A 112,494-nucleotide genomic window follows, 5' to 3' on the forward strand; every position below is an offset into this window, starting at 1 on the left:
AATTGAAATTTCCTATTTTTAGGTTATGTGATGGTTTGTGTAACACCCCAACCTAATTTCATAATTAATCTATGTGTTCAAGTGGTTAATTATTATTTGAATCCCTTACTTTCTAAAATTAATATAAGAGTATTTAACAAACATATTATTTTATAATGCCCTTGAATAAGAACTGTAAAGATTATAAATAATTAATGGCTATTTGTATTATAAATATATACTAAGTATAAGTATGTACAAAACTATATTAAGTTGTTAAGTTATTAAATATATAGTTGTTGATATTTAATTAAGTGTTTGAGGAAATGGTTAATATGCAAAGTTATTTTATACTTTGGGCCTTTATAGAATATAAAGTTATGGAGGGGTGGAAGGTGTATTTTGAAAAGTAGTGAGGATGAGTCATTAGCCCATTTTTTCTCCTTAGCATACATGTGCCCCACTCAAGCCACTTTCCTTAACTTCTTGGCTGCACTAGAAATTTTCTTGGTCCTTCTTTCTTTACTCTTTTGTTTTCTTCCTCCTTTGTTCTTATTAGTTGCATCTTATCTCCTCTTTGACTTTCTCAAGCACCTTGTAGACTCAAGAAACTCTCTCCCGCTTTCATACCCACGGATCAACACCAAAAGAAAGAAAAGCTCTCAACTTTTCTCTCCCTCTCACACCAACGGGTCCAGTAGTAACAAGAGGTTTCTTTCAATTCTTCTCAAGCTCTTGTTTCCAACTTGAAGCTAGAGTGATTCTAGCTCTATCACTCCAAGAATCCATGTCTAGGGTAAGGGGAAAATATAATTCTTTTAGTCTATTGTTCATTTTAAACTTGAGTGATGCATGGTTATATGATTTTGCATATGGGTGTGTTGGATTCTAGAGATTATTGATTGCCCAAATATGAATTGAATCATTATTATGCTTGCATGTTCTCCTAGATGATAGACTAAGATAAAATCTATTATGGGTAAGTGTTAAAGGAGTAAAATAGCTAGATTAACTTCATGGAATTGTTAATTAAGGTGCTGAATGGGTAGTTGATTCAGTAATTGAAACTTGTTAAGAGTTAGTTCGTGAACTTGTTAAGAATTGCACTCATTGGTTAACCTGTTTGGTTATTATAAATCCTGTATTTTTCTAGGACAGCTATGGGTAAAAGGTTTATTGGAGATTATTATGTAATATGTCTAGTATGTGTGTACTAAATTTCATATGAAAATACCATTGTTCAATAATTGTTTGTGAATTTACAAGAAAATGTTGCAAAGTTGTCACTGTGACAGATTCTGTGTTTACACATGGTAAATTATGTATTAAATTGTATACAGTGAATTTGGCTGCTAGGGATATTTCTTTTTAAACCTAAGACACATATGGTTGTAATGGAAGTGGTCTCACAGTATTTGGATCAATATAAAAATAATGGTTTAATTTCTAAGTTGAATGAAATTCTGTCAGAACATATTTGAGTATGATGTATTGCATGAAATGCTTTGACTCCGAAATTGATATGGTCTTTGCTAGACATCCAGAAGCATTGCTCTATAAAATTTCATGAAGTTTGGATGTAAATTGGTAGCCCATTCATATTTTACAAATGAGGCATATGCTACTGAAATGGGCAGTAAACAGTAAATGATAACTCTGACTTTGAGGATTTAATTCTAAAGTTATGGTGAATGTTTTAAGTTATAATTTAATTGATTATCTTTTGGTATGTCTAGATCATAGATGAATTTTGTATAACTTGGTTCATGGTTTAGAACTTAAAGGTGGAGTACTAAACCATCAGATTGTTATTTATATGAAGCTGTCTTGTTCAATGGGTTGTATGTTGCCATGTGAGTGTATATGGTTATATGACCATGCTTAAAGGATTTTATATTTATACATGTTTTATTGCCCTAATCTCAAAGCACATTTTGAATGAAGTTGGCTCTTCTAGAGATATGAGATTAATGTGAGAATGTTGGGATCCATTTGGTACAAGTGTTTAAAAACTGAAAATTGTTGTTTGAAAACATTTGTGGAAATATATGTGGGTAAAAAAATGTGTGAAAATGCGTGAAATGTTGTTTAAAAATTGAAAATGGTTGTTTGAAAACAACCACCAAACACCCCTTTAGTTTCTCTATGATTTAGTACATCATGTTGTTTGATGAATGTATTTTGTGTTTGTGGGAACCTCGTTGAGGTGGGATTAGGATTTCCTTAATTTTAAGATATAGGTTTTGAGATGAATGCGTAAGTTTATAATAAGGAGTAATTGATAGTAATAAGCTTTGATTTTGGTTTAGGTGTTACCAGTACCCAAGTCTGAACTCCTTCGACTTTAAGCTCTTCGTTCCTCTGCTTTCAGGTAAGGGATAAGTTATATGAGCATTTGGTAAGTCATAAGGTTATTTTAAAGTATTTTATGCATTAAAAGGTTTTTTATTAGAGATATGATATATAATCATGTTTCAGACAAAGATAAGTTCGTGAGTTCTCGAAACTTTATGTATATGATTTAAGCATATTGATGCTATTATCTATATCACGAACATAATATTTAAGAATGAAGTGGATATGCTATTATTATGAAATATCATGCAAAATAAGAAATTTTAGTATGATGTATAAGTATGAAATGTTTTCGGGTTATGTCCTCTAGTGATCTGAACTCGGCCAGTAGGGGTTAATTACTGGCTTTCCATAGAAAATGTTATCTGTTTGGTCATTTAAAGTAGAGGAAATGGGGCTGCCCATAATCTAGGTCATTTAAAGTAGAGGAAATTGGGTTGCCCGTAACTCTAATTTGAACAAGGCCTTCTCCCCAATGGGTACGGACGGCGGAGATGAACAAAACTTTAAGGGGATGTGCCATCAGGCCTCCTAAAGAGAACAACATAATACACACGAGGGTACCCAAATGTGATGAGGCCTTCTTTGTACAGACTTATCAGATATAAACTAACCAATATGTTATGAACAGCTATATTATGTTATTGATCGTGAGAGAATGATTTTGGTTAAATGCATTGTGAAAAGATAAAAACTCTCAAGAAAAGAAGAAGTTTCTGATGAAAAGAAAAGCTGTTCTTTAAAGATAAGAATTTCTGAAATTCTATTGTGCTTTAAAGATAAAGAATCTGATGAAAATGTATTAATGTTCTGTAAAGCTTCTGATAAAAGTACAAGTTTACGTTAAAAAAATTATCAAATATCTGCTCTTTATGAAACGTTAAGTTTTATGATTATGAAAGTTATAATATTTTACGAGAAGAAGTTTATAAAGGAAAGTCTTCTTATTTGTTAAAATGTTTCTAGTTTAAGACAAAGTTACCAGTTATTTGATTTAAGTTAAAATGATTATTTTGTAACAAGAATACACACACACACACATATATAAATATATATATATATATATATATATGTATATATGTATATGATTTTTAAACAATCAATATTATATTTGGTGATTTTGTAAGAAACAAAAGAAATTCAATCCGAAAGGTTTTGATAATATTAATCTGATAAGAAAAATGAAAACAATTATTTTCTTACGAAGAGCGTATAAGTTATTATTATAAATAGTATAAAATACTATGCATGAAAATATATTCTCCTATCTGAACATTTATAAAATGAAATGATTTGATTTACATGCATTCTTATGTATCTTACCCTTACTGAGTTGTGTAGCTCACCATTTCCACTCTCTCAGTTAACAGGTTTTATTTTGGAGCAGAGAGAGCCTTAGTTGAGTTTTGGAAGGAGCTGGTTTTAGTTTTAAAAACATAGATCCCAAATTAGCAATTTAATGTTTAGCTTTGTAGTATGGTGTATTTTAGGATCTAATGAAAGTTGTGTACCTTAAAGTTTTAAGAGGTGTATTATGTGAAATTTAGAATTTGAGTAACTGGTGGATTATGTTATTCTTTGAGTAAAGTGTAGATGCTTTGAATGTCAAGTGAAAAGTTATATCTTTTAAGTAAAGAAACAAGAATGAAAATAAAGAAGGAAGCTTTTGTAAAAGTTTTTGTAAAGAGTTTAGTTGGTTCTTGTTAATACCAGGTTTAGGCTTGATATTAACATGCTGGTCATGGTCACAAATCCGGGTATCGGATTTGAGTCGTGACAGTTTGGGTTTTGATCAAATCAATTTTTAGCTAAGCTTTGTTAGTTTAATGGTTATAGTATTTAAATTAGTTGCAATACTTTTCTAGAAGATTAATTTGGAAAAAATAAAATAAAAAGAAGGAAAAAAAATGACGATTTTTTTTTTTTGAAGAGGAAGACATCCTCATAATTCATTAAAATAGAATCAAGATACAAAGCTTGCACTACAGGTGGAGGGGATTCCTCCATCTAGATAACATCATGAAACACATTTTTTGCATGCCTAGCTAATAAGTGGGCTACTGTATTGACACTCCTTTTAGCAAATTGCACGTGTGACCATCTAAAACCATTAAGCAGACCGAGCACGTCTTGAATAATATGGCCTACCAGAGACGACAGACTTCTCTTCAGCTCCAAAGCAGACATGACTGACTGATTGTCTCCTTCAATGGCCATCTCCATAAAGCCACACTCTAGTGCAATCTCCACCACACGCCGACACACAAGAATTTCAGCTTCCTTGCTACAAGACATCGGTGGTCCTTTTCCTAAAAATGCATCCATAACTTCTCCACATTCCGAATTATGGCACCAATCCTAGAGGCTTCTTCATCATTGAAAATCGTAGCGTCGAAGTTAAGTTTGAAATGGGTCAAGGGTGGTGGTCTCCAACTGATCAAGTTCAAGCCTAAGGATCTTATGGCTATTCGTGATTGAGCGCTCCTAAATTCCTCCATATAATCTTCTGCCCTTCTGTTCAGAACACCAAGTGCCTGCAGTTGCTTTCCATGGATCATTGCATTTCTTTGATGCCATATTATCCAAGCTTGCACTAGAAACAGTTCTAACTCATCAGTGGTGAGCCTAACAATCAGCTCATCCCATAATTGTAGCATGTCATCCTGACCCACATGACACTTCTGCAATCTAGCCGAGCAACCAACCCAAATGTCCTGCGCCACACCACAGTTTCATAATGCATGGATTTCAGTTTACAATTCCATCTTGCAAGCTTCACATCGGTTATCTTTAATAATCCGCTTCTTTGACAGATTTACCCGTGTTGGCAAAATGTTGCGGCAAGCTCGCCATCCAAAAACTTTAATCTTGTTTGGCACCTTTAGCTTCCACAGAGTTTTCCACACCCCCCCCCCCTCCCACAACTCCCCTAGAGCTTCCAGTCCAATCCAATTCCCTACATACCTTTCGTGCCTCACGATACCCCGACCTCACAGAATACTCACCCGATTTTCACCGAGCCAGACCACTGTATCATATGTAAATCTGTGGCTCAATGGTACACACAATATGGCTTCAACGTCATCACGATGAAAATTCTGCCAAATGAATTCTCGATCACACCCCCCTTGAATCCTGGTCTATCAGCTCAGAAACCATCATCTCTTCTTCAATGTTTGGTGCCGGATGGAGTACTTTGTTTGTAGGATGGTTAGGGATGTAAGCGTCATTAAGAACCCGTATGTGGCCTCCATTACCTACCCTCCAGCATGACCCCCTTTGTAAAATAGGTTTGGCTGCCATGATGTTCTTCCACATGTAAGAGCTATTAGGCGAATCGGTGGCCTCCAAAAAGTGGCTTCTCGAAAAATACTGAGCTTTCAGGCATTGGAAAAGCAGTGAATCCTAGTCTTGCATTGGCCTCTATCCTTGTTTTGCAAGCATTGCTAAAAAAATGGGGATTAATTTGTCTTGATTTGCATATAATTTTGCTAGACAACCTAACCCATGTAAGTTAAGTTGGTTTTTACACTTGCAATGGATGGGGTTAGGAATTTCTCAACCTAAAAGAGTTAGGTTGGATTAAATTTTTTTTTAATCCAATATAATTGATGCATACACTTTTTTCTAGTTTAAACTCAAGGAAGACAAATTTCTATGCAAAGTTAATTGATTATATGGATTCTTTAAAAACAAAAAACAAAACAAAATTTTACATAAGAAAAAAGGGCTTCAATTCACATTATTACTTTCTCAGGTAATTACTATATAAGAACTATTGATGTTTTGTGTTTTGTTATTGATAAAATGAATACTGTTTTGTTATTGATAAAATAGTATTCATGATGCTTAGTTTTCTATTTGGTTTTCACCATAACATGTTAGTTTAAATTCATAAATAGAAACTAATACAAAGATTGTAGAAACAACAAGGATTTCAGTTAAGCAAGGTGATTGACTTACTACAAGTTCAGTAATCAAAGACCTATGATAGAGGGCCAACCTACCAATTAAGCCAAAGGCCAATCAATAGGGTTGGTCAAAGGCATGCTGAAAAGTTAAGTTATTAAGGAAGTAAAAAATATTTGTCAGAAAAATCACATAGTAACAATGGAGTATATGAATACATACCATGTCCAATAACTTGGAATGGGTAATTATTGAGTTTCATTGATAGGGTTTGTGGCATTTTCTCACGAAAAATCATAATATGATCATAAAAACACATCACCCCTTTCAAATTGGCTAAGCAAACAAGGTTAGGGTGCAATTCCCTATTCAGTAGAAGAGTGGTGCATGTCTTGTTAAATTTCATATTTAACACAAAAATCGAAAGATCTTTAAAAGTTCATATTATGTTGAACTTTTATATGCATTGCACAAATTACAAAATAATTTATCATAATTACACAAACCTCAAGAAGAATGTCATTTAATTTATAGTTTGAGGTCATTTAGTGTCTGTTTGGATACTACTTATTTTTGAAAACTGAAAACTTATTGCTAAAAATACTGTAACAAAATATTTTTAAAAAATGAATAGTGTTGTGTGGGACCTGGAAAATAATATTTAAATATTTATCTGCCGTATGCATAGTTGTCATGGGTCCCACTGATTAAAATGCCAAACGTATCAATGCTATCCAAACTCACACTTAATTTAAAAAAGATTGGTTTAACTTAAACCCCCCGGGGAAAAAAACAAAGAAAAAAGAAGTGAGAGAGTTGGCTTTTTTTTTTTTTTTGAAGAAAATTAAATGGCTGAGCTAGCTACAAGTCACCTGAGTTCCCTGTGCTATGAATTTGTTTCATCACCCACTTTTTTTTTTAATATCAGAAAATGTTTAGTGTGTGTATATGTATATATATTTTTTTTATTCAGCCGTATCTAGTAAGACAACGGTCACTTGGGTTTTCGCCACCCATTTGTTCAAAACCAAAAGCTAAATCTAATAACTTTGAGAATCTGCGGCCAGGGAAGAAATGAAAATGGTTTAGTCGTAGTTCTTCTTTTCAATAGCCACTCACCAATAAAATTATTTGCTTATTCCTACCTAACAAGGACACTGAAAAATATGACATTCAAGTCTAGTAGTAAACAATAAGATAGTGCTTAAGAAAATTACAAAAACAATAAAAAAAAATCATGATAAAGCTAGTTTTCCTCTGGTTTAGCTTGGATTTCCACGTCTCCCTTTCCATCATCATCATCAAAGTACCTCTTCCAGAACCAATGCTTCTTCCAAACTCTTTCATTCATTTCATCAATTGGAATTCCTTTTGTTTCAGGCAGCAGGAAGATAGCAAATGTGCCCATTATAATAATCCAAACCACAAAGAAGAAGAAGATTCCAGATCGCATGGAGCATAGCATTGAGAGGAATGCTTGAGCAACAAGGAAGGTGCAAACCATGTTCATGCTAACAGCAAAGAAAAATCCAGCATTTCGAGTCTCGAGTGGGAAAATTTCACTAGGAATTAACCAGCCCAAGGGACCCCATGACCATGCAAAACCAGACACGAAAAGGCAGATCAAGATCACCACAAATATTGCATAATTACTTGGCATAGCGTTGGTAGATTTCAGATGCACAGCTAGTACTGCCCCCACTATGGTCTACAAGAAACAAAGTTGAGCGTTGTTAGTCTAGTAGCACAAAACAAAATGACAACTGAATTTTCTAAAATTACAGGTTACTCAAAATATTAAGTTGACCATATTGTTGCAGTTGCAATTAATCAAATTGTCATGATCTAGAGTGTGTTTCAAACCAAATTACTACCAAAAGGAATCTAAGTTCTTTTTCCAGAAAGTAATCTGAAATAGAATACATTAAATTCTAGTGCTAATTAGTCCATTAATTGTATAAGGTGATGGCTAAAAAACCACTGTCCCACTCCTTTTACCATGTCTGATAAAATGACATGTGGTAGACTAAAACTCACAGTAGAATAGAGTATTTTTACACAATGGATTCATACATGCATGCATGTAGCTTTGAAGATCTATCACATGCTTTTTATTGTTTCTATGTTTAATTTGCTTACCTGGGCTATAAGCATTTGAATTGCAGCTTGAACAAGCAATTTCTTTCTTCCAATTTTATCAACTGTGAAAATTGCAACCAATGTTGATAGTACATTAACCAAACCAGTAACCACAGCAGATAGTAGTGAAGCATCACCCCCAAACCCCATAGTTTGAAAGAGTACCGGGGCGTAAAACATGATCACATTGATACCAGTGAACTGCTGAAAGACTTGAAGAATTGTGCCACATATAAGTTGAGGCCTACTAGAGCGTTTCATAAGATTCCTGTAAGAGTGCTTGGCTTGTTTAGCCAATTCAGTGGCATGCAAAAGTTCTTCAAATTCTTTGTCAACATTGTCCACACCCCTAATTTTCTTGAGAGTTTCCAAGCCTTTGTCTTTCTTTCCACGCTCAATAAGGCTAGTTGGTGTCTCCACAATGATGATGGATCCAATGAGAAGGAATAGAGCAGGCACAGCAGCACCACCTAGTGAGACCCTCCAACCATTTGGATGCAGGCGTGAAGTACCATAGTTAATCAAATTTGCACATAGAATGCCCACTGTGATCAGAAACTGAAAGCAGATATTAAGGCCTCCCCGGTACTTGGCCGGAGCAATTTCTGATATAAACAATGGTACTGCCTGTATTGAAATTTCCCAAGAAAATCAAAAGTTAGGGGGAAAAAAAAAAAACCACGGTTCTTGAGTTTTAGAATTTTGATTAAGAAAATTAATGTTGGGAAAAGTCCATAAAAAAAAATATAAAGAAAAAAAAACTTTTTTTGTCGCATGTGATAAATTAAACCTCAACTTTTTAATTTTATCATATTAAACCCTACACTTTATAAATCATGACAATTTTAAGTACTTAAAATCCAAATTAAAGAACAACCTATCTGAGGGAAGGAAGGAAAATTTTCATCGAGGCCTATTAGTTATAATAAGAGAAAGAAAAAAGAACATATTTTTGTGTGTGTTTTCTTCTCCACATAAGAGATCAGGATAACAAAACACATCTATAATCTATAATCCATAGTATATATAAAACTAAAACCATTTGAATTATCATGCCAGGTAAGTTTTTAAAGCCTCACAATTTTTACATAACATTATCTAATTATATTTTTAAATTTAATTTAATTTTTATTGTATATTTATTCCCTCCAATAGAATTTTTGGTACAATATACTTTCTAATAGTAAAATATTTAATTCCTTAAACAAATAAAACCATATTAAATGCCTAATATCTTCTCCATAAAAATATTAAATGCATAATATTTGTAATATAGTTCCATTTACAAACACAATTATAATAAATTTATATTAATAACTACCATAATTATTAAATTTCATATTAAAAATAAACAAATAAAGGGGAGATAAAATCATATTATGTTAAAGTTTTCATGCAATGCATGAGTTTTTGACTAATTGTTTACTAAATGAAAAGTTTTAAACATAAATAAGAAATAATGAAAACAGGAATAAAAATTAGACCAAAAGCAGGTTATTGGTTAGTAGATTTTAATATAGTAACTTATAAAACATGGTGTTTAAGCGTGTGTTTGGCAAAAATTAAAAAGTCGGCTTATTTTAATATTCAACTTATTTTTGTTACTATTTATGAGCTTCATTACACTTTTTTGTATTATTTATGGGTTTTATTGTATTATTTTAGCTAACTATTATCTTTATCTACAATACTTTTAGTAAAAAAAATTTAATTTCAGCAAAATAAGCGGATTTCAAGCCGATCCTAAAATGACACTTTTAAAAAGTTAGGGTTTAAGGTGTCACTAAAAGCAAATTTGGGTTTTTTTTTTTTTTCTTACCCAAAGAATTTACCCTTATATGTTTGGGTTACCTGGTTACCAAATCCAACTCCAGCGCCAAGACACAACCTTCCTGCAATCAACATGCCTAAGTCTTTAGCAGCAGTGTTTAAAATGGCTCCAGCAACAAAGAATATAGATGCGGCTTGAATTGTTGGTTTTCGACCAAACTTCTTGCATGCCATGGAGGCAAAATATGAAGCCACAATGGCTGCAAGGTAGAGTGAAGACGTGAAGAGCTGGAGATATTGGTTATTGTACTTGCAGTAGTTGTTTTCTTTCACTTGGTGCTTCTTAACGTAAACAGTCGGAAAGAATTTTATCAAGAAATCATCCATTGATGTCACTCCACCTATATCAACAAAGTCAATGCATTAAAACTCTAAACGTCGTACACTTAAAGTCACGATTTCTCCGTACAAAAGTGTGAATTAAAATTGTAACTTGAAATCATGATTTTTCTGTGGTCTCTCTGTGCAAAAGTGTGAATTAAAATCGAAACTTAAAGTCGTGATTTCTCTGTGCAAAAGTGACATGTGTTTGGTGTGTGTAAGTAAGCATGTATAAGAGACATTTACCAAAACAAAAACCAATATAAAAACAAAACAAACTAAAACTAGTAGTATAGTCTTTATAGATAATATTATCTATTTTTTAAACAATTAAATTCAACCATGTGATTTATTAGTTCATATAAATATGATTAATCGAAATCTAATATACTAGTTCTAGCAAAATGTATCCAAGTATTCTTTAAAAAAATATATATGAAAATTGATATGATTGACAGTACATACCTGATATGCCAATATCGTAGCCAAACATAAGGCCACCAAAGGCTGCAATAACACTACAAACAATGACCTGCGTTGTAAGCTTGGCGGGCAAGTCTGGATCGCCACCAGATTTGGCAATGACTATGGGAGCCATGGTCACACTTTTGCTTATTTTGAGAAATGAACTTTAGCCCTGATTTCGCTTCACTATACTGAACGATCAATTTTTTTTTTTTTTGAATTTTTCTGTGGCAGATATAGATCATAGAAGGCCAAGATATACTAGTACTAGCCTAGCTACGTATGAGTTGCTTGCTAAGTGCACTAGAAGAAAGATTCAGTTTTATCTTATCCTTATCTAAAGAAAAGTGTTACGGTCATAACATTTTTATAATACTTTTATAATAAATCTTAAGTGGTTAATTGTTATTGGTTCTAAGGTAAACCTACCATTAAAATGACTTTTTTCCCTCCTAATAACAACCGTAATAATCTGCCACTTAGAAATTGTTGTAAAAATATTGTGCACATATCATTTTTCCTCTTTACATAAATGTATTTTACCATCCTAAAATCTCTCACACAACTCCGTAATTCCCCAATTTGTTAGGATTTATCATCTTGACAACTTCCCTTCCTAGTCATCAACATATGACACTAACTTTATCCAAAAACAAAACATACGAAACTAAAAAACTACCGCCCAAAATTTAAAAAATAAAATAAAATGCCGTGGATTAATAAAAACTATAGTTGCCAAGAGCAGGGGCAGCTCCATTCGTTCTTCAGTTATATATACCTTTGTATCCAAAAAAAGAAAAAGTTAATTTATACCTTAAAAAAATGAATTTTAAATTAATGATCATGAGTTGTTGACCACCCTAAAAAATAAAAATAAAAATAATAAACTTGAACATCCTAAATAAAAATTTGAGTCCATTAAAAATAAATTTTGACCTTTGTAAAATTTTGGTCCATTGAAGGTTGAAGCGAAAAATTGCAAAAAGTATTATGTTTATAACATTTCCACAATACTTTCATAACAAATTGTAAATGATAGGTTATTACAGGTAGATAAAAATGTAATTTTGGTGGTATGTTCAAATTAGATTCATTAACAAATTCTAAGTAAAATATTGTGGACGTAGAATTTCTCAAAAATTGCATAAACAAACAAATTAGCCCAAAAACTCAAATCAAATGTTTAATTGTGATATTTTAAATTGTGCTTTCAAAAGGCATATTTTAAAATCATTATTTTTTATCTATAAAAACGCATATTTTCAAATAGCTAATGGTATGTAAGTGCTTGCTTTAGTATTTAGCTAAATTTGTTAAATTTATGTGACAAATTTTGTATAACATATATGCACTAAAATAATGCTTCAATACTTTATTGAATATGATTAATGCAACGGTTGAATGCCTAAATTGAATATGTTGAATGAAATTATAGTTTTGCCCTTATTCTTTTGCTAGCATAATGGACAAATTTCTTATAAAGAAAGCACTTGTATTGCAAGATTCATCTTCTAAACAAATTTTTTTTTACTTGAATAATCTTCTTTTAAATCCTAGGTTTTGAGAAAATATCTCATCTTTTCATCTTGATTAATAATCAAGATGAAATAAAAAATGCATTAATACAGAGAGGATCTTGTCAACCTCTTGGCCATGATTTAAAAATTAGTAGAGCATTTGCATCAATTTAATCCTAATTAGTTTAAAGAATACAAAAATTGGTTGAAACAAATCATTAAAAAAAATCATGCATTTTATTTATATTGTTACTAATTTTGGCAAGATATTGGTAATTGAATGGGAGAACAGTAACTTAATGATTATTAATTGGTTGTGTATATTGAAAAAAAAATGTAGTTGATATATTTAAGTTTTATTTTTATTAATTTAAGTTTTTTTAATGACCACCTTGAAAAAAAAAATTCATGCAACTGCCACTATCCAAGAGCCTTATAACTCAAATTAGTTTTCTTTTTTTTTTTTTTTGGAGAATAATGCCAGTGCAAATTATTGATGGATGTTGATCAAATGAGCCTGTAATACTAAAAATAATTATGGAGCTACTTCTTCCATCCAGATTAACAAGGGCAGAGAAACATCCAGGATTAATAAATAAAAAAAACTACAGTTAAATAAAAGGATATATTGTTATTAATATCATCAAAATTAACCATCTTAATAATTAATTAAATTTTTTGAGGTGATAATAATTAATTAATAATGAACGAATCACTTGAAATTTTAATGAGTTTTAACCTAAAGTAAATAAACCATCTTTTTACCTAATGAATCATATATCAAAAACACATTAATTTTATGATGGTGTGTAAAGCACGTTGTAAATTCACCATATAAAAACACAAATTATGATAAATAAACAAAATAATTAAAATAAATAGGTAAAAATCTATAAATTAAGTCTTAAGAAATTAAAATTGTACTCCAACTAAATTTTATTATAAAAAATTTCAAGTAATTTAAAACAAAATATAATATTTATTTTAATTATTTTGTTTATTTATCATAATTTGTGTTTTTATATGGTGAATTTACAACGTGCTTTACACACCATCATAAAATTAATGTGTTTTTGAGTTTTTTTTTTTTTTTTTGAGAAGATTGTAATGGAGTTTATCTAAAGTAATTTATCTTAATAATAATAATAATTTTTTTTTTTTTGAGAAAGATCTTAATAATAATAATTGATAAGTGTATAGTTTTTTTTTTAAAAATGGGAAAAAAAGTGTATAGTTTTTTTTTTTGATAGGAAAATAAGTGTAAAGTTGTAAACACAATAACCACTGAATGCAAATACAGTTTCTAAGATCCAACTTTTTTTTTTCATAAACATAGTACATGATCATAATTATTTTTATTAATTTGTCTAATCTTTTACTAGAGAAGGAAAATTAAGGTTTTTGCCACATGTGATTTCAGCTCTCCATATAGGCCTTTTCTCTATTCGGTGTGAACTGGACAGAAGTCATAGAGCTTCATCTTTTTGTATGCTTTTAAAAATTTTAATCACCATGGGACTACAAAGAGCTTCCGTTTTAAACAGAGATATCACTTGGGCTAGAAAGCCAATTATTCATGCCAGCCTCTATACAACTTCATTTTAAAAGAAAAACTAAATATAGAAAAGATGTCTACAATAAGTGACACGGGCAAGGCTCCATACATCATTGTAAAAAAGTTGAAAGGAAAAGAAGTTTTGGAATTAGAATCATAAAAACAAAGCTATTTCAATTTCCATGAGGGAAATGTTTACAAATAAATATTCAAAGAATCACTATTCTCTTGTTGTGACAACCATGAATCTTTATTAAGAATTTTCTTGAGGACTTGATAGTGAGGATGACCAAGTCTATAATGCCAAAGTTGAGTAGAGATTTTGGGTGTTGAGACAAACAGCAGGTTTTGAAGGAGAGTGTTTATGTGAAGATTGTGTGAAGAGGATAAAGGCCGTTCTCACCTCCGGCCTTTGAAGAAGATTCTCCCCATAAGTTTTTCCTAGATTAGAAATAAAATAGAAGCAACAGAATTTTATGCTTAGAGAAGGTTTCTCTTGTTTGGTGGTGATGCTGGTGAATCTTAGGACTTTTCCTGTTTTATCTCTATTTTTCTACCCCTGTCCTGTATCATTGGTCTTGAGTAATCATTATAGATATTCAAGATTTTTTTATTGAAGTGAAATTCCCTTCACTGTCATACAGGAAATTTTCAGGACATTTAAGAGTTCTATCCACAAATCTGAGCAGTGAGTATTCTTCAAGAATAGAGATGAGTTGGTGTTTCCACAGAATATAGTTAGACTGATCTAACTTTACACACACAGGATTGGAACTGTTGGATAGAAGAAATATGGGCATTTAATGGGGTAGAATTGGTGAAGAATTTGATACTAAGCATGAATTTGAGGAATAGAAATTCAAAGCCATTGTCAAAATGATCTCGGCTTTGATACTATGAAAGATTGGTAGGTGTTTAAGAAGAAAGAGATCAAAGCAGATTTGAGAAAGAAGTGTGGGGCTGAAAAATTCAGAGAAAGAAACAGAGGAAGAGAAATCTATAATTCTTCCTCTAAATGAAACTGATGTGTAACACGACAGTATTTATACGGATCAGGGCCTTCACAAGCTAATGAGATTCATCACGTGAATGAAAAACAAATAAGTACATGCTATTAGTTACGTTTGTAACAGATGGTTACAAGATGATGAAATTAACTTATTGCTAAATAACAGTGAGATTGGTTCAGCTGCCTAACTAACTGTGAGACTAGTTCAGTTGCAGTGGTCTTTCTGTTGCTGAGTTTGAGTCTGCACTCCAGTGTGTAGCATCTGAATGATCACTAAGATCTATGATCTTCATATGATCATTCAACTTTCTGGGTAAGACTTCAATGGATGTGGATTAGATGGTTCCTGTTTAATGTCAAAGAAAAAGGTGCAGAATGTAAGTATACTGCCTCATCTATTTTTTCACTATACATTTATTTATAGTATTTGAGAAATGTGAAAAATTTTGGTCATGGATAGTCGACAGATAACATATTTACATGTATGGCAAATGATGAAGGACTACTGAATATACTTTTTAGAAAGAATTTAATTATGTGTGATAGCTGCTGTGGCCAACTAACCTTAGAGGTATATAGAAACAAGAATAGGTGTATGAAAATGCTATAAGATTTAAGGATTCGTAATTCATTACTTCCCAGGATAGCAGAAAAAGTAAAAGAAGATTTTTTTTTTTTCTTTTTTCCAACTTTGGTGTTGAAATAGTTAAGTAAACTATGTCATTCTCTTCTTCTCTTCTTATTTCTCTCTTTTTACTCAAAAGCCATATGACACTTATCCCAAAACTTAAGTTTGTAGGAAAGCATTTAATTACTTAACCATTATTCTAACAATACACAAGGTGAAATACTAACCTCTTTTGCAGTAGTGGTAGGGACGTTTGGGTATCCTTTTTCAACAGCATGCTTTGACAGATCTACTGCTTCATTTACTGTCAAATTTTCAGATTCACCTCCAACATGTTTTATGGTTTCCTGATTGAATGTAGTATCAACAGACTTTGGTGGGTGAAAAATGGGATCATGTTCATTTGGTTTTCTTGAATCTTCAGTTTCTTCTTTGGTTCTTGAATTCTCGGTTTCCTCAAATGATTTTGATGGACCAAGAATAGCTTCATATTCATTCAGTTTTCTGGATTTCTCATCAACATTTATTAATTTTGAACTAGTTCGCTCGTCTGGTTTTGGGGAGTCCACATTACTCTCTTGTTTGATTGAGGATTCTGATTCACCTTTACTTTTTCCAATGGACTTACTCTTCTCCTTGTCTTCCTTTTCACTGACTTCTGGATCATTGACAATGTAGATAGTTTTGTCTTCTGCATTGAACTTCCCTGGCTCCTGTTTGATGTTACAAATGGAGCACATGTTAGTCAAATCATCTTCTTCTTCTTTTTTTCTAATTCCTCTTCTAAGAACAAAAAATATTTGTTTGTGCACGCATAAAATATGAATATACTAAAATAATTTGCTTGTGAGTGTGATTTATATGAAAACAAAGAAGGTTTGTTAATTGGTACTGTCTGACTCATCAAGACAATAGTCAAACATATTATGCAATAGCAGAAAATTAAATGTAGCATGTCCATTGAAAGGAAAGGAAAAAAAAAAGGAATTAGCTCAGAGATTTCACAGCTAATTCAGGAAAGATACATCCAATAAAATAATGGTCCTTACCATGGTTTCAACTATTTTATTGCTGTCCTCTGCTGGTTTTGATGGGTAAGCACAGCCTTCGTAACTGATCAATGTTTCTGATTCACCTTTAATGGCTTGATGAGACTTTGAATTTTCCTTTCCTTCCTTGTCATTAATTATGGGTACATTCAAGTAGTCAAAATTGTGGGTTTCTACAGCAGACTTCTTTGGAGGATTAGATGGTTCCTGTTCAATATAAGGTTGCAAACTTGCAATATAAGTAGTCTATCTCTCTCTTTTCTTTTCTTTTTTTTAAGTAATAAACTTCATTGAAAAAAGATGCAAGAAAATACAGGGGAAAAAGCACCCAGGTAGTGTGCTAGAAACAACAAAGAAAGTACAGACTATCTCATTTTTGAATGAGCATTGCTCACCTATGCATATCCTGATATTTATTTGTTACTATGAAAGCAACAAAAACATGTGTCATATGGCAGCATAGGCATGGATGTTCATGAGAGAGAGAGAGAGAGATTCAAAGGTACAAAAGAAACGAAATTCTTATTACTACTGATATGTACTTAAGGAAATCTAGTAATATTCATGAAACAACAATAATAATAAGCAACATAAATATATTCTTCCCAAGAGTAAGTGTATGCTAATGGTATAAGATTCAAGGATTAGTAATACACTATTAACCAGGATATTAAAAATAAATAAAAGAAAAGTTTTTTTCAACTCTGGGGAATAGTAGTTGTAAATTGTGTCTTTCACTTATTCTCTTCTTTTTCTTCTTTTTTCTCTCTTTTTTCTCAAATGCCACATGACACTTATCCCAAAACTTTAAGTTGGTAGGAAAGCTTTTAATCACTCAACTGATTTTCTAAAATTACATAGGGAGAAGTACTAACCTCTTCTGCAATAATGGTAGGGACGTATCCTTTCTCAACAGCAGGTTTTGGTAAATTTACTGCTTCATGTACTTTCAAATTTTCAAATTCACCTCCAACATGTTTTATGGTTTCCTGATTGCATGTGGTATCAGCAGACTTTGATAGGTGAAAAATGGGATCGTGTTCATTTGGTTTTCCTGAAGCTTCAGTTTCTTCTTTGGTTCTTGAATTCTTGATGTCCTCAAATGATTTTGATGGACCAAGAAGAGCTTCACCTTCATTCAATATTCTGAACTTCTTATCAACATCTATAAATTTTGAAGTAGTTGGCTCATCCGGTTTTGGGGAGTCCACAATACTCTCCTGTTTGATTGAGGATTGTGATTCACCTTCACTTTTGCCAACAGAATTAAACTTCTCCTTGTTTTCCTTCTTACTGACTTCTGGATCATTGACATTAAAGATAGTGTTGTCTTCTGCAGTAAACTTCGCTGGTTCCTATTTGATGTTACAAATGGAGCAAATGTTAGTCTAACCATCTATTGTTTTTGTAATCCCCTTACTAAGGAAAACATTCTTCTTTTGTGCATGCTTAAAAAAAATTCTGAAATAATTGTTTATGAGTGTGATTTATATGAAAACAATGAAGATTTATTAATTGGTAATGGCTTACCCATCAAGACAAAAGTAAAAAATAATACACAATTGCAGTTAATTAAATGTAGCATGTCCACTGAAGAAAAAAATATTATGGAATTAACTATAGAAATTTCATAACTAATTGAGGAAATATGCATCCAATAAAATACTCTTCCTTCCAGTACCTTGGTTCCAAGTATATTACTGCGGTCCTCTGCTAGTGTTGATAGGAAACCACTGCCTTTGTGACTGATCAATTTTTCTGATTCTCCTTTAATGGCTTGATGAGACTTTGAATTTTCATTTCTTTCCTTGTCATTCCCCATGGTTACATTCAAGTTGTCAAAACTGTGGGTTTCTTCAGCAGACTTCTCTAGAGTATTAGATGAGTCCTGTTCAATATAAGGTTGCATTATAAGTCAGACTATCACTTTTTGAATAAGGATTGATGCTCCTATGCATATCCTGATATTTCCTTTTTTTTTTTCTTTTTTTTGAACCAATATCCTGATATTCCTTTGTTACTATGAAAGCAACAAAAACATATATGTCAGAGGGCAGCATAGATGCATTTTCATGAGAGAGAGAGAGAGAGAGAGAGATTCAAAGGTACAAAGGAAATGAAATTCTTTTGACTACAAATATGTACATAAGGAAATATAGTCATGAAATAAGAAAAATACTAATAAGCATAAAAATATTCTTCTCAAGATATGTTAGTGCAATAAGATTGGAATAGTTAAGTTTCAAACTGTGTTTCTCTTCTTCTCTAAATTTTCTTCTTATTTCTCTCTTATTCCTCAAAAGCCATATGCCACTTATCCCAAAACTTAAGTTAGTAGTAAAGCATTTATTCAACCATTATTCTAACAATACATAGGGCGAAATACTAACCTCTTTTGCAATAGTGGCAGGGAGGTTTGGGTATCCTTTTTCAACCGCAGGTTTAGAAAAATCCACAGCTTCATATACTGTCAAATTTTCAGATTCACCTCCAACATGCTTTATGGCTTTCTGATTGTATGTAGTATCTGCAGACTTTGGTGGGTGAAAAATGGGATCATGTTCACTTGGTTTTCCAGAATTTTCAGTTTCTTCTTTGGTTCTTGAATTCTTGATGTCCTCAATTGAATTTGATGGACCAAGAAGAGCTTCATTCAATTTTATAGATTTCTCATCAACATCTATAAATTTTGAACTAGTTGGCTCGACCGGTTTTTGGGAGTACACAGTACTCTCCTGTTTGATTGAGGATTGTGATTCACTTTCACTTTTTCCAACAGACTTCTCCATGTCTTTCTTCTCACTGTCTTCTGGATCATTGACATTGTAGATGTTGTTGTCTTTTTTAGTAAAGTTCCCTGGTTCCTGTTTGATGTTACAAATGGAGCATGTGTTAGTCAAACTCAAACCATCTATAATTTTTGTAATCCCTTTTCAAAGTATAAAAAAAAAAAAAAACCCTTTCTTTTTGCATGCTTAAAGTATATATATACTGAAATAAATGTTTGTGAGTGTGATTTATATGAGAACAATGAAGATTTGTTAATTGGTAATGGCTTACTCATCAAGACAATGGTCAACAATAATACACAGAAGCAGTTAATTAAATGTAGCATGTCCACAGTAGAAAAAAAAAATTACAGATTAACTATAGAAATTTCATAGCTAATTTAAGGAAAGATACATCCAACAAAATACTTTTCTTTCCAGCACCTTGGTTCCAAGTATATTACTGCTGTCCTCTGCAGGGGTTGATAGGAAACTACTGCCTTCATGACTGATAAATGTTTCTAATTCTCCTTTAATGGCTTGATGAGACTTTGAATTTTTCTTTCCTTCCTTGTCATGAACCATGGGTACATTCAAGTTGTCAAAACCGTGGGTTACTTCAGCAGACTTCTCTAGAGGATTTTCCTGTTCAATATGAGGTTGCACTATAAGTCAGACTATCTCATTTTGAAGGGGCATTGATTCTCCTATGCATATCCTGCCATTTCTTTGTTACTATGAAAGCGACAAAAACATATATGTCAGAGGGTAGCATAGATGCATTTTCATTAGTGAGAGAGAGAGAGATTCAAAGATACAAAAGAAACAAAATTCTTTTGTAAGTTTGGAAATATATTAGTATTCATGAAATAAGAATAACACTAATCAGAATAAAAACATTTTTCCCAAGAGTAAGTGTTTATTAATGCAATAGGATTTAAGGATTTATTAATTCATAATTTCCTAAGCTAGTAGAAAAAGTAAGACGTTATTTTAACAATACATAATGCGAAATACTAACCTCTTCTGCAATAGTGGTAGGGAAGCTTGGGTATCCTTTTTCAACCGCAGGTTTAGAAAAATCTACAGCTTCATATACTGTCAAATTTTCAGATTCACCGCCAACATCTTTTATGGCTTTCTGATTGTACGTAGTATCGGCAGACTTTGGTGGGTGAAAAATGGGATCATGTTCATTTGGTTTTCCACAGTTTTCAGTTTCTTCTTTGGTTCTTGAATTCTTGATATCCTCAATTGAATTTGGTGGACCAAGAAGAGATGCATTCAATTTTCTGGATTTCTCATCAACATCAATAAATTTTGAACTGGTTGGCTCAACCGGTTTTTGGGAGTACACAGTACTTTCCTGTTTGATTGAGAATTGTGATTCTCCTTCACTTTTTGCAACAAACTTACTCATCTCCTTGTCTTGCTTCTCTCTGTCTTCTGGATCATTGACATTGTAGATAGTGTTGTCTTTTGCAGTAAACTTCCTTGGTTCCTGTTTGATGTTACAAATGGAGCATATGTAAGTCAAATCATCTATTGTTTTTGTAATCCCTTTTCAAAGAAAAAAAAATCTTTCTCTGTGCATGCTTAAAGGACATATATACTGAAATATGTTTGATTGTGATTTATATGAAAAAATAACGATTTGTTAAGTGGTAATGACTTACACATCAAGACACTAGTTAACAATAATACACAATGGCAGTTAATTAAATGTAGCATGTTCACTGAAGAAAAAAAAATTGCATACTAACTATAGAAATTTCATAGCTAATTAAGGAAAGATACATCCAACAAAATATTTTTCCTTCCGGTACCTTGATTCCAAGTGTATTATTAATGTCCTCTGCTGGTTTTGATAGGTGAGCACTGCCTTCATGACTGATCAATGTTTCTGATTCACCTTTAATGGCTTGATAAGACTTTGAAATTTCCCTTCCATTCTTGTCATTAACCATGGGTACATTTAAGTTGTCAAAAATTTGGGTTTCTACAGCAGACTTCTCTGGAGTATTAGATGGGTCCTGTTCAATATCAGGGTGCACTATAAGTCAGACTATCTAATTTCGGATAAGCATTACATCTCCTATGCATATCCTGAGATTTCTTTTTTACTATGAAATCATCAAAAACATATATATCAGATGGCAGCAAAGATATGCATGTTCATGAGAGAGAGAGATAGAGATTCAAAGGTACAAAAGAAACAAAATCCTTTCGACTACTAAGGAAATAAAGTATTAATGAAATAAGAATAATACTTACTAGCAAAAAAATATCCTTCCCAAGAGCAAGTGTATGTTAAAATGTGAATGCTATAAGATTTAAAGATTAGTAATTCATTATTCCCAGGATTGTAGAAAAAGTAAAGGTTTTAATTTTTAATTTTTAATTTTTTAAAACTGTGGTGTTGGAATAGTTAAGTTATAAACTGTGTCTTTCTCTTCTTATTTCTCTCTTTTTCCTTAAAAGCCATATGCCACTTATCCTAAAACTTAAGTTTATAGGAAAGCATTTAATCAATTTACCATTATTCTAACAATATAAGGTGAAATACTAACCTCTTCTGCAATAGTGGCAGGATGTTTTGGGTATCCTTTTTCAAGAGCAGGTTTTGATAAATCTACTACTTCATCTGTCAAATTTTCAGATTCACCTCCAACTCCTTCATATCCTTTTATGGTTTTCTGAGTGGATGTAGTATCAGCAGACTTTGGTAGGCGAAAAATGGGATCCTGTTCATTTGGTTTTCTTGAATCTTCAGTTTCTTCTTTGGTTCTTGAATTCTCAATGTCCTCAAGTGATTTTGATGTACCATGAAGAGCTTCAACACCATTCAACTTTCTAGATTTCTCATCAACATCTATAAATTTTGAACTAGTTGGCTTGTCTGGTTTTAGGGAGTCCACAATACTCTCCTGTTTGATTGAGGATTGTGATTCATCTTCACTTTTTCCAACAGAATTATACTTCTCCTTGTCTTTCTTCTCACTAACGTCTCGAACATTGACATTAAAGATAGTGTTGTCTTCTGAAGTAGACTGCCCTGGTTCCTGTGTGATGTTACAAATGGAGCATATGTTAGTCTAACTATCTCTTGATTTTGTAATCCCTTTTCTAAGAATAAAATCTTTCTGTGTGCATGCTTAAAAAAAATACTCAAATAATTGTTTGTGAGTGTTATTTATATGAAAACAATGAAGATTTATTAATTGGTAATGGCTAACTCATCAAGACAATAGTAAAAATAGTACCCAAAAGCAGTTAATTAAATGTAGGCATGTAGCACGTCCAATCACAGAATCAACTCTATAATTGTGATTGCTAATTCAGGAAAGATACATCCAACAAAATACTGTTCCTTCCATTACCATTGTTCTAAGTATCTTACTGCTGTCCTCTGCTGGTCTTGATAGGGAAGCACTGCCTTCATGACTGATCAGTATTTCTGATTCACCTTTAATGGTTTGATGAGACTTTGAATTTTCCTTTCCTTCCTTTTCATTAACCTTGGGTACATTCAAGTCGTCATATCTGTGGGTTTCTTCAGCAGGCTTCTCTTGAGGATTAGATGGGTCCTGTTCAATATGATGTTGCGCTATAAGTCAGATTATCTCATTTTGAATGAGCATTGATGCTCCTATGCATGTCCTGATTTTTATTTGTTACTATGAAAGCAACAAAAATATATATGTCAGATGGCAGCATAGATATGTGTTCATGAGAGAGAGAGATTCAAAGGTACAAAACAAATGAAATCCTTTTGACTACAGATATGCACATAAGGATATGTAGTAATATTAATGAAATAACGATAATATTAATTGGCCCAAAAATATTCTTCCCATTTTGTAGACTTAAAAGCATGGCCAAGCTTCATTAGCCTCAATCGTGATTTTCTTTCTTGATATAATATGTGTGCAAAAGTAATCGTTAATTCCAATAGGAATACTAACCATCAAGTTTTCGAAACCACTGTTATTAGATGGGGGAGCAGTGAAATTCTCCACCATAGGTTGTGCAGCTGGAGTTATATTCAGAGGTGGTTGTTCATCCCATGAATAAGTATTTGCAATGTCCTCTAAATGGGATTGTAAGATGACTATGTGTAACTGTTGATCTGAAGTTGATGAGGAGGCTTGATCAGTTGGGATTTTTCCTGCTAATACAGAAGTTGGAGATGAGGATGAACTTGAGTCAATAGGGACATCTTCAACCACCAACTCTTGTTGTGCAGTTGATGCAACGGGGTCATCAGAATTCTGATTTAAGCCAGAAGTTCCACTTTCTGTGATACTTTGTTCATTTTTATCCTCTTGAATTGAATCCAAGTTGTCATTGGCCTCGATTGGCTTTGAGATGTCCATAATGCCCTCATCTTCAGTAAGCTTAATTTGACTTCCACCAACATCTTCAATATTCTTTGAGTCCTTATTCCCCTCAGTTGGTTTTACAGAGTCCAATATGGCTTGATTCTCAGTAAGCTTTTCAGTCACTTGGTTGATCACTAGATGCGATCCACCATCTATGTCTTCATTTATCTTCAATTCTTTCGTGTCAGTTGTGGCCTGAGCTACTCCATAATCAGCATCATCAATAGTCTTCTCGTTCCTTGTAGACATCTCCCGAGGATAAGATAAATCCTGCTTAAGATTCAAAAGGTCCAGTGGTGAGTATAATAATTTATATTTCTGTTCTTTCTTCTTAAATGAGAGATCATTACCTAGTGTTGGTCCTAAAGAAATAATATATAAATATGATTTTGAAAAATATGATTTGGCAACTTTTGCAAATCTTCAGAAAATATTTTAGATATTCAACATAATATGACATTTGATTTTAGTATAATTTATGTTTAAAGTTGGGCCTTGGTGCAATGGCAAGTGCCTTCCACCAGAAGAGACAAGTCATAGGTTAGGTTTCAGGATTTAGCCTCTCCAAAAAAAGTGGGGTTAAGGCTGCCTTCCTTTACCTCTTCCAGAACCAGCTAAAATGGGAGCTTTGTACATTGGTACGAACTTTATTTATTAAATGTTTGAACTTTGAACCTCTCAAATTTTAAAATTCTGTGTTGTTTGGTTAATTGGTTGTATAAACCAACCATTATATATTATAATAGCATAAAAATGACTGACTGACCTTTGGTTTTTCAGAATAAACCTCATTAGGGGAATGGGCCATCGACTTCTCCACATGTATTTGAGAATCTGAAGAATTAGAAGACTTGGGTTTGGGTTCCTTAACTTCTTCCACTACTTGTTTGATGTCATCATGGATCATATGTTTGATGTTTATTGACTGAACTTGACTCTCTCCAGATATGTCAATTGCTGAAGATGACAACGAACTCATATCAGTTAATTCTTGATCATCCACCCGTTGTGGAAGTATGGATGACATAATGTCATCATTAAAATTCTTGTTGATTCCCAAAACTCCTACTTCTACAATATCCTTCTGACTGTCTTCATGTCTAGATTTTGATTCATAATCCTGTAGTCCAGACATGTCAGACGAGGCTCCCCACATTCCTTCGCTGCCAAAAGTGGTCTCCTTTTCTATGTCCTCATCATATGTCTCGGATTCTGCATCAATGGCTGAATTGGTTCCATCCAATGTCAGTGGAGGGGAACCATCTGAGAACTCCACTTGCAAATCAGAAGCTATGGAATGGGTTGGAGTATGACAGTAGGCCTTATCTGCAAAAAATGCACTGCCCTCCCTTCTGTTCTTGTCATCTGCTGATGGGCTAGTATCAAATAAAGGTTCACTTTCAGGCTTAGGTGGTAAACACCTTATGGACTTTAGTGAAGGACTTGGTTTTGGATTTTTTGAAAATTCAGCTCTGTAATAATCAAGGGTCTGTTCATTTTCTTCGGATGAAGCTGATGAGTCTGAGTCTTCATTACTGCTTTCATTTAAATTTGGCTCCATGTGCACTTCACTTGTATACATTGACCCCATACCATGGGATCTGTCCATTTCCTCTTCTCCTTTGATGTCAGTGTGCACTTCACTTGTATACATTGACCCCATACCATGATATCTCTCCATTTCCTCTTCTCCTTTGATGTCAGTCATGTTATCTTTAGTTATTTTATCTGCTTCACGATTGATTTCCACTGAGTTTATTACCTGACTGGGAGCTTGGGCTCCAGTGTCAGCAAGATCAGGAGTGGAATCAGTAGGGAAAATGCTTTCATCACCATCTTTAGAAAAAAGTCGTTCAATTTGCTGATTATGTTCTCCTCTCTCTGTAAGGGAAAAAGGTCATTGATTCAAATTCAGAGGCAGAAGTAACCTCAATATTCCTATCATCAGATGAAATAAGAATAGAAACTAACTAAGATCTTAAAATGGAGGAAAAAAATCAAAAATTGATCTTACTTGACTGCATTTGGAATCTTGAATATCCTGGTCCCTCCAAATTCTGTGCTTCTTTCTCTGAAACAAAAGGAGGGTTGAATTTTGAGCCATTTCGATCTTGCATGGATTCTGATGGAAAAGAAGGTCCCAATTGGAAGCTCTCATGCCTGCAGGATAGCATTTCCTTTTGACTATCTGACATGAATTCTTGCTGAAAACTGCCTCCCATTAGATTAGGCTTTTCTTCAAGTGGGTCATAGGGGAGGTCAAATGGGTTTCCTGTTGGTCACAGAATAGAAGGGGCTGAACTAGGCATTTGTAAGCCTTCAGTTTCCTCTAAAATGTTTGGGACATCAAAAGGGTTGCTTTTTGCAACAATTGGAGCAATTTGACCTTGTGGATTACTGTCCAAGTCAATCAAACCTTTCTCAGCCTGCATTCGAAATAACTTTCTTGCTCTTCGTTTTGCAATTAGACTTTCCAGCCTTCTGTTCCTTTCTAACTCGGATAGCCCCAAATCCCTAAGATTTTTTTGATCATCCTCTGTCCATTCCAATGCCTTATTCCCAACCTCTTATGCCTCTTCTTCGTCATCATCTTCTGCTTCTTCCATGTTGTCAGCCTCCAACTCAATGCCACTGCTATCAAATTTACGAGTCTGTTTTGCACCATCACTTGATATGTGCTCCGACCGTGATTCAGAATCTAACAATGCATGGTGTTCATCATCAACATTTTGAATACCTTTAGATGCTAACATGTTAGCAAAGGAACTCTCGCCATGTTCAGAAGAATGAAATTCTTTCTCCTCCAAGGTAATTTTACCAGTTGAGTTCTCATTTTCTTCCTTCTTACCAGTTTGAATATCCAATTCTTTGTTCTTCTCTTTGACATTTCTTCATCGACTTGTATGACTTTGTAAGTGGGAGCCATCATTTCTATTGACAACAATATCATCTTCAGCAGACTTAGACTTCTCCTGTAACATTACATTACTGCTTTTCTCATCTCCATTGACACTTCTAATGTGGGATTGATGGGAACTCCAATAGATTCTAAGAAGAACAGCAATAAAAACAAGAAATGGGGAAGAGTAGACCAAAATTGTGAAAATGAGAGGAAAAAATATATATAGCAGGAAGAAGAATGAGAAAACACCAAAAACATATGGATGCTTTTGTACAAAACTATAACCGGTCTTCATGGAAAACTCAAGAATTCTATATACAAAAACTTTAGCAGCCCTTGCATCTATACCCATGTCTATTTCTTTAATTTGTATATATATATAGTTCAAAACCCACCTCTAGAAACTAATCTAAAGCAGCATACAACCCTTGCAGATTTTTGACAGTACAAAACAATGAGACTAACATTGAAAAGGCAATATCTGCATTTAGATGAACAATAAATACAAGATGGTTTATGGGTAAGAAAATGCAAAGTTGGATATGATTATTTTTTAATAGAAAGCTGAAGGAAATGTGAGAAACAAATGAAGAGGAAAAGAGAGGTCAGATTTCCTACAAAATATTAAGAAGTAAAATCTTAACTCTGGTCCCAAAAAATGTGGAATTGGGAAGCCAATTTAGGAAAAATTTTGTTAAGCTGATAGCTTTTGGAGATCCTTGAAAACCGGAGTTTTACCTAGTATTTGTCTTCCTGTCTTCATGGGATAATAAAAGGACAAAATAGAAAACGGGTATATGAGGGATCGGTGGTTGTTTATGCTAAATGTGTGTGAGTGTCATAACCTTGTGGTTTTTCAATGACCAACAATTACCATACACATTTCTTGTTCTGCATGATTAGTGGGGCTCATCACATCTGATTGTAAAATCATTTGAACTGATCAACAATTACCATACAGGTTTCTTGTTCTGCATGATTAGTGGGCCTCATCACATCTAATCATAAAATCATTTGAACCTAATCATCTTTTGTTGGAAAGATCAGAAAGTGCCAACAGAATTGCAAGTCTGTTGACCCTTTTCCTACCAACTTTAGATAACATATTTCACACGTGTTGAGTCATTTCCTAACTTTTAAAAATCTAAATTCTAGAAGCTAAAATAAATAAATTATATATATAGCCAAGCCCCAAAAGCCATGTCTATCTTTACAGGAAAAACGAAAAGTTAAAATTCAACATGATTTTTACTCACAACTCAGCTTGACTTCTCGTTTGTGGGCAAAAAAATACTAGGAAACTTGGCACAGTGGTAGCGGACAAAATAGCTGATTTTTTCCTTGTAATGTAGACCGTAGAGGGCCATAGGGTTGGTTTAGACTTTAGAGTATATCCGAACTTTCTTGGAACCCCAGATAGTAATTGACATAACAATTTACAAAGAAATTGATAAAATCTCTCATCGATTCCATAAAAAATAAAATAAAATAAATAAAAATTTCCAACTTGAGCCCAAGGTGAGTTTAACTGACTCGAAAGACATATTTTAAAGTCAAAATTCTAAGTTTCATCTATCATATTATTAGTCACATCTCTTGTAGTAAGGAAGTGAAATAGTTTGAATAAGAGTTTGGGCATCTTCTCATCAAAAAAAAAACAGAAAAAGAATTTGGGCATCATTTATTTTATATATATGATAAATGAATAAATCTAGATTCTGGCCCATTTTGAAACGGGACAGCTCAATCTAACATCATTGAAACCCAAAATAAAAGCACCATATGTCTGTTGCCGATTAGCCCAACTAAGCTACCATAGATTTCATCACTCATAACTCACCACATAAGCAACTAAAATAAAAGCACCAAATGTCTGTTGTCGATTAGCCCAACTAAGCTACTATAGATTTCCTCACTCATAACTAACCACACAGGCAAATTGTGGTAAAAGTTGTGAGTTTTCTTGTGTACTAGCATTATTCATTTATTTGGAATCCCTAGGGGTGTAAAAAAAAACAGTCGATTGAATGGACAAATTGAAAATTAACTGAAATTTTCGAGTTTTGGGCAGTTTTCTCTTAGTGATATGCTATGCGTTCCTCTCTCTCTCTCAAGAGATGCTACTGTCATGGTTTGTCTTCTTGATATGGGTATGTCTTCTTCTCTTTTTCTTCTTGCTTTTGTTTCTCACATCCCAAACACAGAAAAGCCCACCAAATGAAACTGAAACCGATTGTAGTCAGGTTAGTTAAGTGCAAATATTGCCTTTAACATGAACCGACCCGAACCGATTTCACCCCTAGCAATCCCTATCTCACTCCATTTAACACACATGTTTCTCATGCAGACCTTTGAACATAAACACACTTGGTTGAGCGCATATGCCCACTTTGTTTGTTCAGCATTAACGTTTTCTAAAAACTGGTTCATTTTTCAGAGAACATTTTTTTGGAAAACTATCTCATTTTTTGGTATTTGGTAACTGATGATGCAAAGAAAATTAGTAGGCTGGATGCTTCGGGCTTGGATGACTCACTTGCTCTTTCAATGGCCTGAAGAAGAAAGAAAAAGCGATCAAAGGTGACCGGGGCTGCCGGCCAAGAACCCTTCGATGGCGAAGTTAGTTTTCTCTCTATGTTTTTGGAGTTCCAACTTTTTGGGAGCAGTAGAACGTACCTTTGCTTTGTCTGAATAAGCGTTTATATAGTGTTCTAATAGACTGTTATTGAAGTTGGAACCTCCCCTAGATTCAAGGAGGCGCAGGGATTAAACGTAACTTCCATAACCATTTAGGAGTTATGCATCTATTTCACAATAGATACTCGGCAGTTACACGTGGAATAAGGAATTATCACATTATATTCGGAGATTTTCCTAAGTATGATACCCTCGTCCTAATATTCCCCCGTCGAGTGTACTTTGGCACATGAATAGGGGTCGTCTCGTCTAACGGACGAATCCCTTCAAGACGAGCTTGTCAGCACTCTGGACGAGCGCCTCATTCTCTGGTCGCACTTACCTCGTCTAAGGCTCTTCCTCTTTGGACGAGGTAGTTACAGGTAAGGTTTTCGAGGGTGCTTGTAATTCTAGCTGGGTTACGGACGACCTATATGAACGACTTCAAGATAGGCAAAATCAGTACCCTATCAGTAACAACTTTGAAGATGAGTTTGAAAATATTTTATGGTGTTTGGTATGCGCACACAAATTTTTATAACATTTCTTGTACAATTTAAAATGTGTATTGTATAAACCTACCTAATGTAATCAATATATATATATATATATATATATATATATATATATATATATATATCAACCATACTTCTCATAGTTCAAAATAACCATAAGCTGCATTTTAAATAGTTTGAAATGCCACATAAACCAAATAGTTTAACTGGTAAAATAATCTAGTGCAAATAGTTTGATAAATACTAAAATGCCAAATTGTTATAGAACTATTGATTGATATATGAGGGAAAAAAAATATCAAAACCTTATTAGAGAACGGTATTACATAGGGGAAGAGAGAAATCTATGAGAAGAGAAGAAACTAGAGGGGGTGTCAGTGAGGGTGTGAGAAGAGATTAAAAAAAAAATAAAGGGAAGAGAAATAGTGAGAGAGATTACTGTGAGAAAGACTAAAGGTGCAAAAGAAAATATTGTTTCCCGGGCTAGAAGAAGATAATATTTAGGCTAAAATGCAAAAGTGACCCTCTAACTTTCTTCAGATTTCATTTCAGTCCTCTAACTTTATTTTCGTTCATTTCAGTCCTCTAAGTTTTAGATTTTTTCAATTAAGGTCTTTTTGTTAATTTTTGTTAAAATTTTTTGAAAAAAAAAATCTGGAAAATATTTTTCAATCATTAATTGAATTTTTTTTTAATTTAAAAAATTTGAAGAAAAATTTATAAAATTGAAAAATAAACCATAATATATAACAAAAATTGATGGAAAACCCTTAAATGAATAAATTTGAAAGTTAGAGGACTAAAATATACAAAAGCAAAGTTAGAGGACTGAAATGAAATCTGAAGAAACTTAAAGGGCCAGTTTTGCATTTTACCCTAATATTTATAAGAGCTATGCGCCATGTGGGAGAGAGATTGTTTTCTAATTTTTTTTTTTTTAAACAACCTATAGAAAATAATTCTTATTTTTATTAGAGTTTTTCATTGACTAAAGATTGTTTTTCGTTAACCAAATTTTTTTTATACTACAAAATACTGGAAAATATGGACAAACTATCTTTACAGAAAGTTTTCTGGCAAAACAAATAGATCAGCAATATATTATCTACATGCTACTCCCTCCTTCCTTTTGAGTTTTTATTTTTTATTTTTATTTTAGAAAACCCTAGCATCTTATTATTTTCTTTTCCAGCCTCCACACACACACTCTCTCTCTATGTGGAGACGTTACTATGATATTATCATGGTTTGTCTTCTTACTATGGGTATGTCTTCTCTCTTTTTCTTCTTGCTTTTGTTTCTCGCATCTCAAACACAAAAAACTAGACCAAATGGAACTGAAACTGACAATTGTCAAGTCAGTTCAGTGCAAAACTTGGCTTCAACGCGACTGACTTGAACCGATTTCACCCCTAGTGATCCCTATCACACTCCATTTAACATACATGTTTTTCATGCATACTTGAGAACATAAACTCATATGGTCAACCACATATGCAATCTCCCATCTTCATGCTACTCCCTTCTTCCTTTCCATTTTGATAGTACTAATGTCTCAAAATCATTTTTCTTTAAAGAATAAAATATTCTCTTAATTCCTACTTAGTACTTACTATTATTTTAACTACTACATTTTTGCTATTTACTTAAAGAAAAAAATAGGGATGTTTATCCTACATTAGTTATGTGTGTTTAGTATATGTGGTTTATAACCCTAATTTACAACTAAAAAAGTGAGGCTCTTTTGTAGTTGTACTTGATGATGTGAAGAAAATCAGTAGGTTGGATGCTTCGGATTTCGAAGGACTGGCGGCCGCCTTGATGGCCTGAAACAGAAAGAACGGTTGATCAAAGGTGACCGGGGTTGCTGGCCAAGAATCCTCCGATGCCAAAGTTAGTTTTTTCTCTTAAATTTTGGAGTTCCAACTTTTCAGGAATTATGAAAAACGTACTTTTGTCTAGTCTGGATGGGCATTTATATAGTGCGCCCTAGAAACGGTTATTAGACTTGTAACTTCCCCTATATTTGAGGAGGTTTGAGGGTTTAGGGATAACTTCCACAACCATTTAGGAGTTACATTTTTTTTTCATATAGCTGTCACTGGAAGTTATGCATGTGATAAGGAGTTGTAGTACTGAACTTGGATTTTACTCATGTCTTGGAACATTAGCATGTAGGCAAGTTCATGCTTGGGAATTTTCCTAAGTGTTAGGGTCTCGTCCAAGAGACTCCTTGACGAGCATACCTTGTTCCTACGGAAGGTCGTCCTTCTATGGGCTCGTCTAGGAGCCTTACTGACGAGTGTACCTTGTTCCCAAGGAAGGTCGTCCTTCTATAGACGACCTTCACACGGATGGTTATCCTTACATGGACGTCCTTCTTGTGTGGGATGCATCTTCTGTTCTAGACGGTTCCTTTGGACGAGATGGAGTTGGTCAAATTTATAATTCACCATCAGTTGCCCCCTTGTCCAAAATGTCATCTAAAGCATTAGAGATCGTCCAGAGCATTGGGGGACCTATGGTTGTTCTCTGGACACGTGTCTTCATGTTGGTGATCTTACGCTACTCCAGGTGTCACAATCTTAATGATTGAGTTCTATGGTCTCAGATTGTGCCACGCGTCACAATTTCATTGGCGATTTGTCACATCGATTCAAGTTTTCAAGAGAAATGGCACGTGGCGCTTCCTGGTTAGTCACGTAATTCGAGATACCATTTTTCAACGTCTATAAGTAGTGGAATTCCTCTCGTACCCTTTGCATTTCTCGAACATCCCTCGTCTAGAAGTTTCCTGCGTCTATAGTCTCTCTTCGTCTAAACCCAGGTATTTTCTCCATCCTCGTCCTCAAGTTTTTAAGTTTTCTTAAAGAATGTCTAAGGTTATCCTCTCTTCGTCTAGCAATAGTGTTGATAAGGCCATAGACGAGTATCATGACCCTAGTAGTTTTAGCGGTTCTAGTGATAGTAGTAGCAGTGGGTGCAATAGCAGCAATGGGGGAAACACTACAAATGAGTATACGTCTGGTGTCCCTGGGGTTCCTTTAGAGGTACTTCAGGAAGAACTTAGGACGAGGGCTGAGTCCGGGTCTAGGGCTGGTACAAGTGCTCCCTCGTCTACTGTTCAGGACGAGGATGAAATAGTTTATAGTTGTGCTGTTGGGATCGCATCCAAGACGGACGAGAAAAAACTAGGCGTCCTTAAGACTTGGTACCAAGTTCCTGAAGACTTGAATCCTAGGTTACCTGTGCGTGGGGAGTGGTGTTGTTAACCCCATTTTGGCGTTGGCATTTATGAGGCTTACCTTTTGGGGGGTTTGAGGTTGCCCCTTAATGCCTTCGATAGGGAGTTGCTAACTAGGTTAGGTTTAGGTATATGTTAATTTAACCCCAACGCATGGAAGCTAATTGTCGCTATGCAAGTTTTATGGAAGGAAGTGTTTGAAAGGGATCGTTCTCTTACTATGGACGAGTTTCTCTTCTGCTATAAACCCTCCGAAATTAACCAATCCCTTGGCTTCTATCAGTTCACAGCCAGAGGGAGAGATTATAGGATAATAAAGTCCTTAGTCACCTCAGATAGGAACTGGAAGACGAAGTTCTTCTTCGTCTCTGGTTTTTGGGTTGGACGCCTTATTGAGGTTGACAAGGATCCATTCCCTCCCTACACAGAAGAGTTAGGGAACCTTCATCCTAAAGGTACGTTTGTCATTTTATTATTTGTTAGATTTATTCTTTATTGTAGTCGTCTATTTTTTTTTTTTTTAGGTGTTAGACGACCTCATTTGAGCAGGTTCTATCTTGAATGAGTCCAGAAGGCGCGTCTATATACTGACAGGACTTTCCATTCTTTGGTAAGTCTTCAACGTCTTGCCACTTAGGGGTTAGGTCTAGAGCCATCTACTAAAGCTATTGCCCACAAGCTTACTGTTCGTAGACGTAAATTCTTCTTTTCTCTCTTCTTCTTTTCTCCTCTCTTTTTTTTATGTTCATGACTAATGTCTTTCTTCTTAGGAATGGCGACGATAAAGGAGAATAAGGGCAAAGAAGTGGTAGACGAGGCAGCTGGGCAGGGGGTGCAGTCCCAGCCTCGTCTATCCACTGGTGATAAAAGAAAAAGCTTGTCACAAGGAGTTGATTTGGGGAACCTTCCAAGCAGGCGTAAAGAGAAAAAAGCTAAGCATAGGTTATCCAAGGCTTAGGACGCCTAACCTCAGGACGCCCAACCTAATCCTTTCCTCCTCCCCTAGGGTCACCCCGTCTAGATTCTGGATGTTGATTCAGAGCCCAAGGATCCCCTGTCTGTGCAAATCCCATCCATGGTCAATGCGCCTACCTCACCTCATCTCAACCTTCTCAACAGGTGCCTCAAAACCTTCTTGGAAATGAGGACCTAGATTGGGAAAGGTTTGAGAAAGTCATGACGGACAAGGATGTGACAGCATGTTATGACATGTCGTTAAAGGACTTTGAGCACTCTGGTGTTCATGAAATTTTTAAGGTATGTACTCTTTATATATGTATACCTCATCTTGTCAATAATACACGTATATATTGTAATAAAATTTTAATTTTATGCAGGCAATGTCTAAGTTCGTCACCGCGTCCAAGCAGGCAACTGAGTTAGACAAGACGACGATTCTACTGGAGAAGAGGGTCCAAAAGGTGAAGGACGAGTCTAAAAGGTGGGCTGAGGTGGCTGCCAAGGCCAAGGATGAGGCCAAAAAGTTGCAAAACCACGTCGAGGAGTTGAAGATTGATGTCAAAGAGAAGGATACTCATCTTGATCACCTCCAGAAGAGGAGCGACGAGTTGAGTACCCTTCTTGAAAAAGCTAAGGGAGACACAATTGCAGAGTCTAAGGCGTCCAAACAATTCACTGATTTAATGGATACCAATTATGCAGCTGGGTTTGAAGATTTCAGGATGGACACCATGGAGAAATTCCCGGAGACTGACTTCAGTTCTATCAAACTCAACCTTGATGGCGCTGCTACAAGCTCCCTCCTCCAGATGAGTTCAGAAAACATCAATGTGGAGGATGATGCCACCACACAGCTACCTCAGGACGACCCAAATGCTGATGCCCCTTCTGCTTGAAGACGAGATTTTGATATTTTGCTTATTCAAGTGTTTTTTCTATTTTTGTTTGGTCCATTATTTTAGGACCATTTTTAAGATTTATTCGAGTACATTTCACTCGTCCTGAGTACTTTGAACGAGTTTATTAACAACTGCCTTTTAAGGCTTACTTTGTAAGGGTTTTTGGACGGTGGTCGTCTACCCTTTTTAAACTTTGATGAATGTTTATTTTTACCCATCGTTGAATGTTATTGTATGGACGAGCCTATCCTCTGTTTTCGTTATTAATGTTATTGGCTTCTATGTAGTCTACCCACTCTAAGTGTTGGAGGGCCGTCCACGCTTTTTTCTTATGGATGACCCACTTATGCATGGGCGTCCTATTTGCCATTTAAATTTTCTGAAGTGTGACTCGTCCTAGAAGTGGCAATGACAATTTTGCCAGTCCTTTTCCTCGTCCATAGGCTGGGCAATTGGAATTCATCTTTCGTCAAGACATTTCTAATGTTTGACTCGTCCAGAACACTGGAGCGTCTTGGCTAGATGCTCGTCCATGGACTCTAATGCTCACTGTATGCTTTTTCTCGTCCACTACTTGGGCATTAGGCTTACAGTTTCTTTTCATCCTTTTCTTTGGACAAGTATAAGTTACTCCGTCTATTTTTCAGACGAGTATGCCTCAACTTATTTTTCGTTACTTTATCCTCATTTCAAGGAAAACTTATGAACGTTACATCCCTGCGTCCAGAGATTTTCATTCGTCTTAGGCTTTTGCCTTCTTGTGGGTACTACTTTGGAAATTAGATTTATGCATTAAATACATTGGAAATCCAAACCATATTATTATATAAACATCGTCTACAAATATGGCACATGCTTAGAAGCTAGTGCCTTAGGAAAATACTTCTATGTACACAACCTCATCTTTCACAAACTTGTCTGTAGACGGTGCAAAAGTTTAAAAACTAGTGCACTTTTTATTCTTAAAACACACAATAATATTAGTAAAAACACATGACAATAAACATAAGTAAACGCATAGACCATGGTTGCAACCTCGTCCATATCTCCCATCCATGGCAATTCTCGTCCAAGCTTACCCTTTATTGATAGTACCTCCTTAGGTGCTCCATGTTCCAGGGATGCTTTAACTTCCGTCCGTCCAGAACTTCCAAGTAGTACAACCCCTGCCTCTTACAGTTGATTACCCTATAGGGTCCTTCCCAATTGGGTCATAATTTTCCATGAGTTGGATTCCTAGTTGCCAAGGAGACCCTTTTGTGAACGAGCTCCCCAACGTTGAAGCGCTTGGGTTTTACTATGGCATCATGCTGCCTAGCCATAAGATTTTTGTATCTCGCTGTCCTTTGCTCTGTGTCCATCCTTACCTCGTCAATGAGATCGAGGTTAAGACGAAGTTGCTCTTCATTTTCTTTCTCCTGGTATTTCATCACTCGATGATTAGCCATATGAACTTCCACAGATATGACTGCTTTACTTCCATAGGCTAGCTTGAAGGAGGTTTCTCCTGTCGATGTCCTCACAATCGTCTTATAGGCCCAAAGAACACCTGACAACTCATCTAGCCATACCCTTTTTGCCCCCTCGAGACGAGTCTTGATGATTTTCAGCAGGAATTAGTTCACTATTTCTGCTTGCCAGTTTGCCTATAGGTGAGAGGGTGAGGAATAGTGATTCTTGATTCCGAACTGTTCATAAAAGTCCCTGAAAGATGCGTTGTTAAACTGTCGTCCATTATCAAATATCAGTAATCTAGGTGCTCCGAACCTACATAGAATGTTCCTCCAAACAAAGTTCTTAACATTTTGCTAAGTAATTTTTGCAAGAAGTTCGGCCTCTACCCATTGGGTAAAGTAGTCAATCTCTACCACCAAAAATTTCATCTGTCTAGTTCCCAAAGGGAAATGACCTAGGATATCCAGTCCCCATTGTACAAAGGGTCACGGGGCCATCATTGGGGTCTGGTACTTCGATGGCTATCTAGGAACGTTGCTGAAGCGCTGGCATTGGTCACACACCTTGACATAGGCTTTAGCATCTGCTTGAATAGTAGGCCAGTAGTAGCCTGCACGGACGACCTTATGGACAAGCGATCTTGCTCCCAAGTGATTCCCACATGCTCCTTCGTGGACCTCCCTTAACACATAGTTTGACTCGTTTGGAGTTAGGCACCTTAGGTAGGGCTGAGAAAAGCCTCGCTTGTATAGCACTTCGTTTATAAGTACGTACTTGGCGGCCCTAACCCTCAGCTTCCTAGCCTCGTCCTTGTCTTCTGGAAGCCTTCCATCCTTAAGATAGATTATTATTGGACTCATCCAATTTTCTCCTCCTCCTATTTGTTGTATATCTGGAAGGTCTATACTCGACATGTATTGGAGTTTGTCACACTCGTCCTTAACTCCTCTTGCCGAAGCTGCTTTCGCTAAAGCATCTGCTTCCATATTTTCCTCCCTCGAGAGTTGAACAAAACGCACTTCTGTAAACTTTTGGACTAGCCGCTTCACCTTGTTGAGGTATTTCTTCATCCGATCTTCCTTAGCATCACACATTTCATTCACTTGATTGATGACCAGTTGAGAGTCTCCTTTGATTATTATTGATTTCGCCCCTAGGGACTTAGCCAATTCCAGCCCTTTGAGTAGAGCTTCATACTCATCTTCATTGTTGGTGGTTTGGTATTGTAAACGGGCTGCGTACTCCAACTTGTCACCCTTTGGGGACTTTAGTATGACTCCAATCCCTCCTATGTATAGTGTGGACGATCCGTCTACATTAATAATCCACTTTTGAGACCCTTCATCTAGCTCGTCCTGACTGGGAGTGAACTTTGCGATGAAGTTTGCTAGTGCTTGTGCTTTTACCGTGCTCCTTGGTTAGTACCTGACATCAAACTCACTAAGCTCAACAGCCCATTGGATTAATCTTCCTGTAGCTTCCAACTTATTCATTGCCTTCTTTAGGGGATGATCTATTAGTACGTTGATAACATAAACTTGAAAATAATGCCTCAACTTCCTAGAAGTTGTAATCAAAGCAAATGCTAGCTTCTCCATCATCGGATATCGTCCTTTCGCTCCTCTCAATGGCCGGCTTGTATAGTAAATTAGTTTCTGAATCCGCCCTTCTTCTCTGACCAATGCCGAGCTTATTACGTGTGGGGACACCGCCAAATACAAATATAATTCTTCACCAGGTACAGACGGGCTCAGCAACGGTGTCGTCGTGAGGTAAGCCTTCAGGTCTTGGAAGACCTTCTGACACTCGTTCGTCTACTCAAATGCTTTCCTGAGGACTTTAAAGAATGGTAAACATTTGTCAGTAGCTTTCGACGCAAACCTATTAAGGGCGGCAACTCGTCCGGTGAGAGACTGGACTTCTTTAATGTTTTTCGGTGGTTCCATGGTTAGTATCGCCTGGATTTTGTCGGGATTAGCTTCAATTCCTCTATGTGAAACCATAAACCCCAAAAACTTCTCTGACGAAACTCCAAAAGCATGGATTCAATTTCATGTTATACCGCCGAAGTGTGTCAAAGGTTTCTTGAAGGTCGTCCAGATGCTTCCCCTCATCCAAACTCTTTACCAGCATATCATCTACGTAAACCTCCACATTCCGTTCGATTTAAGGGGAACATGTGGTTAACCAGTCTTTGGTAAGTCGCCCCTGCGTTCTTTAAACCGAAGGGCATTACCTTGTAGCAAAATAGTCTCTGGCTAGTAATGAAGGAGGTCTTCTCTTGATCTACCTCCTCCATTCTTATTTGTTTGTAGCTTGAAAAGGCGTCCATGAAACTCAGCAATTTATGACCCGCTGTCGAATCTACCAGCTGGTCGATGCGTGGCAATGGATAACTGTCATTGGGGCAAGCCTTGTTTAAATCAGTAAAGTCCACGCACATCTTATATTTGCCATTAGCTTTTTTGACCATAACCACATGCTAACCAGTCCGGATAAAAAAGTTCTCGGATAAACTTTGCGGTAATCAACTTTTGGACTTCTTCCTTGATAGCATTGTCTCGCTTAGAAGCAAAAACCCTCTTCTTCTGACACACAGGCTTGGAGTAAGGGTACATGTTCAAACGATGGGTAATGACATTTGGGTCAATACCCGGCATGTCCTCGTGACTTCATGCGAAGACATTTTCTTCAAAAACTAGACCAAAGTATGCTTTGTCTCCCTTTTCATACTAGCCCCAATTCTAGTAAACTTCTCGGGGCTGTTCTCGTCAAACGAGACATCCTCTAACATCTTAGTGGGCTCCGAAGAAATCCTTCTCTCGTCTATGCTCATTGTCTGCACGTGCTCGTCCATTGCCAACATGGCTAAGTAGCACTCTCTGGCGGCTAACTGATCCCCTTGTACTTGACCCATTCCATGCTCGGTCGGGAATTTGACGGACAAATGGTAGGTAGAGGTAACCACCTTCCAACTATTCAAAGTCGGCCTCCCAATAATAGCATTATATGATGATAAACAATGAACAACAAGGAAGTTTACCTCTTTGGTTATCTGTTACGGGTACACTCCAACTACCACAGGTAATGTAATGGTGCCCACAGGCTGCACCTTCATTCCTCCAAATCCTAACAATAGCGAATTCACTAGTTGGATTTGATTTTGTCTTAGCCTCATTTGTGGAAAGCGGGGTAATACAGGATGTCCGCCGAGCTGCCATTGTCTACCAACACCCTCCTGGTCGTATAATCGGCAATGAGTAGGGTAATAACGATCGCGTCGTCGTGGGGGTGGCGAACTCTTTCAACATCCTCGTCCATGAATGTGATGGCTTGCTCGTTAACTTCCCTCGTCTTGGGAGATCGTCCAGACATCTAGACATTTTGCACCACCTTCAGGTATGTCTTCCTTGATTTGGATGACTGAGCTGCCGAGGTTCCTCCTATAATAACTCTTATTTCTCTAAGTGGTGGTTGTGATGACTCCTCCACCTTGGCTTTCAGCTTCTCGTCCTTGTAGTCTCGTCCAAGGAAATTCCTCAATTTTCCTTGTCTGATAAGATTCTCTATCTGCTGCTTCAAATTAAAACACTTGTCCGTGTCATGTCCATGGTCTCTGTGAAAGCGACAATACTTGTTCCTATTGCGCTTGTTAGGATCTCCTTTCATTTTCTCTGGCCACTTTAAAGACGGATCATCCTTGATTTGCATAAGTACTTACTCCAGTGGTGTATTCAAAGGAGTGTATTGCTGATTCCTAGCTGAAGAGCTCGCCTCCTTACTATCTCTATCTTTTTTCTTTTCTGCCCGAGCCTTCTTTGGACGGGGACCCTAATCTGGATGACGCAGGTGAGTTGCTTTCGAGCGCTCTGCTCTCTTCTTCTTCTTGGCTATGATCGCGTCCTCAGCTTTCATGAAATTTTGAGTCGAATGGATGAGTTCGGCCATAGTTTGTGGTTCTTACTCGTAGAGCTTATGAATGAACAAGTCAGAGTTGACCCCATTATGGAAGGCAGCCAATAACAACTTATCGTCCATTTCATCTATCGTCAAGGCTTCTCTATTGAATCGAGTAATGAAGGACCGCAAACTCTCATTTTTCCTTTGCTCTATAGTTAGCAAACTAAAAGAGGAACGCTTGTAGTGTTGTCCTCCAATAAAATTATTGACGAACAACATAATCAACTCCTCAAATGAGCTCACAGAGTTTGGGAATATTTTGCTGAACCACACTCGCGCTGGTTCCTTAAGTGTGGTAGAGAATGCTCTGCACATAATCTCGTCCGGAACCCCTTGAAGGTGCATGGTGGTCTTGAAGGTAGTGATGTGATCACATGGGTCACGAGTTCCATCATATGAATCCAAGGAAGACATTTTAAACTTCGGGGGTAGGGGATGACTATTGACGGAAGCCGTGAAAGGGGAGTCCGTTCGGTGAACTAAGTCATCCACGGGGTTTGCCCGTCTCATATTCTCCTTCATTTCAACCATAGCTTTTCTTATCTGGTCCATCTCCCTCTCTAAGTGTGACACTCTTCTTGAAGCAGTACCTCTTGACTGATTCTCGGACTCAACGTTTTCTCCTTTACCCTCTTAACTCTAGGCTTGCCCTTCCGCATGCCCTTCCGCATGCCCTTCATGGTGCTACCTCCTTAAATTGATCTCCCTATTCAACTCTTGGTTCTGACGGGTTAATTCTGCCATAGCGGCAGCCATGGACTGTATATGTTGAACGGAAGGCGGTTGCATGACAGACGCTGACTGGCGGTCACTGTGGGGATTACTAGAAGCATCCCTACTCTCCTGGTGGCGGGGGCTGGTAGCCTTTGATCTTGTCCGAACCATACAGCCTTTTGTCTGGGAAAGGCAAATCACTGAAAACAAATAATCGAACGAAAAGAACACTAAGATTCCTACAGACGGTGCCAACTGATGATGTGAAGAAAATCAGTAGGCTGGATGCTCCGGATTTCGAAGGACTGGCGACAGCCTTGATGGCCTGAAACAGAAAGAACGGTTGATCAAAGGTGACCGGGGTTGCCGGCCAAGAACCCTCCGATGCCAAAGTTAATTTTCTCTCTTAAATTTTGGAGTTCCAACTTTTCAGGAATTGTGAAAAACGTACCTTTGTTTGGTCTAGATGAGCGTTTGTATAGTGCGCCCTAGAAACGACTATTAGACTTGTAACTTCCCCTATATTTAAGGAGGTTTGAGGGTTTAGGGATAACTTTCACAACCGTATAGGAGTTGCATTTTTTTCATATAACTATCACTGGAAGTTATGCATGTGATAAGGAGTTGTAGTACTGAACTTGGATTTTACTCATGTCTTGGAACATTAGCATGTAGGCAAGTTCATGCTTGGGAATTTTCCTAAGTGTTAGGGTTTTGTCCAGGAGCCTCCCTGACGAGCGTACCTTGTTCCTACGGAATGTCGTCCTTCTATAGACGACATTATCATTTTTCCTAATAAGGGCTCGTCCAAGAAACTTACTGACAAGCGTACCTTGTTCCCACGGAAGGTCGTCCTTCTATAGACGACCTTCTCACGGACGGTTATCCTTACATGGACGTCCTTCTTGTGTGGGATGCATCTTCTCTCCTGGATGGCTCCTTTGGACGAGATGAAGTTGGTCAAATTTATAATTCACCATCAGTACTAATTAATATTTTCGTATGTGTTTTAATAAGTATTACTGTTTATTAAAAATAAAAATAAAAAACTTTTTTTTTGGTTTAAAGTTTTTTTATTTTATTTTAAATATAGAAGAGCTTTCCTTAAAAAGTTGAATTTAAAAAAAAAAAAACACTTTGGGAAATTTAGTACTATAATACTATTCCCCAGATAATGTTAAAATTATAACCAAACAAAATATAGGGTAAAGTTCACCGATGGTGTTATTGATTTAGAAAATAATTCTAAAAATTTTTCATAAATTTTTTTTTGAATTTTTTTATATTGGTTTGTATCAATTTAAAAAAAAATAAAAATAGTTTACTAAATTATGTGCACCCAATCATAATATATATATTCTGTGGGTGTGTGTGTATATATATATATATATGTATATATATATATATATTTGTTTTTAATAAATAATAATAAAAAAACCCTTAAACCGGAAAGTCTAAGGTTCGGATCCGCAGTTACTTTATAAATCCAACGGCTGAAAATCCATGTTACATGTCTCTGTTGTCTCTCTTCTGTCTGTATGTCCTGTCTGACCTTAGCACCATTGGACTCTGAAATATCAAATATCTATCCATCTCTCTCCATCTTAATCCTCTCAATTCTCGCTTCTCAAACCTCAGACCAATCGACATATATTCATATATGTATATATTCACACATACATATACACATACAAATTACTATATTTAATAATTGAAATTTTAGTAAATTTTTGTTTTTGTTTGTTTTTTTGTTTGTTTGTGCTTTTCTTAGGGTTTGAGAATGTCCTCGGTTGAGTTTCTACTCCCAATGTCTCATTCTCACCAAAGTTTCCATTCCAATTCGTATCACAAACTCTACCACTTCCATTACCACCAAATGAGCTTCCTTCGCGCTCAATCTTCTAGGGTTTCCCACCAAAATTCAAACCCAATTTCAACGAAGCTCCACGGGCCACAATTCAGCACCATTGCGACGAAGAGTTGGGAAAGATTGAATCTTTGGGGGGGTTTTGTGAGGAAGAATCGGATTCGAGTCCAGGCGAGTAGTAGTCAGGACAGTGATTCAGCTAGCGGGAAGAGCGAGAGCGAGAGCGGCAATAAGAATTCGGCGAATTCGGGTCCGAATCGGCGGAAGGAGAAGCAAGGAAAAGGGAAATGGTGGTGGTGGTCCTCTTCGTCTTCGTCTTCTTCGTCGTCTTCGAAAGGCAATAAGTGGCAGTGGCAACCCATAGTTCAAGCTCAGGAAATTGGGGTTTTGCTCTTGCAATTAGGGATTGTGATTTTCGTTATGAGGTTGCTCCGACCCGGAATTCCTTTGCCGGGTTCGGAGCCCCGGACGCCCACCACTTTTGTCAGTGTGCCGTACAGTGAGTTTTTGAGTAAGATTAATGGCAATCAGGTTCACAAGGTTGAGGTTGATGGGGTTCACATTATGTTCAAGTTGAAGTCTGACCCTGCAACTTCAATTCCAGCTCAGGACATTGAAACTAGTAGTAGTATTAAGTTGCAGGAATCTGAGTCTTTGCTCAGGACTGTGGCGCCCACCAAGAGGGTTGTTTACACCACCACTCGCCCCACCGATATTAAGACCCCGTATGAGAAAATGCTTGAGAATTCCGTGGAGTTTGGCTCCCCTGATAAGCGGTCCGGTGGATTCTTCAACTCTGCAATGGTAATTTTGTTATCTTGCTTTTTAAGGCCAAAATACAATGTTGGTGTTGGTGAGCTAGTCCATCACTTTTTAGTAAAGTGATTGCCTTTTGACCTTGACAAACTAAAAGTGATCACTTTTAACTTCTAACAATCTTAAAGTGATTGCTTTTAGTACCTAATGTGTCACTTTAATTAATAAAATCACTCACGGGCTAAAGTTTAGGGGCCAATAATGCATTTCTCCCTTTATTTAATGGTAGATAAATATTATTTTGTATTAACGGTTATAAATTTGCTGTCTTGACTTTATAAGTTTGTGACATGACCCAACATTAGTCATTATAAGCAGTTCATTGTGCCTGAAGATTAAACTAATGCATTGATTGTGTAAGGTACTAATGTAAGATGGGCAGCAAAGATTGTTGAAGAATAGAAATACTTATCAAAGGTTTCAAACACCAGAAACTCCAATCTTTTTTGTTCACCTAGATTTGATGAAGTTTGAATGCTAATTTTTTAAACTATCTATATTGATGGTATGTCTGCTACTGGTTGTCTATTGTGATTTATGTGATACAATTTTTCCTAATGAACACTACAGATTTTTCCTTTTCAGAAAAAAAGAAAGAAAAGTAAATTAAGAAAAAAGGGAAATCCACCAAATGTTCATTTTTAGATGAAATGATGTTGTAAATTATCCAGAATCATGATGTAACCCTTTCCATGTACACTCCTGGTGTATCTGGGGCATTTGTTTAATGATATTTCGTTACTTATAAAAAAAAAAAAAGAAGAGTAAATTATCCAGAATCATGAAGATGACATGCTTTATGTAACATGAGAAGTTTAGAGAAATTAGTAATATGTAACCCTGCATAAAGAAACTATAAACAAAGTAGGTATTCTTTTATATATATATATATATATATATATATATATATATATATATATATATATATATATCTGATTAAGTTCTAAATGGTTGAATGCAAAACTGAAAAGAAAATTTATTGAAGTTTTCATTTGAATCTGCAATATGTGTTGTCTGAGAACGAAGTTTTGTATCTTGACTTTGGAGTGTTATTTGCAGATAGCTTTGTTTTATGTTGCTGTGCTTGCAGGGCTTCTTCACCGGTTTCCTGTGAGCTTTTCTCAGGTATGAACTGGCATGCTTCTTTTTTCTTGTACCTTGATAGTTGCAACTAATGATACATGGTCCTCAGTGAATATATATTTGTGAACAGCATACAGCTGGTCAGATTAGGAACCGCAAATCTGGGGGTTCTAGTGGTGCAAAAGCATCTGAACAAGGTGAAACAATCACCTTTGCTGATGTTGCTGGTGTTGATGAGGCCAAGGAGGAGCTAGAAGAAATTGTGGTATGCTAGACACTGCTCGGATTATTATTGTGTCAATATTTCTAGGGACTAGAAAATCCTAAGGCTTCCTGCTCATTTATTAAATCTTTTTTTTGTAAAATAATAATTATCTTCCCAGGGCATTTGTTAACTTTTATTTCTTTTGCTGATGTTTATTTTCCAGGAATTTCTTCGGAATCCAGATAGGTATGTACGACTTGGTGCTCGTCCTCCTAGGGGTGTTCTCCTGGTGAGTTTTATCCAGAGATCAATGATGAATGTAACTGACCTGATTATGAACCTGAAAATTTGAAGTCATGATTGTCTACTAGCAAATCTTTGGTAATAAATTTCTATTGCTTACCAAAAAAAAAAAAAAAAATCATTAGCAATTCATAATCAACTGCAAGCTGGAGCCACTATTCTATTTCTCTCTCCTTGAGATGTCCTACACCAGAAGTTACATTATTTATTGGTGCTGTGCAATCTACAGACCCTTCTGGTTAACATTTAAAAAAAAAATTATGATATCTGATTTGCAATGTAGTGGATGTAAGATTGGCTATATTTCTCTTTAATATGGAGATTTCCTTAGTTCTACCCTCGAATGGTTCTCATCCGCTGTTTGTATGTCAGTGTATGTTGGTAGTTTATGTAATGTTATAGTGGGGAATATATAGCAGATGCCGGTGTCTTACCAGTTGAAATAAGTTTGATGTGTATTTAGTAAGGCTCTGTTTATCTTACAGGTGGGTCTTCCTGGGACAGGTAAGACTCTTCTAGCAAAGGCTGTGGCTGGGGAAGCTGAAGTGCCCTTTATAAGTTGTTCCGCTAGTGAGTTTGTTGAGTTGTATGTTGGCATGGGTGCCTCCCGTGTGAGAGATCTGTTTGCAAGGGCAAAGAAGGAAGCACCATCAATAATATTTATTGACGAGGTTAGAATCTGGGATTCTCTTAGTGTGGTCATTAATTTTGTTTAATCTCTGAAGGTAATACATTACCAGTCATATTTTTTCTTTTTATGCAGATTGATGCTGTAGCAAAAAGTCGTGATGGTAAATATCGTATTGTTAGCAATGATGAGCGAGAGCAGACCTTGAATCAGTTGCTCACTGTAAGCCTCCCTAGACATAGCTTTCAGTCTCTGGAGCATTTTATCTTGGTTGTACTGATGCTGGTCAGTTGGTGTTTGTGAAATTGCATGCAGGAGATGGATGGGTTTGACAGCAACTCTGCTGTGATTGTTCTTGGAGCAACTAATCGCTCAGATGTCCTAGACCCAGCACTTCGCCGACCAGGGAGATTTGATCGTGTGGTTACGGTGTGTATTCTAGTTCTGTCATCTCTATGAATGTCGAAATCCAACATCAAAGCATTTTCTGCTTAGGGTGCGTTTGTTTCGACAGTAAAGTAATTCCGAAAAATGTTTTCAGGAAAGGAAAATATTTTTAGATGTTTGGTGGCATTTTAAAAAATACTTTGGAAAATATTTTCCGATGTTTGGTTGTCATCTTGAAAATATTATAGAAAATGCATTTTGTATTTGTTGCTCACATTTTCTCAGCTTCCAAACAAATATCATGAACAACAAAACCCAAAAAAAAAAAAAACTCATCAAATTTTCTTAATACAGCTCAACAAAACCCAAAAATAAAAAAAGCTCATCATCAATTTTTCTCAATACAAATCAACAAAACCCAAATCGGTCAGAGAAGAACGAAGATAGAGAGAGAGAGAGGCGACTGGCGATGGCGAAGGGGAGATCGTGCCGGCGCGGCGCGGCGCGGCGAAGGCGAAGGCGAGATCGTGATCGGCGATGGCGACTGGGTTCGACGAAGAGAGAGGCGAAGGTGCGATCTCGCCGGGACTGGGTTCGGCGACTGGGTTCGCCGAAGAGAGAAGCGAAGGCGCGACTCGCTGGCGTGGGTTGGGGCGCGACTCGCTCTCTCTACTCTCTCTCTCTCTCTCTCTCTCTCTCTCTCCGTGCTCTGTCTCTCTGAATTTTCTGGAAAATTCCTATTTGAAGGTAAAATAGACATGGAATTCATTTTACGGGTGGGGAGGGTTGATTTTACGGTCAACTAGTTTCATTTTCCGTTTGACCAAAATTTCAGGTGTTGCCAAACACCCGCAAATGCTGAAAACATTTTCTGGAATTGATTTACTGTCAAAACAAACGCACCCTTAGCAGTTGTCTCAGTAATAATGCTCATGTTGTGTCCCTTTTCTTTCTGTAGGTGGAAGCACCCGATAGATCTGGAAGAGAAGCCATATTAAAAGTACATGTTTCCAAGAAAGAACTTCCTCTAGCAGAGGACGTTGACTTTGGTGACATTGCTTCTATGACTACTGGTTTTACTGGGTAATTTCCCTCCTTTCTCCAGTCCATTTAGAAGCTGCATCTTCCTTTTTTTCCAAAATCCTATTTGCAGAAAACATTGGAATGAATCTTCATTTTAAAATTTTTGTTCAGGGCTGATCTTGCGAACTTAGTAAATGAAGCTGCTTTGTTGGCTGGAAGACAGAGAAAAGTTGTTGTGGAGAAAGTTGATTTTATTCAAGCAGTGGAAAGATCAATAGCCGTAAGTCTTTCTGTCAATGTGTCTGTATGTATGTTAGGGAGGGTGAGAGAGAATGTTTCTTTCTTTGTTGTGCTTACTCTTCAATAATGTTTATCTGTTTTCCTTTTCATAACCTGAATTGTTATGTAGATTCTTAACAGCTGATTATGATTTCACCGTTTCTCTCCCCCCTTAGTTCCAAGTCAGGTCTTGACATTAGGACTTTTCTCTGTGATTTTTTATTTTTTAAAATGGTAAGTTACACATAAACATGTGGGTTTTGAACACAAACAAGGAGTAACTATCCAATACTCCAAGGGTACAATAATGTGGTACTCACTCCTCTCGCATAATAGTGGATCCCACTAATTAAATTCATAGTAGGACCCACTATTCATGTGAGAGGAGGGATCTATAATATTTTCTTGGTGCTGATATTCCAAGCAAGCTCAATTCTGATTCATGTGTTCCTATCAATCTTGGTGCTAATTCCATGCCTTAGGTGTTAATTCCTAGGTTCTATCTATTTTTTATTTCATTACTTGGTGCTGATTCCAAGCAAACACTAGGTGCCAATTCTTAGGTCCTTTACCTTGTTTTTCTTCATTTGTTTCATAAGACCCCATCTTAGAGTCTATTGTCCTACATCAAATTGCCATTCCCTGACAGAGCTCATTGGCACTTTTCTTTGTGACTCTGTTGATCTGGTTTTCCATAGTTGATACCTGAGTGTCATGAGAAAAGTGCCAATGAGCTTTGTCTCAGATGGCACTTTGATGTTGGTAGGCAAAATAAGTGCAACTTAGAGTGGGGGACTTGTCTTAGAGAGCAATAATAAGTTCAACGCAATAATAAACTCAACTAAAATATGTAAAATAAGTCCCCCCCCCCCCCCTCCCAAGCAAAGGTACATTATATTCAGTTGCAACATAGAAATCATAATTGAAATCTATTAATATGATAATTATACTCTAATACCTGTGTTATTAATAGAGAAACTAAACTTAATCTCATGGTGTAGGGCATAGAGAAGAAGACTGCAAAGTTGCAAGGAAGTGAGAAAGGCGTGGTTGCACGGCATGAAGCTGGCCATGCAGTTGTAGGTACTGCCGTTGCAAATCTTCTTCCTGGACAGCCACGTGTTGAGGTAAATCACAGGAATGTATTTTTTGCAATACTTTTAGTTTCTGCTTCCTATTCTTCTTGTTTTCAAACTGGAAGATAGGACACACTGGCTATTCAAATCATGATATGTATCAGCATTTGTGTTTTTTGCATCTTACTTGTAGTACACTGGACTTAATTCCAGATATCATTTTTACCAATATTAGTACATACAGGGGATGTGTCTTTCTTCATTTATGTTTTATGGATTGCATCCTGTTCTTTTGTTGAGCATATTAATATTTTATTCTTTTTTCATGTACTAGGCACAGATGTTATCTATAAAATAAGGTAGATTTTAATTATGTGCAAATGAAGCAAAATTAAATAAATAAAGTGCTAGTAATATTTTGCAAGAAATTATAAATCAGAATCGAGCACATCCTATGAAATGTTACTGCCCTGATCCAGTTATTGATGTCTACATGACATAGATGATATGGTAATTAACTAATAACTAAATTTGCTTGTGCAATCAGAAGTTAAGCATATTGCCAAGGTCAGGAGGGGCATTGGGATTTACTTACACCCCTCCAACAAATGAAGATAGATATTTGCTGTTCATTGATGAGTTACGAGGCCGCTTAGTTACTCTTCTTGGAGGACGCGCAGCCGAAGAAGTGGTTTATTCAGGTCGTGTGTCAACTGGTGCACTTGATGATATACGGCGAGCAACTGACATGGCATATAAGGCAGTAGCTGAATATGGTCTTAATCAGACCATAGGCCCAGTTTCTATAGCCACACTTTCCAATGGAGGAATGGATGAGTCTGGGGGAGGTGTTCCTTGGGGAAGGGATCAGGTCCTGTGAACTTTACTGTCTCTTTATAGTTTATTCTATTAAATTTTCTGAGATACTGACATAGAATGATCATATTAGCAGGGGCACCTTGTCGATCTTGTTCAAAGAGAGGTGAAAGTATTGTTGCAATCTGCTTTGGATGTAGCACTTTCTGTTGTGCGTGCTAATCCTACTGTTTTAGAGGGGCTTGGTGCCCATTTGGAAGGTGATGCTTTGCCACCTTTAGATTCTGATAATGTGTGTGTGCGCGCACGTGTAAATGTGCCATGCCTGCATGTGTAATTTTAATACAGTTTACTACTTCCTTGGTAATATTTTATGCATTAATCACTCAGTTGATCACACAAATTTCTAGATATTTACATGAAATGGAGAATCTTAAGTTCTGTGTTTGTCTTGTGACAAAAATATGGTTGCAAGATATTTATGATTATGAAAGCTAATTTTCTTAGAATAAATAAACTAGGTCATGTTATAGATCTATTAAAGAATGTAGCAGAGCAGATAATTAAAGAGAGAAGGAAAATTAGAATCATAATGAATTTAAGAATTAGGAAAGGAAGAAAGCATGGTTCCTCGATCAAATAAAACACGCAAAACTCTCTTTATGTCTTGTTGATACCATGAACCTTTTTACTGAGTCTAAAAGATTTACATGTCAAGGAAAACTTTTCTAAAAACAAAAGCAAGCAATATGGGAACCATATTAGACCCAATTTCACTGGTATGGACTACAGAAATCTAATAAAGACCGTATAGATTAGCATAAACTCTAACACTCCATTTGTTTAAATTGAAAAGCTTTTCTAGAAATTGAATTGTTTTTTGGATAGCATTTTTGGGAAAATTGACTAGTTTTCCTATGTCTGGTTGCATTTCTGCCTTTTGGTTTGCATGGAAAATCATTATTTTTGCTTGTTATTTCAAATGGTTGTATGGATCAAAACTTTTGTTCACAACATGAAAGTTTTTGAGTTTTGCACTGTGGCATCTTTGGTTTTAAGGGCGGAAAATGGAAATGTTTTCCACTCAAAACTGATTGTTTTACATTGACCAGGCTTGACCATAGTTTTCTGCAGTTTAAAATACGAGAAAATTTGACAAATGTTTTTGAAAAATGTTTTCATCAAACCAAACGGACTGTAAGAAAACACACTCAGAAGACTAGAAACTTGTGCAAAACTCTCACCTTCCAAAAAATTGATGTGTGAAAATAAAAACTTTAGATTCTGCCACCTTAACTTGTGGCCGCTCCTTCCGAGTTCAGGGACTGTCTCGTGAGTCAACAGGATACATCCAGATATAAAGTGTTATGAGCTTGAGATGTATGATAGCGCTCCATATATCATATTATTTTGATTGTCTGGATTCTAGTTGGGCTATCCAAACTATGATTGTTAATATCTTCGAGCTTAGTGAGTTAATTCTTACTTGCAGTTTGTGCTGGGTTAGCAGAGCATGTAATTCTACTGCTCATGCTAATGCTACTGCTTAACTGGCAGTTAGTATTAGGAGTTCCTTTTGTTGTAATCAGCTCAATCTTCCTACTGTCATCTCAGATGTGTTAGGTTTTAATGTTCATGTGCTGGTCTTTTGTTTTATGAATGGAATGATTCAGTTTATCCCAAATAAATAAATAAATAAGACTACAGTGTTCTGATAGTGTTTCTTGTCCAGGGAAAGAGAAAGTAGAAGGTGAAGAACTACAAGAGTGGTTGAAATTGGTTGTTGCACCAACAGAACTTAAAGTTTTTATTAGAGGCAAGCAAGAGTCTTATCTCCCACTGCAAACAGGTTCTTGATAACAACTATTACATATCCTTCTTACTGCTGAGTGGAAAATGGAGTTAGCGATTCATCTTCAAGCCATTGATGTTGTCGCCGTGGAAGTGAACTCATCCTCCAGATTGGCCACAGCTCACCCTTACATCTTTGTATATTTCAGTAAGGTAAATTTTGGCTTCACGTATCAACATCTACCAGCATGTTCCTCGTTTTATCTCACAATATACCAGCTTAAGACCAGATGAAGTGAAAAGACTGAAGATTTATCTTGGTCAGCGCATTCTCAGGTCAAGTGTCTCACCTTCTTAACTCGATACGTGTGGACCTTTGGAATCTGTTGTACATTGGCTATTATTTAAGTCATACTAAATTTGGAATTGACAAGGAAAGAATTTCACTGTCTGCAATTGTAATTGCTATTCAGTTTTGTATATTATTGTTTCTGTGAAATACAAACTCTTACACAAATGTTGGTTCAGAAAGTCCGGATGAACATTGTGCATTATAGGAATTGCAAAGTACTTTTATGCCTAGGGGCATTCTCTCTGAACTGTAGGGACACATTGGATTTGAAAGAGACCCGGTATTATAATAAAATAAAATAAAAAAAAAAATAATCTGACTGGATATTGAATCATTGATGACTGCTCAAGCTAAAGGCCATCAATTTTTCACCAGATTTTTCATTTTTCATTCTTTATCTTTCCCCTTTTCGTGGACAATAATTATCCTATAAATCCTTCCTCTCATATTGGGGGAGCCTCAGTCATGTGAGAACCAATTTCATATATCTAATGCATGTGATATATTTTTCTTTACTAAACAAAAGATAGTTTATCCTAGGGCTGGTAGGATAGAATTGAGCCATGGAAGCTGACCTGTATTGGTGGGCTAGGCTAGTATCGTTTCAGGCTTTGATTGGGCTTTGTTTTTCTTCCCAATCCTCTGTTTTGTGGGAGGGGTTGGCCATGGCCTTGGGTTGATAAGGGTTGATTTTGACACAAATTGAGGTACACCTTACACCACAAGACAACATTCGGTGATTCCATTTTGGACTACCAATATTATGACAGACAAATTAAAGTGAGCGTGTGCTCTGAGACCAAAATTAGCTGGGCCGTGTCTAAATGCTCGAAAAGAATGTGATGGCCAGACTCGCCAGGTTTTACTAGAAATCTCACCAACCCATTTCCTTCTTCCTTTCCTCCAGCTCTGCAATGATTTGTACCCGTCAAGTTTTAGCAAGTTCGTGTCCACTAGGATTGAAGTTCCGCAATAATTGTCGACTGTCAAGTTCTTTTCATCTTTAACATTATTTCTAATACCAAAAGATGAGAACCGAATTTACATCTAAGGAATGAAGGGTGTGGATGATTTTCATAATGTTGTGATTCATTGATATATTTGATGGGGACCAAAATATCTGTGTTGCTTTCGAAAGCAACCATGATTTATGTCCTTTGTCACCGGAAAATAGCAAGATCTATTAACCTGCAAGCATGCCTTATTAAGGACCACAACTCAATGTGGTTGTCTCTTTAGAAAATTCACAATGTCCTGTTCTTGTCATCCTTTCAACTAATTAATATCAAGTGGGGAAACTAGAAGCATCATTTAACTGATGAGAAACATCATTCTTTCATAGTGAAACTGCGAGAGCTGAGAGGTCTATTACCTTTTCTTGACTCTTAACTAGAAAGAACATGATTGGTAACTCAATCCTTAATACTTGATTAGAAAGTGCTGACTTTCATAACACAAAATAAATATGAGAGAGAGAGAGAGAGAGAGAGAGAGAGAGAGAGAGAGAGAGAGAGAGAGAGAGAGAGAAATATTGTTTTTTGAAGTGGCAACAAGTTTTTATGAATAAAAAATCGAACAGTCAAAATGATGAGAGAAAATGGTGAATAGGGGCTAAAAATCGTTAATTTTTTCTTAAATTTTTTAAGTTGGGGTGGGAAAAGATAAAAAAATTGTTTAGAAAAATAATAAATGTAAACCATTCAAATGAATAAAATTAAGATTCAGGGTTCACATTGAAAAGGTAAATAGTATTTGGAGAATCAAAGAGTTTAATCAAATGCATGAATGAATTTTTTTTTTTTTACAAAATAGAAATTCTACTTTAGTCTAATCTAACTATATATATATATATATATATATATATATATATATATATATATATATAAAGTTCTCTCTTGGAGACCTGAATCTTGGCTCTTACTTTTCACACCCCACAAACATTTATATTTGTGGTTGTGGAGTAACCATCACGTTAAAGGTGCACAATGGTATAAATTTAAACTTTTAAATGAACTAAAATTGTGAACACGTATGTTTTAAATTATTGAAACTGGAAAAACAACAACCATGAACCATAAGTAATTGCAATTTCACATATATAAGATTGTAGGAAAATTTTAAATAAGGTGTGATGAATGAAGGTACCATATATTTATATAAAGTAAATAAATGTGCTGATGTTTTAGCAATAGATCAGCAACTCAAATAAACAAGCATGTATTTTTTACCCTTGAGCGGTTGTGCCCCTTTTTGTAGTTTAAAATTGCAAATAAAAAAATAAACTTAAAGAGACTGAATCAAAAGCATCAAAATCAGAGGGTGTACTTTATAATTTAACAAAAAATAATAATAAATTATACAGTTTTCTTGTAAATAAAGAGGAATCTTAGAAGCGGCTATAAAATTGTTAAGGAATGTAAAGCGGCAGAGAGAGGAGTAAAATGCCTTTTGGTTTTTATGAGAAGGTTCACTTAAAGAATGGAAAGGCGTTCTGCCAAAAAATAATAATAATAATAATAATGAAAAGGTGGAAAAATTAGAAAAAAGAAGGCAATGTACACCGAGATAAGAGTTGATCCCTTTTTTTTTTTATTTTTTTTTTATAATTATTATTATTCAAAGTAAATCTTATTCCCAAATCAGGGCAGAGGTTCAGCCAATTGTACACCGAAGGAAAACGACTTGAAAGTGTACTCTTTCTTGTCATTTTAAAAAAGTATACAAGCTCAAAAAGACATTAAAGAGCCAATAATATCTTATAACAAAATTATTGAAAAGTCAAAAACAAGAGGCAGGAAAATTATAGCATAATGGTTGTTTTTAGTTTTCTAGATTGTGATATTGTTTACTAAAAAGAAAATGAAATGTTAAAATTATTATCGATTTTACTATAAAATACATACAAATTGACATAGTAATGATTTTTATTGGTATCAAATAAACCACATATTAGATAAATTTCTTAATTATATTTTGTCTAAAAATTAATGCACCAATTATAATAAAATTGTAAGTATTCTAGTATCTTTAAAACAAAAAAGGTCAATTTGGGAAAAAAAAAAGGAAACGAAAAATAATAACGTATGGGATGTATTATGTATAGTTCATTTTAAAAAGAACATAGTTGAAGACAATCTCAAAGGATTAATTTGCAAAAACAATAAAGGTTTTCTGTTTTGGCCTGATAAGAAAATTGATTTTTTTTGCTAAAAAATGAATGAAAAAAAAACCCCCCGTACCAAGGCAACGTTCGAAACATAATGTGTCACATGATAATAGAAAGTTTCGCACGAAAGAAAAGGTGTATTTGATCTTTTTGAGAAGAAACTAGTTAGTGCACTTATATTAAGTGCAACAAGCCAACAAGTCCTTCATAGTAAATGAATGCCTTATCCCATGAACCTATCTTGGTTTTTTTTTTTTTTTTTTTTTGGGTAAACTGGAGAATGTATTCAACTAAGAAACAAAGGAGCTGCATCAGGACTCAGGAGCAGGACAAAGCCTGAAATGATAAAGACCATACAAATCTGAAAGAAAAAAAAAGTTTTTTCTTTCCTTTTCTCTCTTGGTTTATCTCATGGTAGTTCAATGAGGAAAATTTATCTTACATTGGTTGCAAGCAAACAATGTCTCACCGTTGGTGGAGACTATATACTCAGAAACTTCATTCACATGTTGTGAGTTATTTTTTTAGACATTGTTGCATCAACCGATGTCCACGATGCTACACCTCCTCTCACAACATGTAAGATGAACACATCTATGAGTAGAGATGACGTCCTCAAAGGGACCTTGGCCTCCCCACTTTGAAGATATATTAAGGCTTAATTCAAATTGGGCCTAAGGAAAATAAAATTTGGCCCCCCTCCCTCCAAAATCTTGCCCCGTCTCCACAGATCAGCCCGGATACCATCACAAATTAGCTCAAACAACCGCATATCAGCCCAAGCAAGCACAATCCATAGATGATCAACTCTAAAAATTTAACCAAAAAAAAAAAAAATTTGACAACCAATTATTAGCCCATATATATTTTTAAAATAAATAAAATGGTACGTGATTGGGTAATTGAATCGACGAACGCATGGGTGTAATTTGTCAAAAAGAAAAGAAAAAAAAAATGAAGAAATATCTAAGTTTTAAGAAAAGAGAGATGACGAGGGAGAGCCACGTCAAGAAAAGCTTTTTAAGTTAATAAATTTAGGCAACAAATCAAAAAGAGCTTTTGGGGGTACTCCAACTCCGAGAGAGAGAGAGAGAGAGAGAGAGTGAGTGTGGCTGTATCTGTAACTTGCTATAAAAAGCGAACGTAATCTTTGGCATGTGAGCTCAGAAATAATTTTCACACCCACAACCACTGTTAGAAACAAAGAAAGAGAGAGAGAAGGACAGGAAGAAGATAAGACTACACAACACAAGGCCTCTTTGTATTCAGGTTCTCTCTCTCTGTCTCTGTTAATTTAGCTCTAATTCCCATTCATATATATATATATATATATATGTATATTTGCATGCATGTATACGTTTCAGAGGCTCAATCCCTTCCATTTGTTTTGTTTTCATCTTTTTTCTGATCCGTTAATTTCTCTCACGTTTTGACTTAGTTTTCTGCTTCTTTACCATCACCCAAAACTAGAGGAGGTAATAATATGAAGGAAATGTTTTTTGTTTTATTTATTTTTGTTAAATAAATTAGTTCTTCTCTCTCTCTCTCTCTCTCTCTCTCTCTGTTTGGTTACCAGAGAGTGAATATTGAACTATGTTGAGTTTTCAAATTTTGTATTTTGTGAGACTCTGGAAATTGTAGATCGATTTTTTACAGGAACTGTAATTAAGTTGAGCTGTCTACTAGACATGTTTATTAGGAAAAGTAATAACATTTTTATAGCTTCTGGTTCTGCAGCAATTTCTTTTCAATATATATATATATATATATATATTGTTACGTTTAGGACTCTCTGATACAGAGAGTCAAAAGCAAAATCTCTTTCTATAAATTTTAATTTTTTAATTTTTAAGTTTTACCCGTGCACAAAGCTATCTAGGGAGTCTAGGAAAGGTAATTGGTAGACAACCTTATTGTTTTTTGTTTTTGTTTTTGGAGAGGCTGGTTCCCAGACTCGTGAGTTGTGACATCATGCTTTGGGTGGAAAGCACTTACCATTACACTAAAATCCGAACCTTTATCCTTTTCAAGAAAAATAAAAAATAAAAAATCTTATTAATTTATTATCATATTAAAAAAAGAACAGAACTAACAATGTTAAGAATCATGTCAACAGAAGTTTAGCAAATTCAATTATGAAAGCATAAAGCAAGAAATTAAGATTGTAATTTTTCCTTCTAATTACAATTTATAACTCTGTTATTTAGCGATAGACAAATGGGGTTAAGGTTTCTAAGTTCTAACAATCACTTCTCCTAGACCCCGCAAAAAGTGGGAGCTTGTTTGAGCTTTTAACTCACTTCTAGATTGTAATCTTTTTATACTCTGTTCAGATCAACAACCTAGAGATGGCATCAGTGCATGCTAGCTTGACATCAGTTGTGTGCCAAAATGGCAACCATGCTTCTCCAGCAAAGTTCCCCAGTACTGCCTTCTTGCCCGGGTTTGATGTCGTTGGGCGTGTCTCAAGTGCATCATCTAAGAAGGAAATGTTTGCTGCTGCGGCTGTTAGCTCGGGCACTAGAGCCACATTAACCTTTGATCCCCCAGCAACTGATTCGGATAAAACCAAACAAAGGAAGCATACAATTGATCCTGCTTCTCCTGATTTTCTGCCACTTCCATCCTTTGAACAATGCTTTCCAAAGAGCACAAAAGAATATAAGTACATCTCTTGTTCTTCTTCCATTGCGTTTTATGATTAATTTTTGTTTTCATTTTGAGATGTTTGGTTCCCTAACTCTTTTCTGCACTCAGATATGTTTTGTGTTTTGTTTGCAATGAATTGATGCATGATCTGCCATACAGGGAAGTTACTCATGAACAATCCGGTCATGTACTCAAAGTTCCCTTTCGACGAGTCCACCTGGCTGGGGATGAACCAAACTTTGACACCTACGACACCAGTGGTCCTCAAAACATCAACCCTCGCATTGGTATGCATATCGAGTTTTAACTTCTATATATCCATTCTTTGAAGTCTTTGGATCTTTTTTTCTTTCTTTTTTTGGTTGTTAATGAAGGCTTTAAAAAAAATCTTACATCTTCCATCTTCAGATGGATCCTTGTATCTTCTAAGTAATCAATGCTATTGTATTCTGTTGAATCCAGTTGGTATAGTTCAGTCAAAATTACCTTAAGTCCTCAAATGTTCTATCAGAAATAGATTGAAACAATCCAGATTGACAGTTTCAATGAAGTAGATCACTTTATTAATTGTTGTGTCAGTTCAGTGTCTTTTAATTCAGCCTTTTAGGTGTTAATTATCATTCGTTACTTGGCTACTTTTGAATTGACATTGTTAGTTAAACAGGACTTCCAAAACTGCGCAAAGACTGGATTGACAGGCGTGAGAAATTAGGTGCTCCAAGATACACGCAGATGTACTATGCTAAGCAGGGAATTATAACTGAGGAAATGTTGTACTGTGCGACTCGTGAGAGGCTTGACCCAGAATTTGTGAGGTCAGAGGTTGCTCGTGGGCGGGCAATCATTCCTTCCAATAAGAAGCACTTGGAGCTGGAGCCAATGATAGTTGGAAGAAATTTTTTGGTCAAAGTGAATGCAAATATTGGAAATTCTGCTGTTGCAAGCTCCATCGAAGAAGAAGTTTATAAGGTTCAATGGGCAACCATGTGGGGTGGCGACACTGTCATGGATCTCTCTACAGGTCGCCACATCCATGAGACCCGTGAGTGGATCCTACGTAATTCTGCTGTACCAGTAGGGACTGTACCCATCTATCAAGCACTTGAAAAGGTGGATGGGATTGCAGAAAATCTTAACTGGGAAGTTTTCAGGGACACCCTGATTGAACAAGCTGAGCAGGGTGTGGATTACTTCACTATCCATGCTGGGGTTCTACTACGATACATCCCACTAACAGCAAAGCGCATGACAGGAATTGTTTCACGCGGAGGATCCATTCATGCAAAGTGGTGCTTAGCTTACCATAAGGAGAATTTTGCTTATGAGCACTGGGATGACATACTTGACATCTGTAATCAGTATGATGTAGCCCTGTCAATAGGAGATGGGCTGAGACCTGGGTCCATTTATGATGCCAATGACACTGCTCAGTTTGCAGAGCTGCTAACTCAGGGAGAACTGACCCGCAGAGCATGGGAGAAGGATGTCCAGGTAATGACATTTCAAAATTTTGCTGTGGCCTAGTGCATATAAAAATATAACAATGAGTAAACTTTGCTGAATGTTAAGCTTTATGTTGCCCTCGTGATGTTTACATATACCTAGTGATCGTACTTCTTTCAAGTGCTATCCTTAAGTAGAATCAGGGCTGTACACTATCCCCATTATATTGTGTTGTTCATAGAGTGTAGTGTTCTCCAGGGCCTACTATTTTATGAGCATTATAAAATCAGGTAGACACAGACTACAAGTCCATTGAATTATACTGCTAATTAATGGGGATAGTATAGCACCTGTAGTTAAATTTGGTTGACTTGGCCATGGAGGCATTAATTAATGGAGTTACTAGTTTAATTTTACTTAAAAAAAAAAAACTGTGAAAGTACACATTTTTTAAAAATAAGTGTACAGTGACCCAATGTATTTATAACAACTGCTTTCCTCCCCCCTCCCTCCCCCTTTGATTTAAAATTATGGCATTATGACCTAAAATATGACATTATGCACTTTCAGGTCATGAATGAAGGGCCTGGACATATTCCAATGCACAAGATTCCTGAGAACATGCAAAAACAACTGGAATGGTGTAATGAAGCACCTTTCTACACCCTTGGTCCTTTAACAACTGATATTGCTCCTGGATATGACCACATCACCTCTGCAATTGGTGCTGCCAATATTGGGGCTCTAGGCACTGCTCTTCTATGTTATGTAACTCCAAAAGAACACCTTGGGTTGCCAAATCGGGATGATGTAAAGGCTGGAGTTATAGCATATAAGATAGCTGCTCATGCAGCTGATTTAGCCAAAGGTCACCCATATGCTCAAGCCTGGGATGACGCATTAAGCAAGGCAAGATTTGAGTTCCGGTGGATGGACCAATTTGCTTTGTCATTGGACCCTATGACTGCCATGTCCTTCCATGATGAAACCCTGCCAGCAGAAGGTGCTAAGGTGGCCCATTTTTGCTCTATGTGTGGACCTAAATTCTGCTCAATGAAGATAACTGAGGATGTGAGGAAGTATGCTGAGGAGCATGGCTATGGAAGTGCCGAGGAAGCTGTGCAGCACGGGATGGATGCTATGAGTGCTGAGTTTCTGGCTGCTAGGAAAACTGTCAGTGGAGAACAACATGGTGAAATAGGTGGGGAAATCTACTTGCCTGCAAGTTATGTAAGCTCCTCGGAGAGGTGAAGGTCAGTGCATTTTGCAATATAGATATATTATCCTTTATGAAATGCATTCTCTTGGCTTTGTTTTGCCCAAATATGATCCACACTGTTCAATATATGAATAGTGATCTAGAAATTGCAGCCTCCTAATATTACTAAACTAAGATAAAAACATGTAAATACACATGAACTTTAAGACTTTATAGATTTATTATCTGGATGCCAAAATGATGAACACATGATCGTATAGGGGATCTTAAACCCCCTCCCAGGTGGTAGCTGATAGGGATTGCTGAATATGATGCCTCTTTCCTTACAACAGAGGGCAATTAGAGGCATCACTATTTTTCTCCTCATGCTAGAAACAAGGATGGTTATAGATGTCATACTAGGAAAAGCAAGATCTGGCCAAATGTTCATTAATTTTCAGTAGACATGCTATGATGTGTTTAGAGTGAAGCGAGTTAGAATGCTGATATGCCTGCCAACACATGGCCATATCAGATGAACTTTAACCATGTTCATTCTTCATGTAACCATAGTGAGTTGAATACGCTAATATTTCTCACAAATCATCTCTAAATTTAATTATTTTTTGTTGCAAGTTAAAAATGAACAATGTCTTATGGCATGTATTTGGCAGGATCATATAAATGAGGAGAATCAGTTTGGAAATCATGAAGACTTGGTGCATGTTTGACTTATCAAGAACACTATTGGGAAGTTCAAAGTTTAGTTTATTAAAGCTTTGAAGACATATCTATCTTTCTTCTGTTTGTTTCGTGTGCCCCAGTAATAAAATGCCTTTGTTTCATGTTTAATTTTACATCATGATTTCTTTTGCTGTCGAATTAACATAAGAGATGCACCAGGGGTGCCTTTATCTGCTTGAGCTCTAGCTATTTGGCTAGGCTTTCAGCAGGTCAGGCTGAGATAGTCCCTTTGAACCTGAACAGGATAATGCCTGCGTAGGGAGCGTGCATTTTCTTTTCCTGTTTTTTTCTGTGCATGCACAGGGAGGAAGCTTCTATTCATGGTTCGGGCTAGCTGATCCATGTGAGGCAGATTCAATGTCATGGCCAGGTTAATTAGTCATGTGGCTGGGAAGTAGCTGAAACTGGCAGTTCTATCTTTTTCCTGTGCTTTATTATGAAGTCACATTGATTCTACTGGCCATATATACATGAATGTTGATCGACCTCCGAAAATATAAAATACACATTACCATGTAAAACCTTATAATATACTATGGAATGGTAATAAAATATTCATACTTAAATATGATTGTAGAATGCTATTATGCTAATGAGGGCAACATTAGAGCATTAACATCACCTTAGATAAAGTTTTAGGCTAATTTGATCTTTAGAAGGTTTTTTTTTATAAAATTTTTTTTAGAATCAACCTTAAGAACTTTATTCAATCCGAGTCAAATGGCCAATGTAAACACTTTGAATATCTGGTGAAATATCCTTCATCCAGACTAAAAGAGGACAAGAAGATCTAGCTCATCTATCTCATGCATGGGCTACTCTTCCCGTCTACCAACATGGGTGAAAGATGTCTGCTGAAAAGCTTTTACAAAAATCTGTCTTCAATGGCATGACTGAATTGGGAAAACTTGAGAAGTACTTCCCCTAAATTCCATGATAATGATCTCCAAATCGCCTTCAAAAAACACATTGTCCATCGCCAGCTCCTGTGCAAATTCCACGGGTCATCTACTCATCTTGCAGCCAAAGCCTTTTACCATCTCTACCATTTGATCTTAAGAAATTATTTTGCATTTTTCGTACTCACTTTCAAATTATTTATCTTTTTTTAATTCCTGCATTTTAATTATTTATTTTTTAATTTCCCTTTTTCTTCTCTCTCCTACGCGGTATCACTACAAATACAATCCATTTCTCCCCATTGCTTCCTTTCCTTTTTCATTCTCACTAACAACTCATTGATCCAACTTAGAATTGTCCCCAATTGGCGCTATAGAGCACCATTGAAGGCTAAGTTGAGCACTGCCATCGTACACCATCACCATCACAAAACCTTAACTCAGCCACTTAAGTCATACCACCTCAAGACCCAATCGTTCACAAAATCCACGTTGAAAACAAATTTGCGACGCCTCGTGGAGAGAGAGGGAGATCAAAAGAGGGTGAGGCTCAAGGATGGAGGGAAAAAATCTCAAAATATTTCATTGTCTAGACATGTTTAGTGGCTAGTCCATTGCTAATGCTCTTACTAGCAATATGAATACTATTATGCTAACTGGGTTTAATTATTGAATTGCATAAATGAATCATGGTAGGTACAAACTTACAAAACCTCATATTTTAGCCAACACACCTTTTTCTAATTTTTGCTTTGCTTACTCAGAACCTGGGGACAAAATCATTTATAATTCTATAGTTACAACAATAGAGGAAGAGGATTCAAACTTTGGCTCTTCTCATAAATGTTATTGAACGGTAAAGCTCTTGGCTTAAAAAAGACCCTTTTAGTATGATGGTTTCTTTACAAACTTCCCTAAAAAATTTAACGATACAGTTGGTATCTAGTAGACTTGTTAATGCCATGAAAGGTAACTTTAATGCCTAGAAGTTCCGTTGACTTTTTAGTTGTTACTTGGTTATAAACTTAGCAACTAGGAATAGGACCAAAATCTAATTGAGCCATCAATTGGTTTAAGCCTAAACTAGATTTCACTAGCAAACCTAATGAATGTAGAAAAACTCGGTTCTTATAACTCAAAACTCTTAACTCATATCTCATATCTAATTCTCTATTTCTCTCTTAACTAACTCCCAATTTGTTTGGCTAAAAAGTTGGCTTCAGATTTCATCACCAAAACTCGACGTTAACTTTGGCAGGTGGAGCTCACATGTCAAATTGGATCAGAAGCTTTAGACTTTCCAGCCTTATTACACTTTCTTTTCTGTGTGAACTCTCTCCCCCACTCCTCTTTTTTTTTTCCTCTCTCTCTCTCCCACATTCCTCTTTCTCCTCTTTCATTTCTCTCAAAACCCAGTCATCAGAAGAAGATATACTTCAGATTCCTAGGTGTAAGTAGGCGAAGAAGAAGAAAGAAAAAAGAAAAAGAAAAAATGAAAGGCAAAGAAGAAAGGACAAAGAAAAAGAGATTAAGGGTGAGTTTGGTTCAGCTTTTTAAAACTGGGCTTTTTTAAAAAGTGGAGTTTTCAAAAAGTGCAATATGAAAAAGTGTTTTTTTTAAAAAAAAGTTGAATATTTGGTAAAAACTGTTAAAAATTGTTTTTTAAAAAAGTTGAGTGTTTGGCTAACACTTATAAAAGTGACAGTTTGAGGGATAAATTACCAAAAATAACAATGTATATATAAGGGAGTTTATTTCATACTTAAATCAACTACTTCATATACTTACTAAAAAAGCTAATTAATAATAATAATAAATATATATTATTGGTATTATTTTAATACCAATAATATATATTAAATCTATATTATAATATATATTATAACACACATATATTATAATATATATTTTTCGTCATCACGAAGCACAAAATGAAAATGTAAAAAGATGATAAAATACACACCAATAATCCAAGTTAAATTATAGACAGTGAAATAAGAACAGTTTAGATCCTAGGAATGTCTTCAGGCACTGAACTTTCTACTAAAAATTCACACCCTTCCTCACTTAGTTTTTCCCTTTTAGGGTCATAGTATGCTAAAGGAAGTGTTATGCGAGTTAAATGTTACTCTAAGAATTCTAACTTGTAAGCTCTATAATAAACAAACAATACTCAAGAGAAGAGATCACATAATCAACAGACCCAAAATCCAACCCGTAACAAAAACTAAAATACCCAAAACAGAACAAATTCAACAGAACAACCATATTCAACTGAACAGAACATCACAACCTCGAAGAATAGAACAAGCTCGCACCAAGACAGACCCAAAATCCAACCCGTACCATACCCAAAACATAACAAATTTTTCAGTACTGGAAGAACAGAACAAATTTTTTACTAATGGAAGAACAAAACAAATTTGTTAGTGCCCAAGAACAAATTAAAGCATGCACAGATCTAAACATTTTTCAACAAATATTTCAGAATCAACCCCAACAAATATTTTTCAACAAGCATGCATAGATCCTTAAATTTTTTCACAAATTTTTTAACAAATTTCTCAGATCAAATTAGACATAAATTAAAATTAAAAAAAAAAAATACAGAACCATGCATTGAAGAAGACGAAGAAAGAAGAAGAAGAAGACGAAGAGAGACTTACCACGGATGGAGAGCGCAGAGCAGAGAGATGAGAGGCTGGCGTGTTGAGTCTTGAGAGAGGGCAAAGCAGAGAGATGAGAGATGAGAGGCTCTGTGAGGAATGCGTGAGAAAAAGAGAGGAAGAAGGGTAAAGTAAAAAAAGGGTAAAGCAAGGGCAATTTCGTAACATTACATGTGGTCCAACGGATCCATTGATAACGCGCAGTCCACTTTTTCAAATTGGTCTGAAGACACCCATAATATTTATGCGCATTATGTGAAGAGCAGAGAAACTCATCTTTTCATTAAAGTCAACTTTTTCAACTCACCAAACACATAAACAGTGTTTGCTTTTTACAAATGTGCATTTTGGGGCTTAAAAAGCCGAAACAAACACACACTAAGGCCAATTGAAAGAGCTATTGGGAGTAAGTGTAGTTTAACTTTGATGGAACATGACACAGAGCTGAGTTCCACTCATGTGTAAAAATTTACAAAAATGTTGTGGTAACTCATAACTCATCATTTTAAAAAAAAAAAAAAAAAAAAAAAAAAACTTGTTCTCAATTTCCACAACTCAAACTCAATTTTTTGAGTATTAGAGCATCCACATCAGTTGGTGGATAATCATGTATAATGCAAAAATTTCTCAATTTTACACATTTTGAGTAAAAAATCTCCTACATTAGTGGAGCTAAAACTGGGTAAAATAGTATAAAACCATCCCCGAGCTACAGTACCGTGTATATTTACACGGCTACTGTAGCTCGTTTATACAATATTTTATCATTTTTCCTTCGCTCCTTTTTTTCTCTCTCTGATCCGTGCTCAACAGACTCCATTCTCTCATTTTTTTCTCAACATAGAATATACACAGAGATATACTTTGCTAAAAAAAAAAAAAAACACAGACATTCACAAACAAACACAGATCGATGCTTGACTGGTCGGAGCTCGTGGGTCTTGCCGTGGATTGGAGCTCGCGGATCGCAATCGGAGCTCGCGGATCGCGATCGGGCTAGAGGATCACCGATCGGAGCTCGCAGATCGCCGATCGGAGCTCGCGGATGGCGATCAGAGCTCGCGGATCGCAATCAAACTTGTAGATCGTGATCGGAGCTCGCAGATCGTGATCGGACTCGCGGATGGTGATCTGAGCTCGTGATCGGAGAGGGAGTTGATCGAGAGGGAGAGGGAGAGTTGATCGAGAGGCAGAGGGAGTTAATCGAGAGGGAGAGGGAGAGGGAGAGTTGATCGAGTGGCAGAAGGAGAGGGAGAGTCTGAGAGATGGGTATAGAGAGAGAGAGAGAGAGAGAGAGCAAAAGTCAGAAATGAGTTGGAAGAGAGAGAGCGCAGTAATTTAAGAGGTAGTTGGGAAAATAATAAAATATTAAAGAAAATTGATTATTTAATTAAAAAGGGTGGTAGGATAGATGAACTGATGTGGATATTTTGTAAAATTGGATGTGTAAAATAGAAAAAGTGGATTTTTAGTGTAAAAGTGGATGTGTAAAATAAAGGAGCTGATGTGGATGCTCTTAAGCTATGGAAACCAACCCAAAAAGCAACTTTGGGTGTGGCCCACATAATTTAGGAAATGAGTTATGAAAACCAAGTATTGGGTGATGGAAACTAGCAAACCAGACAGCCTTAATTTTCTAATGGTGAGCTGCAGAAGCAAAGAGAGACACAACCGAGAGATAGAAACAGAGAGCAATGAAATGCAAAGAAAGTGAACTATTGTAGTATACTATCCAACAAAGAAGAGAAATGTAAGAGCAACCATACAACCGCAAAGAACTTAAATGACACGAAGAGAAACATTTTCTTGGAAGAGGATAGATTAAAGGATGCATGCAGAGCAGCAAAGCAGCATCCAAGATTGGTTACTACTCCTTGGGCAGTCTGGAATCACAGGAACCGGGTTTTTTATATGATAAAATACAAATATAGGAGAAGTGTGCTCAACACAAGCAAAATTCTTTCTGACAGATACACTATAGCCTTTCAAGATCTAAAGTTAAAGTTAAGTCGAGCTAACCTGAGTAGAAAAGAGAAACACCAAAGAACATGCAAAGGGAACCAAGATGGTGCATAATACGTACTTGTAGAAGGGGTGTGGAGCAAAAACAGAAAATTGGAAGGATATACGATGGTGGCAAAGTCAAGGGAAGGAAAGAAAATTTGTGTTGGATGATTTGGTGAAACGGTGCAGGAATCATTGGTGGTGAGATGTTTAGCAATCAGAGAAGCTCTACTGAAAGCAATTCACCTAAACATCAATTCAACTTCATCTTGATTGAACAAGGAATAGAAGAAATGATTAAAGGCAACAGATGCATCAAATGGAAAGCAGAGTCCTTCGTTGAAGACGTTCAAAGAATCTTGGCACAGAAGATCAGTGCTTCTATTTATGCCGCTCATCAAGCTGCGCTGCAAGAATCCCAACAATTAGCCAATCTTTCCTAGTTTCACGAACATTTTTTGGGTTTGTACTCTGTAATGACTATAGTGGTGGTTAGAACTTATTGTTATTATCTTCCCTTGAACCTTTTCTTTTTGTTGTATTAACATTTTTTTATAAGACAATCCGTTATGAATGAAAAAGTCTAAAGATCCAACAAAATCTTGCAAAATTTTCACAACACCTTTGTTTTGTGTTGTGGTGAATCCCAATATAATCTTTTTTTTTTTTTTTTAAATTACATTTTATTTTGATCTATAATGGATTGACACCTCACTTATTATGAAGATGTTCTATGAAATTTTGTCGTGGTTGTAGAACAACTCTTATCGAATATATATACATCCAAATTCTACATAAATTCAGAATATACTTTATCCCCAAGGAAGTCCGTACCATATTACCTGACAGCATGTCCAAAATCCATTAGCAAAGATATTCAGGAGTTCATAAAAATGACAAGTGCCTGTAGCTAGGGAAGTGAACATAGCGAACCAGAGTGGAGACCTCACACAACTTAGGCAAATAAAGCTTTGGTACATTTTGACATAACTAACAGAATTCATAAAACCAAAATCACTTTGAAACCTCATGCGTGACATAGCATGAATTTTGTTTGCTATATCAATATTTTCCACCATTAAAGGATGTGTTTGGCTCTATGTAAAATATTTTCAGGTGAAAATATTTTTCAGGTGTTTGGTGGTATTTTAAAAATTACTTTGAAAAATATTTTTTAATGTTTGGTTGTGTTTTTAAAAATACCATAGAAAACACATTTTATACTTGTTGCTCACATTTTCTCAGCTTCCAAACAAATATATAATATCATTTCTCAATAGAGAAACACAAGAAACAAAACCAAAAAAAAAAAACATCAAATCCGATCAAATTGAGAGAAGAAAGAGAGAGAGGCGACTGAGTTCGATCTAGAGGCGAGATTGCGTGGCAGAAGCAAGATCGCGCGGCATTAGAGTCGATCTTTGCTTGATTGGCGGTGAGAGGCACGGCCCCAACGACGGTGGAGTCGATCTCAAGTTCAGGTGACCGGCCTCTCTCTCTCTCTCTCTTGTTTGGTTTTTTTTTTTTTTTTTTAATTTTTTGGAAATGGTTTGAAGGTAAAATAGATCTGTAATCTATTTTACACTTCAACCAAGCTCATTTTACAGTCAACGAAAATGATTTTCCGTTTGACCAAATTTTCCATGCGCAACCAAACACATGGCAGGGTGTAAATTGTTTTTCCAAATCCATTTTCAGCCGAAACAAACGCAGCCTAATTGATGATAGGGCCTTTCATTTCCATGTAAAGATCTTGCGGGAATGATTTAGCAATATTTTGTTTATTAATTAATAAAGATTCTTTCATTTCCATGTAAAGATCATTTCCTCCATGAGTATACTCCACCAAATACAGATACATCTCCATGAGCTCTGACAATGTTGTTAATCAATTTTAAAATGAGTACTATGTTATTATCCACTCCAACTCCAGCCTGCCATTTAACTTCAATTTGGATTCAAGAAATCTGTCATCTAGAAGTAATGATAACATAGAGAATGTAATAAGAGATTTTCCTGCAATCTGATCTGATCCTATAACCTTTGGATTGAAAACATCAAACTTCTAGAGAGAGAGAGAGAGAGAGGAGGGATGCCGCCGGGGGGGGGGGGGGGGGGTGGTGTTACAAAGACTCAGATACGGAGTATTATACGGAGTATTCATTACAGTGAAACAAAAATGTGCAATCCTAGTAAGGTACAGAAAAAAGTCACAAAAGGTAAGAACCACAAAATCCAAACCAGAACAACAGCCCAAGAGTGTACCCGTAGAAAAGATATCCTACAAAGGGATGAGAGTTGAGCCAGGAAGCAACATTCTGGAGATACAACAAGGTACAAGATCCAAATAGACACAATAGTATTAAAGGAATGTGCAAATTAATACAAAAATCATGCACAGAAAATTTACCAAAATCAGCCTGCAATATGATAATTTATAAGATGGCAACTGCAACATAAAGGGCAGAATCCCCCTTCAGGGTTAGCCAGATTGAAATGGTATTGGTCCTAGGTCAATCAAGGAATAAGCGGGTCATGCATTAGTAGTTTCATCTGCCTCTGTTCCTGTATGCCAAATTGATGAAAGAAATATAATCAGTGGAAGAATAGCATGAATAATAGATCCACTGCCAGTCTTATAACTCTTATAAGAAACAGCAAAGGAAATTCCCAGGTTACATTACTCATACTCAGCTAGAATGAAATACCAATCCATGACCACCGTAGAAGCAAACTGGAAAAAAATTACCTTGCTAAGACTAACAAATACTAACAAACATGGGTGTAACAAAAAGGCATCACCAAAAAAAAAAACTTTTTCAGAGGCCTGGCAAGAGTAACACGAAAATGGATGCACATGGCCAAGAGTGAAACTAGATAGACTCTCCAATGAGAATGCCGATTTGTGGCAGCAAAAGGCATAATGGCAATCCTCAACAAAGCATAATTAAGAGTGTATGATGAGTATCAGTAGCATAAACTTCAATCATATAACAATATCTGGCATTTACTCATGTAGCATAGGTTATTAATCCATAACCACCAACATCATCCAATATATACAATCCCCGTATTCATGTTGCCCGAAGCCACAGATAACACTCTCAAACTTGTAATCACCCCACATCCTCTTCATACTTGAGAAAAAGAAAAAAAAGGCTTGGATACAGTCTTGGTCTTTATAGTATAGTCCATGATCGATTTTAGTACACATGTAGTTTAAAGTGATCGCATTTATTCCCTTAGATAACATGTCTAAACTAAAAAACTGATACGTCATCATTTCATTAGACATATTAGGGACTAAAAATGATTACTTCAACTTCATTCGAAATTGTTAGGACTAAAATCGATCACTTTAAGTTTTATAGGCTAAAAAGTGATAATCTTTTAAGTTTTTTAAGTACTAAAAATCACTAATGAACTAAAGAATAAGAACTACATTGTATTTTGACACCCAAAAAAAACAAGTACATAAACATAATGACTAACCTTGTCCTTCTTCTCCTTCTCCTTCTCCTTCATACTCTTCTTGTTCCTCTTCTTCTTCTTCTTCTCCTTCTCCTTCTTCTTCATCATCATAGGCACTATTATTAACACCATATCTGGCATTCAAATACTCCACCGCCGCAGGCGTCAACACAAGCTTATCCGCATTCAAAATGTCGAACAAATTCAAAGTCCTCGGCGTCAACATCTTCAGCGTCCCGATATTCCGGCTTGAAAGCCTCACATTATCCGATACCTCCTCTTCTCCCATCAAAAACAGCGACTTCTCCTTCGGATCAAGCCCCCACCTCTTCATCGCCGCAATAAACTCCTTCGTCTTCGGCTTCTCCTCGAACTTGTTCATGAAATCCTCCACCACAATCGTGTTGATTAAAGCGCTTGCGATCGCGGTCGATATCGCTAACCTCTTCTCCTTCCTGTTGATTTTGATGGTCCAGTCTCTGGGCTTGGGCCCAAATACCACGCCTCCGCCGGGCCTGAGCGGGGTCCGGGTCGAACCGCGGCGGGCCCGGCCCGTCTTTTTTTGAGGGTAGGGCTTTTTGCCGCCGCCTCGGACTTCGGCGCGGGTGAGGGTGGAGGCGGTGCCGCGGCGCTTGTTCTGGAGGTCGGTGATGATGCCTCGGTGAACGACGGCGCGGGCGGTGTCGGGTGGGGCGGACTTGAGTTCGAGTTGGCTCTCGCCGATTTTGTCGCCGGTGAAGGAGAGGACTGGGATGGTGGCGAGCTCAGAGGTGACCGAGAGTGGTTTGGTTTGGGTTTTGAGGGAATTGGGTCTGAAGGTTAAGGAAGAAGAAGAAGAAGACAGTTTTGGAAGGAAGATAGAGGAGGAGAAGAATGAGAGAGATGAGGGTGCCGTTGTGGTTGTGAAGGTTGCCATTTCTTTATCTGTCTGAGTTTTGACAGAGAGAGAGAGAGAGAGAGAGAGTGGGGGAGTGAGGACAGTGGGAGTTGAGTTAGGACCGACTGTTATCCACTCGTGACTTCTCTATCCTGCTTTGGGTTTAAGAAGCTTCTCCCTGGAAATGATAAATCAAAATAAAAATGGAATTGATAAAATATATATATAGAAAATTACATTTTTAAACTCTATATATATATATATATATATATATATATATGAAAATTTACATTTTTAAATTAAATAGTATGTTTTCAAAGCAATAAATTATATTTTCAATTTATATTAAAATTCTAAACCTAATTTCATTATCTTAAATAAATTAAAATTAAATTAAACTTGTTACTTTTGAAATCATAAAATTTAATTACTCCTTAACTTATAAAGTTTAAATTTTTTTAAAAATAATTTTAGTATTTTTTTTTGAGAAACTAATAATGATTATTGTGAGGGCCCGAGGACTAAGGATGGAAAGCACTGTTGTAGTCTTCAATTGTTTCTCGAGAAGGAGTATCCACAGCTCGAGAAGTGAGGTAATCCGAGGATAGAATGGGAAGTGACGGAGTGTTATTGGGGGATATAATGGATGCAAGTGGGTGCCTCAGGGGTTGAATGAGATCTTTGTGGGAAGTTTCTTGTAAAAGTCTCACCTGTTTCTCTGCATTAAAGGGTTGGCAACAGCTTTATTAGCTGCATTAATGAGGAAGTGACCTGAACAGTGGATCCACAGCTCAGTAGTTCCTAGCACCACCTTCATCAGAGGTCTCATGGGACAAGTGTTCTAAGAAGATTTGGGAAAATTAAAGATGGAGGGCTAGGATGCAAGATGCCATGGAGTATGTAAAGGAAAAAGATTCTCAAACAAAGGGGATCTAGCAAGAATTAAGAAATGAGAATGATAGCTAGAACAGTAACTGAGAGAGAGAGAGAGAGAGAGAGAGAGAGAGAGAGAGAAAGAGAGAGAGAGAGAAAGAGAGAGAGAGAGAGTGAACAGTATTTGTAGCAACCAAGAACATTGTCCTCAGGCAAACTTGTAAAGATCCATTCATATATTTAAATCTTAGGCTTCTAGTCTTTCTTTCCCTATCTTTGTTCTTGGGCGAAACCCAAACTTATTTATCCCACTCTCTATACAAATATCTATTGATTTGGACCGGGTTTAGGAACTCCAATCTCACTATTCTAAGTGGGCTTGGGCCGCTAGATTTCGGGTTCTTACAATTGACATCATTTGTGGGAAGTTTGAAGCTTTGTCTGATAGGTCATGGCCAACCTGAAGCAAAATAGGGAAGAATTTATTGCCTCACAAAGGGAGAACCCATTTGTTAATTTGGAACGGAGGAGAGGCAGACACCATACACTGAGAGTTGTGGTAAAGTCATACCATACGGAGTGCACTGAGCGGAGTCACTCAAGGTCGAGGAGCCAGGTCTCACACGACCATGAGACACAAAAGTTGCAACGGGAGATAGATCATCTATGTAGGAAATTACGGCGAAGGGAGCGTAACAAAAGGAGTCCATCACCCCCATCAAGTGATGGATCAAGGGGAAGTAGGGACCGCTCGTATCGCCACGGGTCAAGAACTCCATCCAGCGAGTCATTCTCAGCCTCCTATCGTTAGGATAAGCTGGAAAAGAACAAGTATAAGCGCGGAAAAAGGTCATCTCATCAGAGCATGGAGAATGACACAATGAGCAGGGCACTTCTACAAATTTCTAAGTGACCCTTTGTTAGGAGAATTAACAAGGCCAAGCTCAGCGGTTTTCACAGCCAACTTTCACCGTTTACAACTGGAGGACTGACTCTGTGGAGCATGTGAGCCACTTCACTCAAAAGATGGCAGTTCATTCTAGTAATGAGGCCCTTATGTGCAAGGTTTTTCCTTCTAGTCTTGGGATAGTAGCCATGTGTTGGTTTGATGCCTTAGAGGAGTGGTCAATAAGGTCCTTTGAAGAGCTGACAAGAGCATTTGGTGCTAGATTTATAACTAACTCCCTCAATTAAAAATTAAAAACACAAAACAACTAGCGTAGAATTGTTTTATGTATAATAAATTTTTAATTGTGTGAGGCAACCCTTTGTGGCATTGGGTTTTTGTAAAAAATTGTATGAACACATGTCATACTACAACAACTATTTATTTTCACAAATGTTTAATAGTTTTGTACATAAAACAATACATTCAAAATTTCAAAGGATTTCGTATTTTAACCACCTCACACGCGCGAAAGTCATACCACTACTTTGTTTAGAGGGTTCACCACACCTCCCTACACTACAAAAAAGGGGGATTATAGCCGCGTTTCAAAAACGCGGCTATAGACCCCGAAAACGTGGCTATAGGATATAGCCACATTTTCTGTAGCCACGTTTACAAACCCGGCCTATGCTGCGCAGCAACAGCCCTTGCGGGTCTGTAGCCACATTTTTATAACCGCAGCTAAAGGTTAGACCTAAAGTCGCGTTTTTAACCACAGCTATAGGCATCGGGTCTATAGAAACGCGGCTATAGTTTGAGACCTATAGCTGCGTTTTTTAATAACGCAGCTATAGACCCACTTTGAGCTGCGTTTATAACCGCGGCTATAGGTTTTATTAAAAAAAAAAAAATTCTGGGCTTTTTTTTTCCCCAAAAAATTCAAAATTCAAACAAAAAAAATTCAAAATTAATCACAAACCCAGAAAATTGAAAATCAAACACAAACCCAAAAAATTCAAAATCAAACACAACATACCCACAATACAAACACACCCAGAAAATTCAAAATCAAACACAATATCCTCATAATACAAACATAACATGCTCCAAAATATAATTACACAAATCCATGAATCTCCTCTCATTCAACAAAACCAACCCAAATCTAACACTAAATCCATTCAAGGAACACAAAAGCATAAGCCCAAAAACAGAAAAGAACAAGCTCAAGAACACAAACCTATTTAAACATAAGCACAATATCAGCAACACAATAGCACAAATTCAAGCACATATCCAAAAAATTCAAAATCAAATAATTCCACCAATGTAAAACCCATACATATAAGCACATAAATATTACTCCCAATGCTCAAAAAGCATAGATAAAAAATAAGCTCTAGCAAAAGTATAATACCCATAAGAAGATTAAATTTTTTTTACCTCAAATAGTAGATATGAGTGAACCTTAGCTTTACCAATGAAGATTTCCGGTCATCCTTGCCGAAAAATGAAAAGAACCCGTTGTGTTGTGTTGAGAGAAAAAGAAAAGAATGGTTGTGTTGGAGAAAACGAAAAGAAAAGAAGAACACCGGGCACAGAGAGAAAAGATGAGATATTTTTGAATTGAGTGGTAGGGAGCAAATGGGGTAGGTGGGGGGGTTAGGTCATCACTTTTTTTATTTTTAAAAGGTAGACCTATAGCCGCATTTTTAAAAACGCGGCTACAAGTCCTACTTTGTTAAAAAATATAATATTTTATTCAACTACATATCTCAGCGTATCCCTTTTTTGTTTTTTGTGTTACCTATAGCCGCGTTTTAGAAAACGTGGCTATAGGTCCTCCCTTAAAAAAATATATTTTAGCTCGCTCAAATCTCATGCAAAATCATTTTTAAAAAACTAAACCGGACGGTTCAACTGGGAAAACCGGTGCAGTCCGGTCCAGTTAAATGTCTCAAAAATAGAAAAACCAAAATTTTTTAAAAAAACGGTTTGATTCTCGGTTCGGTTTTTAAAACCATGGCAAAATGTGCATTTCCCCTGTTACCTATAGCCCTACGTTTAAAAAAGTATATTCGTCATTCTATTTTGTGTTATGTCTATAGCCGCGTTTCTAGGAAACGCGGCTATAGCCCCACCTTTGTATATTTATTGGGCTGTACATGCCATCGTTTTAAAAGTAATATTTGGTTGGACCTATGGCCGCGTTTTCAGCGGCTATAGGCCCTAAAAACGCAGCTAAAGGCACTTACAAATGCGGCTATAAACCTAACCTATAGCTGCTATTTTTAAAATGGGGCTATAGGTTATGTCTAAAGCCGCGTTTTTTATAACATGCGGCTGTAGGTTAGGAAACGCGGCTATAGCCTCTCCTTTATAAAAAAAATATTTATTCGGCTGTACATGCCATCCTTTCAAAAAGTATTATTTGGCTGGACCTATAGCCGCATTTTTGAAAACGCGGCTATAGGACCTTTAAAAAACGCAGCTAAAGGCACTTACAAACGCAGCTATAGACCTGACCTATAGCCACGTTTTTTAGTACGAGGCTATAGGTTATGTCTAAAGCTGCATTTTATAAAAAACGCGGCTAGAGGTTAGGTCTATAGCCGCATTTCCTAAAAACGTAGCTATAGGTAAGGTATAGCCGCGTTTTGTTTAAACGTGGCTAAAAAACGCGGCTATAGGCCGCGTTTTTTGTAATGCTACTTCCATTATTATCATTGTGAGACTACCATTTATAATATGATTAGTGTAACTCCTTGTTCTTCCATCCAATGTGAGATTTTAAACTCAATAAGAAGCTAACTAAAAATTTTCTATCATGAAAGGTTCTTTATCCTTCCATCACTAACAGCGTCTTCAAAAAGATTATCCTATTTTATTCCCTACCGTGAACAACCTCATATGCATCTATCTCATATTTGATAACAATACAATTTTAGCGATTGCAACCGCATTCAAGGACACATTCAATTTTAGTGATTGATCTATTTGCTTCTTACATTTTGGTTGTCTACATAAAGGGCGGCAAGGGATCACTTTTACAAGTGATAGAATATGTATCAACGTGTAGTCAGTAGTGTTGTAGAGAATGACACATAAAGAAACATCTCTCCCTCTTTCTCATCAATTTCATCAAAGCATTTATGTTGTGGATATTATGCGTTTTTTTGTGTAAAAACCAAGGAAATCAATACCGTACCGGAAGCTGTACCGATTTAGCCACCGGTACGATATATTTCGGATACCGGTCAATACCGGTGTACCGTTTCTGGTTTACCGCTATTTTATATATATATATATATATATACACACACACACACACACACCAAAATCTCTAGAACCATGTTTATAAACATATAATATTCTATTTATATTATAGTAAATATAAAAGTTTATTATAAAACATTATCTCAATTCAGAACAAATTATTTATAGTTTTAGACTTTAGTATCAAATAAAAGAAAAAAAAAACACAATATAAAAAATAGAAAGCTTAGTTATTCATTACATACTAAGAAAATAAATAATACTAAGAAGTTAATATAAATAAGTTACCATTATGTCTTTACAAAAATTCAAAAATTACAAAACTAAAAAAAAAAAAAAAAAAAAAAACTTATTTCTGTACCGGCCGGTACGCCCGGCATCGGCCGATATTGCCCGAAATTGGCCGGTATGGCCGGTACGCGGCCGGTACGGCCGGTATTTTTTCCGGTATAATATAGAAGTGTACCGGTACCGGTGCACTGGCCGGTACGGTATGTACCGGCCGGTACCGGTACGGTATCGGCCACACTGGTAAAAACACCATCATTCAAGTCTAAATTAGTGAGAGATTTTTTTTTTATATACTTTTGATCTGTAGGGTGTGATCTACATAGTGTCTCAACATTAAAGCCTCAATCATTACATGCGTTCAACCTCTATTTTAGCATGTTATGTATGCTTCATTTAATTTGATCTAGTTTGGTCGACTCCACATCCAATTCAATCCTCCTATTTGGGGTGTAAACAAAGCAATGTTAATCTTATTTTTTAAATGTAAGTAATCTTAATTATATGTAATTCAAAAAGTATAAGCCTAATTATTTTATCATTATTCTAGGATTTGGTCTATTAAATAATGTTAGGTTTATTCTAATTCAAAGATTTTAATGGTAAAAATGTAGCTATTAAGGACTTTTCGTTTTAGATATAGGACTATAAGGCCAAATCACACTTTAATTGTTTGTATACTCTTTATTATTATAACTATTGATAGGGTACTGATTTTGCCTATCTCCAAGTCGTCCATAAAGGTCGTCCGTAACCCGTCTGGAATTGTAAACACCCTTTGGACCCTACCTGCAACTACCTCGTCCAAGGAAGAAGAGCTCTGGACGAGATAAGCACCACCAGAGAATGGGCGCTCGTCCAGAGCGCGGACAACCTCGTCTTGAAGGAGTTTGTCTGTCAGACGAGACAGCCCCTGCGCAAGTGCCAAAGTATACTCAACTAAGGAGTTCCAAGACGAGAGTATCACACTTAGGAAAATCTCTGAATATAATGTGATAATTCCTTATCCCACGCATAACTGTCAAGTATCCGTTGTGAAATAGAAGCAATAACTCCTAAACGGTTGTAGGAGTTACATTTGACCCTTGCGCCTCCTTGAATCCAGGGGGGTTTCCAATTTCGATAACCGCCTATGAAGGCACTATATAAAGACTGATTTAGACAAGGCAAAGGTATGTGAATTTGACTCCAAAAAAGTTGGAACTCCAAAAATATAGAGAGAAAAACTAACTTTGCCATCGGAGGGTTTTTGGCCGGCAGCCCCGGTCACCTTTGATTCGCTTTTCTTTTTCTTCAGGCCGCAGAGAGAGCAAGTGGTCCTTTCAAGTCCGAAGCATCCAGCCTACTGATCTTCTTTGCATCATCAGTTGGCGCCGTCTGTGGGAACAGTTCTTTTCGTTCGGTTATTTGTTCTGTTTTCAGCGATTAGCCTTTCCTAGACAAAAGGCTGAATGGTTCGAACAAGATCAAGGGCAACAAGCCCAGGCCACCAGAAGAGTAGGGATGCTTCTAGCAACCCCCTTCGCGATCGCAGGTCAGTGCCTGTCGTACAACCACCCTCCATTCAACATATACAATCCATGGCCGCCGCTATGGCGGAACTAACACGTCAAAACCAGGAGTTGAATAGGGAGATCAACCTCAGGAGGCAGCGCCAAGATGGGCACACGGATAGACGGGCACCGAGTCAGGAAGGTGGAGGAGAAAATGTCGAGTCCGAAGATCAAACAAGGGGTACCGCTTCAAGAAGGGTGCCGCACTTGGAAAAAGAGATGGACTAGATGAGAAAAGTCATGGATGAAATGAGGGAAAACATGAGGCGAGCGAACCCAGTGGATGATATGGTTCACCGAACGGACTCCCCCTTCACGGCTTCCATCAGCAGTCACCCCCTACCTCCAAAGTTCAAAATGCCTTCTCTGGACTCGTATGATGGAAATCGCGACCCTTGCGATCATATTGCAACTTTCAAGACGACCATGCACCTACAAGGAGTCCCGAACGAGATTATGTGCAGAGCTTTTCCCACCACACTTAAGGGACCGGCATGAGTGTGGTTCGGTAAGATACCCCCAAACTCGGTGGGATCCTTTGAAGAGTTGAGTAAGTTGTTTGTCAAAAATTTCATTGGAGGACAGCGTCACAAGTGTTCCTCCTCCAGCTTACTGACCATAGAGCAAGGGGAAAATGAGAGTTTGCGATCCTTCATCACCCGTTTTAATAGGGAGGCCCTGACGGTGGACGAGATGGATGACAAGTTATTACTGGCCGCTTTCCACAATGGGGTTAATTCTGACTTGGTCATTCATAAGCTCTACGAGCAGGAACCGCAGACCATGGCCGATCTCGTCCATTCAGCCCAGAATTTTATGAACACTGAGGACGCTATCATAGCCAAGAAGAGAAAAAGAGCAGAACGTTCAGAAGCGGGTCACCATCGTTATTTGGATCAAGGACCTCGTCCAAAGAAAGCTCGGGTAGACGAGAGGAAAGATAAGGATGGTAAGAAGACCAGTTCCTCCACGAGGAATCAGCAATACACGCCCCTGACTATGCCACTAGAGCAGGTTCTTATGCAGATCAAGGATGATCCATCCTTGAAGTGGCCGGACAAAATGAAGGGAGACCCCAACAAGCGTAATAGGAGCAAGTATTGCCGTTTTCACAGGGACCATGGGCATGATACGGACGAGTGCTTTGACTTGAAGCAGCAGATAGAAAATCTCATTAGACAGGAAAAATTAAGGAACTTCCTTGGACGAGACCAGAGAGATGAGAAAATGAAGGCCAAGGTGGAAGAATCATCACGCCCCCCACTAGGAGAGATAAGGGTAATTGTAGGAGGAAACTCGACGGCGCAGTCGTCCAAGTCAAGGAAGACATACCTGAAGGTGGTGCAGAACATCCAACTGTCTGGACGACCTTCTAGGACGAGGGAGGTAGACCAACAGGCTGTTACGTTCACGGACGAGGGGGCAGGACGACTTCACCACCCACACGATGACGCGATAGTCATCACCCTACTCATCTCTGACTACACGACCAGGAGGGTATTGATAGACAATGGCAGCTCTGCAGACATTCTCTACTACCCCGCATTCCAACAAATGAGGCTAGGACGAGATCAACTTCGACCAGTGAACTCGCCGTTGGTAGGATTCGGAGGAATAAAGGTGCAACCTGTGGGCACCATCACGTTGCCAGTGGTCGTTGGAACGTATCCGCAGCAGATAACCAAGGAGGTAAATTTCCTCGTTGTTGATTGTGCATCATCATATAATGCAATTATTGGAAGGCCAACTTTGAATAGCTGGAAAGCGGTAACCTCTACCTACCACCTGTCCATCAAATTCCCAACCGAGCAAGGAGTAGGCCAGGTACAAGGAGACCAGCTGGCCGCCAGAGAATGCTACTTAGCTATGCTGGCCATGGACAAGCACATGCAGGCGATGAGTATAGACGGAAGAAAGGTCATGGCTGAGCCCACTGAAGCATTAGAGGACGTCCCTTTGGACGATAACCAGCCCGAGAAGTCTACTAGAGTTGGGGCGAGCATGGAAGAAGGGGCAAAGCACGCTTTGATTTGGTTTCTGAAGAAAAACCTCGATGTCTTTGCATGGAGTCATGAGGACATGTCTGGCATTGATCCGAGCGTCATTACCTATAGCCTGAACGTGTGTCCCTATTCGAAACCAGTGCGTCAGAAGAAAAGAGTTTTCGCTCCCGAGCGAGACAATGCCATTAAGGAAGAGGTGCAGAAGTTGGTCGCCGCAAAGTTCATCCGAGAAGTTCATTACCCGGATTGGTTGGCGAATGTGGTCATGGTCAAGAAAGCTAATGGTAAGTGGCGAATGTGCGTGGACTTCACTGATCTAAACAAAGCTTGCCCCAAGGATAGTTACCCATTGCCACGCATTGACCAGTTAGTGGACTCAACGACAGGTCACAGGATACTTAGCTTTATGGACGCTTTCTCGGGTTATAACCAGATATAGATGGATGAAGCGGATCAGGAGAAGACTTCATTCATCACGAGCCAAGGGTTGTACTGCTACAAGGTAATGCCCTTCGGTTTGAAGAATGCGGGGGCGACCTACCAAAGACTGGTTAACCATATGTTCCGTCCTCAAATCGGGCGAAATGTGGAGGTTTATGTGGACGACATGCTGGTGAAGAGCCAGGACGAGGATAAACATCTGGACGACCTACATGAGACTTTTGATACGTTGCGATGGTACAACATGAAATTGAATCCGAGCAAGTGTGCTTTCGGGGTTTCATCGGGGAAATTCTTGGGGTTTATGGTGTCGCACAGGGGAATTGAGGCGAATTCGGATAAAATCCAGGCAATACTGAACATGGAGCCACCGAAAAATATCAAGGAAGTCCAGGCTCTTACTAGATGAGTCGCCGCCCTCAACAGGTTTGTATCGAAAGCTACTGACAAATATTTGCCATTCTTTAAAGTCCTTAGGAAGGCTTTTGAATGGACGGACGAGTGCCAACAGGCCTTTCAAGACTTGAAGACGTATCTCATGACGGTGCCACTGTTGAGTCCGTCTGTACCTGGGGAAGAGTTGTACTTGTACTTGGCAGTGTCCCCACACGCAGTGAGCTCGGCGTTAGTCAGAGAAGAGGGGAGAATCCAGAAACCGGTCTATTACGCAAGCCACGCGATGAGAGGGGCAGAAGGAAGATACCCGATGATGGAGAAACTAGCCTTCGCATTAATCACGGCTTCCAAGAAGCTGAGACATTATTTTCAGGCACACGTCATCAACGTCCTAACAGACCATCCCATAAAAAAGGCGATGAGCAAGTTGGAAGCTGCTGGACGGCTAGTATAGTGGGCCGTTGAGCTCAACGAATTTGATGTCAGATACCTCCCAAGGAGTACGATAAAGGCGCAGGCGTTGGTAGATTTCATCGCAGAATTCACCCCCAGCCAGGATGACCTGAACAAGGACGAAGGAAATGAAATGTGGGTGGTTAATGTAGACGGATCGTCCACAATGTATGCAGGAGGGATTGGAATTGTATTAAAGTCCCCTGAGGGTGACAGGCTAGAGTACGCGGCCCGTCTGCAGTATCAAACTACCAACAACGAGGCTGAGTACGAGGCTCTACTCAAGGGATTGGAATTAGCCAAGTCCTTGGGGGCAGAGTCGTTAACAATCAGAGGAGACTCTCAACTGGTCATTAACCAAGTGAATGGGATGTGTGATGTTAAGGAAGATTGAATGAAGAAATATCTCAACAAAGTGAAACGCCTTGCACGAAAATTTTCAGCCATAAGTTTTATTCAACTTCCCAGGGAGGAGAATGCGGAAGCAGATGCCTTGGCGAAAGCCGCATCGGCAGGGGTCGTGGACGAGTTCGACATCCAATATATGCCGAGCATAGACATCCCTGACATACAGCAGATAGGAGGAGGAGAGAATTGGATGAGTCCGATAGTGATTTAGCTCAAAGATGGAAGGCTTCCAGAAGACAAGGATGAAGCGAGAAAGTTAAGGGTCAGGTCGGCCAAGTATGTCCTCATAAATGAAGTGTTGTACAAGCGAGGTTTTTCCCAACCTTACTTAAGGTGCTTGGCTCCTGACGAGTCAAACTATGTTTTAAGGGAAGTTCACGAAGGATTGTGTGGAAATCATTCAGAAGTAAGGTCGCTAGTCCATAAAATCGTCCGTGCCGGCTACTATTGGCCTACAATGCAGGCAGATGCTAAAGCTTATGTCAAGGTATGTGACCAATGCCAGCGCTATAGCAATGTGCTCTAGACGTCGTCGAGTACTACCCCACGATGACGGCCTCTATGGCCCTTCGCACACGGTGGGGATCGGATATCCTAGGCCCTTTTCCCCTACGGGAATCCGACAAGATGAAGTTTTTGGTGGTAGGAATAGATTACTTTACCAAGTGGGTAGAAGCCGAGCCTCTTGCGCAATCACTCAGCAGAATGTGAAAAATTTTGTATGGAAGAATATCCTATGTAGGTTCGGAGTACCCAGGGTATTAGTATCTGATAATGGACGTCAATTTGACAACGCACCCTTCAGGGACTTTTGCAATCATTTTGGGATCAAGAATCACTATTCTTCGCCCTCCCATCCACGTGTGCAAATGGACAAGCGAAGTAGCAAACCGATCCCCCGCTGAAAATCATCAAGACTCGGCTCGAGGGGGCAAAAGGGATATGGCCGGACGAGCTACCGGGTGTTCTTTCGGGCCCTATAGGACGACTGCACGAACTCCGACAGGAGAGACCCCTTTTAAACTAGCCTATGGGAGTAAAGCTGTCATACCAGCGGAGGTCCATATGGCAAGTCACCGAATGAGGGAGTACCAGGAGAAAGACAACGGGAAACAACTTCGCCTTGACCTCGATCTTATTGACGAGGTAAGAATGGAGGCGGAGCAAAGAACGGTAAGGTACAAAAATCTCATGGCCAGATAGCATGATGCCATGGTAAAACCCAGACGGTTCGGTGTGGGGGACCTTGTCCTCAAAAGGGTCTCCTTGGTGACCAGGAACCCAGCTCATGGAAAACTAGGACCCATGGGAAGGACCCTACAGGGTAATCAACTGCAAGAGGCAGGGGTCCTACTACCTGGAAGCCCTGGACGGGTGGAAGTTAGAGCATCCCTGGAACGTGGAACACCTGAGAAGGTACTATCAGTGATGAGCAGGGGCGAGGGAAGTCAGTGGCAAAATTACAGCTATGATTTGCGTGTTTGCTTATATTTACTTTTGCTTTTACTACTATTATGGTGTGTTATGAATAAAAGTGCACTAGTTCTTAAATTTTTGCACTACTTACGTTGGCCTTATGAAAGACGAGGCTATGTACTTAAGTATCTTAATAAGGCACTAGCTTATAAGCATGTGCCGCGTTTGTGAACAATGTTCATGTAATAATATGGTTTGAATTTCTTATGTATTTGAATTCCAGTTTCCACAATAATACCCACGGACGAGGCAAAAGCCTTAGACAAGAAAAATCTTCGGACGAAGGCAAACTCGTCCAAGATTTCCTTTAAATGAGGATAAAGCAAAGAGAAAAATGCTAAGGCATGCTCGTCCAAGCTTTCCTTAAAAAAAAGGGGGGATAAAGCAAAGAGAAAAATGCTAAGGCATGCTCGTCCAAGCTTTCCTTAAAAAAAAAAAATGGGATAAAGTAAAGAGAAAAATGCTAAGGCATGCTCGTCTAAGCTTTCCTTTAAAAAAAAAAAAAAAAAAAAAAAAGCCAGGGCCCACTTGTCTAAGAAAGAAAGTAGGCATTAATGCATGGTATTCCAACGACGAGCATATAGCCAAGACGCATGGCATCCCAATGACGAGAATATGGTCAAGACGATTGTGAACTCGCGAAAGTACGAGTAATAATCACCTAAAGGGCAGTCAAAATGATCATCATCGTCCTAAGCGAGTCGTCCACAAGGGAATCGTGTAAACGATCACCCAACACTTGGGAACATTGCTTAAAAGGCAATTGAATAAAAAATAAAAATGCGTAAACTCGTCCATGGAACAACAATAACGATAATCGAAAATAAACATTCATTAGACATTAAAGGGTGGACGACCATCGTCCAAAAACCCTTAAGAAATAAGCCTTGAAAGGCAATTGTTTATAAACTCATCAAAAGTACTCCAGACGAGATAAGTGTACTCTTATACATTTTAAAAAAGAAGAGAGAAAGAAGAGAAGAAAACACTTGAACAAAGAAATAAAATCTTCAAATAACAAAAATATCAGGCATCAGGGTCGTCTTGAGCAGGCTTGGTCGAGGCATCGTCTTCAACATTGACGTCTTCAGAGCTGGTCTGAAGAAAAAAACTAGCAGCACCTCCAAGTTGAAGGACGATAGGGCTGAAATCAACTTCTGGAAACTTTTCTTTCGCCTCCATGTGAAAGTCTTCAAATCTCGCCGCATAGTTGGCGTCCAAAAGGTCAGTTAATTGCTTCGAAGCCTTGAATTCCTCCACAGCTTCGTCCTTAGCCCTCACAAGGGAGTTGCTTAGCTCGTCGATCTTCTTCTGAAAGTGGTCAAGACGAGAGTCTTTTTCCACTATGTCAGCCTTTAGCTCCTCGACAAGGTTCAGCAAACTCTTGGCCTCGTCCTTAGCCTCAGCAGCCGTCTCAGCCCAGCCCTTGCAATCGTCTTTGACCTCCTGGATCCTCCTTTCCAACAGCAGCCTCATCCTGTCCAGCTCAGTACCTTGCCTGGACGCAGCTATAAACTTGGACATAGCCTGCACAAGCAAATAAGAATTTTCGTATTAAGCAAAGTAAGCAAGCATAAAAAAAAAAAAAAAAAACTAGCGACGAGAACAAATTCATATTAATTACCTTGAAAAGATCGTGGACACCTGAGTGTTCAAAATCTTTCAGGGACATGTTATAGCATGCAGCCACGTCCTCGTCAGACACTGCTTGTTGAAACCTCTCCCAAGCCAAGCCCTTGCTCTCAAGAAGGTTAGGCACAACGTCAACGGGGGGCTGGGACGAGGCAGAAACGCTGGTTTTGGACGGAGGGGGAACAGGCTCGGACGACTCCATGTCAAAGATCTGGACGGACGGTGATTGAGGAGGAGGAACAGGGACAGCGGGAGAGACGACCCCGGGCTTGGACAACTTCCTGTGCTTGGCTCTCTGGCTGGGGAGGTTTTCAAGATTGATGGCCTTTGACAGGCTTCTCTTGTCGCCAGCAGCAGGACGAGCCCTAGCCTCAGTGTCTTGCTTACCACGCTCGTCCGCGACCCCCTTGCCTTTGTTTTCCTTCATGGTAGCCATCCCTAAAATAAACAATAATAATGATAAATACAGGTGAATAAGTCAACAAATGTGTCTAAGACGATGTAAAAGAAAAAAAAAAAAGAGGAAATGCAAGACGAGAACTCACGTCGACGAACTGTAATCTCGTGGGCTAAGGCTTCTGGAGAGGGCTCTGGGCCAAGTCCCCAAGTTGCAAGACGCTGGAGGGTGACCAAGGAATGGAAGTCCCTCTCTGGGTGAAAACGAGCCTTCTGAACGCGTCCCAAATAGAACTTGTTCAACGATGGCCTTCTAACACCTGCAATAAAGACGAGAAGTTTAACATAGAAGGATATGTAATAAAGGCAATGTTACGGTAGTGGTAAGCATACCTTCAGGACGAAGGTTCCCTATGTCTCCTGTATAGGGGGGAAACGAATCCCTGCTCAACTCAATAGGGCGTCCTGCCCAAAAACCGGAGACAAAGAAGAACTCCGTCTTCCAACTCCTATCTGAAGTAACCAAAGATTTTATAATCCTACAATCTTTTCTCCTGGCCGTAAACTGATAGAAGCCACGAGATTGACTAATTTCAGAGGGTTTATAGCAAAAAAGGTGATGATGCAAAGAAGATCAGTAGGCTGGATGCTTCGGACTTGAAAGGACCACTTGCTCTCTCTGCGGCCTGAAGAAAAAGAAAAGCGAATCAAAGGTGACCGGAGCTACCGGCCAAAAACCCTCCGATGGCAAAGTTAGTTTTTCTCTCTATATTTTTGGAGTTCCAACTTTTTTGGAGTCAAATTCACATACCTTTGCCTTGTCTGAATCAGTCTTTATATAGTGCCTTCATAGGCGGTTATCGAAATTGGAAACCCCCCTGGATTCAAGGAGGCGCAAGGGTCAAATGTAACTCCTACAACCGTTTAGGAGTTATTGCTTCTATTTCACAACGGATACTTGACAGTTATGCGTGGGATAAAGAATTATCACATTATATTCGGAGATTTTCCTAAGTGTGATACTCTCGTCCTGGAACTCCTTAGTTGAGTATACTTTGGCACTTGCGCAGGGGCTGTCTCGTCTGACAGACAAACTCCTTCAAGACGAGGTTGTCCGCGCTCTGGACGAGCGCCCATTCTCTGGTGGTGCTTATCTCGTCCAGAGCTCTTCTTGCTTGGACGAGGTAGTTGCAGATAGGGTCCAAAGGGTGTTTACAATTCCAGACGGGTTACGGACGACCTTTATGGACGACTTGGAGATAGGCAAAATCAGTACCCTATCAAAAGGAATTCGTCCACGGTAAGAGGACAATCCCCTTCAAAAACCTCTCTTCACAAAACTTGCATAGAAAAAACTAGTCTCCATGCATTAGGATTTAGCTTACACAAACCTAAACCTAACCTAGTAAGCAACTCCCTAGCAAAAGCGTTGAGAGGCAGCCTAAGACCTCCTAGAAGATAGGCTTCATAAACCCCAATGCCAAAGTGAGGTTGGCAACACCACTCATCACGGACGGCTAATCTAGGATTTAGCTCGTCTGGAATTTGGTACCAGCTCCTAAGGGACGCTAATTTCCTCTCGTTTGTCTTGGCCGGAACCCCTACAACACAGCTGTAAACAGTCTCAACCTCGTTCTTCTGAGTGGACGAGGGCGCACTAGAGGGGCCAGCCTTAGACCCAGATGTCATTCTCGTCCTAAGTTCCTCCTGGAAAACTTCTAAGGGAACCCCAGGAACCCCAGAAATATACTCGTCTGTGGTATTACCACCGCTACTATTGCTATCACTACTAGAACCACTATAGCTAGTTGTGTTGCGATATTCGTCTATCTCCCTATTAACACTATTGCTAGACGAAGAAAAAACCTCGGACATTGTGGAAATGTAAGGGAAGCCTAAAAACGAGCGTAGAGAAAATACCTTGCTCTAGACGAAGGAAACTAGGGACGCTGGAATACTCCTAGACGAGGCGACGGACGAGAGATGTCAAACAAGGAAATTTGAAAAATGGAGAGGGTATGGGAGGAAATCCACTATTTATAGACGTTGAAAAGTGAAACCCTAAACGAAATATTCAATCAGGGAGAACCACGTGGCAACTTCCTCAAAAACTCAAATCGACATGACGGTTAACCAAATAAGTGATGACATGTGGCACAATTTGGGGGCCGTTGGAGCCCCACCCTCTACCTTGAGGCACGTGGGATGATATGTTGAAGCGTGTCCAAAAACCGAAGAGCTTTGGACGACCCTTAAACAGGGGGCAACTGATAGGGTACTGATTTTGCCTATCTCCAAGTCGTCCATAAAGGTCGTCCGTAACCCGTCTGGAATTGTAAACACCCTTTGGACCCTACCTACAACTACCTCGTCCAAGGAAGAAGAGCTCTGGACGAGATAAGCACCACCAGAGAATGGGCGCTCGTCCAGAGCGCGGATAACCTCGTCTTGAAGGAGTTTGTTTGTCAGACGAGACAGCCCCTGCGCAAGTGCCAAAGTATACTCAACTAAGGAGTTCCAAGACGAGAGTATCACACTTAGGAAAATCTCCGAATATAATGTGATAATTCCTTATCCCACGCATAACTGTCAAGTATCCGTTGTGAAATAGAAGCAATAACTCCTAAACGGTTGTAGGAGTTACATTTGACCCTTGCGCCTCCTTGAATCCAGGGGGGTTTCCAATTTCGATAACCGCCTATGAAGGCACTATATAAAGACTGATTTAGACAAGGCAAAGGTATGTGAATTTGACTCCAAAAAAGTTGGAACTCCAAAAATATAAAGAGAAAAACTAACTTTGCCATCGGAGGGTTTTTGGCCGGCAGCCCCGGTCACCTTTGATTCGCTTTTCTTTTTCTTCAGGCCGCAGAGAGAGCAATTGGTCCTTTCAAGTCCGAAGCATCCAGTCTACTGATCTTCTTTGCATCATCAATTATAATTATTATTATTGTTGTTTTTTTTTTTTTTTAAATGGGAATTGTTGTTGTATTCATATATATTAAGATTGAGACAATGAGACCTCAAATATATGTGAGAGAGAGAGAGAGAGACCATGAAGAAATTAATAAAAGTATAAAACTCGTCCCCTTGCCACCCTCAAAGATTTATTAATGGATTAAACCCATTGATATAGAACTCAAAGATTAGAAGTATGGCAATAATATTATAGTATCTAATTTGATTACTTGATTTTATTATTGATTATTTTTATAATTAAATCATTAGAATTATAATTATCATAGGTAATGAACTTGTTTGCGTTTAAAGGGATTGGAATGCGGAATGGTTTATAGGTGGAGTGGAATCTGTTTGAAGGGAAATGTTAAGAGCAATGACTTATTCAAGCTAAGCACCTTATAAGAAGAAGAAGAACGAGGAATTAGGAAGGGAGCCTAAAAGAGAATTTGAGAAAAAAATATGCATCAACTTTCATAATGACCTTTGTTAACTACTACTTTTAACTAACCATTTCTAACAAACTTTTCTTAGTCTTGTCTTGTAGGAGCTCTTGAACTTATAAATTCACATGCTTTATTTTCTGCACACGTATAATGTATGGATGTGTTGGGCTTGATGCAGTTTGAGCTCATTACATAATAAATACTAAAAAAATATAATATGTCGCTTTCTTCTTATTTTAGTGACATAAAGAAAGATCAATCAATCGTTGCTCATTTCGCAGTTGACAATTGTCCTTTTTATTACACATTTGTTTCGATCGACAAGAGGGGATAGGCTTGGGGCAATGGCCGATACTACGTTGTTTTTGGCATCTTTTTTGATACTTTTGGTGATCATTTCCGCCTTTAACCCACAGGTACTGACCAACTAATTAACTAACTAACTACCACTTCTCATCTGATATGTATATGTTGTAGAAATTTCTTCATATGACAGTGACACCAACTTCTCTTCTTATTATTATCTCTGTTTGTAATTGTTAATTTTATTGTCATATCAACCTTAAATTCAGCTTGATGTTATACCCTTTTTGATTGAGTGATTTTATTTAAACGAACAATGATCCAAGTTAGTTTACTAAACAAAACAAAACAATTTACTCTCTGGGAAGTTCCTCTTTATTTATTCTATGGGTGTATTGTTGTAAACAATATTAATCTGCTTTTGGGATGTGAAGTGTAGACAGTATTTTTATACTAAAATCTTTTAATAATATTTTTGTAAGTGCACAATCGCGCCTGGACCCAAAAACACACGTGGGCTTAGGCCCAATGAGCATTAAACAATGAAATTTGTAGAGTGTGAGCTCACAATCTAGTTTAGTGATATTCGAAGCTTGATGAACATGCTAGAATGTTACAGTATTTGCAGACAACGGACGAATAAGGCAAAAGAACCTCCTCGGACGTAAGTCGATGACGATTTATGTATTATTTCTCTTTCTTCTTTCAAAGGTTACAGTTCTCAGTATTAGTCTCACCCCCCTTTTTCTTTACTCTCCTCCTTCCTTAAACACTTCTTCTTCTTCCCTCCTTATCCACGTGTAACGCAAATCACCCCATTAGACACCTGTCCCATCCACCACCCTCTGGAAGTCTTCAAATGATAGCAAGAAGGCTGACTTCTACTATTCAGGGGTCATTTCCCCATTAATGCGGCCAGGGAGGTAGGTGCAGGGTCTTTAATGTGGAGGTAGCAGCCTTTTTCTAAGATATTTGTTTCACTCCGTGGTGTCTTAAGGGTATTTAGATCCCCTCTTAACCAACAGTTCGTCCAGAACACTGTCTTGATCTTTTTGGCGAACCCCAGGGTCTTCGCGGGTCTTTCCGAGGAGAGATTCGTCCTCGGACGAATTCTCAGACTCTCAACCTATGGGCCGACCTGCAGCTCTAGAGGCTTTTAGTGTAAAACGAACTAGCACCCATCATTAAAGCCCAAGGCCCAAATGCTTACTTAGGTCCTTTTATTCCCCACAATTTTGTATACAACTTTCTATATATTGTTTCATCATAATGATAAGACTCTATTCCAGTTCTACCGTTTATAGTTTTTCAGCCTGATTTTGACAAAAACTCGTTAACAAATAGACTAGTATAAGTTTTCTGATTTTTATTTTTATTAAGATGTGATAGATTTGAACTATGGCATCCAACAAGTATAAGATTTTAGTATAAAAATATTGTCATTTTTAATAAGTATCAACAAGGGAAATAAAGGATTGGGATTTTCAGTTTGCCAAATTTTTTTATTTGAAAGGTAAGTGTACCACATGGTTCACAAGAGTAGTAGTGTATGATGTTAACTCTAAGCTCATATATAGAGTTGGACAATGGGAACATTATGCTTTCAAGTGATTTATTGTTTTTCTTTATGTTCAAGTTTTGAAATCACTGTGTGAACATCCTAGTGCTGTTGATAGTAAGTAATGAGAGTTTTATTACCAAATTAATGAAAAAAATTTTAACTTCCAATATTCTTGGAATGGATATTCGGAGCTTCCCTTGGGACTTGGGAGCTCTTCAAAATAAAATAGCTGCTAAATTACCATTTTATTTGTAAAAGTATGGTTTAAATAACATTTATTTTACCTATTTCACTGTGAATTTTAGACATAAGTACTGCTTCAGCACCTTGCTTTGGGTGGAAGTCAAAATGATTTAAGTTTTGGCTTTCACATGGCCATCGCAGGAGTCAATCATTAAACAGGTAAACAATGACCCTAATGCTGGATGGGAAGCTGCCATGAATGCTCGATTATCTAATTATACTGTGAGTCTACAAATGGCAGAAACATTTTAGGATTACCTTTTTTCCCTTTTACTTGCTTGACACATCAAGTGATGGTTTTGTTATATGCTTTTTATAAGCAAGTCCTTCTGATGATGCACAGGTTGGGCAATTGAAGCACCTTTTTGGAGTCAAACCAACACTTCGAAAGGATTTGATGAGTGTCCCTCTAATAACTCATCCAAAATCATTTAAGTTGCCAAGGGTTTTTGATGCAAGAACTGCTCAGCCACAGTGTAGCACAATTGTAAGAATTCTAGGTTGGTTAGTTGCTTGGCTTATATTTTGTCATCAAAAGATACTTTCAGAATTCCTGATGGTAAGCTTTTTTATGTGTCAAATGCTGGCCCAATTTCACTACTGGAGACCAGGTAATTCTATATCTATACCTCGCATTATCTTCTTAAAGAGAAGAATTCTAAAAATTCTTAAAACTTCTTGGTTTTGATGATTCAGGGTCACTGTGGTTCTTGTTGGGCGTTTGGTGCTGTGGAATCACTATCAGATCGTTTTTGCATCCATTTTGGCATGGTAACCGAATTGTCATATAGGAAAAGGATTGAATTATCTTGCCCAGTATAAATGCATATCCCAATATTTTCTTTATTGGGTGTCATTTTGTTCCCTATATGGTTTATAGCAGAACATATCTTTGTCTGTAAATGATCTCGTAGCATGTTGTGGCTTTATGTGTGGTGGTTGTGATGGGGGGAATTCAATTTATGCATGGCAATACTTGGTCCACCATGGTGTTGTCACTGAAGAGGTAACAAGTTTTTTCTTTTGCTTGTTACTATGATTGTGTAGGATCTCTCTCTCTCTCTCTCTCTCTCTCTCTCTCTCTCTCTCTTAATTTTGCCGGATCAATTTTCTCTGTTACATTGGTATTGTGTGCGTGTGTGTGTGACCCATACTTCGATGATACTGGCTGTTCCCACCCTGGTTGTAAGCTTGCATATCCTACTCCCAAGTGCGTTGAGAAGTGTGTAAATGAGAACCAGCTTCGGAAGGAGTCTAAGCACTATGCTGTTAGTGCATATAGAATCAGTTCTGATCCATACAGTGTTATGGCAGAAATTTATAAGAATGGACCAGTTGAGGTCTCCACTGTTTATGAGGTAAACGAAAGTTTCTTGGCTTCTTGCTTTATGGTTTCATAATTGAATTTGCTGAACTTCTTTCGACATAAGTCTTAATTGTTAGTTCTTTTTCTTCTTCTTTTTAATATGATAATAAGAGAAATTTATCTTTAGTTTTGTTGATAAGTATAACAAGAGAATTTTATTAGACAAACAATATGCTAGTGTATCAAGACATAGTTACAAAAGAGTCATATCAAAGCCTATGGAGTTTAAGAGAAAACAATGGCCCAGTTGCCAGAACTACTCTAGTATTACCAATTCATATGGGGCCTGGATTTCTATCTCATTCCATATATGGTTTATGCCAGCTGACCATGCCACTTTCAAGTGCACCATAGCGAACTCCTATACATAATATTTTTATCCTAAGCATACTTCACATTCCAATCACCCACACCTCTGGAATATGGGCTCTTTCTCACAACACTGACTAAAACAAAGTTTGAGAAAGTACATTCAAAGATCACCTGATCTCTACCATATCTCCCCTGCAGATGCATTGCATGTTATGTCCGCCTAATCTGTCTGGCCGTATTGGATATTACTAGTTTGATGGGTCTGTTGGGTTCATCTGGTAGTGCCACCAGAATCTGGATTGTCCCCATCTTAAATGCAGGATGAGTGTAGCATTGTGGAGTGTTAGTAAAGAAAGCAAGCATAGCTGGAGCTCGAGCATTGTAATATTTGTAAATGCATTTATTACAACCCCTTTAATGCACCATGAAGCTAGCTTGTTCAAACAGTTGAGTGAATGTTCCACAATCCCCTTCTAGCACTATTGCCCCCGACAAACATGAAAAGACATAATGCATATAATTATATATATCCTAGAGTTAACACCTATACTGCTACTCACAGCAGAAACGAATTTGAATTTCAACCAGGCTTGTAAACTAACATGAGTTAAGATAATATATCAATCACACACACATGCACAACATAAGAATTTTTATTTTTTATTTTCAATGTGGAAACCCAAACCCAAATTAATAAATAAAAACCACAGGACCTAGTCCACACAAAGAGATGCACTACAAATTCCAACTCAAATCCCATGAGTCCCCCAATTGTTTCATCAGCTATCCACGTCCTCCCTGAATATCCAGACCCTCTGTAAATCTTCACACAACACAAGCTAAACCTGAGCTCTGTCTACAAAATGTTACAGATGAAAGATTGAAACTACCAATACCAATCATTCACGGATCAGAGGTTGAAACTTTCTCTAGAAACTGCACAATATAAAACCCATAATGTTATCGAACTCACATAGTCACATTAAAGTGTTTAGGATGTGGGTTTGGACCTCTCAAAGGCTTTCTTGCTCAAAGAATTATGAAGAATACAAATAACTAGCAAGAACACAAAGAATTCTCACAAAACATAGACATCGAATCTAAAGATAACTCTAAAAGAAATAGATTGCTCACAAAGGAATTATAGGCTTTTGAAGAACTGATTACTCTTTCATTTTTGTGCAAAAGGGTCCTTAGATAGAAGCAAAAACCTGTGGCACAAGCACCAAGAAAAAACAAGGATTTGTCATTCTAATAGACCAGTTTTGCAAAATGAGCCTTCTCGATCAGTCAATTGAAGAAGCCATTCAATTGACTGAGTTTTTAAAGACAGTGAAGCCCGTAAGTTGGCTAATATGAACTACAAGGAAGATTGTAGGAAAGACTAGAATGAGTTTTCTATCATAAGAAGGTTGTCAGAATTCATTTGAACAACCAAGGTGAAAACTCAATTTCAATTGTTTTGCAAAATGTAAAGGTTAGGGCTTTCAATAACTTGTTTTATGAAAAATGTAGAAACAAAAATAAAGAATAAACCCTAAGGTGTGGTTTTTAGTAACTATTTACTTACCATTTGAAGTAGCTTTGAGTGACACCTTAAACTAATAATTAAAAAGGATTTCAAACCATTGCCACTTTGTAGAGGATGCCACCTCAGTTGTCAATTGAACTTGAAAGAAAAAATTTAAATTCTTTCCCACCTTTTCTTCTATCTATTCTTCTGAGCATTGATGATGGCCTTGGTGCAGGCATGAGCTATAACATGTCACCATACACTTACCTTTTTAAGGTTAGCTCCTTTTGTCTTATTTCGTGAGCTCCCCTTAAACTAAAATCGAAGAAGGATTTCAAAACCTGGGAGCTCATGCATTTCATTATCTGTTTGGACTGTCTCGAACATAATGATTTAAGGTTGATTTGATCTATCCACAACCCCTGTTCTTTGAACCTTTTGCATTTTATTACCAATCGAGAAAACATATTTGGTTTTTTTTTGAGTTAAGTAATATACTTATTTGATCATTATAGTTCATTCAACAAAATGAGCATCAAAATATCTAGTCATAGCCTTTATTCTTTCAGCTTTCTACATTTTTACAACCACTTGATGGAAATGTCCCTTTTTTTTTTTTTTTTTGAGTGGTTAGAGATGAACTTATCTGATCATTATAGGTTCTGTTAACCATTTTACAGGATTTTGCTCACTACAAATCTGGAGTTTACAAACACGTTGCTGGTGATGTAATGGGAGTCATGCTGTAAAGCTAATTGGGTGGGGAACAAGTGATTCTGGGGAGGACTATTGGGTATATTGATATTTCCTAGTTATCACCTTCAAATTTTATAGTTACAAGATTTGGGAAGATCATATGCTGTTTTTCTCTGCTGCAGCTTCTTGTGAATCAGTGGAATAGAGGCTGGGGTAATGTATGTTTCCACCAAATTGTTCTCCACTTTGAAATTGTGCCTTCTCAAATTCTCACTTAGTTATTGATTTTGATGGCAGGATGGTTACTTCATGATCAGAAGAGGGATAAACGAGTGTGGTATCGAAGACAATGTGGTTGTAGGTTTGCCTTCAACCAAAAATCTTGTAAGAGAGATTGCAATTGTGGATGCTGTTGCAGATATGTCAGTTTGACAGTAAATTATTCATCCCATGAGAACTTTTATTCATGAAAGTCGTGAGCTGGAAGTGGTAAAATATGGATAACCATGCCATCCAGGCATCAAATGTTACCAACTGAATGCTAGTTGTGTGTGAGTACCAATGAGACATTGATTTTGTACAAATAATCTTGTTGAGACTGGAGCATTGGATCTATATGTATAGAAGAATAAGGTCCTATCGATCCAATCATGATATTTGCAAAAGGAAGGAATCGTTGTGTCCTGGGGTGGGATTACTGATGCGTTTCAACGCTGGGACACCATTATTCAAGTTCAACATTCGAGATATTATGGGCTTGTTTGGATCACCATGATTTTGAGTGATATCACTCAATTTTCATACTGAGTTTTCAAAACGTATGGGTCCCACCAAAAAAATCTTGTTTGGCTTGATTTTTGGGTGATGTTTCCATCACTCAAAACTCAAAAATTTGAGTGATGGATGATGAAATCTGAAAACCGAATTTTGGTGTTTTCAGTTTCTGAAATATGAGTTATGGTAAAAAAATGTGAGTTATGTGACCAAACAAGAATTTTGGAGTTTTTGAGATAAAGTGAGGTTTGGATTATGAGTTATGGGTTTTGAGTTTGAGTTTATGAGTATTGAGATATGAAAACTTAGTTATGGCCAAACCAAACGAGCCCCATATATCTTGCTAGCAGTATAAGTGTATGACATTAGCAATTGCATCAGTTTGTGCAAAATTTCTTGTCTATTTTAACATAAAGAACCCACTTTTTCTATTTTACAGCGTCACTTATCTAAAACTCCTACATCAGTTTATCTATCATACACACTCTTTTCTTTAATAATCATTTTATTATTTTATATTCTTTTTTTATTATTTCAATAACCTAGTTAAACCCACTTTCTCTCTTTTCTTTTCTGAACACTATTCTCCCTCTCTTTCTCTTACACAGGGAACTTTCTTTCTTTTTCTTCTTTCCCTCGTCTTTCTTCACCGGTCATGTTTTCTTCTTTCGCCCCTTTCTTCACCGGAAAACTCTATTAATAAACCAAAAAACTTCACTTCGACACAAACCCATGTCAATCTAAGTCCATTTGGGTTGGATCTAGTGATGATAACAAGGCAGATGCAGTGGTAGCAACGACGGCAGATCTGACTGATTTTCATTGGATTTTTATGTGGGTTTCTGTTGGATTTTTCATATGGGTTTTCCGTTGGATTTAAATTTTATTGATTTTGGTTTGGATTTGGAATGGGTTTTTTGGCGAATTTGGGTTGCGGTGGTGATGGTTGGGTTGTGCTAAGTTGGTGGTTGGATATTTCTCTTCTTCTTTGCTGAGTTATTGTGACTGTTGGAAAAGAGAGGAACCTGAATGGTGAGTGAGAAAAAAAGAAAAAATTATTGTTATGCACATCTACAGTAGCCGTGCAAATATGCACGATTACTATGGCAAGTGTGTAAATATGCACATCTTTACATCTGTAGGGACAAAAGGCTCAAGATACGTTTTTTGGGCTATGGGCTTAGCCGAGAACATTTGATTGTCCGAGGACGAATTAATGATAATAAATAATGTCGAACTTACAGTCCCAGAAGCAAATGTAATAGGTGAGATGATTCTGAATAATCCGAGGAAGACTACCTCCTCAGCTAAATAATGTCGAACTACGTCACATTAACTAGAATGATATTCTAGAAGGTTTGGGAGATGAAAATATGGGAGAGAAAGGGGCACAGAGAGCAAGGGGGTGAAGGAAAAGATCTTAGAGAAAGTTGCTACTACCGCACCCACATTGAATGCTCTATGCCAAAGTCTCTAGCCGCATTTATGAGGAAGTGATACCTGAACAGTGATTTGGAGCCTTACAGCTATGATCTAGGGACTTCCAAAATGAGAGGATGGGACAAGTATCAAGAAGGGCAATCTGAATGAGGGGTAAGGGAAGGACTATAAGAAGAGAAGAGATCCTGTATAGGAGGGGAGAGAGAAAATATTTCTAAAGAATCTTTAAAGTGAGAAGAAATATAAATATTCGGTTCTCGGCTTGAGTCCGAGGATAGATTTCATCTTATAAATTTGTTCATTTATATGGTTTTGTGGTCTTGGGTCATTGTCATGACTGTTCAAACTCATTAGAATTAAGATTTCTAGCCCACACTCTACAAATTCATTATATCGGGCTTTTTGGGCCCATGTCCTCCTTTTTGTTGGGCCTGGGCACTAAATTGTGACCTTACAACATCTATGTGGGTAGTTTTGGAGGAAAATTGTGCAAATTTGATCACTTTTTATTTATTTATTTTAGAGGCACTAAGGAGGATGCTCTTACCATGGGATATCATTAGAAGATAAATTAAAGAAACCAACTTTAATCAATGTAGTAATATTGGGAGTATTGTGGGATTGTATGACATTGACAAAGTGATTGTTTAGGAATTAGAATTCGGTGCAAATCCAATTCCTTCATTCTCCTCTCACAAAAAGTTTTTACCACTACTACTTTTTAGCCTTTTCTTGCTTTTTTTTATTCAATGCTAAGATTGAAAGTTGTTTTTTTCAACTCTCAATATTAGCCATTGAGAGCTGTTGCATCAAGTGCAATACCACCAGATTTCAAACCAATGTTTAGGATATTAATACGTATGTCAAATTTTGTGATAATCGGATATTATTTACTATATGATCTATAAGATTATATTTTATGCATAATTTTAAACTATAAAAACTTGCAATTTAAACAATTTTATTGATGACATAGCTATTGATCTTTAATTTTCTAGAAATTTTGCAAGCATGGAAGGTATAAGAAGAAGATGTAATCCAATGGTGAATTTGTCAAAATTCACTTCTAATAAATTGAGTAAAGTTGTAATTTTAGACTACATACAATTTGGTAACTAAACTTTGTCCCTTTAATTTCCATTCCCTTCAACTTTCCAACTTTTAACTTTATTTAATTTAGTCTTTTCATCCACGTTCACGAGGGAATTGCAATTAAGTATCTTAAAACAATGTCATTTTTCTTTTCTTTAAATTTTTTTAAATAAAAATTGTGGGGTACTAGAATTTCGAGTAAGGTAATTACGTCACGTGTCATAGTATGGCTGAGAAGGGCAGCGACTGTGCCAAGGAGTCTACGTCCTCGGATTCTATGATCAAGTTATCAATACGTCATAAAAGGAGGCCTTACAGTACAGAAAGAGCTTTGGGAAGGGGACCAGCACTAACGTGATTGAAGAGCTAATGGCTACCACCGCATTTACCACTCCTAGCTGCATTTATGTGGAGAAGACCCTTCAACAGTATTATCTTGGTTGTCGCATCTCATAGGGGTTCGGGGAAGGTACCTGATGGGACTAGCACTTGAGTGGTGGCCTGTGTGATCAACAAATGGAAGGCCAGGATCATCTAAAAGGGCTTATATAAGATAGAATGCCCCCTGGAGAGGGGGGACCGAAAAAAATAGCAGGGAGAAATACTGTAGCTCAAGGAATTGAAACTGTAAACAGATCTCATAGTGATATATTCAAGAACCAATCTCCTCAGATTGGGCCGAGGAGAATGCTCTGTTATAGTATTGTGGTTGCCTTCTGTTTTTCCTTGTTTCATTGTTATTTTGGGCTCATAGTGAATGTTATCTAACTCCTAGATGTCCAGTCTTACAACCCACTTTCTACAAATTCATTATGAAGGACTATTTGGGCCTAGATCCTTCAGTTGTTTGGGCCACGAAGTCAAATCTAGTCCTTACAAAAATAAAAATAAAAAAGCTTATAAAAAACCATTTAAAAAAAATTAAAAAAAGTTTTTTTAAAGCTTTTTTCCTATAATTAATATAAATAATAAATTTCTTAAGATTCAGTGCTCTATGGATTTGACTGAGGCTTTGCCCTCTTGAACTCCATACTTAATATTTCTATAAAAAAAAAATTCCAAAATTTCAACCGCCAACAACAAAAGGGAAAAAGTTGTTACATTCGTGTGAATCCACACATTGTTCAAAATGCATTCAACTATCTATTGAGGATGTTTTTAATGGGCCAAAAATGTGAGAATGACCCAAATCCCTCCTTAGGTTCTTTAGAAGTGTTTATTTGTGGAGAGTTGAGCCCAAAATTCACAATGGATAGCAAACAAAGACTAATGGTGCTTTAACAAGAGAGAAATCAAAATGTAAATAACAAAAATGTAGAGAAATGCATAAAAATATAACAAGTCAAAAACTTCAACCCACAATTAGCGAGAAGAAGAAATTGAAAGAGATTGTGAGGATGAGAGGGAAGATTCCCCTGTACCCATATTTCCACCCTTAAACTTTAAAATTGTGAGAGTCTCTTAGTTAAGTGGGTTTTTGCTTTCAAGTTTCAGCTATATGGGGGAAAACATGGTTGACTTGTTTTGAATCTGATTGTAGACTTTTATATTGAGTTTTGGGTGCTCTTAGTGACTGGTTTTTGGTCAATAGAAAATGTTTTGGATCCCAAGGTGTTAAGCAAGTAGTAATTTTCAAGTTTGCTTTTTGTTTGGATAAAAGGAAGGCTCACTTTTATCATCATTAAATGAAAGGCTTGACTAAACCCCCGTTGGCTCCAATTTTCAATTGTTTCAGACCATTAGGAGGCTCATCTAAGTGATGGCTAGTAGTTGGAGTTGGCCAATGAGACCCAACTATGTTTAAAGACAAAAATGGATTAGGACAGAAACTTTGGGCCACAATCAGCCAGAGAATAAAAGCTCTTTTGAGGTGAAAATTCTAGGTACAAGACCTCCTCCATGAACCTGAGGTGCTACTAGTGTTCCTTACTCACTTGGTAGCATGCATGGCCTGGACTCATGCAAAATGTTTGAAAGAAACCAACCTATACTCTCCAAACCACACTTCTTCAATTTCAAAATCAAGTTTAGTTAAATTGGGCTTGTAAAAAATATCTCGCAAAAATGGGTATCAATACTAACTAATCATTTACAAAATCTTCTTAGTTTAATCTTAGAATGTGTTTGGATTCAAGTCTGCGTTTTGCGTTTTGCGTTTCAAGCTTTTTTTTTTTTTTTTTTTTTTCCAAGCCGCAGATGTTGACCAGTCTTCCGTGAACAGTGCATCCGTGCACTGTTCATGGACCCACAAATTTCACTTTTCAGCCACTTTTTCATTAAAAATGGGTCCCGCGGTACTATTTACACATTTTAAAATTATTTTGCTACAGTGTTTTCAGTTTTCAGTTTTCAGTTTTCAGTTTTCAGGAATAAGTTCTATCCAAACGGACCCTTAGTCTTGTATTAGTTCTACCAAGGCTCATAAGGCTCAATTACAAACATCAGTGATGTTTATGGTCCATTTAAAATTTTCCGAAAAATCTTAGTACGTGTTCTTGACACACGTGAATGGATATGTTGTTGGGCTGGCTGTTGGGCTAGGATAGGATAAGATGAAGTATGGGCTCATTACATAGTTCAGTCAAATGTCGTTTTCTTTCTTGTTTTAGTCACATACTTCATCAATAACGGGAGACGCAACCAATAGTCGATCAATTCGAATTTGGCACGCCACCCAACAACCTTTACCTTATCTTGTTCCATCTTCAAAGTTCAAACTTCATTCTCGATCGACACGAGGTGAGAAGGGGCTGGGGACAATGGCCAATACTCCGTTTTATTTGGTATCTCTTTTGTTACTTTTGGGTGCCATTTCAGCCTTTCACCAACAGGTATTAATTAAACTAACTCCTTTATATATGTTTCATATGACACCAATTTCACTTTTATTGTAATCTCCGTTTGTAACTGTTACTTTTATTGTCATTACAACCGTAAATTCAGGTAGATGTTATACCCTTTTTGATTCAGTGAGTTTTTAAAAAAAAGAATGATCCAAGTTCCTATTCATGACCTCTTACTATTACTAAACTAAACAATTTACTCTCTGGGATTTTTTTTTAATGGGTATATTGTTGTGAACAATATTGATCTGCTATTGGGATGAGAAGTGTAGAAATATTTTTATACAAAATAATGATAATACTGTTTCAAGTTCTGATCTTTATAGTTTTAGCCTGCTTTTGACAAAAAACTTGCTATCATATAGACTAGTATAAGATTTTTTTTTTTTTGGATAGATATGATAGATTTGACCCTATGGCATCTGACAAGTATAAGATTTCAGTATTCAAAATAGTCATCTCTTAAGGAAGAAAAGGATCGGGATTTTTGGTTTGCCAAATTTTTTAATTTGTAAACAAAGTGGACCACATCGTTCACTAGGTTCTAGTTTATTATGTTTTTTTATTTTATTTTTTATACAAGATAAAATTTCTACACTAGAATCTAAGTGTACATGTGTGTAAGTCTCCCTCCTGAGACTTGAACCCGGCCCTTGTCCCCCACATCCTAAAAGCATTTATAATTGTGAAGTGACTACTGCATTCACTCCACACCAAGGGTGCGTGGTGGTCTAGTTTATTATGTTAACTCTTAACTCTGAGCTCATATAGAGAGTTGGACAATGGGAACCTTATGTTGTCTTTATCCAAGTCTATCATCATTAGTTCTTCTTTCAAGTGATTTTTTTGTTTCTCTTAATGTTTAAGGTTTGAAATCTCTATGTGAACATCTTATCGTTGTTGTCTGCAGGTAGTTGCAGTCAAACCAGTTCCCAGTCTCAAACTTAACTCTCATATCCTTCAGGTACTTTCCTTACTTGTTGAAAGACCCTATCTCTGGTAAGTAATGAGAATTTTATTACCAAATTAATGGAAACTTTTATAACTTCCAATATCCTTGGAATGGATATTCAGAGCTTCCTTTGGGAGCTCTTCAAAATAAAATAACTGCCATATTACCATTTTACTTGTGAAGGTATGGTGTAAATAACATTCTTTTTACGTATTTCATTGTAAAAGTACTGCTTCAGCATTTTGCTTTGGGTGGAAGTCAAAATTATTTAAGCTTTGGCTCTCACATGGCCATTGCAGGAGTCAATCACTAAACAGGTAAACGATGACCCTAATGCTGGATGGGAAGCTACCATGAATCCTCGATTCGCTAATTATACTGTGAGTATGCAATTGGCAGTAATATTATATGATTACTTTTTATCCCTTTTACATGCTTGACGAGATGCTTCTTATTATGCACAGGTTGGGCAATTTAAGCGTATTCTTGGAGTCAAACCAACACCTCAAAAGGATTTGAAGAGTATCCCTCTTATAACTCATCCAAAATCATCTAAGTTGCCAACTAGTTTTGATGCAAGAACTGCTTGGCCACAGTGTAGCACAATTGGAAGAATTCTTGGTAAGTTGCTTGATTGGTTTATATTTTGTCATTAAAAGATTCTTTCAGAAGTCCTGATGGTTAGCTTGTTTATATGTCAAATGCTGGACCCAATTTCACCATTGAAGATCAGGTAATTCTACTTCTATACCTCACATTATCTCCTGATAGAGAAGAGTTATGAAAACTCTCAAAACTTCTGGGTTTTGATGTTTCAGGGTCACTGTGGTTCTTGTTGGGCGTTTGGTGCTGTTGAAGCACTGTCAGATCGATTTTGCATCCATTTTGGCATGGTAACTGAATTGTCATATAGGAAACAGTTTGCATTGTCTTGCACAATATTAATGAATATCCTTTTTTTTTTTGGTTGGGGGGCATTTTATTCCCTATATGATTTATTGCAGAACATATCTCTCTCTGCCAACGATCTTGTAGCATGCTGTGGCTTCATGTGTGGCTCTGGTTGTGATGGGGGGTATCCAATTTATGCATGGCGATACTTTGTCCACCATGGTGTTGTCACTGAAGAGGTAACAAGTCTCTCTCTCTCTCTCTCTCTCAATTTTGTGTGATCAAGTTGCTCTGTTACATTGGTTTTGCATGTTTTTTGGTGGTGTATGCTTAATGAACTCTTTTTTCATTTGGCAGTGTGACCCATACTTCGATGATATTGGCTGTTCCCACCCTGGTTGTGAGCCTGCATATCCTACTCCCAAGTGCGTTAGGAAGTGTGTAAACAAGAACCAGCTATGGAGGAATTCAAAGCACTATGGTGTTAGTGCATATAGAATCAGTTCTGATCCAGACAGTATCATGGCAGAAATATATAAGAATGGACCAGTTGAGGTCTCCTTCACTGTTTATGAGGTAAACGAAAGTTTCTTGGCTTCTTGATTTATGCTTTTATAATTGAATTTGCTGAAATTCCTTCAACGTGATTTATTAATATCATTAGTTCTTTTTCTTCTTTTTAATATTTTTTGATAAGTAATGCAATTTTTATTGCTATAAGACAGTAGAGTCACCCAAGTATACAGGGAGTATACAGCTGGGGACTAAATTAATAAGAGAAGTTTTTCTTCTTTTTTCTTCATAAGTTTAACAAGAAAATTTAATTAGATAAAAAATTGTTATGCAAGTGGATCAAGACATAGCTACAACAGTCCTATCAAAGCTTATGGAGTTTAAGAGAAAACAATCCGTCCAGTGGCCAGAACTACACTAGTATTACCAATTTCTGTGGGGCCTGGATTTCTTTGTTATTCCACATTTAATTTATGCTGGCTGAACATGCCATTTTCATATGCACCAAAGTGAACTCCTATTCAGAATACTTCTATCCTAAGCAGACTCCACATTCCAATCACCCACACCTCTAGAATAAGGGCTCTTTCCCACAATAACCAAATTTTGAGAAGTACATTCAAAGATCACTTGATCTCTACCGTATTTCCCTTGTAGATGCATTGCATGTTATGTCCACCTAAGCTGTCTGGCCTCTTTCATCAGTTTGGTTGGCATCTTCAAATTTGACTTCTTGAACGGAGATCCAGCAGAACCCCAGTTTTATTTGGCAATTTTTGTTCCTTTGCATATTTTTTATTTAGTTTGTCTCTACTCTCATCAGTCAACTGTGGGATGCAATCTGCCTGCCATTGGATTTCACTAATGTGATGGGACCATAGGGTTCAGGTGGTAGAGCCACCAGAATCTTGATTTTCCCCATCTAAAAGCAGGATGAGTGGTACATTGTGGAGTGTTAGTATAGAGAGCAAGCATAGCTGGAGCTTGGGCATTGTAATTTCTAGGTTTTAACTCTAGCTTGTTCAAACAGTTAAGTAAATGCTCCACAGTCTCCTAGCACTATTTCCCTTGATAAACATGAAAGGCATGGTGCGTGTAAACATGTCCCTAGAGTTAACACCGATGCTATTACTCATAGCGGAAATGAATTTAGAGTTCAACCAAGCTTGAAAATTAACACAAGAAGATAATTAATCAATCACACACAGATGCTTGGCATAAGATTTTTAATGTGGGAAACCCAAACCCAAAAAAAGCCACAGGACCTAGTCCGCACAAAGAGATACACTACAAACAAAGATTACATTTAGTCACCAACAATGAGTTTCCAACTCAAATCCATGAGTTCCCGATTGTCAAACTGGCTATCTGTGTCCTCCTTGAATATCCAGGCCCTTTGTAAATCTTCATGCAATGCAAGCTAAAACCTGAGCTTTTTCTTCAACATGTGTATTCTTCAATATCAACCTTTTATAGATGAAAGATTGAAATTACTTACCAGTACCAATCTTTCACGGGCCAAAGGTTGAAACTTTCTCTAGAAAGCACACAATATAAAGTCTGTAGTGTTATCAAACTCACTGTAACAATGTGTTTAAGGATGCAGTTTGGACCTCTCAGAGGTTTTATTTTTTTTATTTTTTTTTAATCATGAAAAATACAAAGAAATGGAGAGAACACAAAGAATTCTCACAAGACATAGACTTTGAATAAAAAATAAATCAAAAAAGAGAGATTGCTTCCCAAAGGACTTTTTGGGAAGGGTCCTTATATAGAGGGAAAAATTTGTGGCACAAGCACCTAGAGAAAACAAGGATTCCTAATTCTAATAGACAAAATTTGCAAAAAGAGCCTTCCTGATCAATCGCTTGAAGAGGTCATTCAATTGTCCGAGATTTCAAAGGCTGTCAAGGCCATAAAGTTGCCTCATTTGATCTACAAGGAGATTGTTTGAACGACTAGAATGTGCTCTCTCTCATAAGAAGGTCATTAGAATCTATTCGAGCAACCAATGCAAAACTCAATTTTCAATTGTTTTGCAAAATGTAAAGGTTAGGGCTTTCAATAACTTGTTTTGTGAAAAATGCGGGACTATAAGCAAAGAATAAACCCTAAGATGTGGTTTTTGATGATCACTTACCATTTGAAGTAGCTTTGATTGACACCTTAAACTAAAAAATGAAAAAGGGTTTCAGACCCGTTTCGGACCCTTGCCACTTTGTAGAGGATGCCAACTGGGTCATCAATTCCTTTTCATCTATCTATTCTTCGGAGCATTGCAGATGGCGTTGTTGCGGACATGAGCTATAACATGTCACCGTACACTTACCTTTCTAACTTTAAGATTAGCTTGTGAGCTCCCCTTAAACTAAAAACGAAGAAGGATTTCAAACCCTTGGTGCTCACGTGTTGCATTATCCAAATGATTGAAAAAATGACGTTTTGTTATTATCAAGTTAAATAATATACTCGCTTGATCATTATAGTTCTTTCAACAAAATGAGTATTAGATTATCTATTCATAGCCTTTATTCTTTTGTCATTTTACATTTTTACAATCATTTGCAAGGAAATGACTTCTTCTTCTTCTTAGGTCTTGTTCCCTTTTCTTTTTTCTGTTAGATATGAACTTATCTGATCATTGTAGTTTCTTTTTACCATTTTACAGGATTTTGCTCACTACAAATCTGGAGTTTACAAACATGTTACTGGTGATGTAATGGGAGGTCATGCTGTAAAGCTAATTGGGTGGGGGACAAGCGATTCTGGGGAGGACTATTGGGTATGTTGATATTTTCTAGTTATTGCCTTCAAATTTATAGTTACAAGATTTGGGAAGATAATATGCCGTTTTTCTCTGCTGCAGCTTCTTGCGAATCAGTGGAATAGAGGCTGGGGTGATGTATGTTTCCACCAAATTGTTCTCCACTTTAAAATTGTACCTTCCCAAATTCTAATTTAGTACTTGATTTTGATGACAGGATGGTTACTTCATGATCAGAAGAGGGACAAATGAGTGTGGTATTGAAGACGATGTGGTTGCAGGTTTGCCTTCAACCAAAAATCTTGTAAGAGAGGTTGCAATTGCTGATGCTGTTGAAGATGCGTCAGTTTGACTGTAAATTATTCATCACATGAGGAGTTTTATTTATGACTTTTGTGGGCTGGAAGTGGTAAAATATAGGTAACTATGCCATCAAGGCATGGAATGGTACCAACCAAATGTTGGTTGTGTCGTGTGTGAGTAACGATGAGACTATAATTGATTCTGTACAATAACTCTTATTGAGATTGGGGCGTTGGATCCATCTATACAGAAGAATAAGGTCCTATTGATGCAATCATGATATTAGCAAAATCCGTGTGAATTCTCAAAATTTATGGCATTTTTCACGTGAAATCCCAATTAACTTATACCTTCACTCTGCCTAAATAACTTACACCTTCTCTCTTTATGAATACCCTCTCAGACCTCAGACATACAAGCTTCAGTACACAAAAAGTGTAAAGAAAAGCTTGTAAAGCATTAGCCCCCAAACACCACCACCCCCACCCCCCTGCGCGGACGAAAAAGAAATCCTGTAAAGCAAAGCCAAAACATCAAACCTGGAACTCAAACATGAAACTCAAGACCCCCTTGAAGCTCAACTGGTTGACACTTATTAGTGTTTCTAACGAAAACATTTAATATTCAAATCCCTCCTCAACAAATTATTGAACTATAAAAAAAAGAAAAAAAGGAAAAGAAGCGATTGTGAGCATCCACTAGCTTGGACCCTTTAGGAGGATAAGGTAAGATCTGCCATTAGTTTATCTTCGTTTTATTTCACTTCCTCAGCTCTCTTTTATACAATAGGACGGCCATCCTAATTACAGTCTAAGAAAAGTTATATGACATTGATATCTAATTACATTCTTAAAAAATGTAAAATTACATAGAAAAGCATAGTCTTGAACCCTAGCTCTAAGTCAAGGGTAAGTTATTAGATGAGAATGTCTTAGGCGCCCATTTCACTTAACCTAAATTGATCTTCTAGACATTTTATGGCCTTTCATGTTATGATTCATACAATCCACTCAACATGTGATTTTAACCGTAATAAACAGAAATTTTAAAAAATTAAAAAAAACAGCAAAACTTGTTTGATGAATAAATTTTGTTTATATAATTATTAGAAAGTATTATCGTACTTTTTTTTATGTTAATTCATGCAATATATATTTGGTTTTTAAATAATTTTGAATAATTAATTTTGTGTTTAAAATAAATTATAGTTCATGAATATGTCTTTTGTAGGATAATTGAATTAGTTCTAGCAATATTTATTAAAAAAGGCACAAGCGAATTTGTGTAGAGAAGAAGGCTAATAAACTAAATTTGGGTGAATTGCGAGTTTGTTTCCTCGTATTTGCACTATGAGTCAATTTGGTCTTTAACGTTTTAAATATATCAATTTAATCCTTTTTTTTTTTTTTGGTTGGAATGGGAGTCCTTAGCATTTTAATAGTGTCAAAATAGTCTTTAGCTCTCTGTTATTAAGTAGTGGATACCACCGCGCACCCTTGGTGCGGTGGTCACTCTACAAGTATAAATACTTGTGGGGTGTGGGGGGCAAAGGCTGATGTTCAAGTCTCCTGGAGGGAGCTTCACACATATATACACTTAGATTAGGCTAGAGTAGAAATTCTATCTCGTGTCCAAAAAAAAAAAAAAAAAGTAGTAGATGAAAAATGATGACATGGTTAAGGAATATATTATTATTATTATTATTTTTACCAATTAGAAGTGTGCTGACATATGTCCTTAATTAAAAACAAAAAACATGCAACCCAGAAATGGTAAAACAAACGGAAAAGGCAAGCTATAGAGGTCGTGTGATCGTGTCTTACAAAAAGCAAGCTATAGATTTGAATTAATAAAATAAAATTTAAAATTTTATATATAAAAAAAATCCTTCAATTAAAATTGCATCAACAGTCTTTGAATAATTTCATATTTTCATAAAGAAACTACTTAGAAAAGGAAACGGCAAAGTTGGAAATTTTTTCTCTTGAGAGCAATGCCGCCGGTCAAAAACCCAATTTGAAATTGAAATTAATTAAATCTCCATCTTTCTCTTTTTTTCAAGTTTTTCTCCCTAATGTGTTCAAAAAAAAAATTAACATACCAAGATTCAGTTCTCTCCAGTCACGTCTAGGGATTCAGTTCCCAAATTAATCTTCTCTCAATCTTAAATGATACATCTTGTATTTAGTTTGCTGAACGTCTCCTTTTACACGTGCCAATTCAGTTGGTAAAAAAAAAATAATAATTATAATAACTCCATTATCCACCGTCATTATTTTTGATCCTCTACTTAACGGCAGAAACTATTTTGATATAATACTAAAAAGTTTGGAACTAAATTGACACATTTAAAACTTTAGATATCAAATTAACACATAGTGCAAACATTAGGGACCAAACTTATAATTTACCCACTAAATTTTGGCGAGGGCTATAATGAAGCAAATAAGATCAATCCAATTAAATTTGAGTCAATTGGAATAACGAATCAAAGTAAATTTGCACCAAATCCAAGTATAGTTCAAGATAAGATTTCAGCATGCACAAGCTTTATTATTTTTCTTCATCTTTCACATTCTCTCTTTTTTTCTTTTTCTGTTTTTCTTTTTCTTTCTTTGAGTCTGGTTATTCCTTACCCCGGGACCAAATTGGTAATTGGGTAGTCAAAATTGTCTCTCTAAATTCGAAAATCTAAGATTTGAATTGATCTCCTTTCATTGAGTCCTCCTAAATTGCATTGATTTATCTAAGGATTTCATTTCAATTAGAACTTGGTTATTCACCATGTACGAGAATCCCCACTAAGCATCCATGGCTAAAATTTTAGGGTGAAGAATTGTTGCTGCTGCTCCTGTATCAAACAAAGCTATTACTGGGATGAGTCTGGAATATGTATCAAGGAGGATGTGGACTTGGGCTATTGGTGTGGGGCCAATTATTGGGGCTATAAGAGGCTGAGATGTGTATATGGTTTGGATTTCTGGGTCTGAATCATCAGTAATGCTTGAATCTGATTCATCTTCTGAGGTTGAATAAACCATGACTACCAAGGCTTGGGACGAATAATCATCATCAAGGGAAAAGAGTGATTCAACATCTGAAAATGGAGTATCATCTGCATGAATCTGAGCTTGCTTCAAAAGCTTTGCTGCTTTTGCTTTCTTTGGACAATTTTTTGCAAAATGACCGGGCTTTCTACATACAAAACAAACTTTTGAAGTTTTGCCTTTGAATTGCTTTCTTCTGAGAAACTTCCATTTCTTTTTTCTGAAAAACTTCTTCTTTGGATGAGAATGCTTCTTCTTCCAAAAATACTTTTTGTAATGATCTCTTCTCTTGGTTGGACAAGAACAAGTTTTATCTTAACACTTAATCTGCAAATCTTTCCTTCTGCAAAATTATCTTCTGACAATATGAATCATGGAAAGGACGAGTTATCATGCATGGAAGCTTGAAAGAAGTGTGACGGAAAAATAGGAAGGGAGGCCAAGACAAGAGTAGGTCCAAAGTGGGTCCCACAATTTTTTTTTATAACTTTGTACATATCTTACTTTAATCATCTCTTCCTTGGAACCATTCTGGGTTCATACCTCTATGGCTAGCTTTTATAGGGTTAACATCTTCATTCTTTTTGAAGGGAAGGGTTATGAAAAAGGCTGGGTTTTTCCACAAAGGATTTGGGTTTTTGAGGAGGAATTCTGAGTGGGTGGCTGCACAACATTCATTGATAATCTGGGCTTTCAAGGAGTCAAAAGGGTTTATTGAGAACAAATGTGGTACCTGGATCCATGTGAGAAGGTGTTGTTTATGCAAGAGGCCTTTTGAGGACCATCTAAGGTTGGGTATTTGGTGAAGGAGGTCAAATCCTATGAGAAGGTCTCTGCCTGTGAGGGGGGATCCAAGGACTTGGTGTTTAATGGTAGGACTCGAATGATTCTTTTGGATCTGGCTTGGAGGGTCAGGGCTTTTATTTGGTCTTTTATGTCTGGGGGAAGGGTTTCTATCATGTTCATGATATCATCAGAGGATGATGAAGAAGGGCCTGAGGATGAGGATGGATCTGTTATTGGATTACACATAAAGGTGGAGGAATTATTGTGGTATGGAGGACTGGAGGCTTTCTGGAAAGGTAATCAGTGGTAAGGTTATCTATACCTTTAATGTGTTTGACTTGGAAGGACCATTGTGAAAACTAATTTGACCATCTGAGTAACTGGGGATGGGGGAGCATTTTTCTTTTGAACTGAAGCATTTTTGGGAAGGAAGACATATCCAGAACACTTGTCCCTAGCTAAGCAGGAGTTAGCTACCCTTCTTTCAGAAAACCTCATTGAACCCACAACTTCTCCATGGGCATGTGAAGCCTTCTATGTTAACAAGCATGCAGAACAAGTCCGAGGAAAGCTCAGATTGGTAATCAATTACCAAGATTTTAATCATTTCCTTGCTGATGACAAGTTTCCACTGCCAAACAAAAGTGCTCTTTTCCAGCATCTTTCCAATGCCAAAGTCTTTCAAAGTTTGATCTCAAAGCAGGATTTTGGCAATTAGGAATCCATCCAGAAGAAAGATACAAGACAGCATTTTGCATTCCAGACCACCATTATCAATGGACGGTAATGCCTTTCGGCCTCAAAAATGCTCCATCCCAGTTCCAAAAGCAATGGTAACTCTGTTTCAACCACTGTTGTCAAATGCATTGATCTATGTAGATGATATCCTCCTATTCTCAAAAGATGCAGATTCCCATGAAAAATTGCTTATTGAATTCTACAATTTAGTAAAAGCTCAGGGAATAATGCTTTCAGAAAAGAAGATGGTCATAGGAGTATCCTCTATTGATTTCTTGGGAGTAAACATTTCAGATGGAAAGTACACTCTGCAGCCTCACATAGCGGTCTCTCTCATAATTGGCAAATTTGTAAGTTCAATTCCTATCAAATGCACGCCAATTATCCTTCCAATTATTTCATCACAAATTTATTACAATAAAACAAAGCGCATAAATTCTAGGAGCACCTTTTTTTTAGAAAGAGTTCTAAGAACACTTGATAAACGGTTAAGGAGAGAATGACTAAGATTACATACTCAAACAACTAAAGTAATATGAACAAAAAATAAATTAAAGGCTCAAAATTAATAAAGATGGCCTAAAATCATTTCTTAAGGATTATGATAGTTTTCAATATTCATAACTTTAAAATATTCAAGTGTAGTCATAAAACTAATGAATTCTTAACATTCAACTAAAACAAAGAATAGTGGGTTCCAGTTAGCTCAACTGGTAAAGTCTTTAATGGTTGTATAAGAGATCTGGGGTTCAATTCCCGCCTATACCAAAAACGGATTGGTGTCTTTATCTGATGATAAAAAGCTATCATCAGGAGCGGACGCCATAGGTTTGAAACTCTCTCTCAAAAAAAAAAAAAAAAAAACTAAAACTAAAACAAAGAAGAATAAAACTAAACAAAAAAAATTATGTGCTTCCAAATGAAAGATGAGATCTAAGGAAAATAACCCTCTAAAAAAAAGAATTTCTCAAAAACTCAAACGGGTTAAAAGTCTCCAAATTTTATTTTTAATATTTTCTAAGTCATCTCTTTCCCTTAACAAAAAAAATTTGTTCTCGTAACTCAAGTACATGTGCAAAATAGTTAAGTATGAAAGACAATGAAATTCTTCATATAGAAATAGCATAACGAACTTCGACTTAAAACTCATGCAACAATAACAAAATTTTGAAAAATATACTAAAAATACAGTAAAAAAAAAAAAACACAAACATAAAATAAAAACTGCATGCAAATCATCTCATAGTTCATGTTAGTAGAGCTTCCCTTAGTTCTATATCTTTTAATTGGATGCATAGGGAAGGCTAATAAGGTTAGGGACAACCAAAACTCACTAGTGGCTGACTACCCGACCTAAAACTTACGGATTTTACTCAATCCATCATGAGACCAAGAAATCAAGTTGGGTTTCCCCCCAACCTAAGTCACTTAAATTGAGGATGGGTATTACCCAAACCCAACCCATAAAATAAACTTTAAGAAAAAAAAAATCTTAAATCTCTCTCTCTCTCTCTCTCTCTCTCTCTCTCTCTCTCTCTCTCTCTCTCTCTCTCTCTCTCTCTCTCTCTCTCTCTCTCTCTCTCAACTATCATATTGATTGCCTCCTCCTTCTTTGCCTTCGTTTCCTACTAGAAACACAGCAAATCCATTGTTGGTTGTATGGTATGAAATAGATCCATTCTTACCAAAAACACAGTCAAGCTCTTGGCTGTGCCTTCAATATACTCTATAGGATAGCAACTTTTCTTCTAATTTAGAAGATAAAAGAGAATGTAATATATTTTTCTTCTTTTGATCTAACATCAAAGAGTTAGAATAAGGGATTTTGTTTTGAATGAGAGAGAAAGAGAGGTCACTCAATAGATTAGAATAAGGTGCGGGTTCCATTATTATCT

The 112,494-nt window shown here is 37.0% G+C and overlaps 6 protein-coding genes, 1 long non-coding RNA gene and 1 pseudogene across 11 annotated transcripts; 5 read left to right on the forward strand and 3 right to left on the reverse strand.

Annotated features, from left to right (window-relative positions):
* The first annotated feature begins 445 nt into the window (after positions 1 to 445).
* LOC142606864 (uncharacterized) lies at positions 446 to 7,756 on the forward strand. 3 transcript variants are annotated; one of them, XR_012839189.1, is made up of 3 exons: positions 446 to 775; positions 2,289 to 2,350; positions 3,698 to 3,943. It is a non-coding gene; the product is annotated as an uncharacterized LOC142606864 (long non-coding RNA). The 3 variants fall into 3 exon arrangements; XR_012839191.1 differs by lacking the exon at positions 3,698 to 3,943 and adding an exon at positions 7,624 to 7,756 and having other exon boundaries at positions 535 to 775; XR_012839190.1 differs by having other exon boundaries at positions 537 to 775; positions 3,705 to 3,943.
* Positions 7,455 to 11,131, reverse strand: LOC142606863 (sugar transport protein 8-like). The gene is made up of 4 exons (XM_075778227.1): positions 10,999 to 11,131; positions 10,234 to 10,553; positions 8,383 to 9,009; positions 7,455 to 7,951 (listed from the first exon to the last, which is right to left on the reverse strand). Exons 1-4 carry the CDS (start codon positions 11,129 to 11,131, stop codon positions 7,490 to 7,492), a joined length of 1,542 nt encoding a protein of 513 aa, XP_075634342.1. The 3' UTR covers positions 7,455 to 7,489.
* A 4,175-nt stretch (positions 11,132 to 15,306) lies between these two features.
* On the reverse strand, positions 15,307 to 27,160 carry LOC142606730 (uncharacterized). The gene is given in 14 exon segments (XM_075778067.1): positions 15,307 to 15,425; positions 15,935 to 16,420; positions 16,757 to 16,963; positions 17,632 to 18,111; positions 18,438 to 18,644; positions 19,147 to 19,620; positions 19,969 to 20,169; positions 20,546 to 21,025; positions 21,351 to 21,557; positions 22,095 to 22,586; positions 22,905 to 23,111; positions 23,490 to 24,176; positions 24,673 to 25,787; positions 25,921 to 27,160. Coding segments are annotated over 14 exon segments (6,528 nt in total). The 3' UTR covers positions 15,307 to 15,380.
* A 15,632-nt stretch (positions 27,161 to 42,792) lies between these two features.
* On the forward strand, positions 42,793 to 52,104 carry LOC142605584 (ATP-dependent zinc metalloprotease FTSH 9, chloroplastic-like). 2 transcript variants are annotated; one of them, XM_075777000.1, is made up of 14 exons: positions 42,796 to 42,893; positions 43,003 to 43,902; positions 44,974 to 45,039; positions 45,128 to 45,262; positions 45,426 to 45,491; positions 45,991 to 46,176; positions 46,269 to 46,355; positions 46,449 to 46,562; positions 47,479 to 47,603; positions 47,715 to 47,823; positions 48,824 to 48,949; positions 49,446 to 49,769; positions 49,848 to 49,974; positions 51,447 to 52,104. In XM_075777000.1, the coding sequence occupies exons 2-14, from the start codon at positions 43,012 to 43,014 to the stop codon at positions 51,569 to 51,571; spliced, it is 2,481 nt and encodes an 826-aa protein (XP_075633115.1). In that variant the 5' UTR covers positions 42,796 to 42,893; positions 43,003 to 43,011; the 3' UTR covers positions 51,572 to 52,104. The 2 variants fall into 2 exon arrangements, with proteins under 2 accessions (XP_075633116.1, XP_075633115.1); XM_075777001.1 differs by having other exon boundaries at positions 42,793 to 43,902; positions 49,851 to 49,974.
* A 3,980-nt stretch (positions 52,105 to 56,084) lies between these two features.
* LOC142605585 (phosphomethylpyrimidine synthase, chloroplastic) lies at positions 56,085 to 61,339 on the forward strand. 2 transcript variants are annotated; one of them, XR_012839085.1, is made up of 7 exons: positions 56,125 to 56,292; positions 57,357 to 57,688; positions 57,832 to 57,959; positions 58,337 to 59,163; positions 59,686 to 60,368; positions 60,988 to 61,074; positions 61,217 to 61,339. XR_012839085.1 is itself a non-coding variant. In XM_075777003.1 (6 exons), exons 2-5 carry the CDS (start codon positions 57,372 to 57,374, stop codon positions 60,364 to 60,366), a joined length of 1,953 nt encoding a protein of 650 aa, XP_075633118.1. In that variant the 5' UTR covers positions 56,085 to 56,292; positions 57,357 to 57,371; the 3' UTR covers positions 60,367 to 60,368; positions 60,988 to 61,170. The 2 variants fall into 2 exon arrangements, 1 of the variants encoding a protein (XP_075633118.1); XM_075777003.1 differs by lacking the exon at positions 61,217 to 61,339 and having other exon boundaries at positions 56,085 to 56,292; positions 60,988 to 61,170.
* A 7,423-nt stretch (positions 61,340 to 68,762) lies between these two features.
* On the reverse strand, positions 68,763 to 71,166 carry LOC142608374 (large ribosomal subunit protein uL4c). The gene is made up of 2 exons (XM_075780138.1): positions 70,119 to 71,166; positions 68,763 to 69,191 (listed from the first exon to the last, which is right to left on the reverse strand). The coding sequence occupies exons 1-2, from the start codon at positions 71,011 to 71,013 to the stop codon at positions 69,160 to 69,162; spliced, it is 927 nt and encodes a 308-aa protein (XP_075636253.1). The 5' UTR covers positions 71,014 to 71,166; the 3' UTR covers positions 68,763 to 69,159.
* Positions 71,167 to 91,149: 19,983 nt separating this feature from the next.
* Positions 91,150 to 95,196, forward strand: LOC142606183 (cathepsin B-like protease 3; annotated as a pseudogene).
* A 5,150-nt stretch (positions 95,197 to 100,346) lies between these two features.
* On the forward strand, positions 100,347 to 106,302 carry LOC142608065 (cathepsin B-like protease 3). The gene is made up of 10 exons (XM_075779772.1): positions 100,347 to 100,593; positions 101,516 to 101,569; positions 101,857 to 101,937; positions 102,022 to 102,194; positions 102,336 to 102,450; positions 102,562 to 102,687; positions 102,806 to 103,024; positions 105,630 to 105,743; positions 105,828 to 105,863; positions 105,943 to 106,302. The coding sequence occupies exons 1-10, from the start codon at positions 100,522 to 100,524 to the stop codon at positions 106,075 to 106,077; spliced, it is 1,125 nt and encodes a 374-aa protein (XP_075635887.1). The 5' UTR covers positions 100,347 to 100,521; the 3' UTR covers positions 106,078 to 106,302.
* Positions 106,303 to 112,494: the final 6,192 nt, after the last annotated feature.

The sequence above is a fragment of the Castanea sativa genome, chromosome 8, assembly GCF_040712315.1.
Source record: "Castanea sativa cultivar Marrone di Chiusa Pesio chromosome 8, ASM4071231v1".
Lineage (NCBI taxonomy): Eukaryota > Viridiplantae > Streptophyta > Magnoliopsida > Fagales > Fagaceae > Castanea > Castanea sativa.

Excerpts from the sequence above, each read along its gene's own strand:
- LOC142606863 (XM_075778227.1), bottom strand. The coding sequence starts at position 11,131 with ATGGCTCCCATAGTCATTGCCAAATCTGGTGGCGATCCAGACTTGCCC. Across the intron at positions 9,010-10,233 it reads GAGTTGGATTTGGTAACCAG|GCAGTACCATTGTTTATATC; the intron begins GTAACCCAAACA and ends ATTTCAATACAG. Across the intron at positions 7,952-8,382 it reads TTCAAATGCTTATAGCCCAG|ACCATAGTGGGGGCAGTACT; the intron begins GTAAGCAAATTA and ends TGTTTCTTGTAG.
- LOC142605584 (XM_075777000.1), top strand. The coding sequence starts at position 43,012 with ATGTCCTCGGTTGAGTTTCTACTCCCAATGTCTCATTCTCACCAAAGT. Across the intron at positions 45,040-45,127 it reads TTCCTGTGAGCTTTTCTCAG|CATACAGCTGGTCAGATTAG; the intron begins GTATGAACTGGC and ends ATTTGTGAACAG. Across the intron at positions 45,492-45,990 it reads CTCCTAGGGGTGTTCTCCTG|GTGGGTCTTCCTGGGACAGG; the intron begins GTGAGTTTTATC and ends TTTATCTTACAG.
- LOC142605585 (XM_075777003.1), top strand. The coding sequence starts at position 57,372 with ATGGCATCAGTGCATGCTAGCTTGACATCAGTTGTGTGCCAAAATGGC. Across the intron at positions 57,689-57,831 it reads AAGAGCACAAAAGAATATAA|GGAAGTTACTCATGAACAAT; the intron begins GTACATCTCTTG and ends TCTGCCATACAG. Across the intron at positions 57,960-58,336 it reads AAACATCAACCCTCGCATTG|GACTTCCAAAACTGCGCAAA; the intron begins GTATGCATATCG and ends TTAGTTAAACAG.
- LOC142608374 (XM_075780138.1), bottom strand. The coding sequence starts at position 71,013 with ATGGCAACCTTCACAACCACAACGGCACCCTCATCTCTCTCATTCTTC. Across the intron at positions 69,192-70,118 it reads AGAAGGAGAAGAAGGACAAG|GAACAGAGGCAGATGAAACT; the intron begins GTTAGTCATTAT and ends TTTGGCATACAG.
- LOC142608065 (XM_075779772.1), top strand. The coding sequence starts at position 100,522 with ATGGCCAATACTCCGTTTTATTTGGTATCTCTTTTGTTACTTTTGGGT. Across the intron at positions 100,594-101,515 it reads TTTCAGCCTTTCACCAACAG|GTAGTTGCAGTCAAACCAGT; the intron begins GTATTAATTAAA and ends TGTTGTCTGCAG. Across the intron at positions 101,570-101,856 it reads TTAACTCTCATATCCTTCAG|GAGTCAATCACTAAACAGGT; the intron begins GTACTTTCCTTA and ends TGGCCATTGCAG.